Raw genomic sequence first — 144179 nt, forward strand, 5'->3', positions numbered from 1 at the left:
CCTTCTTGGGCTTCCCTGGTGGCGCAGTGATTGAGAGTCCGCCTGCCAATGCAGGCGACGCGGGTTCGTGTCCCGGTCCGGGAAGATCCCACATGTCGCAGAGCGGCTGGGCCCGTGAGCCATGGCCGCTGAGCCTGCGCGTCCGCAACCTGTGCTCCGCAACAGGAGAGGCCACAACAGTGAGAGGCCCGTGTACCGCAAAAAAAAAAAAAACCCAAAAAACAAAAAATACACCTTCTTGTATGGAATCGCCTCCTTCATTAAAATAAACACATAAAGCCTCAATGTTTTACCCCTAGAAGGATAATCAGTTGGTGGAAGGGGGCAGCTGGACTGAGTTACTCCACATCTATTGCTCTCGAATTATGTTTTCTCTACCCCTCATTTCACCCCCAGAAGCACACTGCCTTTTTTTTTTTTTTTTTGCGGTACGCGGGCCTCTCACCGCCGTGGCCTCTCCCGTTGCGGAGCACAGGCTTCGGACGCGCAGGCTCAGCGGCCATGGCTCACGGGCCCAACCACTCCGCGGCATGTGGATCTTCCCGGACCGGGGCACGAACCCATGTCCCCTGCATCGGCAGGCGGACTCTCAACCACTGCACCACCAGGGAAGCCCCAACACTGCCTTTTTTTTAAAAAAAAATTCTTATTCAAGCATGGACACAGAGCTTTTCTATTTGTTGTCTTTCTCACGGCTGAAAAAGGAAAGAATTTTCAAAGATTTTATACAATACTGAGGTACAATGAAAATGACATTAAAATAGAAAGTATATGAAGCTTAAATAGGTTACTGATTCTACCATAACTAGTTTACCTTCAGTACTACAGATGCATGAATAAGTCCAGCTGAGCTTAGACATCAGAAGAACCCTACAACTAGCTCAGATAAAAATTTTGATCCACAGAATTGTGAGCTTAATAACTTTTTAAAAATAGAACTTATTGGAGTATAATTGCTTCACAATACCGTGTTAGTTTCTGTTGCACAACAAAGTGAATCAGCCATATGCATACACATGTTAACTTATTAATAAGTTAATAATATTTTATTTTTAATCCTATATTTTGGATCTTTACTTTTTGTAGGGATGATAACTTTCAAATTTTAAAGGTGTTAATATGATGATATACAGAAAATAAATCTAAAAATAACTAAGAAATGACACTAGTTTTACAGATTTATTCACATAATTAATTAACTCATTCTTATAATGGCAATCTTTTAAAAGAAAAACTTCCAACGAACTTTAGAAACCACCCATAAAAAGGAGGAAATGGAGCCTGAAAGTGGTATTCCAAAAGTAAAAGCTTTAATAAAGTTAATATTACTAATAATAAATTTTTCAAGTACAGCAATATAATCAAAATAATATCACTTGGAAGCAGAGATATCAGAATATATTAAGCAAATAGTTATATCATCATAAAACATTTTCCTACAAAAATTATGAAAGTTATTGACAAAGGAACTACATTTCAAATGGAGCAATAAAGCATAGCATTCAACTTTTATACAATGAGACCATTTATTCAAACAAAATCTTATACGTAATCACACTAAAACACATCTGAAATCATGGCGTCTCTAGAATGATAGGTGCCAAAATGATTTTATATATAAGAATCACGTAGGAAGTTTTAAAAGCATGCAGATTAGACCTCATCACAGATAATTAAAAATAATAATCCTCCCAAGTGATTCTAACACACAGGCAGGGGTGAGAACCAGGGCTCTGGAAAAATTAGAAGGTGACCTGAGGCCCATTCGCTTGGACCACTGCTGTCAACTGAAGAATCCAGGAAATAGATTTGGAAGACCACTAGAATAACAGGTTGTTTCTAACTGACAGTAAACAAATTATATTTTGAAATTAGTAAGATTTTAGTAAAAGTTAGATCAGGAATAAAAATGGTAAATGTTACTCAGTCCTTTAAGGAAGATGTGATCATATTAAATATACCAGACAGTGATAAAACAAATAATTATGAAACAGGAAAGGAACCTATCTGTTATAGAAAAAAAATTCCACCACTTGAGGCAGTTAGAAAGAGATTTAAAAAAGCATCAGCCTGGCTAAAAAGCACATGAAAAGATGCTCAGCATCACTAATTATCAGAGAAATGTAAATCAAAACTACAATGAGGTATCACCTCACATTGGTCAATGGCCATCATCAAAAAATCTACAAATAATATATGCTGGAGAGGGTGTGGAGAAAAGGAAATTCTCCTACATAGTTGGTGGAAATGTAAATTGGTACATCCACAGTATGGAGGTTCCTTAAAAAACTAAAAATAAAGCTACCATATGATCCAGCAATCCCACTCCTGGGCATATATCTGGAGAAAACCATAATTCAAAAAGATACATGCACCCCAGTGTTCATTGCAGCACTATTTACAATAGCCAGGACATGGAAGCAACCTAAATGTCCATTAAGAGAGGAATGGATAAAGAAGATATGGTACATATATACAATGGAATATTACTCAACCATAAAAAAGAGTGAAATAATGCCATTTGCAGTAACATGGATGGACCTAGAGATCATCATACTGAGTGCAGTTAAGTCAGACAGAGGAAAGACAAATATATGATATCGCTTATATGTGGAATCTAAAAAAAAGGGTACAAAGGAACTTATCTACAAAACAGAAATAGAGTTACAGATGTAGAAAACAAACTTATGGTTACCAGGGGGGTAAGGTGGGGAGGGATAAATTGGGAGATTGGGACTGACATATATACACTACAGTATATAAAATAGATAACTAATAAGGGAGCTCTATTCAATACTCTGTAATGGCCTATATGGGAAAAGAATCTAAAAAAGAGTGGATACATGTATATGTATAACTGATTCACTTTGCTGTACACCTGAAACTAACATAACATTGTTATTCAACTATACTACAATAAAAATTAAAAAAAAAAAAGCATCAGCCAATGAATTAACAATTTGTGTTTTCCAGTATGAGACACTTGGAGCTATATATTTTAGAGTAGACTTGATTCCTACTCTCTAGAAATCATAATAAAAAAGAAATTTCCAGTTAGAACACATACACAGAATTTACATAATGCATGGTGTTGTGTATTATATATAATATGTTGTACGTATAATAGTATATATAATATGCTCTATACATATACAGTATAGACACACATAAATTCATTTTTAAATGTTTAAATGATGATCTGTGGTCTTTGTTGATGGTAGAAGGATATAGATTTAGAATATATTTTTTAAATCAGAATTGGTTATTATTTATGTTTCATTATTATTTGAATATTATGTTTAATAATATGCACACTTTTTTAGCAACTATTTAAGTAACCAAAAAAATCTGTTAATAAACTTTAACCTGAAAGATCCAGATAGATAAGATAAAAGTGAAGATTTTTAGTATTAATTAATTTTTAGGATCACCTACAAGCTCCTTCATCCTGGGTGTGACCTTTTACATTCAAGTTTGGCTGTATACACTCTCCATGAAAGTTGAAGCAAATGCTTTAATATAGATGGAAACAAGTTAATTAGTGGACTTTTTTTTTTTTATTATTATGATCTTCATTACGCCTGAAAGAATGAGTGACATTAACATCTATCTCCTAAAAGCTAATAATGCATTTGTGAGCCACACCATAAGTTTATTGAAAACTAGAAAGTAAAAATACAAGCTTTAAAAAAATAATCTTGCTACAAACAGAAGCACTTAGAGTGGCAATACAAACGACTGCTATAAAATGTACCTAAGATTTAATGTATTAAAAATTGTGATTTTTTTTCACATGGAGAAAGTGTAATAACGTTAGGAATTCATAATCCCTGAAGTATATAATTCATTTCCTGATATTTTGGCCAAACATCTTAATAAAAATTCAAAGTTATGGAAATCATTTTAAAATTAAATTTGCTTTAATCAATGGGAAATCTTCTGACCATATTGCCACTTCTCAGTAAAAAAATGAATACAAACACTGCAAATCTGAGTTTAAATTCAAGACTCTAGGTCTTAACTCTAGCTGGCTAATTGGGCATGTTTGACATTTGTTTCTTTTTTCCTTATTCTTTTTCACATTGAATTTTTTCTTTAATAAAGACAAAATTCTTGACAACTACACTGCCCCAGAGATTAGATTTGTAGCAATGAGGTCAAGTCGCTCTATATTTATATTTCTCCTAAATTCTCATCCTTTTTAGTAACATTATCCATTTCCTTACCCTCTTTGTGGTGACTTATTTCACCTGCTAACCTTTCTCTTGCACGGTATTATTATCAGGGTCACTATTTCTTGTAATCAGAATGCACATCCTGCTATTAGTTTAAACCACAACTTTTTTTTTTCAAATAGGTTGACACTCAGATTTTGATAACAGCAGAGACTGAATGGCACCTTGAGCCATTTACCTCTTAAATCACTTCAAAGTTTTAAGTCTCCAAACCAGGCCAGGAAGTTGAAAATATTTCACTATTTACAGAGAGATATTACAGACTCTTTCATAGCTGTTGTATACCAGTTTTTGCCTCCTTTGGTCTCGTGCATGCATTTGTTCACTCAGCAAACACTTGTTCAGCATTTGCCACATCCTAAGAATTATGCGAGGCAGTAAAAACTCAAATTAAAAAAGAAAAAAAAAATCCCTGCCTTCCAGGTGCTCCCATCAAAGATCAAAGCAAGCAGACATTTGGTGTACACTGGGATCCTGGGGAATGGATTAAAGTTTTGCATTTTATACAAAAGAAAGAGAAGGGAAGAGGAGAGGAAAGTTTTCCTAGTGGAAATAAACACAAGCTAAATTTGAATTAACAGAAAATGTCAGCAAGTGGTGGGGAAATAGTACTTCGGGTCTCTGGCCAAGACAATGCACTGCTCAGGTCTCCTGCTGCAGGGAGCATAGTTGACTGACAGCCCCAGATGGACTCACTACTCCATTCATGTAGAGGCTATGCTTCTTTTGGCGTGTTTCGGGCCAAAACCTGAGAGCTGTGGGGCGCTTGTGCAGGCCATTCCTGTGGGATAGGGGACTCTTCTAATGGATGCCTTTGGTTCCATTCCTCTTCGCCTGATGAAGCTTTCTTAGAATTGTGCTGAAGTCTGAGAATCTTCCTTCCAAGTCCTCCTTCCTCTCTCCCACCTTTTCTTTTTCTTTTTTTTTTTTTTTTCAGGTCAGACCTCTTATCATGGACTGAATGGTTTCTCTCTATATTTCTTCTTTTTCCTTTTTATCTTTCATAATTGCCTCCTTCCCCCCACCCAATCTCTCTTTCATGACTAATCTTGTTTTGGAGACTGCTCCTTGGGAAACCTGAATTAACACAGGTAGTGCCAAGAGTGGGCCAATGAACATGTGGTTTGGGGACTGGTTCACTTGTTGCCTGGTGAGCGAAGAGTATACTATCCTGAGTGGTATTTGGGTAAAGGTAGCCCCTGGCAAAGGTGGTGGCCTAATTGCTGAAGATTTCACTGGAGGTAACCTGGGAAAATGTCCTGGTACAGGGGAAGTCCCATGCAGGTGCAAATATTGAGACATTTTATATTTCAAATGATATGACCGATAAGGGGTTAATATCCAAAATACGTAAACAGTTCATACAACTCAATACCAAAAAACAAACCTGATTAAAAAATGGGCATAAGACCTTAATAGACATTTTCCCAAAAAGGACATACAGATGGCCAAAAGGCACATGAAAAGATGCTAAACATTGCTAATTATTAGAGAAATGCAAATCCAAACCACAAGGAGATATCACCTCACACCTCTCAGAATGGCTATCATCAAAAACTCTACAAATACACTTTGGCGAGGATGTGGAGGAAAGGAAACCCTAGTGCACTGCTGGTGAGAATGTAAATTGGTGCAGTCACTGTGGAAAACAGCATGGAGGTTCCTCAAAAAACTAAAAATAGGACTACCATATGATTCAGCAATCCCACTCCTGGGTATATATACAAAGAAATGGAAACACTAATTCAAAAAGATACATGCGGGCTTCCCTGGTGGCGCAGTGGTTGAGAATCTGCCTGTCAATGCAGGGGTCATGGGTTTGAGCCCTGGTCTGGGAAGATCCCACGTGCCACAGAGCAACTAGGCCCGTGAGCCACAATTACTGAGCCTGCGCGTCTGGAGCCTGTGCTCCACAACAAGAGAGGCCGTGATAGTGAGAGGCCTGCGCACTGTGATGAAGAGTGGCCCCCACTTGCCGCAACTAGAGAAAGCCCTCGCACAAAAACGAAGACCCAACACAGCCAAAAATAAATAAAGTAATTTAAAAAAAAGATACATGCGCCTCAATGTTCATAGCAGCACTATTTATGATAGCCATGATATGGAAGAAAACTAAGTGTACATCAGCAAATGAATGAATAAAGATGATGTGGTATATATATACAATAGAATATTACTCAGCCATAAAAAAGAATGAAATTCTGCCATTTGCAATAACATGGGTGGACCTAGAGAGTATTATGCTTAGTGAAATAATTCAGAGAAAGACATATACTGTATGTTGTCACTTATATGTGGATTTTAAAAAAACAAATGAATGAATATAACAAAACAGAAACAGACTCAGAGATACAGAGAACAAACTAGTGGTTGCCAGTGAGGAGAGGGGAGGAGGGAGGGGCAAGATAGGGGCAAAGGATTAAGAGGCACAGACTACAATACTATGTATAAAATAAATAAGCTACAAGGATATAGTGTACAGCACAGGAAACATAGCCAATATCTTATAATAACTTTAAATGGAGTATAATGTATAAAAACATTGAATCACTATGTTGTACACCTGAAACCAATATAGTATTAAAAATCAACTATACTTCAATTAAAAAATTAGGACGAAGTGAGAGAGTAGCATGGACATACATACAGTACCAAACGTAAAATAGATAGCTAGTGGGAAGCAGCTGCATAGCACAGGGAGATCAGCTCAGTGCTTTGTGACCACCTAGAGGGGTGGGATAGGGAGGGTTGGGAGGGAGGGAGACGCAAGAGGGAAGAGATATGGGGATATATGTATATGTATAGCTGATTCACTTTGTTATAAAGCAGAAACTAACACACCATTGTAAAGCAATTATACTCCAACAAAGATGTTAAAAAGAAAAAAAAAAGTACTTTTCTGATTAGTTAAAAAAAAAATTCAGGCGTTTTAGAAATATGGGGGCAATGATTCCTACAAGGACCTCAGAGCTGGCTTGGTTATTGCTACCCTGAATCGACTTCTTGCCGGGGGGGTAATGAGAAACTGAGGGATGTTAGCAAGCAGTAAAAGGCTAAGTGTGAGTGCCAGAGGTTCTCTCTGGTAGCTGACACAAAGTGTTTTGTCTCCTGCAGTGGAATTGTGGGCCGAGCTGAGGCAGTAACTCATGACTTGATATTTATATTCAAAGAGCTCCAGAAATGTCCAAATGTTCAGAAAACCAGGTCCTTTTTGCTGAGTCCAAGGCTCTGGTTGGGAAAACATGGGACTCTAAATTATGGGATGGGGACATCTGGATGGATGCCTTTGAGGATGCTGGCACTGCAGAACCCCCTGAACCATGAGAACTTGCAGAGCAGACTCTCTCCTTCTTAGTAAGATGTAGGACATCTGCCGTGCTAGAAGATGCTGTAGAGGTTTCTCCCCTTCATGGCAACAGGTGTGTCCTTGAGGAGCTGTGCCAATTTCCTCCCCTGGTTGCCAGGCTGATAACTAGAGTTAAATCCCAACATCATCCAGGTGAGGGTGTGCTTAAGAGAGGAAAGAGAACCCACTGAAGGATATGTGAGCGTTAGTTAGCAAGCACTGAAAGGAGCAAGGAGAGTAAATCTGAGATTGAATTTTGGATGTGTCTAATCAATGGGATGAGATATAAGGTGAGGCAATCAAGAATTCACTCACTTGGGGGCAATTATGGGGGGCGGGGGGGACACAGGATTTAACATCCTGCCATTACTGTAGGTGATGAGGCAAACTTGCTGCTAGAGTAGCTCTTACAGGCCTGAAGAAGCTATGCCCCAGGCTGAGCAAAGTGGAAATGCCTGAGTTGCACTGGAAGATGGTAGAGGAATAAGCAAAGAGGTGAGGGGATTGTTAGAATAAATATATGAGGTCAGAAGACCCAACAGGGGATTATGTTCCACAGGAAGGCCCAGAGGACATGGCATTCACCATGATCATTGGGAATGCACTGAGGAGAGAGGCACCAGCATCTCCAAGGAGTTGTGTGTTGAATCTCTTCTGCAGGTCTGCAAGGGGGTGCAGTCACAGAGCTGGGATCATCAACATCAGTGGGGGATAACTCTCTCCTAGTTATTAGAGTCAAGGTGTCAAAGTAGGGGAAATGGCATTCTTTACTGATTTATATTAACTGACTAGCAATAATATGGACTTTAACAATTTCTGCAAAGATTTTAACACTATACCTAATAAATTCCATAACTGTCATAGGTATCAATCAAAAGGAAAAGAGAAAAGTATTCAAACTTTGAGTCTATATTGAATTTAGTTTATGTGGTGATATCTGGTGAGCTGTTTATGACCAACTTGTGTGTGGCCTAAAGAGGGTCCTGTGAAAGAACTCATTTTCACAGAAAAAGAAAACAGTGATGTGCTTAAACCAACATGAATGTTTTAGTCTTCAGTGGAGACTAGTGCATGTGCAAAATTACAGTTGATTGGACAATCTACCCAGGTAGGTAAGATTAGGAGGCAGTAAAGTATGACCTATTTCTGTGGTGTTGAAGAGCATGAGGGTTAGACTGACATCTGAATCCATTAGGCACTAATCATGCAACATTGAGCAAATGATTTAACTTCTATAAGCCTCAGTTTTCTAAACTGTAAAAGGCGAATAAATACTTGGCTCAGAAAATGGCACATAATAGAAAGCTAAAGAAAACTAGTTATTACTGTTATTATTACATCATTCATTCTGCTCAACATTTCATGGGCCCTTTTATTCTGAAGATATTTCCCTCTTTGGCTCTGAGAAATTCACTTCTACAATGTTCTTTCTTTTGTTTCACTATTTAGTTTTTGACCTTCTTTCTATAGGTCTGATATTTTATTGAATTGTTCTGTGTTTCATCTTTCCTTTTATATTTTTTACCTCTTTGTATTTTTGCTCTTTGCTTTGAAAAATTTCATCAAATTTTATCCTCCAGTCCGTTTACAGATTTTTAAAACATACAATCATATTTTAAATTTCAAAGAGCTTTTTTCCTGTAATCTTCCCTTTTTTAGAATTATATACTTGTTTCTTAGAAACAATATATTCTTGATTTTCTCTGGTGATGTATCTAGATCTTTTTATATCTACCTATCTAGCTTACTATTTTCATATTTCCTGAAAAATCTGTTTCTTCTCGGTTTAAATATTCTTTTGTTTATTTTATTCTATAGGTTTTTCTCAGAAGTCTGGCGATCTTGGCCTGTTCTCCTTTTTTTTTTTGTAATATAGATCCATCTGCTTCTTCCCTGAAATGGGAAGTGTGACTGGACTAGCAGTGGACAAGAAATGGTAAAGCAATAAATAAAAGAAGGTGAAAGAGACTTACTGTTTCTATGTAAATCTCAACAGATAATTACTAAAAATTGTTACTATTGGATTAGTTGTAAGGTAATGATAAAAGTGCTTAAATGTTGAATGTCTGGACCGATTTGCATTCAATTTATTTTAGGAGTGTTCTTACACCCCTTTAAGGAAACTGATATTACATATTTAATTTATACCTTGGGCTGTAGTAGGGTAAGAATGAGGAAGGAAGACTCCAATTAACTAATGTACTCAAAAGAAAAACTTTGGAACTATGTGGAAAGATTGTGTCTGAATGTGTGTTCATAAGTTTAAAGCTACAATGAAATACTTAAGATATCCAGGTATTATTTCTGGGGTTTCTGGCTATAAGTGACTTTTTGATCTATTGACTAAATACTAATAGTTTCACATTAAAAGTGTGTACTAAGATGGCAGACAAATTTGTCTTTAACAAATATAAAAATAATGTTATAGTTAGTATATTCATCTATATTTTCACATGAATAGTCTCTATGTTAATTTAGGGCTCCTTGTATTAGTATATACTTTTAATGAGGGGGAGCTTTGCTATACAAAGAGAGATCCACGAACCAAAAGTATTATCACCCTGGAGCTTGTTAGAGATGCAGAATTTCAGCCCCTCCCAGACCTACTGAATCAAAATCTGCATTTTACCAAGGTCCCCTGCTGATTCTCGTGCTCAATGAGGTCTGCCCAGTAGATAGGGAAGAGGATCGAACTGAGGGTCATTATTCCTTATTCTAGAACTGCTTTTTTCCTTATGATATGTTTTATGTTGAAAACCATACTTCAAAATCTTGGAGGTGTTGGTATAATATGTTCGGGGGGAAGCTTAGAAGAGAACAATGAGTAACATTTCATTTCATACATTTGCATGAAAATCCATGTACTTGAGAGCAGATATATACTGAAAAACTCTGGTGAAAATAAAGGCAAAAAGAAAATAACTGGCAAGGTCATATTAGAGATGACCAAACTGAATCAGAGATAAGATATAGTAATGGTGGACATTTTAGTTAGGTAGACAGTTTCTGGATGATTCAGTGCAAAAGCAGGGTAGCAGATAAATTTTTTCACTTTAATTGATGACTTAATGTCGAGTTTTCCCCTGAGAAGGAAGAGCAAGTGACAAGAAGTTTTACTGCTATTGTCCTAACTTTACCATCACAGGAGAGCCAATTGATGAATTGGAAATAATAGGACATTGGAGAATTACAGTTAGCTGTTTAAGAGTCTGTGATAACGAGGGAAATCTAGGCATAGCCAGACTAATAGGCCAGATTATGGGAAGTTAAACTTCAAAAATTGAAAGAATGTTGGATATGATCCCGTAGTCTGAGTCTCTAAAAGAAAAATAATCAAAAGAGAGGCATTCAAAAAAGAAGTCACAATTCCAGTAAGGAAGAAGAGAGCTGTAGCTTTAAGAACCATTGGAGTTGACTAGCAAGTCTTACAAGGACATAGAAAGACAGAGATGAGACCTACAGAATGAACATATGGCTTAGTTAGGTCAGGATAATGACAGGAAAGTTCAAATCTAGATAGACAAAGTCCCTTAAGTGTGGATTATTATGTGGAGATTATGGTATAATCTTAATATAGCCATGAGAAGGAAGCCAGATTACTCAACTCTCACTTTGTTTCTCTATTTCTATGTGTATTATAATAATTTGTTCACATCTGTCTCCCAAATTAAATTGAGGGCAAAAATCTAGTCTGGTTAATTTTTATATTACCAAACTATAGTATAAAGTAGAAACTCACTGAAGTATAAACTCAGTCAACTGTGCTGAATGAGTGAAGAATAAATAGTGGTAAGAGGGAGTTGTAACAACTTCGGTTAAAAAAGAGAAGTTATCTCTTAAAAATATTTTTATTTGTATTTTTTAAGACTTACTATGATGACTTTTTAGAATTTTATAAAATTCTAAACTAGGTGAAAAGGAAGTTCTACTAAACTCAGAGAGCAGGGATATTAAGTACAGCACCCTGGTCTTGATTAAATGGATCCAAAATGATTGAGAAAACATGAAGAATATAACTCCAAGTTGCCACTTTTCTACACACTTTTCTTATATTTGAATAGATATTACATGAACATAGTTAAGATATTGGAATGTACAAAGGTACATAATTAAATGTAATACTTCAATTTCATGTTAATGATTATGTTTAGTTTTCACAATTGTATATATTAACAACTCATTGTTTACTTTTACATATTTGTGTGGTGTAAGTAAAAGTCATACTGTGTTTAAGTTCCTACCTTCCCCTATTTTGTTGCTAACCGCTTCTAGTATTAGCTTCTTATGTAACCTTCCATAGCTTCCCTATGTATCACTACACGAATATGAATCTACGGTTTTATTCCTCTTTCCCTTTTTTGTATACAAATAGTAGCATAGTATACACTTTATTTTCCAACTTGGTATCTCCCAACTTCATTGTGTTTTGGTAATCTTTCCACATCCATGCATAAAGAGATTTTTTATAATTTTCTATTTTTATTATGGAAACTCTCGAAACAAATAAAGGTAGAAAGAATAGTATAAGTTTCAGCAATAATTATCAATATTCTGCCACTCTTGCTTCATCTATTCCCCATTTTTATTTTTTCTTGGGATATTTTAAAACAAATCTCAGATATTTACCTCATCGATGAATACTTTGATATGTACAGTTGACTACTGAACAATATGGATTTGAACTGTGAGAGTCCACATATACATGGATCTTTTTTTTCAATAGTAGATACTACAGTACTAAAGGATCCGAGGTTGGCTGAATCCATGTGATGGGGAAACTTGGATACAGAGGACCCTTGTATAAGGAGGGCCGACTATAAGTTATATACAGATTTTCAGCTGCACAAAGGGTCAGCGCCCTTAACCCCCAAATTATTCTAGTGTTGACTGTATTTCTAATAGCTAAAAATATTATTTATTTATTTGCATAAACCCAATGCCACTATCAAACCCAGCTAAATAAATGACTCATTTATATAATCTAAAACTCAGATCATGTTCAAGTCCCTCCTCAACTTTGCTCAAAATTATTTTTTTACAATTGGTTTATTTGAATCGCTATTCAAACAAATCTATACATTGCATTTGGTTGACATGTCTCTTAAAGTCTCTTGTAATCTATAACATTTCTCTCTCTCTTTTTCCCCCTGGCCTTTATTATTATTATCTTTTTAATCTAAGGATCATTTGTCATGTAGAAGTTCCTACATTCAGACTTGTTTCCACATTCAGATTTAATTGGCTGTATCCTCCTAGTATTTAACATGGTCCTCTTCCCATTATACTTCCTATAGTTAGGGGACTTCCCTGGTGGTCCAGTGGTTAAGACTTCCCCTTCCAATGCAGGGGATGTGGGTTCCATCCCTGTTGGGAAGCTAAGATCCCACATGCCTCACGGCCAAAAAAACAAAACATAAAAACAGAAGCAGTATTGTAACAAATTCAATACAGACTTTACATATGTTCCACATCAAGAAAAAAATCTCTAGAAAAAACGGGATAGTTAGAACTAGAGGCCTTATTAGAGTCAGGTGCTTTATTAGATTCAGGTGTAATTACTTATAAGCATCCTTCATAAGTGATTCTATCTTCTTCCTAATGCATCTCAGGAGGATGCACATATCATGGGATAGTTCAATTGTAGTGATTAATCAGTGGGTCTAGGCACTAGCAGCCTGGTTCATTCAGCATAAAATTCTCCCTCAATGATCCCCTGATGCTTTTAGCAGCCACTGATGATTGTTGCCTAGATTCTTTTTTCATATGGAATCGCAAAATGATGCTTTTATAATTCTATCATCACTCTTGCTTTAATTTGCTGTAATTCTTCTGATAACAAACTTTTATTCACCAACTTTTTGGGTACTGTAAGATACCTACAGGAAAAACAGGATATTTATTTATTTATTTATTTATTTTTTGTGGTACTTGGGCCTCTCACTGCTGTGGCCTCTCCCATTGCAGAGCACAGGCTCTGGACCCACAGCCTCAGTGGCCATGGCTCATGGGCCTAGCCGCTCCGCGGCATGTGGGACCTTCCCGGACCGGGGCACGACCCCGTGTCCTCTGCATCGGTAGGCGGACTCTCAACCACTGCGCCACCAGGGAAGCCCTTATCATTTTTTTTGAAGTAATGAATTAGTGTTCCAGCATCCTGCAATAGAGACTGATGGGGGTATTTTTTTTTGTCATTTTGAACTCCTGATTTTTATATATTTTAATATATTTTAATTTGTAATCATAATTCCTTTAAAGCTTTAATTGTTCTGTATTTCGTCATTCAACTACATTGCCTTTTTTAAAACAGAGGTTAAATAAATCATGGATGCACCTTGATTTATTTAAACAGTCCTCTACTGATGGGTATCTAGGTTATTTCTGATCTTTTGCTATGCCATGTAATACTGTAATAAATAAACTTATATATATATATATATATATGTTGTTTCACACATGTACAAATATATATTAAGGATAAATTCCCCAAAGTGAAATTGGTCGTATGATAAGCACATTTATAATTTTGTTAAACGCTGCCCAATTGCCCTCCATAGGGGCTGCACTAACTGAAGTTGCATGAGCAAGTCATGACAGTGCCTATCTTCACCACAGTGGTGCCAAGAGAATATATTTTCAAACTTTAGGTGGTTTTTCCCCTTGACTCAATAAGTAAAAACAGTTATCAAAATAAGCATATTCAATATATATGATTCAATATGGATGATTCCCAGAAAAACAGAAAGTATTGGCTAACATGGCCATTTTTACCAGAAGCCTACCAATTGCCATTATTAATCTTTTTGACAAATTGTGAAATACGGATAAAGAAAAACATAATATGAGGAAAAATATCTGTCACAAACATTAAAGAGTCTGAGATTTAATCTACTCACAAGCTGTAATTTAGCCTGCCGTAGTGTCCTACATGGTGCCAGACATGAGTTTCCTAGCTCAGAGACAAAGGACTTGATTGCTAACAGCAAAAGGTATATCCAGATGCAAGTTAGTATCAGTTTTCCAAGCCCCATTTCCAACAGGGGTGGTGCAGATGGGTCTACATAGATACCTGTGCATACAGTGAAATAGGCTACATGAGAGGAACACTGAGTTTAAGAAACCTACTATTGATACTTTATGGCACCTGCAAGCAAGCCTGCTCTTTGTCCCATAAGAAGACATTACTTCATCCTTAAAAGTTGCATTCTGCAAACACAATCCTGAAAAATTACCTAAGTAAAAGCAGTTAGGACTTTACATTCTTACATACCCAGCCTTAGCAATATGTGCAGGAACAGGAGAGATCCATGGAGGAGTGTGTCCCAGCAATGTCATTTTTGATATTCAAATGATGGAGAAAGCAAATTTGTTAAATGCCAGAAAATGTGAACAATGTCATTCCTAAAGTTACGTATTATATTATTAACATGTATTTTGTGAGCACTTCGAAAAAAAGATTATTGAAAATAAAAATGACTTCAATAAGGTAAGCTATATAGAATTAAGAGTTTCCTCTTAAAAAGGTTTTATCTTTTGCAGAGCGGAGAAATTTAGCAGCCATAGTATATCTGAATTTTAGAAGATTTTTTAATGGAAAATTGAATAGTATATAATGGTGGATTTATTCCTGATTAAATAAGAATAAGATTATTTTCAAAAAAGGATATTGCTTAGTCAATTTAACTCTGGAGAAAGGTTAATTGTGAGGATATCTCTCACCAACAAAAGTTGATTTTTTTCACTTATGTTATGAATAGTATCTAGAATGGGACAGCAGAAATACTATTGTATTATAACAGTATTTTATGACTTTATTATAATTCATCATATCATATCTTGCTTATTATGAGCTTAGCAACACTTTAAGAGTAACAGGAAGCATAGACAGAAAAGAGAGACAAGTTTACTATTTCCATATAAAAAGTAGTCGAGGAAACTGAGGATACTGTCCAGCAAAAATAAGACAGAGAATAAGGAGAATGATAGGTCTAGTTTGGAAAATAAAATTAAGGCTGTTCTTTTTGGTTTTTGAGGATTGAGCTTTGGTCTATACCAAAAGACACAGATAGGTTGACAAGTTTGAGTTAAACATAAAAAAATTTCAGCAATCATATGATGGAATGGCATTTGAGATAAAGTCAATTCAATCCAAGGATGGCTCCTGGCTTTGTGGGACCTGAAGATTTTGCAGTTTCAGGGGCTGTCTTAAGAAAACAAACAAAAATAAATAATTGCAATATAAAATAGGTACTGAAGTAAATGTTTATTTACAGTGAGAAAATATCCAACAAAGTACACATTTTCAAAAGATGTCCGATACCACAAATTTTATAAAGTCCAAAATATAACCTAACATTTTAATTAAAGTGTCTGATATACTTCTATAATACTTCCCCCCTATGTTTTTGACTGCATATATACATAGATCACATCTTTTTGGATAACAGTCCTGTCATATCATTTTTTCTTGGGTATCGGAAAGATAACTCAGTCTTTTCCCTGGCAATGTTGATTAACATGTATGTTTTTAAGATACTAATTTAGAAATGTTTCTTTTAGCTTCACAGCTCATTACTGGCAATGCCATTGTGTTTTTTGTTTGTTTTTTGTAAATCTGAGATCTCTGAATCTGTGATTATATAACTTCTAATCTCATTTAATTGTGGTTTCCAGGTATATCTTTAGGTTAGAAAAAATTGTCTTTTTTGTTTGTAATTAGGCACTTCTTATAGTAACATAGAAATTATTGCCAAAATCTTTGAAAAATCAAAAGATCCACAAATTAGAGAAATAAAGTGGTGATTTTAATAAAACATTGCTCCTCATAAGTTGTTTCAGGTAATTTTCCTTTGGTATATTACATCCAGTAGTTTGATTCACGTAATCCATGAAAGACTTCTTTTTAGTTCCTATAGATTTTCTCCTTATTTTTCTAGATTACTTGAGTGAAATATGAATAGCTTAGTGAAATATGAAAGCAAACACATTAAAGAAGGATGGAAAAAAAGGGACTACGAGAAGGATGAGAAAGGTAAAGCACATGACTTAAATCTTTAAGATGGTCAGACTTATTCAAAGAAGAGAAAAATATTACTAACAGAAAGAAATTTACTGATGTGATAGAATTTTTAACAATGTTTTCAATTCACCCAAAGGGTATTTTGTCCAGCTACTGACAAGAAAGCCATGTGCATTTTACTGGGACGCTTGGTCTCCTTTGCACCCAAAGGATTGTACATACCTGGCTTTGGCTGTTAAAGACCCAATACCATTTTCAACTTTAGAACACCCTCATGATAATATCATGCAGTACAGTTTAAAAGCAGAAATGACACAAATACATTCTATTCCCAGAGAAGAATATTCCTCATCTGTAAATAGGTGACAGGGGTTTTAAAAAAAAATAACACAGCAATTCATAGACCAGATTTTAGCTTACTTTTCACAATGAGCAATACCACAATTTTTCCTTCCTTTTTGTCAAAGAATTTGGATCTTCTATACCCTTCATTCATTTTTTGATGGAACTGTTCATTCCTTTGCCATATACACTGTCCTTTATAACTCACGGAAAAAAAAAAATCCTAGACAGCTTATAACATCATATATAGTTTGCAAACAAACAAAAGTAGCAAGATTCTCAACATTAAAAAAAATAATTAATTAATTAGTTAATTAATTTTTTTATGAGAGGTTTGTGCCTTTTTTATTTTTAAATCATAAAATGGTACATTTTTAATTAATATATTTGTATTGAAATAATACTGGAGTATATGTAGAGAAAAAAGTGAAGGTTCCCTCAACTTACCAATCACTCACATAAAGTAACACTCCCTAGATGTAGCTAAAGCTTGATATGGTCTTCCTGAACTTTTTCTTCCTGACCTTTATCTATGTGCATCCATATAAACTCAGGTATTAGATGAGATTTTTCTAAGCTTTAGGGTTTAAATAAAACTGGCACCAATGCCTATGTCCACATTCTGCAGGGAGTCCAATGCCCTCCCCAAGAGTTCTACCAATCTCCAAAGGCATATGTTCTGCTAACCTCCGCTGACTTTCTTTTTCTTTAACATCTTTATTGGGGTATAAGTTAATTAATTTTTGGCTGCATTGGGTCTTTGTTGCTGCATGTGGGCTTTCTCTAGTTGCGGGAAGCGGGGGCTACTCTTTGTTGTGGTGCATGGGCTTCTCATTGCGGTGGCCTCTCTTGTTGCAGAGCACGGGTTCTAGGTGTGCAGGCTTCAGTAGTTGTGGCACATGGGCTCAGTAGTTGTGGCTCGCGGGCTCTAGAGCGCAGGCTCAGTAGTTGTGGTGCACGGGCTTAGCTGCTCCGCAGCATGTGGGATCTTCCTGGACCAGGAGTCGAACCCGTGTCCCCTGCATTGGCAGGTGGATTCTTAACCACTGAGACACCAAGGAAGTCCCTTCTCTACATTTTTATTTCCAGATATCTTAGAAACATCTCCTCAAATGTTTTTTGTAACTTCTGTTTCAACCTCATCTCGATTCATTCATTCATTCATTCAAAAATAACATTGAACATCTAAAACATGCCAGGCACAGCAATAGGTTCTGGAATACAGTGAGGAATAAAATTAACATAGTATTTAGCCTCATGAATTTTACATTCTAAAGGGAAGACAGATGTTATAGGCAGAGTTTGTTCCCTTCAAATTCATATGCTGAAGCTGTAATAATCTCTAGTAACTCAGAATATTACCATGTTTCGACACAGGGCCTTTATTTTATTTTATTTTATTTTTATTTATTTATTTATTTATTTTTTGCGGTACGCGGGCCTCTCACTGCTGTGGCCTCTCCCGTTGCGGAGCACAGGCTCCGGACGCGCAGGCTCAGCGGCCATGGCTCATGGGCCCAGCCGCTCCGCGGCATGTGGGATCCTCCCGGACCGAGGCACGAACCCGTGTCCCCTGCATCGGCAGGCGGACTCCCAACCACTGCGCCACCAGGGAAGCCCCCAGGGCCTTTAAAATGAGGCCGTTAGGGGACACTAATCCAATCTGATTGGTGTCCTTAGAAGAGGAAATTTGGATACACAGAGAGACACCATGATTGCGCTCACAGAGAGGAAAGAACATCTGAAAACATAGTGAGAAGGTGGCCATCTGAAAGCCAAGGAGAGAGGCCTCAAATGAAACCAAACCTGACAACACCTTGATATCGGACTTCTTGCCACCAAAACTGAGAAAATAAATTGTTGTTTAAGCTACCTAGTCTGTGGTATTTCGTTATATGCCTAGCAAGCTATATAATACAACAGACATTAAATTATCACATAAATACGTCTGAAGTTACAAGTGAGACAAAAGATATGATTCTAATACGGCATGCACCAGACCAGGTAGATTTGGAAGAGCTCCCACTCCAACACACACACTAACTCAGGGCTAGCAGGAAGTCAAACATTTTTAAGCTGATTCTAGTCCTGGCTTAGCAAATAGCCAGTTGTATAACTGGTCAGTTCTTTCAATAAAGAGATTCTTCCTGCCATATATAAAATGTAGTCTGTACTTTCCAAATGCTCTTCTTTGTCTTTTTCCCCCATCAAATTTAAATTCATCCTGCTCTGTTCTAACCTCTGCTTAAATTGATAACAACTACATAACTTCTCCTACTGAGTAATCCCTGTAACTAGAAGTTACTTATGGGGTCATTCATTCTATAGTCTTCTCTACTGTGCTTTAGACAATCACTGAATCTTTATAATTGTTCTAGAAATTTCAATTATTCTAAATAATTCTCCATTGCTCTAAATCTCAACATTTTCATTATCCATTAACTCACTGGGTGACCTTAATCTCTTTGCATCTCAGTTCCTTCATCTGTGCACGATAGAATTGAACTACAGTACTATCTCTAAGCTTCCCGCCTGCTGCACCATCCCTAATTCACTACCTGTGGTGACTGCAATGACAAACAAAACAGATAAAAGACAGTACCCATGCCCTGGGCTGATCTAATCTCTGAAGAACTATATAAAATCCACTCTTGTTTCTTCTAAAAAGTAAATGGCAAGAGTATGCGTACTTAAGGTGAAAGTAACTCACCTCCTTATCGTATTATATGTATTAGAATGACTCTCAGAAAAATTGGAAAAGCTCCAAAATTGGTTCTAACTTGGTATCTGCAAATGTTATCACAACAAGGAATTATCATAAAAAAAATCTTTCCTCTCAATAGTACTTTTTATTTTAAAATATTTTAGTTGTTTTCATTTTTGAATTTATCATTTCTTGCCAATAGGATCTGTTTTGTATGCTACATAGGAATTCTATCAATGCCAGGTAATAATTAATGCCACTTCCATTCACTTATGAAACACATAGGTACATTGTACCAAATGTTAGTTATAAATGGAGATTGTATTGACATGGAGAGCTAGTTTCAGGACATTCAATTCTCCTACTTCTGTGAGAATCTATCTACACATTTTATGCTAGATAATGGACATTTTCCTTTTACAAATTACACTGTGTTCCTATCCAGTTTGTGGTCTAATATCTTGCAATTATAATATTTTTTGTTTGTTTTTTGCAGTACGCGGGCCTTTCACTGCTGTGGCCTCTCCCGTTGCGGAGCACAGGCTCCAGACGCGCAGGCTCAGCGGCCATGGCTCACGGGCGTAGCCGCTCCGCGGCATGTGGGATCTTCCCGGACCGGGGCACGAACCCGTGTCCCCTGCATCGGCAGGTGGACTCTCAACCACTGAGCCACCAGGGAAGCCCTGCAATTATAAACATTTTAGCTGCATTTATATGTAGTAGACCAAATTTGCTAATAGAAGGTCTTGAAAATAAATGTTAGTTAAAGCTTATTTATTGATATTTTTAAGAAGTCAAACGGCTGTGCCAATATTATTGTGATGAACCGAGGGAAGGTACTAAACTTCTCTTGACCTCAAATTCCACAACTACACATTTCAAAGGGTTAAAAGAAAATCAATGAACTCATGTTCATAAATGCAGCCCAGAAAGGTGACTGACACATACACTTAATAATAATAATACACTTCTTGCACTGCTCATAACATCCTCACAGATAAAAGAGTTTTGATTTTCCTTATAATGCTCCACAAACAAAAATATCCCATGGACTTTTTCTTTTAACCTTTGAAATGGAGAGATATAACAACTTTATTAGAATCAAAGAACACAAATTATTTCCTGGCCCTGACTAGAAAATCCTAATTAAAAACCTTTCAACAACAAAAAGGAACACTCTAATTTAGCCTCTGCTCTCTCGGTAATCAAATGTTTTGCAATTTATTTCATTTCTGTTTTCCAGTGTGGATGAAGGTGTTATCGAAAAACAATTTATTAAGGCACGGGCCAAAAAATATGATTAAATATGTTCTTGTATTTTTCACTTTCAATTGTAACACTAACTGGAATTATTGGCTTAAATACAAATTTCATTATGTTAGTTGCTACCTAAAATCCTCCAGCAGTTTTCCATTGCCTCAAAGATAAAGCCTAACATTTACAAGCTCTTTTAAAGTCTTTCTTCTGATGCCATTCTAAGTCACTTTCTTGAGGAGCAAACCTTCCAACTACTCCAAAATATTCATTCATAATCTATACTTCAACCCTACAGAATTATATCCTATTCCCTAAATCTTCCATACTTCCTCATACTTCCATAAATTTGTAATTCTGCTCTCTGTGTCTGCAATACCTTTCACTGCCTTTCTCCACACAGATACTTATCAATAAAATGTATACTTTAACAATCAGCTCAAAGGCCACCTCTTCTTCGAACTTTCTTGACCACTCCACAACCTATTTTTAGTAGCCTCTGTCCTTCTCAGTATTTCCTTTCACTTTTCAGTCATCTCTTTACAGAACTTATTTAATTCATAATATTGTACTTAGGTTTTTATATTTCTATCTTCTAACTTAATGATGAGAATTCTTCAAGGGAAGTGTTTTCTTTATTCATCATTTCTTTCTACCTATGCCAGTCCCACTGTTAGATCAGGCCACCCAAGATGGCTGTTCCTTTGCTCTCTGTACATACCCTGCTGGACCAGTGCCTGTCACCTACACCTGATCACATGACTGACCTTCCTATATACTTGCCCCAGCTAGTGACTGTTCTTATCAAAGGGCAGTGAGGGGCATGCCCCTCTGCTAGTTTCCCCAGTAGTCAATGAGCCAACCTACCATCAATTCCCTCTATATCTGGTAATCTCCCCTTCCCCCTGGGAGCAAAGACTGCTGCCATGTCCTGCCCCACCATCACCTCACATGGTGGGGTGTCGCCCCAGGACCTTGCTTCAGACCTGTAAGCTCCCCCTATCCATTACACCATTGATGTCTCTGATGCTGACTCCAGGCTCTTTCTTTGGTCTTGAAGCTAGGCAAGTATAGGCCTTGCAGGCCTGTGGGGTGCAGCCCAACATCTACACAAGTATCTGTTGACTGAATAAATGAGATTCAATTATATGTAATGTTTACCTGCAATTAATGAATATTACATATGTTTTTTAAAAATATCTTTATTAGAGTATAATTGCTTTACAATGGTGTCAGTTTCTGCTTTATAACAAAGTGAATCAGTTATACATATACATATGTCCCCATATCTCTTCCCTCTTGCATCTCCCTCCCTCCCTATCCCACCCCTCTAGGTGGTCACAAACCACCGAGCTGATCTCCCTGTGCTATGTGGCTGCTTCCCACTAGCTATCTATTTTACATTTGGTAGTGTATATATGCCCATGCCACTCTCTAACTTTGTCCCAGATTACCCTTCCCCCTCCTGTATCCTCAAGTCCATTCTCTAGTAGGTCTGCGTCTTTATTCCCATCTTGCCGCTAGGTTCTTCTGACCATTTTCTTTTTTCTTTTTTTTTTTTTTTTTTAGATTCCATATATATGTGTTAGCATACGGTATTTGTTTTTCTCTTTCTGACTTACTTCACTCTGTATGAAAGACTCCAGGTCCATCCACCTCACTACAAATAACTCAATTTCGTTTCTTTTTATGGCTGAGTAATATTCCATTGTATATATGTGCCACATCTTCTTTATCCATTCATCTGTCAATGGACACTTAGGTTGCTTCCATGTCCTGGCTATTGTAAATAGAGCTGCAATGAACATTGTGGTACAAGACTCTTTTTGAATTATGGTTTTCTCAGGGTATATGCCCAGTAGTGGGATTGCTGGGTCGTATGGTAGTTCTATTTTTTAGTTTTTTAAGGAACCTCCATAGTGGCTGTATCAACTTACATTCCCACCAATAGTGCAAGAGGGTTCCCTTTTCTCCACACCCTCTCCAGCATTTATTGTTTCTAGATTTTTGGATGATGGCAATTCTGACTGGTGTGAGATGATATCTCATTGTACTTTTGATTTGCATTTCTCTAATGATTAATGATGTTGAGCATTCTTTCATGTGTTTTTTGGCAATCTGTATATCTTCTTTGGAGAAATGTCTATTTAGGTCTTCTGCCCATTTTTGGATTGGGTTCTTTGTTTTTTTGATATTGAGCTTCATGAGTTGCTTGTATGTTTTGGAGATAAATCCTTTGTCAGTTGCTTCATTTGCAAATATTTTCTCCCATTCTGAGATTACATATGTTTTTGATTGTCAAATTATATCTCTATTTTCTATTCTTTTTAATGTAGACATATTTTATCCTTTCTTGGTATTTATACTTTAAAACTAACTTTTTTAATGAATTATTCAGTAGGAGAAACATAAGAAATAATGATTTTAAGAAATACAGGGATAGCTTGTTTTATTAAGCTTTGCTTTATTGTGCTACACAGATTTGCGTTTTTTACAAATTGAAGGTTTATGGCGACCCTATGTTGAGCCAGTCTATTGGCACTATTTTTTCCAATAGGATTTTCTCACTCATGTCTCTGTGTCACATTTTAGTAATTCTTGAAATATTTCAGACTTTCCCATTATTATTTGATTTGTTAAGGCGACCTGTGATTGGTGATCTTTGATGTTACTATTGTAATTGTTTTGGGGCACCACTAACTGTTTCTGTATAAGATGGTGAACTTGATATATAAATGTTGTATGTGTTCTGACTGTCCCACCGACTGGCAGTTCTCTCATCTCTCTCCCTCTCCTCATACCTCCCTATTCCCTGAGAAACAACAGTATTAAAATTATGTCAATAACTCTACAATAGCTTTTAAGTGTTCAAGTGAAAAGCATGTGTCTCACTTTAAATCAAAGGTAGAAATGATTAAGCTTAGTGAGGAGGCCATTGGAAAAGCTGAGACAGGCCAAAAGCTAGGCCCCTTGCACCAGTTAGCCAAGTTGTGACTGCAATGGAAAAGTTCTTGAAGGAAATTAAAAGTACTACTCCAGTGAACACACGAATGATAAGAAAGTGAAAAGGCCTTATTGCTGATATGGAGAAAGTTTAATGATCTGGATAGAAGATCAAACCAGCCACAATATTCCCTTAAACCAAAGCCTAATCCAGAGCAAAGCCCTAACTCTCTTCATTCTGTGAAAGCTGAGAGAGGTGAGGAAGCTGCAGAAGAAAAGTCTGAAGCTAGCAGAGGTTGTTTCATGAGGTGTAAGGAAAGAAGCCACCTCCATAACATCAAAGTGCAAGGTGAAGCAGCAAGTGCTGATGTAGAAGCTGCAGCAAGTTATCAAGAAGATCTAGCTAAGATGATTAATGAAGGTGGCTACACTGAACGATGGATTTTCAATGTAAATAAAACATCCTTCTTTTGAAAGAAGATGTCATCTAGGATTTTCATAGCTAGAGAGTAGAAGTCAATACCTGGCTTCAAAGCTTCAAACGATAGGCTGACTCACTTTTTAGGGGCTAATGATAGGTGACTTTAAGTGGAAACCAATGCTCATTGACCATTCTAAAAATCCTAGTGCCATTGAGAATTAAGCCAAATCTACTTTGCCTGTTCTTTATAAATGGAACAACAAAGCCTGGATGACAGTGCATCTCTTTACAACACAACTGAGATCTTAAGCCCACTGTTGAGATCTACTGCTCAGAAAAAAAGATTCCATTCAAAATATAACTGCTCCTTGACACGGCACTTGGTCATACATGAGCTCTGATGGAGATGTACAATGAGATTCACGTTGTTTTCATGCTTGCTAACACAACATCCATTTTGCAGTCCATGGATCAAGTAATGATGTAGACTTTCAAGTCTTATTATTTGAGAAATGCATTTTGTAAGGCTATAGCTACCATAGACAGTTATTCCTCTGATGGATCTGTGCAAAGTTAATTGAAAAGCTTCTGGAAAGAATTCACCATTCTAGATGGCATTAAGAATATTTGTGATTCGTGGGAAGAGGCCAAAGTATCAACATCAATCGGAGTTTGGAAGAACTTGATTCCAACACTTATGGATGACTTTGAGGGGTTCAAGACTTTAGTAGAGGAAGTCACTGCAGATGTGGTAGAAATAGCAAGAGAACTAGAATTAGAAGTGGAGCCTGAGGAGGTGACTGAATGTTACAATCTCATGATAAAAGTTTAATGGATGAGGAGTTGATTCTTTGGATGAGCAAAGAAAATGGTTTCTTGAGATGGAATCTACTCCTGATGAAGATGCTGTTAAGATTATTGAAATGACAACACAGGATTTAGAACATTACATAAACTTAGTTGATAAAGCAGTGGCAGGGTTTGAGAGGATTAACTCCAATTTTGAAAGAAGTTCTACTGTAGGTAAGATGCTATCAAACAGCACTGCATGCTACAGACAAATTTTTTGTGAAAGGAAGAGGCAATTGATGTGGCAAACTTCATTGTTGTCTTATTTAAGAAACTGCCACTGCAACAGCCATTCAATCAGTCAGCAGCCATCAAAATCAAGGCAAAACCCTTCACCAGCAAAAAGATTATGAATCACTGAAGGCTCAGAGGATGGGTAGCATTTTTTAGCAATAAAGTATTTTTAAATTACAGCATGTACATTGAAGTTTTAGACATAGTGCTATTGCACAAAAGGCTACAATATAGTGTAAACATAACTTTTATATGCACTGGAAAACCAGAAAATTTGTGTGACTTGCTTTATTGCAATATATGCTTTACTGTGGTGGTTTTGAACTGAACCCGCCCACGATATCTCTGAGGTATGCCTGTATGCAAGTACACTAGTGACTTTTCTTTTTCAAGCTTTACAAGCTATAAGATTAATAAGCCATGAGCATCTGACAATCCAAGGAACAAACAGATGCAGAATATGTCCTGACTACATTAAAACCACATTTACCGTATTTGAATATTTAAAGAGCTAGTTACCAGATAAAGATAACATTATCATCTTTCCTCTTATGGATGCAGTTCCAGTAATTAATTTTTCATTCATTCAACAAATATGTATTGAAAATCACTAGGTGCAAGACACTAGACCTGATGCTCTGGGAAATAATTCTTACTTTCAAAAAATTTAAATTGTAGGAGATAAGGCATGCATGTGAAAAAGCCAGACATTGATAAATGACATCAATAATGAAATACAATAAAAGTTCAAAATAAAGATAATTCCCTTTTAGAAATAGAAAAGAAAACTTTTGAATTGTACCTTAAGACATTAACAGTATCTGGACATGTGATGATAGAAAATTACCATCCTCTCCATTTTTCAATATTTGTCCTTTTAAGTGCTAGATTATCAAAAACCATTAGGATTATGTCAAAATGACACAGTGATCAATATGAAGGCACTCCCAATGTCCAACTTGGAGACAACTAGAATTTAATTCAAGAAAATAACTGCAAATTATTGAAACACATGATATGTGTTTAAATTCACAAGTCCTTAGTGGTACTAAAAGTTAAAAAATGCTCCTGGCAAGCTTATTTCTTGCCACAAAAATTCTGCATAAAAAACATATATAAACTCAGTGGATTAAAACAATAATTAATTATTCTTTCCTGAATATATGTGGGTTAGAGGGGGTTGATTGATCTAGGCTAGATTTGGCTGAGTTTAGCTTGGCTTAGGGTTTTTCACATCTTCCTCAGCCTCCTTTTGCTAATATCCCATGGTTAGAGTCAATGTCAAGGGGATGGAAAATACACTTCGCTTTTATTGAGAGAAACTGTAAAATCACATTGCAAAAAGCACGGGTAACCAGAGGTGGAGAAATTGTGGCCAATAATTATATCTATTATAGTCAAAATTAAAGAAAATTGCTAAGAAAACAACTTATATTTTGGAAAAATGATAAATAAAGAGAAAGAACCAAGTTTTATTCAGCTCTCTTATATAAACTATACCACTGTGTAAGCAAACAGATGAGGAGATGTGTCTCTTTATAACAAATTTTTCAACCCCTAATGAATTCATGAAGCCAAACATCCATGGCCACTAACATAACAAAAAGAGACATATGTTTCTCCCCTTAGAAGAACATATACCACTTATAAAGTAGTCTTTGCCATAAAACAAACAAACAACAACAAAAAGAAACAATCACACTTGACTGACAAAACCCTAGACCCAACTACAAATTTAGAGGACTTTGAGAGATCAGAGGAATTGGACACAATTCAGAAAAGTAACAGCTAGGGAAACTCTATAGGAAAACTGTCTAAATTTCTTCAACAAATAAATAATAAAGAAACAAAGAAAAGAGATTAAAGTGTCTTATGAAATCCATTAAATAATCACAACATATAGGCCTTTGTGGATCTTAAGTCAAGAGGAAACTGAAATCATTTCCTTTTTTCCTTCTGAAAAAGACAGTGTAAATTAGCAAAGGCAAAAAACCAAAACTGTCAATTTCATCAGTGATGTTTCTCTAATATGTTCTCTGATATTCCACATCAAATATTATTTCTACCTTTCCATACTGGAACACTTTCATATTTATGACAGAAAACCCAGTGGGCAATTAAATTTTACACTATTATCAGGGCTGAGTCTTTCGTAATCGCACATTTCAAATTGGAATAATACAACACATTTGCTTAGTTTATACTAAACACTCTATTTTAAGTTAATGTAAAATCATTTATAGCTCTACTTGAGCTCTCTATACAATAAATATATTTTCTTAAAATAATTTCCTTCTAGCTACAGGAAGGAAATAACTTGAAGAACAGCACTAAATTCTAAGAAAATAGTCATTTCCGTGTATGACTTGAAATGCTCCTGAAGTTTTAGTTGCCTATGTTTGGAAGAGTAAATACTGTTGATAATATACTTACCCTTTACTAAAGTTTATCAAATATTGTGTGTTTCCCTATAACTGTAGATTTGATATTAAGTCATCTATTTTAAGTGAGGATCAAGTAAGGGGTTAATGATTGAAGGTCTAAAATACTGGGTTAGATAGAAACAGAAGTTGCCTTTGAATGAATTGTGATAGGGTATAAAAATGTATATCTTACATTTTTACAACATTAAATTTACAAGTAGAATTTGATATAAGAATGTAGATATATTTTTGCATATATATTGGCAATGGTGTCTTTGCTTTTGGCCACAATGAAAAGAAGCCAGCACCTAAAAACAGTCATACATGGTCTACCACTCTTCTTTTTCCCTTTTAAAAACTTTCCCTCACTTCTTAACTTAGAAAGGTAATATATATTTGATTTAAAAATTTAAAAATTGTATGGCAACACAAACGACCCCGAGTAGCCAAAGCAATCTTGAGAAAGAAAAACGGAGTTGGAGAAATCAGGCTCCCTGACTCCAGACTATACTACAAAGCTACAATAATCAAAATAGTATGGTACTGGCACCAAAGCAAAAATATAGATCAATGGACCAGGATAGAAAGTCCAGAGATAAACCCATGAATTATGGTCGATTAATCTACGACAAAGGAGGCAAGAATAAACAATGGAGAAAAGACAGCTTCTTCAATAAGTGGTGCTGGGAAAACTGGAAAGCTACATATAAAAGAATGAAATTAGAATGTTCTCTAACACCATACACAAAAATAAACTCAAAATGGATTAAAGACCTAAATATGAAGGGAGATACTATAAAAGTCCTGGAGGAAAACAAAGGCAGAACACTCTTTGACATAAATCTCAGCAATATCTTTTTGGATCCTTCTCCTAGAGTAATGGAAATAAGAACAACAACACCAAAAAGAAACCCAAATGGGACCTAATTAAACTTAAAAGCTTTTGCATAGCAAAGGAAACCATAAATAGACAAAAAGACAACTTACAGAATGGAAGAAAACATTTGAAGATGATGCGACTGACAGGGGATTAATCTCCAAAACATACAAACAGCTCATACAGTTCAATATCAAAAAAACCAAACAACCCAATCAAAAAATGAGCAAAAAATATAAATAGACATTTCTCCAAAGAAGACATACAGATAGCCAAAAGTCTCATGAAGTGATGTTCAACACTGATAATTATTAGAGAAATGAGAATCAAAACTACAATGAGTTATCACCTCATGCCAGTCAGAATGGCCATCATCAAAGTCTATAAATGATAAACGCTGGAGAGGGTGTGGAGAAAAAGGAGCCCTCCCACACTGATGGTGGGAACGAAAACTGGTACAACAACTATGAAGAGCAGTATGGAGATTCCTTAAAAATCTAAAAATAGAGCTACCACATGATTCTGCAATCCCATTCCTGGGCATATATACAGAAAAAAACCATAATTCAAAAAGGTACATGCACCCTAATGTTTATTGCAGCACTATTTACAACAGCCAAGACATGGAAGCAATCTAAATGTCCATCAACAGATGAATGGATAAAGAAGATATAGTACATATATACAATGGAACATTACTCAGCCATTAAAAAGAATGAAATAATGTCATTTGCGGCAACATGGATCAACCTGGAGATTATCATACTAAGTGAAGTAAGCCAGACAGAGAAAGACAAGTACCATATCATATCACTTACATGTGGAATCTAAAAAAAAAAAGATACAAATGAACTTATATTCAAAACACAGACATAGAAAACAAACTTATGGTTACCAAAAGGGAAAGGGAGTAGGAGGGATAAATTAGGAGTTTGGGATTAACATATACACACTACTATATATAAAAGAGATAACCAACAAGGACCTACTATAGAGCACAGGAAACTGTACTCAATATTTTGTAATAACCTATAAGGGAAAATAATCTGAAAAATAATACATATAAACACATATGTATATATGTATATGTGTATATATATATATATATAAAACTAAATCAGTTTGCTGTACACCTGAAACTAACACAACATTGTAAAATAAAATAAAATAAAAAGTAGCAAAGAATAGTAATAATAAATATAAGGAATCCCAGTTGATAGCATTCTTAGGTGCATAGAAAAAGAAAAGGCAAAGTACATTTGGAGGAAAAGATCCCCAATCCAATCGTGTTAGGATTCCCTAAATTCAGTTCAATAAAATATTACCTTATTATAAAAATAACTAAGAACAAAATGAAAGAAGCTACTAGAAATTTGAGTCAATCAAAAAGACAATAATAAATCTATACTTCAATAGATTTTCAATATTGAATTAGAAATAGAAGATAAAAAGACTGCGCCTATACTGTATTGAATATCATTGGCATATAGGATAACATTTGATTCATGTTCCTATACTAGTCTCTCATTTTAGTCCTAATATTTCCACTTGATTCATTTCTGATTCCAAATATATAGTCATATAATCTGTTGATAACAGCACAATGTATTGCTATGAATTGTCCTATAAGTTTTTCAAAACTTTTTGGGCTAAGTGCCCCTGTTATCATAAAAATATAAATGATATATGATTTTAGTTCTGAAAAAAGAGTTATTTTAGGAAAGGTTACCTTTTAAGAAAAAAAATGGTTATTTCTCGTTTTATTGCTTGTATGATTTCTCACTTACTCTTTAGGTGTATATACGGCAGCTAACGTATTACCGATTTCTAAAAAAATATTTGCTTAATTGAAAAAAAGATGTAGTGTCTGTTTTTAGGACACAGAGTTCACTATCTGCAGTTAGATTCCTGTTATATATTTCAATTTCTAACCATTTATCTTTTGGTTTTTTATTGCTAGCTTGATCTCCCATGGAATGACAGAGGTATATTAAATTACAGTGATAATATGTTTTCGTCATTTTTTCCTTAATGTGTTTTATATATTTTGATGTTGATTCATGTTGAAAATGACACCCTTCACTGATATAAAATGATGATTCTTATTTCATTAATTTTTGCTTAAAACAGATTTGTTAATATTAATACTGTGTTCCCCACTTGTCTATATTTTAAACTTGGCTGAGTTACATTTTATTTAAAAGCATTCTGAGACATTCACATAAAGATAGACAAGATGAAAAGGCAGAGGGCTATGTACCAGATGAAGGAACAAGATAAAACCCCAGAAAAACAACTAAATGAAGTGGAAATAGGCACCTTCCAGAAAAAGAATTCAGAATAATGACAGTGAAGATGATCCAGGACCTCGGAAAAAGAATTGAGGCAAAGATTGAGAAGATGCAAGAAATTATTAACAAAGATCTAGAAGAATTAAAGAACAAAAAACAGGGATGAAAAATACAATAATTGAAATGAAAAATACACTACAAGGAATCAATAGTAGAATAACTTGAGGCAGAAGAACGGAAAAGGGACCTGGAAGACAGAATGGTGGATTTCATTGCTGTGGAACAGAATAAAGAAAAGAGAATGAAAAGAAATGAAGACAGCCTAAGAGGCCCCTGGGACAACACTAAATGCAACAACATTTGCATTATAGGGGTCCTAGAAGGAGAAGAGAGAGAGAAAGGACCAGAGAAAATATTTGCAGAGATTAGAGTCAAAAAATTCCCTAACATGGGAAAGGAAATAGCCATCCAAGTCCAGGAAGCACACAGAGTCCAAGGCAGGATGAACCCAAGGAAAAACATGCCGAGACACATAGTAATCAAACTGGCAAAAATTAAAGACAAAGAAAAATTATTGAAAGCAGCAAGGGAAAAATGGCAAATAACATACAAGGGGACTCCCATAAGGTTAACAGCTGATTTCTCAGCAGAAACTCTACATGCCAGAGGGGAGTGGCATGATATACTTAAAGTGATGAAAGGGAAGAACCTAAAACCAAGATCAATCTACCCGGCAAGGATCTCATTCAGATTCGATGGAGAAATCAAAAGTTTTACAGACAAGCAAAAGCTAACAGAATTCAGCACCACCAAACCAACTCTACAATAAATGTTAAAGGAACTTCTCTAAGCAGGAAACAAAGACTCATGGATATTTGCTAGTTCTGAGATCTAGTTTTCAAAACAGAGTGTGCATTAGGCAGGTCATAAGTAAACCTTAAGAAGTAAATTCATCTTTGTGCAGTCTCTTTCTTAGGTGAATCCATTCTCTAAAGCGCCAAACACAATGTGACACATTTTTCATGCTTGAAAAAGTAATAGTTTTTGATATTTTGTCCATTGTAGCCAGATTCAAAGGAACAAAAAAGCTTAGTGTTGCAGGAGACTGCTCATTGTGAGGGCACCTGCTATGTCTTGACCTACACAAAGAACAGGGACCACTGCCAGATAGAGATAAAATGAAAATACAACCTGGTCTATTCAGGAGCCCCTGTTATGCCTGCTAACATGGTCTAATATTAACAGCACCCACTTTCACTCTTAAAAGGGCCCCGGTTTAGATGATATAATGGTACAGAGCCTGTGTGCACAGTGTCCAAGCAAGTGTCACAAGGCAGTCAATAACAGAATCACCAAAAATGAGCAGAGATGGCATTCCTTCATATCTTCTGCCATCACAGCAGCGGTCTAAACCTCCCATTGCCGCAAATACTGTATTCAGTCTTGGTTTCTACAATGAGTATAAGTTTCTCACCCACTGGAACTTTTAAATCAAGCAGTTAATTGAATTATCAAAAATAACTTCACTATTTCAGGGAAAAATCCATTCTAAATCACTATAATGGCCACTAGGTTTTCTACTCATTAGTGTTTTCTGGTTCCTGACTCTGCTGTTGTCCTGTGACTAAAAAGATGTACAGTGACAAAAATGATTTAAATTGAGCTTTCTCAGCCAGCCTTATGAACCACACCCATTCCAAATATAGCTATTGATATTTCAAGTTCGGTGTTGTTTAAGAGGTCCATGATTTCACTGATTTACTTCTGATCTAGCAGTGGTCTAACAGATTTATAGATTGACCAGGCCCTTCTGTAATGTGGTGTAATCTACAGTGTATCAAAGAAACATGTCTGAAATTCCTGGATATTTTATGGCTGTCTTCCTTAGTTTAAAGGGAAGAATTGAATTTTCCTGTCTATGTACCTTTTCTGGACTAGTTCTACTGTAATTGTGGAGGTTGGGGAGAGGTGGGAGAGTTGTGCTTTGAAAGCAATATGTGTTCACTCACCGCATTATCTTTAAGATATTTTAAATGTTTAAAGCTTATAATTAAATATTTTCAAAACATTTTTCTAAGTTCTTCTAATTCAGTAAAGCATATGACTTTGCCTGAGCAAGCAAATATAGCACTCGAGTGGGACTCATATATTTAGAGTAGCTATTATTGATACAAATCTCCTATGTCTAGAGTTTAGTGAAATAATCCATAGGTTTTTTGGTTTTTTAGATTTTATTTATTTATTTATTTTAACATCTTTATTGGAGTATGAGTGCTTTACAATCGTGTGTTAGTTTCTGCTTTATAACAAAGTGAATCAGCTATATGTATACGTATATACCCATATCCCCTCCCTCTCACGTCTTCCTACCATCCTCCCTATTCCATAGATTTTTTACTTTGAGTTTGTAAGTAAAATTAGCCCTGCTTCACCTTTTTTTTTTTTTTTGGTGTGTATGTGTGTGTGTGTACGTTTAGTCAGTTTTTGTTTTAGTTTAGTTACGTATTTTTTAACACCTATTTAACTTAAAATCTAGAAATATATGCTCATTTTCTCAAAAATTCATTGAAAGTTAAAAAACAAAAATACAGATTTTAAAGTTGTTTTCTAGAAATTAACTATGAAGATATTTTAAGTTTTGAGTTAATTCTAGAGGATAGAGTTCAGAGTCACATGCATTTGATGTTATGATTTATGAGGAATGCTGGAAGTCATTTATGAACTTCATAATGAAATACCTTTTCTCTCTCCCTATTTCTCAAGTTGGAACTCTTTTATGTGACCTACAGAAGTCAACATCTAAACCAAAAAGTCATCCAATAATCCTCAATCAGCTCAGTTGAACTTCATAGAGAAACTTATTTTGTGCAAAGTCAAAGCATACATTTTCTGCAAAAGTCACTTCAAAATGTCATTTCTGAGTAACTTACATTTATGAAGAGACAAAGACTGGAAAAGAAATAAATAGCTAAATGGAAGCTACTCCTTATGTGACTGACATATTGAACTAGGTTTTCTTAGCGAATAACCTACTTCCTTATTTAAACTCTTTAATGTAGCTTATTAAAGCTATATGAGTTATTGATTTGCTCTCAAGGACTAAGCTGAGACCTAGAAAATATTATATAATTATAAGCAGAGGATCTTTAAGTAAAGAAAAAACAAAAATGCCTATAAGGTGCAAGACACAATTCAAAAAAATATGAAGGAAATAAGGTTAAGAATGTGGTAAAAATAAAAGGCATTTTTGGAAAACTAGAAATTACTCAAAATCATTTGAAAATAGCTTTTATGTTCTTGAAATATATCAGAGCTAAATGTGTTCTGATCATCATCAAAGGTGTAGAGATAATCCTATATTTAGGTTAAGCGACCTCCTCCTTCCTAGTACAAGCAAAGCAAAGCAAAGCAAACTTACCTTCATTCATTTTTCTGTCATATCTAGGAATCTTTATCTTAGGTATATTTTTATTTATGGCCCCTCTATTAAGGTTAAGATGTTATCTAGAAAGGACAAATGTTACTCCTTCTTGAAGTAATGTAATTATTCTTTTGGGAATGGGAGCGAGTGAGGTTAATTTTAAAACGGAGATGGGATCTGGCCAGAATTACAGATTGGATGAATTCCTAAATTTAAGAGGTGAGTTTCTGCATGTGTGTGTGTGCACGTGCATGCCTTCCTGTAAATCAGAGTGGTGGTAAGAAGGGGTGCCAAACAGAACAACAGTGAATCATTTTGGTTTAGGCTGATTATAATCTTACTGCATTATATTAGATATTTGGAATTATAAAATATACTTAAAAACATGCCCAAGGAGACATTTTAGAATTTTGCTTAGGTTAACAAATTTTATGAGGTTTTAACTAGGGCTTGGTTTACTCTTTCCTGAATTTGAATAATCTGTCTCTTCGTTTCTTCTCTCTCTCTCTCTCTTTTTTTTTGGGGGGGGGGGTGTTTACTGCTTATGTAAAGCAGAATAGATTTTTTTCCAGCTTTTTATTGAGGTATAATTGACAAATAAAAATTATATATATTTAAGGTGAAAAATGCAATGATTTGATATATGTATACATTGTGAAATGATTATTACAATCAAGCTAATCAACACGTCTATCACCTCACAGTTACCATTTGTCTCCTTTTCTCCTGGGTCATTCATTTGTTCACCCATTTCTCTGACAAATAATTCCTGCACATCTACTATGTACCAGGCACTCTCTTAAGGACTGTGGATATGAAAAGGATAAGACTAAGACCTTGAATAAGACTCAAAGAGCTTACAACTTAGTGGGGGAGCCTAAGACATGAAGTAATTATAAATCACTGTGATTGGTCCCTTGATTATACTATTCAAAGTGCATATAAAAGGCGGGGGTGGGAGAGAATGGGAAGAGGGGAGATATTAAAGAGAGTTAATGAAGGTGATGAATTGGAAAGTAAAAGATGCTTCAAATCAGTCTGGTGAAGATGGGAATGAAAACCTCAGGACAGTGTAAGCATAGGTTTCTAAGCTAGGAAATAGCATTTGATGCCTTGAGGGCTAATGCCAATTCTCTTCAAGGAAACATCCGTGGGAAGAAATTTTCCAAAATTCTCAATCTACTACAAATTTCATATCAGTCCAAAGAGTCAATACTATGCTACATGTGCTGAGAAATTTATATTTGAAAATCACTTTCACAGCAAAACTGCTCTATGGTAATTGTTTTTATTGCTTCTTTTATTTCCATATTATAAGAGATGAAGAAACTGAATAGTTTCTAATTTTATAGTCGACTCAGAAGAGACCTTTTCTCAATCTCTTTAAGATTAATGGCAATAAAACAAATATTATCAGGAATCTGATAGATGATGTGACAAATTTCACAGAAAAACGCTCTTATTGATCATGCATCTTTAAAGACACCTCACAACTGATTATCAACCCTAATTGATTCTGGCCAAGATTTCTCGACAGTATAGCCAGCAATTTAGAGAGGGAGCACTTGTAGTAAAGCATTGTTAAGAGAAAAAAAAGGTCACTAATGCTTTTTCCTTAAAAATTTAATTTAATAAAACTCAATCGTGCAAGAAGCCATATATCCAAATGCCAGATGGTCACTTCTACCTTTGTACATATACTAACAATTTCCTAGAACCAATAAAGAGAGCTTTTGTTAAAATAAAAAACAATCAAAGAATACATTTTTCTTATTTTTAAGCTTTTTATTTTGTAATACCTATAGACTTAAAGTTGCAAATGTAGTACAAAACTCCTGTAAACCCTTCAACTAGTTTCCCCTGGTGACAGCATCATTTATATAACCATAGTACAATGATTGAAACCAGAAAATTGACACTGATATGATACTAGTAACTAATCTACAGATTTTAATCAAATTCTCATGTTTTCTCGATTACTGCTCTGTTTCTGGGGCAGGATCCAACCTAGGGTCCCACATGACAGTTAGTTGTCACGTCCCCTTTGTCTCCTCCAATCTGTGACAGTTCCTCTGACTTTCCTTGTCACTTGCCACTTTTAAAGAATATTGGCAGTTATTTTGTAGAATGTTCCTCAAGGTGGGTTAGTCTGATGTTTTCTCATTATTAGATTGAGTTTATATGTATTGCATAATTGGCAAGAGTACAACAGAGGTGATGTTGTGTCCTTTTCAATGTCCCCATAGCAGGAGGCCTTTGATGTCCATGTGTCGTATTACTGCTGAAGCAAAGTTATTCTTTTTCCCTTTTGTTTTTCCTTTGTGATCAAAAGGAATATGTTGTAGGAAGATGCTGTGAGACTAAGAAAACTCGTATTTCTCATCATACTTTTGTCCCCTGCCTTTAGAACTCATCAGTGTTTCTTGGCTGTCACAATCACTGTGGAGTTTGCCTAATGGTGGTTTTATATTTCCACCGTGCCTTCTGTATTAATTAATTGGAATTCTGCTGTATGGAAGAATGTATTCTCTCCATTTTTATATGTTCAATTCTTTATATTAATATGGACTCATGGATGGATATTTGCTTTATTCTATTGACTGAATAGTTACTATTGTTACTTATCTTGTTGTTCAAGTTGTCCTATATTTGGACATTGGGAGCTCCCTCAAATAGGGTCCTACATCCTTTATAAGTGTTCTCATCATTTTTTGAGCACTTACTTTATGGCACATCAAAAGCTACATCTTGTATTTTCCCTTCCCAATCCCTGGAACCAAGCATTTCTATAGGAAACCCTGGTTCCTTTAATCACAGAATGGGTTTTAGAAATCAAGATCTGGGTGCTAGTTGAATGTAAACTTTTAAAATCTGAAGTAAGTCAGAAAGAGAAAAACAAATATCGTATATTAACGCATATATGTGGAATCTAGAAAAATGGTATAGATGATCTTATTTGCAAAGCAGAAACAGAGACACAGATGTAGAGAACAAATGTAAGGATACCAAGGGGGAAGGGTGGGGAGGAATTGGGAGATTGGGATTGACATATATACACTACTATGTATAAAATAGGTAACTAATGAGAACCTACTGTATAGCACAAGGAACTCTGCTTGGTGCTCTGTGGTGACCTAAATGGGAAGGAAATCCGAAAAAGAGGTGATATATGTATACGTATGGCTGATTCACTTTGCTGTACAGCAGAAACTGACACAGCAGTGTAAAGCAACTCTACTCCAATAAAAAAATTTTTTTAATCTTTTATAGAATGAAGATTTTTAATTAAAAAAATTCATTATATTATTCACTGATGCTATGAATGGTCTGTCCTTCACGAACACCTCATTATTAATAGTATTGTGTTAATATTTACCCCAGATACCTCAGTGATTGTATAGATGCTGGTAATTGAAAACTTCGGTGCAGAGATGTTCTATGCTATGAAGGGTGGAGGTTGGTGGCTCCCAGGCTGCTTGCTATCATATTGGTTTTCGTGTTCCAGTTTAGATCATCTTCCTGTTGTTGCCATCTACCTTTCCTGAGTCTTTTTATCAAGATTGGTCTATCTTTGGGCTTTTTTCTTAACTTACTCCATACCTAGTCCCACCCCTTAGGCAGGCACTGTCCTTTTGCTGCCTCCTGACTACTCAGAACTGACATAAAGGTGATTCAGGTTGGCTTACCTTGCCTCACAGCCCTATATTAAACTATTTTTTTCCCTCTTCCTGCCTCAGTCAAAACTCCTGAATTCTCAGAATTGCTGACATGGGCTAGATCTTGAGAGCAAAGAAACTGATTGAAACATGGTCATACTAGGTTGAATATCACTGACATCCTTCCTCCATTTAGATTTTCAAGTTTTATTTGACATCTAAATGAGACCTTAACTATTAACTTAGTGAATTCCCAGACTGTCGATAAAGTGAGTAAAACATTTTGGGAAGCATGGACAGTATTTTTGATAATAATTCCTGTAAAATCAGAATGCATAAGTATTTTTGATAATAATTCCTGTAAAATCAGAATGCATAATACTAACTCCCAACAACCCTCAGTAAGTGAAAAGAAAGGTCAGAATTCCAGTACAACATATTTACGCAGTGCAGACTCTATAACCTCATTTATCTAAACATATGCTTTATGACACCATTTCACAGTACAAAAGAGTTAAAGTAATTCAATACAAAGACCTCAGATGAACATTTATAGGACAATCTCACAACCGGTCTCATATATTTACATGCAGAATATCATAAAGTACCTTTTATAAATCGATGCAAAGTCTGCAGTTCTCTGCTCTCTAGTAACTATTTGGCGATATGAGCATCTTAAGAGGAAGCAGATACTAAAGGCATGTGTGACTTGTTTGGTGCTATTTATGCTGTGATGCTTTCATCATTTTTGACATGTACCTATCTATCATGGGTATGTGACTGCCAACAAAATGAATGCCATGCAGTGAGTAAATGTTCTGTACTGAAGATTTCAGTTGAAATAAGAATTGGTATTTTATGCCATCTTGAAGGAACTGCAAACATTTCATAAAAACCCTCTATCAGGTGGCAACAATAAATCAGTTACATGGGGATTTTGAAGAATTAGTTATGAAGGCCCCCAGGCTATGCTGATAAAGGTCTGAGGACACTGGGGAAGCATCTTCAAAACCACAGGGTCAGTTAGAATATCCTACTATAGGAGGGATCGCAAAGCACTCCTCTGGTCATTCCAAATAACCTAGTCAATTCAAAGATATGAAGTTGTGTCTCTTATTCCCAAAAACCTCTTCTACCAGATCTAGCAGCTAGATCTAGCTGACTGATGCAGCTAGGTGGCTTTGCAGGACACGTGTTCTCCCTGTGGTGCAGCCTGGTGCCTCGCTCCTCTCCTCTTGCCCTTAAAGGAGAGATGAGTGTGACTTCCTAGCTCCATCAGCGCCCTTCTCTCAATTTAGAGCAATGCTCTGCCAACCTTGGCCATCTTGCTTCTCCTCCCAGATGACTATATCACTTGAACTTGAACTTGGAAATATGATGCTTTGCTCTGTTATGGACTGAACCCTGAGAGTATTATCACTGTTATTTTCAGGGCAGAGTGATCAGAAATTCTTACGATCTCTCCACACCCAGAGCAATTCTGAGTGTAACTGTTAGAGAAGATTTTTAGGTAAAGATATTGAAGTAATTATGCAATTAAAAATAGAATTTATAAATAAAACATTTCTGCAATATTAGCCAGTGAGTGAAAAAACAACTACATGTTTGAGCACATACACATGGTTACAAGTTCTTGTAACTGTATAGATTACTTTTCCTTTTTCTTCTCTCTCTCTCTCTCTGACCTGCTTATCAGCTGGGGTCACTTAGCTGTACTGGTAATTGCTTTAACTGCTTTTCTAATTGATTCCCATTTTTAATGAAGACAAAAGGTGGAAAAAGAGTTGTAGCACATGTTTAGTTGTCAATCCAACCGCTCTCAAGAGCCAAACTTTGTGCAAGCTGTTGTGAAAACGAAGAATTATATAATACATCTGACAATGGGAGTTCTAAAGGGTACACATGGCACATAGCAAATAATTACAACACAATATAGTAAGAACATACTTAGAATAAGTAAGATTACATGAGAACACTTGGTTTGTGGGTGGAGGCAAGGGCACAGCAGTTGGAACTGATCTTAAAAAATAAGTGAAGTTTGAGTTGAATCTTACAATGTGAATAGCTCACCAGTCTGTAAGCGCAGGAATAACTTGGCCTTGGCTTAATTCTCTAATCTCATTGGCAGGACCCCTGTTGAGAGGCAGAAACTCAACTCTGATATTTCATGAGACAATTTTATTCAAAGATTCTACATGAATCCTTGACACCATTTTCCTCATAATCATAGAACTACATTTTGCTTCATTTAAAACAGAATTCCCTAATACTGAGTACCCTCTGAATTCTTTTAAATACAGCACATTTTAAAAATATGTTTCTGATGCTCAAGTACTCACAAAAAAAACTTTAGGATAATATCTGTCTTAAATAAAAATATAACTTTCCCTGTAAATATGTATTTCTGATCCCTATATTCTATCTTATAGCATTATTTTATAGTAATATTTAAAAGACATATTTCCAAATATCTCAAAATTAATATTATGAGGAAATAGTTCCAGAAATAATTACTATAATAATACAATTAATAATTGCTTTAATCTTTATTCATTTTTTAAACTGATTTTTTCATGTGGCCACTAGAAGCCTCCAAAACTAGTATTGATTGGAGTTATTTCAGGTTGATGTGTCTTCTTCAAAGGGAACATTTTTGTTTAAATAAAATAATTCAAAGAATTCCCCAAAATATGAGAGACCTTGTAAAGATTCAAACATGTCAAATTTCTCTTTCTTAAGGTTTGGGTGAATAATTTCCCTCTTATTTAATGATAAGGAAGTAACTGGTAACCATAAAATGTCTTCTTGGAGTCTCATGGTGAAGCTGGAAGCCAGATTACAGTATGATAATAAACTAATAGAAATTGAGAGAGTTTAGATGACCATATTGGACAATACTTTAATAAGACTGACCAGAGAAGAAAGTGAAGAAATAGGGTGGTAGGTAAAAGGAGACTTGTGGTTTTAAGGTCTGTGTTTGTTAGTTTCTTTTTTGGAGAGACATGTCAATATTTAAAGGTTGATAGAAGGAACTGGTAGAGAAAGAGGATAGGGAATTCCCCATCTGGTCATAACTAACACCAGACTATCTTCTGCCATACACAATTATAAACAATCACAAAATATTTACAACAACCAATTATAGGCATTCTACAATACGTGGAAAAACACTGCACTATTCGTGAGAAGGAAATTCATGACTCTCATGTCTGCCCTGGCTCTTTGTCTTGGGATAATATACAAGCTTCTCCACAGAGAAGACAGAATTTAGAATGAATCCCACGAAGTTCAGGGAGGGTGGCACACACTTTGGGACTTAAACAGTCATATAATAAAGTCATGAACACAGAAATTCAAGGGGATCAGACACCAATTGACTATTTGCTATAATAAAATCAATACTCTTCAGAAGAAGACTATAGAATTAGCTATCTACAGTGTACTAACCAAACAAAATATCTACTTACATAATAAAAACTTACTAGACACACAATCAATCAATCAGTCAGTCAACAGAAACAGACTTGAAGATGGCCTGGATGTTGGATTTAACAAACAAAGAATTTAAAGCAAGCAGTAAAAGTATGATCAAGATCTTAAAGTCTTAATGAATGACAAAGAAAGGAATCTCAGGAAATAAAAGGAATCTATAAAAACAACCAAATGGAAATTGAGTGCAAAATTACAATAAATGATGTAAAATTTCTCCAGATAGATTTAAAAATCATATTGGAAATGGTAGAAGAAACTGTTAGGAAACTTAAATGCAGATCAATATAATTATTCAATATGAATAACTGAAAGAAAAAAATTGAAAAAAACCCACCAAGTTTGGCTTATTGCCAAGTAGCTCCTATTGAATCAAACTTCCCACAGATAGCAAATATAAGCTCTGGATAAATACAAACACAAAATAAAACAAATTAACAATAGCAACAACAACAAAAAAACTAACTAAATGCACCAGGGGATGAATCAAAACAGGAAGAAACTTGAGATAAGTTGGCAGTTGGTAGAAGGGGATAGCCCTGGGCGAGCTTCACATTTTAATAGCTTTTAGTAAGATGGAAAGCCCCAAGCTGTGCCAAGTAGGAAAGACTACAACTCCAATGGAAAATCTACAGCCTTGTTGGCTTGAAAAAATAGTCACAGGATAGTCTTTGGAAAGGGAATAAGGAGAAGATACAGATGTGGAATTAGCAGGCAAGGATTTTAAAGCAGCTATTTAAACTAGGTTCAGAAACAAAAGGAAAATAATCTTGTAAATAATTAAATGATAGAATATGTAAACAAATCTTGAGGAAGGAATGGAGAGTCTCAGAAATTATATATATGTGGGTATATAGAGAAGATTATTATTATTATTATTATTTTGCGGTACGCGGGTCTCTCACTGCTGTGGCCTCTCCCGTTGCGGAGCACAGGCTCCGGACGCACAGGCTCAGCGGCCATGGCTCACGGGCCTAGCCGCTCCGCGGCACGTGGGCTCCTCCCGGACCGGGGCATGAACCCGTGTCCCCTGCATCGGCAGGCGGACTCTCAATCACTGCGCCACCAGGGAAGTCCGAGAAGATTATTTTTTCTTCCCTTGAGTTCCTTACAAAGAAAATGACTATTTTTTTTTTTAAAGAATAACACTGAAAGATGGGGGCTATGACATATGTAGAAACAAAAGGTAAGAAAACAATAGCACAAAGGGTGGGAGGCCATGCATGGGGTTACTTTATTATTAGGCTATTTTATTTGTCAAGTGTGACTTGTGAAGTGGGTGGTGGGACTTGTCAGGTGTTGGGTGGGAAGTGGAAAGTGATACAATATGAATTCTAAGGGTGTGACAATTTTAGGGTTGTCTTAGTCCTTTCAGGTTGTTACAACAAACTGACATAGACAAGGTGGCTTATGACAAACGGAAATTTATTTCTCACATTTTCGGAAGCTAGAAGTCTGAGATCTGAGTGCCAGCATGGTCAGGTTCTAGTTAGGGCTTTTTCCGGGTCACAGACTGTCAACTTTTCCTTGTATCCTCTCACAGCAGAAGGGTTTAGCTAGCTCTCCAGCTACCTTCTTATAAGGGCACATTAGGATTACCTATGCATGATGGCTCCATGCTCATGACCTGATTACCTCCCAAAGGCCTCACCTCTGAATACCTTCATGTTGGGATTAGAGTTTCAACATATGAATTTTAGGGTAAGCCAAACTCCTAACCTATGTGGGAAAAGGATCTGGAAAAGAATGAATATATGTATATGTACAGCTGAATCACTGTGCCGTACACCTGAAACTAACACAACATTGTAAATCACCTATGCTCCGATAAAATTAAAAAAAAAAATCAAAATGAATAACCATGCCAAGTGTTGGCAAGACTGTGGAGGAACTGGAACTCTTGTACACTCTGTTGGCAGTGTAAAAATGGTAAAATCACTTTGGAAAAGAGTTTGGAATTTCTTTAAAAAAGACACCTAATTTATGATCCAGCTAGTCTACTATTTATTTACCCCAAAGGGGTGAAAGACTGTACTCAAAGAGAGACTTCTACATGAATGTTCATAGCAGCTTTACTTGTAACAGTCGAAAACTGGAAAACACCAAAATGTCTATCAATAGGTAAAAGAATAAACAAAGTGGTATATTCATATTCAGGTATCTCCTGCTTAACAAAAATTTGCTTTATACCATTTAGCTTTTATCAAAGACCTACATTAGTATCTGTTTTTGCTACCTGAAAGAGATCCAAAGAAGATTTTTTACCTTTAAGAAAAATGGTGAAAAGCAAAAATAGTGGTCAGACTGTGTTTTGCAGTGAGCTGTTATAGAGGCACAGTGCACCCCTAGCAGTGAGAATGGCACTGCCAAGCTCCTACACTCCAAGGGAACTACACTCTGCATCTCAATACCAGGCCATCATAGCTTTGAACTGTGTCTGTAAGAATCTGTGCTTTATCTTGATTTATTTTGTGCATCTGTTAGCAAGATGTGTCCTAAGGTAATTGCTTTATGCAATTTATGCCGTTTCGGCGTACAAAAGTTTCCATAGGAACACTCTAATTTCTGATAGCATAGTGGGGAAACCTACAATGGAATTCAACTCAACAATAGAAAGGAATTAATTATTACTACAAGGAACAACATGGATTCATCTCAAAATAATTATGCAGAGTGAAATAAAAGTGCATTCTGTATGATTCCATTTATATATAACTTTAGAAAATGCAAACTAACTTATGTGACAAAAAGCTAACAAATAGTTGCATGGGGTAATAGAGTAGGGTTGTCATGGGTAGGAGGGAAAATCACAAAGGGTCAATTTACACACACACGCACACCCAAACACACACTCACATATATATCAAAATTTATCAAATCATACACTTTAAATATACATGGTGATTGTGTATCAGTTGTATGGCAATAAAGAACTGAGCTATTTAAAAATAAAAGATTATCCTTGCTTTGTAAAATGAATGTTCCCTCTTCCTTTATTTTCTAAAATTGTTTGATTGGTATTGTTTTCTCATTAAATGTCTGATAGAATTCACAAATGAAAACATCTCAGCCCAAAGTTTTATTTATGGAAAGGGTTTTTAATACAAACAAAACTCTATGTGTACAATTGATATCAGGTGATTCATATTTCCTTACTCTTTTGAATCAGTTTTGGTAAGTTGTATTATGTAAGGAATTTGTCAGTTTATCAAAATTATCAAATTTATTGGTAAACTATTTCTCATGATGTACTGTTATTTGACCTTTAAATATTGTAGAATCTGTAATGGTATCTATTCTGTCATTCCTGACATTGTGTATTCTCTTTTTTCTTGAACAATCTCCTTAAGGTTTCATCAATTTTATCAGTATTTTTTTTAAAAAAACTTTTGCTTTTAAATATTTTCCTGTTTGTATGTTTTCTCTTTAATTGATCTCTGTTCTAGTTTTAGAATTTCCTATCTGCTACTTATTTTGGTTTTAATTTGTCCATCTTTTCTAGCTTTTTAAGGTAGAACATTAAATAATTTACTTTAAATGTTCCTTCTTTTTTAACATATGAATTTAAAGCTATAAAGTTCCCTCTAAAAACTATATTATCTATAGCTCACAATTTTATATGCATGTTTCCATTTTCATTCTCTTTGAAATAATTTAATTTTCCCTTGTGATTTCTTCTTTCATACATCTGTTATTCAGAGGTATGTGGTATAATTTCTAACTATTTGGCATTAGTATGGAATTCTAATTTGCTTTGTTTTCTAACTGAAATCAGCTGGGGTCACAGAATGTATTCTATTAGATTTCAATTTTGAAATTCATTTAGATTTACACTTTGCCCCACTATATGGTGTAGTTTGGAAAACATACCACATGTACTCAAAAGGAATGTTCATTCTGTACTTTGATGCATTGTTCTTCAAATGGCAATTAGGTTAATTTGTTCAGCAGTGCTATTTAATCTTACGTCTTAGCTAATTTTTTTCTCGCATTTCTATCAGTATCTAACAGAAATATGCTAAAATCTGCAACTGTTGTGGATCTTTCTATTTTTCCCTTTAATCCTATCAGTCTCTGCTTCATGTTTTTGAAACTCTTTTATTAGATACATGTATATCTGTGATTATTATGTCTTACTTATGTATTGACCTTTTGTCGTTATGAAATTATACTTTTGCTCTCTGGAGACACTTCTTATCTTGAAGTCTTGTCTGATATTAATATAGTTACACCAGTGTTATTGTGTCTCATGCTAGTATGGTGAGTCTTTTCAATACTTTACTTTCAATCTACATTGTTTTTTATTTTAAAATATGAGTCAATTGGACAGTATGTTGTTGGGGTATGCTTTTTTATTTATCTATTTTGACTCCCTGCCTTTTGGAATGTTTAGTCCATTTACATTTGACGTTATCAGTGATATGTTTGGATTTAGGTGATTCACATTTGCCATATTTTTATAGTCATCCCATATGTTCCTCTGTTCTTCCTATCCTGCTTTCTTTAGGTAGTATGTTTTCATTCCTTTTAGCTTTACCTCTTTAATTACTTTCCATTTAATGATGGTGATACTATTTACAATAATTATCCTTATCACCATCTATTTAGAATTAATACTGTACCACTTCATGTAAAGTGTAGAAAGCTTGGACAGTATAATTTCATATTTATTATGGGATATATTGAGGTGCTCTTCATTCCTCTATCTAGAGAGTTTCTACTTGGTATCAATTTTCTTCATCCTGAAGTATTTGCTTTATTATTTCTTGCAATTTGGGGCTGACACAAACTCTGGCCTCTGAAATCTCAAGCCAATAAGACTGGAGACTTTTGCTTGCATCTAGTCAACCTATGCTTAGCAGACTGGGAAGTGGTCTCAGGGTAAAAACCACATAAACACAGACGGCACTCAGTGTATATTTCTTTTTTCAATGGGAAAATATCTTCCAGTTCCTCTGATGGCCCTTCACATAGTTGTCTTCAGTAATTTATCCTAAGTTCACATAGTTGTCTTTAGTAATTTATCCTAAGTTCATAAGTTTTATCTGAGATAGATTTGTCTGCTATAAGGCACTCTGCCGTAACTGACACTAGACCCCTTCATTTGCTCTATTTGAAAATTCAGTATAAAACATTAAGGGCTTCTCTGTTATAAATAACCATTAGCAATAAATATATCTACAACTTAATGGAAAATTAATGGAATCATTTATCTGTATATAAAAATACATTTTCAAGAGTATTTATGGAGAAATGAACATGTAGCTACACGATCCATCTTTGGTTAAATGTTCGTGGATTACAGAACAAATCATTTTATCTCTCAGTCTTTGTTTCTTCTCTGTAGAGTAAGTTTCATGTCTAATAATATAAGAATAAAGTTAGGCATACTGTGGAATCATATTTTTTCCTACTCTATATGTGGAAAATAACTCAGATGCTGTATTATTTGGGCCAAGGTGTGTCTTCAATGACACAAATGACCTAAAGCACTACTTCCCAGACTTTAATGGAAAGTTATTATTAGAATGTAGATTCTGTTCAGTTTTCTCAGGTGGAGACTGAGATTCTGCCGTGCTTTGGAGTGTCCATGTGATACTGAAACTACTGGTCTGTGGAACAGACCTCGGTGAGAACCTGCGGTGTAGAGTGGCATTGCGTAGATTCTGGATATTTTAGCTAGACTGACCTGGGTTTGGCACTCTACTCTGTGTGACTTTGGGCAAATAAATGTACTATCTTAGTATTATATACTCATCAGAGAAGACAGAATAATTACACCACATGACAAATCTGTTGCCGTACTTTTATCTTCAGTATTTCTAAGGTACTCGGAACAAAGACTAAAGTTAAAAGATAATAAAAGAAGTTCTCACTAGTTGAACAGAAAGTATTATCATGCTCTTCTAGTCGATGATATGAGGAAATATATTTCCTGAAATTTTCTAATAAACAACACAATTCTATATAAGCAGTTTCTTCTCACTTAATACTTCTTTCTTAAAATACTATATTCCCTGTAAAATTCATAATTACTTCTCTTTTTTCTGAAGAAATTTTCATTTGCCAAACTATGGCAAACTTATAGAAAAGGAAAATGGCCTATGAAATGTAAGTGGTGTGATATGAAGCAATACTTCAAACCAGATTCACTCAGCCCTTTAGAGAATTTGCTGGAAAACGGAAAGCTAAAACAAAAAAAGTTGTGCAAAATCTTTTTGGAACATGAAATGTGCTTTCAAAATGCACATCATGTAAGACAAATGATGATATATCTGGAAAGCATTATTAAGCTATCTTGGAACATGAAATATTTGATTACAGAAATTGCTACGCTTCTTTTAACAAGTCCCCTTTTAGTCTGGAATTTGCCCCTCCCTTTAACACTAGCTACACCTTTATCACTAGCTACACCTTAAGTCTGAATGACAACACTGCGAAATAAAGATGAAAACAGTCCCCTGGAGACAGCTGCTCCCTTTTTCCCACTCCCAGTAAGGGTTCCAGAATTATATATTTGAAAACCTCTTCTGACCCTATATATTACTTATTCTGTCTCTCAGGGAATAACTGTTTTCATAGTTAAATAAAGTTTTGAAATGCCTTCATTTTACTACAGTCTATCAGTATATTTTTTATTCAAAGAAATATTTTATGGGTGGGGGTTACAGAATATGAACTGTGTTTTATTGCCTACTATCTGGTGCCCAACCAGAATCCATCTTTTTCCTCTTCCTTCCTAGCAGAATCATTTCCCCAGCAAAGCTGGGAAGGTGATCCAGTAACAGGTATAGATAATAATTAGTTTAAGCCAGTCAGAACCTGTTAGCTGCTTTTCTGTTAACATCACTGAGCTGCTGATTTTTCATATCCATATAAAGAGCATTCTACCTGATATGTAGTACATAAGAAAATGAGTGTTGTATAAATCAGTGGCTATAACAAAATACCACAGATTGGGTGGCTTAAATAGCAAAAACTAATCTCATCATGGAGGCTCCACCCTCATAACCTTATCTAAACTTATTTACTTCTCAAAGGCCTCACCTCCAAATATCATCACATAGCGGATTAGGGTTTCAACATATGAATTTGGGGAGAACACAAACATTCTGTACATAGCAAGTTGTCCTTTACGTTTGCATCCATTTACATTATGTATTGTTCTGTTACTATATTTAAAAGTGTCATGCATATGTTAAGCTAATTATGGGCACAACTTTGTACAAAAGAAATGCCCTTCACCCAAGTTGTTAACTATTTCTGCAATACTCTGTATGCCATGATGTTCAAATATCCCTACTCAGGGTTAGATAATTTAAAAATAATTTTCCTAAGGATATCTCAGATACTTACAAAACATTTTTCATTCGATTTTATAATATAGCTCTATATTCAATCTTGTAGGTCAATATCTGAGTTTGTAGAATGAATTAGAGAAGCCACTGCAAAATGGCCACCTTGAAAAAAAGTCATGATATAAATGTAACGTTGTACATTTTTTTTAATACATTTTAGACAAAGAAACAATATATTTGTGAAATTACAAGACAAAGGGGTTTGAGCTTGGGATAGTAAATTAGTAAGAGGTTTGTTTATACAGCCTTCTTGGCCTTGAATTTCCAATCTCTGATAATAAAGATGTCTCTTCACTTCCTGGTCAAGGGAGGGTAGCTTTCACAAGTGAGATTTATTTCCTGCTTTCAGGAAGACAAAGGAGGGTCAGACTGTCCTTCTTGCATTGGCTGTTTCTTTTTTTTTTTTTTTATACAGCAGGTTCTTATTAGTCACCCATTTTATACACATCAGTGTATACATGTCAATCCCAATCGCCCAATTCATCACACCACCACCCGCCACTTTCCCCCCTTGGTGTCCATACGTTTTCTGTCTACATCTATGTCTCAATTTCTTCCCTGCAAAGCGGTTCATCTGTACCATTTTCTAGGTTCCACATGTATGCATTAATATACGATATTTGTTTTTCTCTTTCTGACTTACTTCACTCTGTATGACAGTCTCAGATGCATCCACATCTCAACAAATGACCCAGTTTCGTTCCTTTTTATAGCTGAGTAATATTCCATTGTATATATGTACCACATCTTCTTTATCCATTCATCTGTCGATGGGCATTTAAGTTGCTTCCATGACCTGGCTATTGTAAACAGTGCTGCAATGAACATTGGGGTGCATGTGTCTTTTTGAATTATGGTTTTCTCTGGGTATATGCCCAGTGGTGGAATTGCTGGGTCATATGGTAATTCTATTTTTAGTATTTTAAGGAACCTCTATGCTGTTCTCCATAGTGGCTGTAGCAAGTTACATTCCCACCAACAGTGCAAGAGGGCTCCCTTTTCTCAACACCCTCTCCAGCATTTGTTGTTTGTAGATTTTCTGATGATGCCCATTCTAACAGGGGTGAGGTGATACCTCATTGAAGTTTTGATTTGCATTTCTCTAATAATTAGGGATGTTGAGCAGCTTTTCATGTGTTTCGTGGCTACCTGTATGTCTTCTTTGGAGAAATGTCTATTTAGATCTTCTGCCCATTTTTGGATTGGGTTGTTTGTTTTTTTAATATTGAATTGCATGAGCTGTTTATATATTTTAGAGATTAATCCTTTGTCCGATGATTCATTTGCAAATATTTGCTCCAATTCTGAGGGCTGTCTTTTCGTCATTTATTGTTTCTTTTGCTATACAAAAGCTTTTAAGATACATTAGGTCCCACTTGTTTATTTTTGTTTGTATTTCCATTACTCTAGGAGGTGGATCAAAAAATATCTTGCTGTGATTTATGTCAAAGAGCGTTCTTCCTATGTTTTCCTCTAAGAGTTTTATAGTGTCCAGGCTTACATTTATGTCTCTAATCCATTTTGAGTTTATTTTTGTGTATGGTGTTAGGGAGTGTTCTAATTTCATTCTTTTACATGTAGCTGTCCAGTTTTCCCAGCACCACTTACTGAAGAGATGGTCTTTTCTCCATTATATATCCTTGCCTCCTTTGTCATAGATTAGTTGACCATAGGTGTGTGGGTTTATCTCTGGGCTTTCTATCTTGTTCGGTTGATCTATATTTCTGTTTTTGTGCCAGTACCATATTGTCTTGATTTCTGCAGCTTTGTAGTATAGCCTGAAGTCAGGGAGTCTGATTCCTCCAGCTCCGTTTTTTTCTCTCAACACTGCTTTGGTTATTCGGGGTCTTTTGTATCTCCATATAAAGTTTAAGAGTTTTTGTTCTAATTCTGTAAAAATGCCACTGGTAATTTGAGAGGGATTGCACTGAATCTGTAGATTGCTGTGGGTAGTATAGTAATTTTCACAATACTGATTCCAATCCAAGAACATGGTATATCTCTCCATCTGTTGGTATCCTCTTTAATTTCCTTCATCAGTGTCTTACAGTTTTCTGCATACAGGTCTTTTGTCTCCCTAGGTAGGCTTATTCCTAGGTATTTTATTCTTTTTGTTGCAATGGTAATGGGAGTGTCTCCTTAATTTCTCTTTCTGATTTTCCATCATTAGTGTATAGGAATGCAAGAGATTTCTGTGCATTAATTATGTATCCTGCAACTTTACCAAATTCATTGATTAGCTCTAGTAGCTTTCTGGTGGCATCTTTAGGATTCTCTATGTATAGTATCATGTCATCTGCAAACAGTGACAGTTTTACTTCTTCTTTTCCAATTTGTCTTCCTTTTATTTCTTTTTCTTCTCTGATTGCCGTGGCTAGGACTTCCAAAACTATGTTGAATAACAGTGGTGAGAGTGGACATCCTTTTCTTGTTCCTGATCTTAGAGGAAATGCTTTCAGTTTTTCACCATTGAGAATGATGTTTGCTGTGGGTTTGTCATATATGGCCTTTATTATGTTGAGTTAGGTTCCCTCTATGCCCACTTTCTGGAGAGTTTTTATCATAAATGGGTGTTGAATTTTGTCAAAAGCTTTTTCTGCATCAGTTGAGATGACCATATGGTTTTTATTCTTCAATTTGTTAATATGGTGTATCACATTGATTTGCATATGTTGAAGAATCCTTGCATCCCTGGAATAAATCCCACTTGATCATGGTGTATGATCCTTTTAATGTGTTGTTGGATTCTGTTTCCTAGTATTTTGCTGAGGATTTTTGCATCTATATTCATCCGTGACATTGGTCTGTAATTTTCTTTTTTTGTAGCATCTTTGTCTGGTTTTGATATCAGGGTGATGGTGGCCTCATAGAATGAGTTTGGGAGTGTTCCTTCCTCTGCAATTTTTAGGAAGACTTTGAGAAGGATGGGTGTTAGCTCCTCTCTAAATGTTTGATAGAATTCACTTGTGAAACCATCTCGTTCTGGACTTTTGTGTGTTAGAAGATTTTTCATCACAGTTTCAAGTTCATCACTTGTGACTGCTCTGTTCATATTCTCTATTTCTTCCTGGTTCAGTCTTGGAAGGTTATACCCTTCTAAGAATTTGTCCATTTCTTCCAGGATGTCCATTTTATTGGCATACAGTTGCTTGTAGTAGTCTCTTAGGATGCTTTGTATTTCTGCGGTGTCTGTTGTAACTTCTCCTTTTTCATTTCTAATTTTATTGATTTAAGTCCTCTCCCTCTTTTTCTTGATGAGTGTGGCAAATCGTTTATCAATTTTGTTTATCTTCTCAAAGAACCAGCTTTTAGTTTTATTGATCTTTGCTACTGTTTTCTTTGTTTCTACTTCATTTATTTCTGCTCTGATCTTTATGATTTCTTTCCTTCTGCTAACATTGGGTTTTGTTTGTTCTTCTTTCTCTAGTTCTTTTAGGTGTAAGGTTAGATTGTTTATTTGAGATTTTTCTTGTTTCTTGAGGTAGGCTTGTATAGCTATAAACTTTACTCTTAGAATTGCTTTTGCTGCATCCCATAAGTTTTGGATCGTCGTGTTTTCATTGTCATTTGTCTCCAGGTATTTCTTGATTTCCTCTTTGATTTCTTCAGTGATCTCTTGGTTATTTAGTAACGTATTGTTGAGCCTCCTTGTGTTTGTGTTTTTTACGTTTTTTTCCCTGTAATTCATTTCTAATCTCATAGCGTTGTGGTCAGAAAAGATGCTTGATATGATTTCAATTTTCTTAAATTTACTGAGGCTTGATTTGTGGCCCAAGATATGACCTATCCTGGAGAATGTTTCATGTGCACTTGAGAAGAAAGTGAATCAGCTGTTTTGGATGAATGTCCTATAAATATCAGTTAAATCTATCTGGGTCTATTGTGTCATTTAAAGCTTCTGTTTCCTTATTTATTTTCATTTTGGATGATCTGTCCATTGTTGTAAGTGAGGTGTTAAAGCCCCCTGCTGTTATTGTGCTACTGTCGATTTCTTGTTTTACAGCTGTTAGCAGTTGCCTTATGTATTGAGGTGCTCCTATCTTGGGTGCATATATATTTATAATTGTTATATCTTCTTCTTGGATTGATCCCTTGATCATTATGTAGTGTCCTTCCTTGTCTCTTGTAACATTTTTTATTTTAAAGTCTATTTTATCTGAGATGAGTATTACTACTCCAGCTTTCTTTTGATTTCCATTTGCATGTAATATCTTTTTCCGTCCCCTCACTTTCAGTCTGTATGTGTCACTAGGTCTGAAGTGTGTCTCTTGTAGACAGCATATAGATGGGTCTTGTTTTTTTATCCATTCAGCCAGCCTGTGTCTTTTGGTTGGAGCATTTAGTCCGTTCACATTTAAGGTGATTATTGATATGTATGTTCCTATGACCATTTTCTTAATGTTTTGGGTTTGTTTTTGTAGGTCCTTTTCTTCTCTTGTGTTTCCCACTTAGAGAAGTTCCTTTAGCATTTGCTGTAGAGTTGGTTTGGTGATGCTGAATTCTTTTAGCTTTTGTTTGTCTGTAAAGCTTTTGATTTCTCCATCTAATCTGAATGAGATCATTGCCGGGTAGAGTAATCTTGATTGTAGGTTCTTCCCTTCATCGCTTTAAGTATATCATGCCACTCCCTTCTGGCTTGTAGAGTTTCTGCTGAGACATCAGCTGTTAACCTTATGGGACTTCCCTTGTATTTTATTCATTGTTTTTCCCTTGCTGCTTTCAGCAATTTTTCTTTGTCTTTAATTTTTGCCTATTTGATAACTATGTGTCTTGGAGTGTTTCTCCTTGGGTTTATCCTGTATGGGACTCTCTGCGCTTCCTGGACTTGGGTGGCTATTTCCTTTCCCATGTTAGGGAAGTTTTCGATTACAATCCCTTCAAATATTTTCTCTGGTCCTTCCTCTGTCTCTTCTCCTTCTGGGACCCCTATAATGTGAATGTTGTTACATTTAATGTTGTCCCAGAGGTCTCTTAGGCTGTCTTCATTTCTTTTCATTCCTTTTTCTTTATTCTGTTCCGCAGCAGTGAATTCCACCATTTTGTCTTCCAGGTCACTTGTCTGGTCTTCTGCTTCAGTTATTCTGCTATTGATTCTTTCTAGTGTAGGTTTCATTTCAGTTATTGTATTGTTCATCTCTGTTTGTTCTTTAATTCTTCTAAGTCTTTGTGAAACATTTCTTGCATCTTCTCAATCTTTGCCTCCATTCTTTTTCCAATGTCCTGGATCATCTTCACTATCATTTTTCTGAATTCTTTTTCCGGAAGGTTGCTTATCTCCACTTCATTTAGTTGTTTTTCTGGGGTTTTATCTTGTTCCTTCATCTGGTATATAGCCCTCTGGCTTTTCATCTTGTCTATCTTTCTGTGAATGTGGTTTTTGTTCCAGAGGCTGCAGGATTGTAGTTCTTCTTGCTTCTGCTGTCTGCCCTCTGGTGGATGAGGCTATCTAAGAGGATTGTGCAAGTTTCCTGATGGGAGGGACTGGTTGTACATGTTTTTTAATAAATTTATTTATTTATTTATTTTTGGCTCCATTGGGTCTTCACTGCTGTGCACGGGCTTTCTCTAGTTGTGGCGAGCCCAGTAGGGAAGCCCAAGTTCTCTTTTAAATGTACAACATTTGGACTTCCCTGGTGACGCAGTGGTTAAGAATCCGCCAGCCAATGCAGGGTACACGCATTTGAGCCCTGGTCTGGGAAGATCCCACATGCCGCGGAGCCACTATGCCCATGCACCACAACTACTGAGCCTGCTCTCTGGAGCCCGTGTGCCACAAGTACCAAAGCCCACGTGCCTAGAGCCTGTGCTCTGCAACAAGAGAAGCCACTGCAGTGAGAAGCCCACGCTCCACAACGAAGAGTAGCCCCCACTTGATGCAACTAGAGAGGGCTGGGCACAGCAATGAAGAACCAAAGCAGCCAAAAATAAATAAATAAATAAATAAGAACTAATTATGTTCTGCAAGTAAATGTTTTTCATTTATTACCTTGAAAATCACAAGCTTGTGGAAGAGAGTGTCTGAATAGGGAGTCCAAAATATCAGATGTAATTAATCCATGTTGTTCTCTAATGAACCAAAATAATTGAATTTTTAAAATCTCCCCAAATTAATATCATTAGACCCCAATAAATGACTTAAATTTACACACTTCATTTTTTCTTCCTGCAAACTATCTCCTAGAAGCAATTAGATTTTTTTATATCAGTTTTCATTTATGCAACAAACATTCAGTGATTTTCTACAATGAATCAGGCAGTGTATTAGGTTCTAAAAACCAATTAGCAAAAGCATTCAGTTCCTACCCTGATGTAGCTTATATTCCAGTAGAAGAAACTGATTGAACTATTTAAAAATTAAAGTAAAACTACAATTGTATTAAATGGTAAGAGGTACAGATTTACTGTTAAGAGAGTATGTGATGTGGAAAAATATTCTCAGTAGACTTACTCCCCTTATTGTTCCCCTTAGTTCCTTGCTCATTCAGGCTATGGAATTTTTCAGATAGCCATTTTATTATCTTAACATTTATATTAAATGATCGATCTTCCCTCTAAAACTCTAGATGGCACATTATCATATATTTGGTATGTGTATTTGGTTCTATTTCTAGAGTTTGTATTTGGTTTCTCTATTTATGAACAGTTTTCATTATTAAGGTCTTATGGTACTTTAAAAGTATGTATAATAGCATATTTATTTTAAAATAAAAACTTCAGAATCAGTTTTATAAGCTATCAATGGAAAACATTATTGATATTTTTATTGGGATCACTTCAAATTTATGTGTTAACTTGGGAGAATTGACATCTCACCAAGGTTAAATAGTCCTATCTGAGATCATGTCTTTTCATTTGTCCATGTCTTTCATGAGTCCCTCAGTTGCACTGAGAATGTAACCTATATGTGCTCCTTTAAGTTCAATTTACTCTAGAAATGAGAATAGTTCACCACATTATTTGAGAAAAAAGTGACTAGAAAATGAGATACTAAGTCCAACCTGTCATGTTATTACTCTGTCAGTTACCAACATTCAATTGAAAACAACAACCAAAACAACAACGCCCAAAAAACACAGCAAGAAATCTTGCCAAGAGCTCACATCATTTAAGGCATATGTAACAATCAGGTAAAATTATAGTGATTTACATACTTAGGCAAGATGTAAGGGTAGAAGAAATGCTATATTATATCCCTAAAAGGTACATCAAATCATTTTAGATTATTCATGTCTCCCTCATCAAGACCTTTTCAGATCCTAAAGACTGTTGTCAAAAATAAGGGCGAGGGCTTCCCTGGTGGCACAATGGTTGAGAGTCCGCCTGCTGATGCAGGGGACATGGGTTCGTGCCCTGGTCCTGGAAGATCCCACATGCCGTGGAGCGGCTGGGCCCGTGAGCCATGGCCACTGAGCCTGCGCATCCGGAGCTTGTGCTCCGCAACGGGAGAGGCCACAACAGTGAGAGGCCCGCGTACAGCAAAAAAATAAAATAAAATAAGGGTGAAAAAGTTAAGCCTGAAAGTACATACAGTAAACAAAAAAGTTTAAGTAAAATATAGATGCCTTTCAAAACAGAATTTCCTAAAATCTGCCATTTACAGAACCTCCTTATTATTCAGGTTCATGTTGTCCATGAACATGTCACATTATGTGGGCAGACTGTGTTCCCTTCAGTCACCTAGAACCAAAAGTGAAAAGCAAAAATTATCCAAATGCTAACAGTTCATGAAACTGACCTATAGATTTTTTTTAGTTGTCTTTGCTTTTAATTTGCTGTCCTAAATGTGTACAATGTTTCTTGGAAGAGTTTATAAGGGTACAGGGGGAGTTGCTGCTTATTTAAACAATTTTAATGAAGGACTAACCTTTTACGTTTAACATTTGTTCCCTTCATTTGCTTTCTGGCAGCAGTTCATATTTTTTTTGTCCTCCCAAAGGACATAGCATAATGAACATACACGAGATTATTTAAATGAATGGTTTTAATGAGTTCTTTGAATAGACTCTTTAAAAAGCAATCATGAAATTGCTTTCCCAGTTGGGATGCTTTAAAATATTTTTAGAAGATTCATATACAAAGCCTTAAAATTTGAACCATTTTTAAAGGAACAATGATTGAAAAGTAGTTTTTTTATTGCAATATGATTTATTTTCACTCATACAGCAGAGGACATTACAAAACCCAGCAGGATTTTTGAATTATTTTAATGGATTATCACATTTCATATTAATAAGTAGTTATTTATCACACTTAAAGGCTGTAGCTGTTGTACACTACTTTCACACATGGAAACATGTAATCTCTGCAATTAGTGAATACTAGACGTAGATAAATTTACATTATATAGTGAACATTATGCTGTTCCCCCAACCCCATTAAACACCTGCTTAAGATGTCATAGTTTTGAGTGTGGGTGGAATTGATCCCATCCCCTTGCCACTGTGATAGTCTCAGTTTGGCATATCCCTCATTTTTCTTACCAAACTCATGTTCAAAACTTCTGTTGGCATACACCTCATTAGTTCTCATTAAAGAGATATTCAAGACTTCTGTTCAATGATTCTATTCATTTTCTGGATGGGGATGAGGAAAAGTGAAGGCCCAGAAACTTCTGGAAACCATTATGCCACCATGAGGACTAAGGATAAAGTGGACACAATGAGCAGCGTGTAGTTTGAAAACTGCACAGAAGAGGAACCAAAACTTGATAGGACTCTTCTTGACACATTATGTGGCCTCAGGCTTTTCTGTTATGTGAGAAAATAAATTATCTTTATTATTTAAGCTCCTTTGAAACTAAGACTATGGAATCTAAGAATGACATGTACTACCTTTGGAAAGTATCATTGCCCTAATTTTGAAACCATTTATCCGTTTGGTAGCATAGATTGTTTAATTGCCTCTGCTTAGATTCAAATGAACTATTCTGATAGCTCAGACAGTTAAAGCTGACATTTAAAAAATTAAACCGCCTCGTTAATAACAAAAAGTTGGTTGTTGATCAGTCTTGTGAATGTTGTTATCATAACATCTTGTGTGTTTTGTTTCTGTCAGTCAAAAATATTCACACTGTCTAGTTTCTTTAGAAAAGAATGGAAAAATATTAAAATCAATTTTCTGTAAGAGTTAACTGTCCAGTGTGATTTACATATACTTTTGAAAACAGAGGTTCAGTATAAAGGAAAATTGTGGCAAAATACACCAGCTTCCAGATATTTCCTCATATATAAAAAGACTTTGTAACAAATAACTGGTAAGTTTCCTTCCAGCTTTAATGCCCTATGATTTTATGGCAAATGAGACATTAGGAGTTTGAGAAGAAAGTGGCAGAGGCACATAGCACACGGCAGTCATCAGGAAAGGTGGAATCCTCTCGTCCTTTATAAATTGGTTTATTGTTTCACTGCTTCAAGGTCTTAAAGGACAGATTCTGTGTCTGTTCTCTGAATTGTTTTTCACATAATACTCTTTGATGATGTTTAAATTTTTCACGGTCAGATATTCTTTATTAATTGTTTACCTATTCAATTATATGTATAAAAGAACATCAATTTGATGTTAAAGACTGAAAATTTGTAATTCTAAAAGGTTCAGAACTAGAAACCTCATATTGGGTGGATCCTTAAAGCACGTCCTCCAAGTCATCATTGAGCCTCCTTTGGAATTCCTTTGTTGGTGAAGAACACATTAGCTCCTAAGAAGCGCATTCCATTTTTATACAGTTCTAACGATAATGCCTCCATCTACGTATTTAGCCTTGGAATTCTAGGAACTCCAATTCTAGAAACTCATCTGACATATTATTGTAACTGTAGCTAAATATATTCTTTTGGGGAAATCTGCTATACTCACTAATTAGAATGCACCTATTTCTGTCAGATTTTTTAAAAACACATAATTCAGACCTTTTTTTTTTTAAGATTCCATATATATGTGTTAGCATACGAACCTAGGGGCAAGACGGGAATAAAGACACAGACCTACTAGAGAATGGACTTGAGGATATGGGGAGGGGGAAGGGTAAGCTCTGACAAAGTGAGAGAGTGGCATGGACATATATACACTACCAAACGTAAGGTAGATAGCTAGTGGGAAGCAGCCGCATAGCACAGGGAGATCAGCTCAGTGCTTTGTGACCACCTAGAGGGGTGGCATAGGGAAGGTGGGAGGGAGGGAGACGCAAGAGGGAAGAGATATGGGAACATATGTATATGTATAACTGATTCACTTTGTTATAAAGCAGAAACTAACACACCATTGTAAAGCAATTATACTCCAATAAAGATGTTAAAAATAATAATAAAATAATAATAAAATTTAAAAAAATAAAATAAAATAAAAATGCCTGATGAGGAAAAAATACCACGTAATTATTTAGTGGGATTGACATATACACACTACTATATATAACATAGATAACTAATAAGGACCTTCTGTATAGCACAGGGAACTCTACTCAATACTGTGTAATGATCTATATGGGAAAGGAATCTAAAAAAGAGTGGATATGTATATATGTATAACTGATTCACTTTACTGTACAGCAGAAACTAACACAACATTGTAAATCAACTATACCCCAATAAAATTTTTTTTAAAACCACGCAATCATTTACATAGAAGTTGATGGCTTATGACCAAACAAGTTATTTCATCAATCTAGAGTCTACTGTCACCTTTTAGAATCACATAAATGAAATTCTTTCCTACTTACTATTATATAGTTATGTGGGATATGACTGAAATGGTAAAACTATTCTTTTCGGAAATGAAATGTTCCACTGATTATAGTCACAGTCCTGTTAAGAGTATGTAATGTGGTTGTTAGTGGAAAACTGCAGGCTTATACATTATGTGTGAGTATAAGACCCGTCATCCCTGCATAGGATAGAGGGGTCTCCCTTTACCATGTAACTCTTCACATCAGCTTTCTGATCATGTAGTGCCCAATGTGCTAGAGAAAGTGATAAAAGCATCTCTCTAGTACTCCTTCAGAAGGCCTAGACTACTTTGTGCTGAAAATCAGGATCAATAGCTGCATTGATACGATTTAGCAACATGTAATTTGTGTTTTAAGGGCCTTATATGGAATAAGTGACTCATCAAAGTTGCTTTGAACTAATTTCACATAATTCAAGAAACTTTAGTTTTCCTACCAAAGGAGACTTCAAATATGTGAAAGTAATCTGTTTTCCTTAAACCTGGGGAAAGTTTACCTCTTAACAGTGGGTCTGTCTTTTCTACAAATTTGCTATGAGGTTTATGCAAACATTACTTTTTATTCATTGTTAATGTTTTCTTAACTAGGGTGACGAAATGAGTTTTTTCTTCCCACTGTCCTCGTTATAAGGATTCTGACAACAACCAAGGGTAAGGCAATGGAAAGTGACATTTCATACTGCAACTCAAAATAGGAAAGGAAAGAAACAAAAGGCAGTGAAATGTATTGATTAGAAGGAATGCTTCTCAAACTTCGGGGGTGCATACAAACCTCCCAAAGACTTTGTCAAACAGCAGAATCAGATTTAGTAGACCTGATATGGGTCTAAGGTTCTTCGGTTGATGTTGATGCTGCTGGTCCAAACACCACACTTTGAATACCAAGGTGCTCGAATATATTCCAGCTTGAAACTGTGCAAGCTACAGATTGACTTTTGTTTACAAAAGGTCTGATTATCTATAATTTACCCTGACATCAGAACATTTAGAGAACCTTTACTCTCTTCCATCACCCACCTTCATGATCCAAAGTTCCACATCTGTCTCTTTACAGAAGCAGAAAGAGATGGAGCAAATAAAATCCAATAACCCCCTCAAGAGGTTGGCTAAAACTGGGGGGGGAACCATAAGATGGAGGGAAAAGAAAGGATTAAAAGTATCAAAAAGTAAGGTAGAGGAAGAATAGGAAAGTAAAAAGGGTATACACATTGGGTAGAGGCCCCTGAGGAACACCACGACTTTTGCTGTCTGCTGAGTGTCTGGCCAAAGGGTACACCTTGAGATGACTGAATTAATGTATCATATTTCTGAGTGGATCTAGGGTCAAGGATACAACCCTGAACCTCTGCTATGCTGCATACACTATACTATCTGACCTCTAAGTAAAGAACTGACTGAACAATCTCACCAGCAAGACCTTTCTCTTGAACAATGTACTTCATCTCCCTTCCTTGAGTTCCATATTCCTGAGGTTATTTATACCAGTTTTTAAGTGTACTTGAAAAAACACACTCAAATGTGTAAATGCCAAATATTAATAAAGCAGAGACTTCCAATGCATTAATCTGTGATGCTAAGTAGTTTGTGTAGAATTCAAAATGATGCAATTTCTGGGGACATAGTAGCACTTTATATAAATCTATCGTAATTGAGTTATCTATGAAGCCCTGTACTACCTTTTATTTTTGCCGTTGATATTTTCTAGAAATCCTAACCCAATCATTTCTGCCCATGTGAAATTATAAAAGTGAATAAACCACTAGAGCACATGTAAAGGACAGTCAATGCCAAACAAGAGTTGGGCATATACTGGTATAATCATCGTGCAAAAATAAGTTAATATATAACATAAGGTATCGTGTTTTTCCCTCTAGATAGATAGATAGGTAGGTAGGCAGGTAGATAGATAGATAGACAGATAGATAGATATAATATCAGTAATTCTGGTGAATGACAATGTATCTCCTGACCTGTGTCAACAATGTCTCTGTTTTCTCTCTTTCTCCTAGAGAGAGAGAGTCAGGAGGTGTGGTAGTCATTCACCAAACATAACTGACCTTGCCTTCTAAACACATGTTACAATTGCCTCTTTTGATTGGCTTAGGCCACATAAGTAGTTCTGTTTACTGTACTGTTAGTAGAAGTGACATGCATCGCTTTTGGGCAGTACTTATTGACATAGAATTCTCCTCACTCTCCTTATGGTGGTTAACTGGCAATGTTCAGGCTAGTTACTGCTCTGACAGACCCTGTCTTTTAACAACTACAATGAGCAGAACCTCCCAGGTGACCAAGGGTGGATATATAGCATGAGCATGAACAAAAGACAAACTTTCTGATTGCAAGCATTGTTTTTGCTGTGGCATAATTAAATCTACTCTGAATGATTTGGGTGGACAAGCTGCAGATCATAGAGGGCTACTAGAAAGGAGAGGCATACTGAGTGCATTCATGATGTCTGCCTGAGACAAACTTAATTCAAAACATCGTCCAACATCCCTGAAATATGTATGAAGACTAAATATGTATTCAAACACGGCTAAGCTAGAGGTGACAAAAGATTCACTCAGTCCAACTGGCTTATGAAGGTGGACATATGAAAGGAAAGCTGATAATTCTAGGGCCACAGGGAGGCAGCCACTTAAGAGAAAAAAAGGTAAAAGGAGATCAGGACCAAACTTATTCTCAACTGACTTGTGAATGCATTTTAGTATGTAAGTAAGTTTTACTCTTTATTAAAAGTCATTTAAAACCTACTTATGGTGATCAAATTAAAAATGTTTTAGGGTGATAGTATCAATATCAGATATCCATATTTAAGTTTATAGCACTGACATTTCTTTCCAAAAAATGTGTAGCTTAGGTGGCCTTAACATTATGTCAAACAGAATTTCAACTCTTTAACTTTTACTGTTTAAACATTCTTCAACATTACTTTATGAGAAGCACAATTCACCTATACGTTAACAGAATGACAATGTGAACAGTAATGCAATTAAATAGTTGAAAACATTAACAATAAAATTTTAAATGATATTGATCTAAAATAGCTGCTGTAGTAAAAATTCCAGTACCAATTAATTTTTATCCATATGTTTAGAGTCAGCATATCTGTAGAATCAAAGTATAACGTCTAACATGTCTAATACAATGTCTAACTTTACCCCAACCTACTGAAGCCCTCAGAACCTAAACATGTCAGTCATTTTTATTACTCTCCTTCAGTTCCCACCTTTGCTTCATCTGCAAGCCCTGTCACATCTACTTTAAAAACAGATCCTGACTCAGCCAGTCCTCCCTATGCAGACCATCTCTTCACCTGGACAGCTATAACTGCCCCTCATCACTGTTGCTTCCATTTTCCTTAGAGGAGCCAGAATCATCCCAAATTCCCTTTGCTTAAAAGTTCTCAAGGACTTTCCATTGATTTGAAGGTAAAGTACCAAATCCTACATGACATAGGATTGACTTCTTTCTGGTTCCATGTGTACTCTTCTGGTGTTCTGCTTCAACCAACCTGGCCTTTTTTCTATTAGGTTCCTAATTCCATCCTACATCAGCCTTAGGGCCTTTGCCATAACTTACCCTCTACCTGGAATTCTCTTAACCAAGATCTTTGCACTGATGACTCATATATCTTCAAGGCATCTGCTCAAATATCTCTTCCTTACACATGCCATCTCTGACCATCCACTGTAAACATTTTCTCCTCCCCCATATCTTTATTCTTCATTAACACTTTTTTTATTGCCCTCATTAACATGAAATGCTTGTTGTCTATCTAAAGTTATCTTAGTTATTTACTTGTTTTAGTCTACTCTTCCCTGAACATATAACTCTACAGGAATGATAGAATTGTCATCTGTGCATTCCCAGCAGCTTGAGTGAATGAATGAATGAATAAATAAATGAGAGGATGAAGGAAAAAAGACTGTCAAATGAAATGTAAATAACCAAACAGATATTCAGTGCTAGTTTGGAGCTATGTTGCTTATGAATTACTTAAGAAATTTTATTGATTTTTTTTTTTACGTTTTTAGTTTTGAGTGGTTGGCATTGTAGTATTAGGATATTAAGATGTGAGAAAGAAAATTGGCACAAACTGGTTCTGAAACAGGAATTCTGGGGTTGTTCTACTTTACAACTTCTTCTAGAAAGTGACAAATATTTCTGAAAAAATGAAATTTTAATGTAATTTAATGAGATTAAGAACCCCATTTAGGAAGTCAGAGTCACTTCCATTAAATTACTGACCTTGGATCATCCCTATGACAAATTAATAAACTAACAATACATTCCTTTATTGTATCACCTTTTTTTCTTTATCTCAGCCAAGAAAATTCTTTGAATTGCCTTTTTGTAGACTTTTTTTTTAGATTTTGGGGCATGTCCGAAATACATTTTGAACATGTGATTGTAATCAATTACTTTAAGAATTTCATGTTATAGATGTATACAGCAGTGTTTCTGCCTCCCCAGATAATTTAGATTTAGCCTAAATAAACCAGTCCTAATGAGGTAAATTTTCCCTGAATGAATCCTATAGCAATACAATGTTACTCCCCCATAAGCTTTTGTATGGACCACTCACTATTTCACACATACAGTTTCTGTGGTTTTGCTTAGAGCAACATGGATTTTTCATCCCACTTTTCCATGCCTAGAACATCTTCAGTTTAAGATCTATCTCTTCTAAGAAATCTCCTTTGAATCCTCTAGAAATATTTTATTTTCAACAAAGGCCAATTCAGATGGCTTTTGGAAATGAGTGGATATTTTTATTTTTAAAGTTGTTATAAGACTGGTAGGTGGGCTTCCCTGGTGGCGCAGTGGTTGAGAGTCCGCCTGCCGATGCGGGGGACACGGGTTCGTGCCGCGGTCCGGGAAGATCCCACATGCCGCAGAGCGGCTGGGCCCGTGAGCCATGGCCGCTGAGCCTGCGCGTCCGGAGCCTGTGCTCCGCAACAGGAGAGGCCACAACAGTGAGGGGCCCGCGTATCAAAAAAAAAAAAAAAAAAAAGACTGGTAGGTGACAGGAAGCTGGGGATTCTTAACACAATATTATTCTGCTCAAGATGCTGATAGCATCTCATTGAGAAACTGAAAAAATATCTCTTCCTCCTTAACTCCCATGGCCCTCCATTGTCCATTTTCAGCCTCCAGGCAGCATTCAGGGGCATTTTACAATCCTTCTACTAAACTAAAGATTCCTTGACTCGTGGACTTATGCCTGATCCATCCTTATCTTCTCTACTAGACAAGTGTTCAATGAATTTTTTTGAAAAAGATGATTACATGTATTTTAATGTGTTCCGTTAGCCAAGGCACATTTACATTTGCTAACTAATCCAAAAATAGCACAGTTAATGGTAGAAATTTCAGGTATGCTGGGTTAGAGTTCTGCTCCATGGAAAAAAATAGAGAAGATATTTTTAGGGAGATGGGAAATGAAGATGACCATCCAGTATATCTATAAACATAGTCATTTGTAGGTAGATACAATGCCCCTTTTCCAAGCCCTTACTTCTTAAAATTGGACAGTAAAATTCTCATATCTATTCCTGACAAAATTTTAAAAAAGAGAAACATATTTGATCAAGGTTATTGTTACATTCCCTTGTTGCATGTAGCACATATTATTTCATTTCCTTGTTTTCTAAATAGAATACAAAATAAGTAAACAGAAATATTAGCTGTTTAAAGGATAATTGAGCTGTCAGATTTGAAGTTATTCTTACATGTTTTGCTTTTCTTTTTTTAAGTAACTGATAATGCAAACTCAAAGTGATTAAGACAATTTAAAGCAACCCCATGGCCCTAAAATTTACTGGACATCAATTCTGGGGTCTCCAAGAAACATTCTGAGGCTTTAATTTGATGCTGTTCTGATGAATTTAGATGAAACATGTTTAAATGCTCTCTGGCATACCTCACGTTGATGCTGGGCAGGTCCAAGGGAAGAAACAAGCTCTAAATGACAATTAATTCAAAATGACCCAATCATCATTGTTAATGTCTCTGATCCTCCCACCCAGAAGTGAGGGTTAACTCTGCTCTATGTAAAATATTCTCCTAACTGCACGTTTGCCAGCAAATCCATGGAATACCACACAGAGCCCCAAAGAGGGGGGCTGTGCAGTGACAGTTTACATTAAAACACTCTTCAAATTCATGTCATGCTAATTAAGCAAGTACAGCCATCTAATGCAGTGATGGTACTTAAACTGAGCCTTCTAATAGCAATAATGTGTCTCAAAGGGCACAAGTCAGTGTCCTCCCAATGAGTTTAATGCATGCTTGAAGAAGTTAAAGGTCGAGGATGGTTACAGTATGCCAGTAAGTGCTTCAAAGTAGGAGGCTTGGGATAAAGCCAATTCTAGTCTCTCTAATAGAGTCCTTATAAAAGCTACTGACTTGACTTTCACTATCAAGTATTTTGCAAATATTAATTATGCTTATGTCATCTTCCATTGAGATAAGTGATATTGATCCCAGTTCTCTGACTTATAGGTGTACATAAACTACCTTAGTCTCAAAGGAAGCTAGGATTCCATACTAAGCTTACCCCAATAATACATGCTGCTTTTAATCTGAGAGTCCTAAGTCTGAGATGTTTGAAGTGAATCTTCAACACTCATAAATTGGTCCTCCCAAGAGACTCACAGACACAAAATGAAGGGAGCTCATTCCTTTCCAAGATCCTTTGCATTTGTCAAAACATCCAGTAATACGATTATCAGATCAGGGGTTTGCAAAAGTGGGTCCAATCTGATCTTGGTGGGAGACCCAGGATCCTATTTTTGAAACATTCACATGACCTTTTCACAAGTACAACTGTTCGAGCTAAAATGACACATTCACATATTTGACCTTTTCTCCATTCCCTCCCTTCTTTTTCCCCTGTTCTGCTACTTGCTCTGTGGGCTCTAGATAGGAAGGATTTTGTTGTTGGCATTTTCTTTTCCACTCATTTTTCATTTCTTTTCTCTCATCATTCAACTAACATATCCCCTTTCCACCAACTGCTGATTCCTGCAAGGTTGTGATTTCCTTAGTTAAGAAACGACCCCACTTTTAGCTCAGTGTTCTCACAATGAATAGACGTTCTGCAGAATAAAATGGATTTTCTCGTTAATAACCTCATTTTTTAAACAGTAAGACTAGCTACACTAAACATTCTCAAATAACAGACCATGCAACATGAAACTGGCAGGGTAAAAATAAATGAAGTGATATTATAATTGTGATTTAAAATTATTTCTAATTTACTCAGTTATGCTTTCCTATTTTCCTAAAGCTCAGCTACAATTCATCTCCATTTCCTTAAAGCAATTGTGTTTATCAGTTCCACTAGGTCAGCTTTGTGTTTAATAGACCTTGTTTGGAATCACAAAGACAGTCGCTGGGATTGTATCCTCTGAAATAGGAGATGTTCCACCTCGGAGCCTCATTCTCTTCCGTGCAATAATTTGTGGGCAAACTATCAAAAGCACAATAGGAGTGTTAAAATCCAATCCCAAGGAATAAGCACAGGGAAATGAGCCCTCCTACACTGAAATTTCAGAGCAGTCAGGAGGATTTTTATATCCAAAAGCATATCTAATCATCATAAATAGAGTCTTTAAAAAACCCCACCATCATTTCTCCATAACTGGTTGCCTCTGCAGTTTTCCTTGCTTTTTGGTTTTCCATCCTGACTGAAGGAAACATTTCATCACTTTCCCTTTCCCCTGCATTTCTGAAACCAGACACATACTATAAGTACACAGCTTCTGAGAAGCAATTAGAGTTAATGGGATTAAAAATCTAATCACATTGCTGCTCTTGGCTTGTACCGGCAGAACTGCATAGCAAAGCCTAGCACTGCAAATGCACAAAAATGAGTTATTACATTGGTCCATGGAAGGTCTCTGTAGCCCCTGTTTTATCTGGCCCTCTCCAGGGGCAACTTTTCATGGTTTGATCAGAGAAAATGGCTTAGGTTTATTTTTTACACCAGGGACACTTGCACTCTCTTGCTTTTAAATTGATTTTGATATATATTAAAGATGACAGCCAGAGAAGAAACAGCGGTACAACCAGGAAAAAAATACATTAAAAGTAGTTTCGCTTGAGTCCAGAGAGCTGACAATCACCACAGAGACTCTCCACTTTCTTTCAGGAATGTTTCTACTTTGAGAAGTTGGAAAAAATGGAGATGTTCCTGTCAAAGCATCAAGGGGTGCGGAGCAGTCATTATAAAAGGAGAGGGGCCTGTGCTGGGGTCCTCCTGACCCTCTGTGACAACGAGGGGATTGGAAGATAGGTTCTCTAAAATCCTCCTTGCCATTGAAATTCCATGAGCATGTGATGTGAATGAAAGGCCGGGAATACATTTATGTTGCAGAAAATTTAACTTTAAGATAACCAGGACAAGAAGATATACATCAAAAGAGAAAGACATAGCAGAAGCAATTTCACCATAGAAGGATGGATGGCTTACTCTTGATGCTTTTTTATCCAATAAAATAAAAATTAATAATAATAATGATAATGGTAATAATAATTCTAACATTTGTTGAGCACACCCAACTCCATGGCACTATTCTAAGTATTTTCTATGTACTATCATTCAATCCTCATAACCCTATGAGGCAGCTACTATTATTAATCTTTTCATTTTTTTGTACACAGAGAAACTAAGGCATAGATGGGTTAATAATTCACCAAGGTCACATACTAGCCAGAGCTGACACTGGAATGCAGACAATATGGCTCCAGACCCCAGCTGTTAACAAACATGTATAAATGAGGATATTTGCTTGAAAATCACCAGTCTGATTCTGTTCACCTGGGGTGAACCCTCAAAAGCCCTTCATAAACAGTTAAAAATCATTTAGCAAAGAAAAATAAGACCTGCCCTAGTTTCTCTCTATTAAATCTATTAACTGGTTTCCTTTTGTGATTGAGTCAGCTTAATTATTGCTGCATCTAATTTATACAATTACTCAGCACTTTTTTTTTTTTTTTTTTTTTTTTTTGCGGTACGCGGGCCTCTCACTGTCGTGGTCTCTCCCGTTGCGGAGCACAGGCTCCGGACGCGCAGGCTCAGCGGCCATGGCTCACGGGCCCAGCCGCTCTGCGGCATGTGGGATCTTCCCGGACCGGGGCACGAACCCGTGTCCCCTGCATCGGCAGGCGGACTCCCAACCACTGCGCCACCAGGGAAGGCCCTACTCAGCATTTTTGATGGCTATCCCTCACAGCTGTCTGTTATGTATCTAGCTACCTGAACTACAGTCAGTGGGTCTCGTCTGTCAGTGCATTCTTAGGGGATGGCCAGGCAGCAAACTGAAATTTGTCATTATTTTAATCTAAGAAACTACAATTTGCAAAGGGTCTCGTATTTTAAGGGCAAATATATATGAGTCTTAAATTCCAAGATTGCCAATCATATTGGATTCTTCAGATTTTTCCCTCTTCATTATTTTGCAATGATATTCAACTATCATCAACACTCAGCAAGTAGCCATCAATCACATTGAGAGAAGGAGCTAAGCTAACACAGAAAGTTCCTAACACAGTTTTAAAAAGAAATTAGCTGGGGGTTTCCCTGGTGGCGCAGTGGTTGAGAGTCCACCTGCCGATGCAGGGGACACGGGTTTGTGCCCCGGTCCGGGAAGATCCCACATGCCACGGAGCCGCTGGGCTCGTGAGCCATGGCTGCTGAGCCTGCGCATCCAGAGCCTGTGCTCCGCAACGGGAGAGGCCACAGCAGTGAGAGGCCCACGTACCACAAAAAAAAAAAAAAAAAAAAAAAAAGATGATTACTCCATATATGAATTATATGGATAAGAAGAAAGCAATCGCTATTCAAACTGTGCTTAATATCACTTTTATATATACCACTTTATTGAGGCATATTTTACATATCATAAAATTTGCTCATTCCAAGTGTACAATTCAATGATTTTTTTTTTAGTAAATTTCCCAATTTGTAGAACTATCACCATTTAGAATTTTAAGAACATTCCCCCTCATCCCAATAAAGTCCTTCATGTTCATTTACTGTTAATCCTGTTCCCCTCAACCTCCACCCTAGGCAACCAGTAATCTTCTTTCTGTCTCTATAGATTTTTCTTTGCTGGACATTTTGTATAAATAAAACCGCACAATATGTGATCTCTTGTGTTTGCCTGCTTCACTTAGCATAATGGTTTTGAGGTTTATCCATATATTACAGCATGTATCTGTAATTCATTCTTTTTTCATTCCTAAATAATGTTCCATTGTGTGGATATACCACATTTGTCTATCCATTCACCAGTTGCTGGACATTTAGGTTGTTTCCAATTTTGGGCTCTTTTGAATAATACCACCAAGACCATTTGTGTGTTTTGGTAAGTTTTACAAAGAAACACTTTAATTCTCAATATTTCTAATGCTTTAAATTACAGTTTACTGAACACATATATGTTTCATTAATATCTGCATGCATTTATAATTAATAGTAGGAGATTTTAGAATATATTGATAAAAATGTTATAGATTGTGGAACATTTGTAAATTTTCCCATTGATCATTAAGATTGCTATGTATGATTTAGCTTGAATGGCCATGTTTATGGTCCCACACTACCATGCAAAGTGAGGTCTGTCCGTACACTCACAAAAGATTAATAGGGTCACTCAAAAATACACTAGTTGCCTAGGGTGATGAGCTTATAGATCACTTTTCTAATCTTCTCAATATTTTATTCTTTTTACAATTAAAAATTAAAATGTAAAAATAAATTATGTGGGTAAAATTCCTATGATTTCATTATATCTGAATACAGGGATATAACTCATAGTACTTTTATTCATAGCAGCATAATTGAAATCATGTTTTGTCTTTAAAAAAATGAAGGCAGGATAAAAGAGAGAGAGAGGGAGAGGCTGACTGACTGACTTATGATCAGTGCACAAGAATTAGGACAGAAGAAGGAAGGAAGGTGGATGTTAGAGAAACAATAAGAATGCCATGAGAATGTCCTGTAGTAGAACGAAGCTGTGTGTGAAGTAAAGGGTCTGAGGAGGTGGTGCACCTGAAGCAGTGATACTAAGTCCTCACCCTTAGAACCTATACTGGTTTCTGAACTGATGGAACATTCTACTTCCTTTCCAAAGGCAAAGTCAGACTAAAGAAACCTGAGTGACAATTGTAACCTGTTGCTGTTACTATAATTTGATCAAGTCCAAAAATGCAAATATGTTTATATGTCTGATAACATTCAAGGCATCCTCAATATGACTATGTCTCCAAATAACCTAGGTTCATGCTGAGATGGTATTGAATAATTTCCTTTGAAGAGGCAATAGTATTAGTCCAGGCTCTGCAAGTGACAATACAATGTACACTGTGTGTTTGTCATTAAGAGCATGGAATGTGTGTTACATCTGCATGACAGGACAGGAACATTACAATATGGGCTAGGGGTACCCTGGCTGGTCCCAAAGCAGTAGTATGTTTTAAGGAACAAAAAAATTAGTTCCTTTAAAATCATGTATGTGTTACTTGACATAACTCTATAAACATCTGTAATAATAATAGTGCTTATGAAAATACTCAAATGGTTTTTAAATTGAATTTAACATTATCCATATCTATATAATATAATTAAGGTACCATGATAAAATTGGAGACTTTCTTAATCATTTGTTTTACTACAACCTACACTGACTGTGGAGGTAGTTAAGGGTACAAAATTATTGTCCCTTATAATATTTGTTGAAACATGGCTATGGTCTAAAATTCAAGTTTTACTTGAAATGAGCCTTGATAGTCCAAATAAAAAACACAGGGTAAAGTTGAGTATAAATTGTTTTTATATTTTAAAATATGGTTAAATGATCAAAGTTGCTATAGCAACTTTCAACTTTCTAAACCTTTGGAAGACTAATAACAATTTATTATTTTAGGATTCATATGAGAATTTTAGTATTAGTCACCAAAGAGAATTGGTGTTCATGGTGATGAAAACCTACTCCCTGGATGTGGAGAGGTGTGAAATTTGTATAATTCTAGACATGTCTGTACTAATTGCAAAAATCCCAGAAGAATGTATTTTCTCACGTCTCTGCAGGGTGTTTCTTAAACCTATTACTTTAGGAAGTTAAATACTGGCATATGAAAACCTCAGCAGTTCAGTTATTACCTAAATTGTGTTATAATTTGAATTTTGTTCATTTTAAATTGAGTGAACATTAACAGCGTAAAAGAGGTTTGGTATGGAAGGTAAGAATGTAAAAAGATAAGGGACTGGCAGGAAATGGAGACCTTATAAATGGTTTAGTGGTTTAGTCTTTTTGTATAACAGTGAATTGTAAACTGCAAATGATACTTAACTACTTTTTCCAATTAGTTCTCCATAAAATTAGGTGTGAAAGCCCACCTCCTTGACTCCTGTAGGTACCATTTCAGAAACAGCTTAGTTTTAAAACTTCATTTTTCCAAGGCCAAAAAACCCCTAAAAACCTAGAAAGTTTAACTTATGAAATCAGCCCATAAATCCCAGAAAACGTGTTTCAAGTTCTAGAGAACATAATCAACATTTTTGTTTCTATGGGAGACATTATTTCATAAAATCACTTTTCTAGAAACAAGTACCCCACCTACACCTCTCTCTCTACCAACTGGCAGAAAGAGATTCAAGACAACCTGAGGCTTGGAACGTTCTGAGGGGCCAGGCAGGAAAGGAGTAGAAGTGGTCTCTTGTTGCTGCAGTGCCCAAGGCCTGGAAATCATGTGCTGGAATAATTCAGCTACAGCAGAATCTCAGCTGCCAGAACTTCCAAAAATACATTTGGGGTGAGAATCTTGTACAAGTGGCAATTGTTAGTAATGTCAATGACAACAGAGGTGGTGCCCTGTATCTTTAAAATTTTTCATTTTTCATTTTATCCTCATAACAATTTGAGAGCACTAACTCCATTTAATAAAATAATCATAACTAAACTTTATTGCATGCTATTTTGTCTGCATATATGGCTGCCCACATTTTCTCCCGTCCTTGTATGAGCATGACATTCCTCTTATCAAGAGGCCAAGTCTATTTCCCTTTTCCTCAGTGACTTGCATTGATTGATCAAATGCAGCAGAAGTAAAGCTGTGCCAGGTCGGGCTTAGTCCTTATAATGTTTGGATCTTTCTGTTTTTACTTTCTTGGAACCCAGCTGCCATGCTGTTTAGAAGTCCCAGATATCTTGCTAGAGAGAGACAGATCATGTGAAAAAGCAATGGAGGATAAGACATCACATGAGGGATAGGCAATATGGAAGAGAGGCCATATGGAGAAGAGTCAGGCAAGCCATCTGACTGTCAGTACCAACACCCGAGACATGAGAGAGGGCTTCTGGGACCTTCCAGCTCAGCTCATTCACCAGCTGAGTGCAACTGCATGAGCAAACCCAGGTCAGATGACACATGCAGTATAGAAAAACTGCCCAGCCAACCTCAGCATCTTGAAAAGTGTTAAATCGTTGTTGTTTTAAACTATTAAATTTGGGGGTGGTTTGTTACACAGCAATAGAAAACTGATAAGTGTGCTTACACATTTGAAGCTTCCTGTGTTAATGCATTTAATCTACATAGTTCAGTGGGGAGGTAATGCTATTGTTCTCATGGTGTAGATGATCAAATGAAGTATACTGAGGCTAAATGATTTTCCCAAAATCACACTGCTAACTAGTGGAGGCTGAGAACAAAGTATGATCTTGTGATCATGTCCTACCTCTTATTTGAGAACACTGAGGCTCTGAGAAGTGAAGTAGCTCACTGCGGGATCACATCTCAAGTTTGTGCATTCCAAAGCAAGTACTATTTTGGGGTGTAATAATGTGGTTCAGCACAGCTGAAGCTTAGAATTCATGGGTAAAATTTTCAGAAGATAAGAGTAAAAGGTAAGTTGAGGCTACATTGTGAAAGGCCCATACATAATATTTTAACCTCTGGTCCAGTCATTCCCAAACCTTAGTCAGTAATGGAATTTTGACCAATCCATGACAAATGACCAAAAAAGAAAAAAATGCCAAAAAGCATAATATAGTCAGTGCATGACTTATTCAGATTGCCAACTCACTTTTTCCCCCTTGCAAGTGTAAGCAGCTCTTTGCAGGAAACTGCCCTCAGCAGGAAACCCCCTTTTTTTGTCAATTTAGCAAAGCTATATTGTAACTTACTTTAAATCAGGTGTCCCCATGCTCTACTCATCTCTAGTCCTAGCACACCTATCAAATCTTTTGATCACACAATACTTTGCCTAACCTGTTGATTCTTTCTGTAGATCAAAGAGGTAGAAATGAAGAATAAGTAATTAACAGATGACCAGATCTCTTCCATAGCTTCCCATTCAGTAATCTTGGGAACAAACTGTGTGAATGAGATAGCATCTAAAGAAAGATCACAAGGAGTCGACAAGCCTCCGTGCAGTAGTGGATGGCAATGACTCTGACCCCCTTTCTCAATGATTAACTGAGAATACTTCCCTTTTGCCTTTGAAAAACTTTCATGGGTAAGCAGAACCTTCTTTGGATTTAGTTTTTTGCAGACACTGAGTTCACCATCTCCCCACATTGCTGGCATTCTGATTAAAAGCAACTTTCCTTTCTACCAACAACTGCCTCTCGGGTATTGATTTTTTTTTTTTTTTGCGGTACATGGGCCTGTCATTGTTGTGGCCTCTCCCGTTGCGGAGCACAGGCTCCGGACGCGCAGGCTCAGCGGCCATGGCTCACGGGCCCAGCCGCTCCGCAGCATGTGGGATCTTCCCGGACCGGGGCACGAACCCGTGTCCCCTGCATCGGCAGGCGGACTCCCAACCACTGCGCCACCAGGGAAGCCCTCGGGTATTGATTTTTGAGCAGCAAGCAGCTGGACTTGAGTTCAGTAACACAAGGACTCTCCCTTCATTTGCAATGATGTTCTTCCTAAATTTTAAAAATACATTTTGTAAAATAATGGAGACAACAGAGAGTTGTAGGTGTTTTTTTTTAAGTTACTACCTGGCAAAATAATATATAATATATATACATATACATGTATGCATGTGTGTGTGTGTAAATAGATATAAATACATATTTTTTCACTGTCTTAAGAAATCTAAAAATCTAGGAGGTTCAACTGCAGACAGGGAACTCTGAAAGCTAACATGATAAAATTTTTTAAGACTCAAGCTTAATTAATTATTATATTAAGAATAATTAAATATATGGATATTTGTGTTTAAAATTGTACACTAATAATAACTCACAATTTAGCTTTCTTTCATTCACTACTCATTCTTTTATGGTCATATCCCTGCCTATTCATGAGTATTTGCAGACTGGGAACAAAGAAAGAGAGATTAAAAAAAAAAAAATCTAAGCATCATTTTTAGCTCCTCTAAGCATCCTTGATTATACCAAGAGTGGTGCTGAGTGCCTATTCTGTTTTGTGAATGTATATAATAATTGCTCAGTTATTGATTGAATGACTTCTTAAGGAGGGAGTTTTGTAGTATCTATACTTTTTAATAATCGTTGTTATCCCTGGCCTTGAAAATGATTGGACAGCTTTCACCACACACAACAGGAAGAAAGAATATTACTGCTCTAAAAATGCCTTAGGAAATCATTCCAAACTGAACTAAACAAAAAGAATGGTAGCAAAAAGCTTTTATTTTAGCACTCAGTTTTAATCTATGAAATTCAATGATGGGCAGTAATTTAGAGAAATTTCTTATAGTGTAAAAGCATGCTTTTTCCATCTTCAAGTCAGTTGAAAAAATATTTTAATACAATTTAGATTTTATTCTACCATAGCTCCCTGTAATTATGCTTCCACTAATTAAGGCTTTTATAGTTTGAGTTTAATTCCGCCTTCAACTTATTTTCCATCTTTTTTTTATCTGTAAGCTGTCAAAAGTAACTACTCTCATTTTTCCTTGTATAAAAGTCAGAAACTACTCCCAAGACCTCACCACAATTAAATACACGACTGGAAAGGCAGATATCATAATGGGAAGCAAATTAGTTTTTGCCTCAGTCACAACAAGTACTTGAGATTCTATGAAGATTCTTCAAATAGCAAAACAACCAGGGAGGGCACTTCAGTTTGCTGCATAAACAAATACTACACGCATTTATTCTAATCAAGAACATTGCCAAATGCTACCTTTAGCATTTGGTTTGCATTTCTAATTTAAATTATTCAGTGTGGAGTAATATCTTGGAATTTTAAGGGGGGTGCTAGCCCTCACATTTGTAAAACTATTTGTATGTAATTAACGATCACTGGTACTGATGACATATCCTTTCATATCCAAATGTGAAGTCTGCTGTTTAGTTTCTACTCCTTAAAAGACAGCAAGTTGGAAAAGGCAAGTAAAATGAAAAAGGAAAAAAAAGCACGGGTTTCAGGCTGAGTCATCCAGATTTTTAAAGTACACACTTTAGATGAAGTAATTTTATAGTTTTAAGGTCAATAAAGAAACTACAGAAATGTCTTAGTTATAAACACAATATATGGCACATTTTAATATGAAATTCAAGGAACTTCACCTTATGTTAGTGCATTGGTTCCGAAACCAGTCTTAAATAATCCTTGATTGATTCATGAATCAATCATGAATATGATTGATGGAATCATGGAATCATGAATATGCTTATCGCATTTGTAGATATCACATTAATCACACTTGCTGATAGACTATCTGACATGAACATAACTACATACAAATTTAACCAACTGGAAACACGGTTCATAAAATTTAATAGCGTTAAGTGCAAGGTGGTGCTGACATAGAGAAATAAAAACAAGGTAATGAAAGAATGTCTAGAAACAAGTGAAGATGATAAATAAAATAACTACCCACCCCAAAGTTATGATTGCTGCAACTTCACCTCATGGCTACAATGAAAAAGACCAAAATGAACTCAACCTTGAATTATCAACCATGACTGGTTAAGGTATTTGCCATGCACAAGCCTTCCTTAATTCCCATAATACTCTATAATGTAAACTCCGTTATTATTTTTCTCATTTTAAAGATTAGGAAATAAAGGCAAAGAGAATTTAAGTAAGTGGCTTAACGACACAGAGCTAGTGGAAGGACACAGCATTTGAACCAAAGCAGTCTGCTTCAGAGCCCACACTCTCAAATCACTATACTCTGTAAAATAATATTTCAAAATGAGAAATTAAGATAAATGCTGTCTTTGATTTTTTAATATCATGCTAGATTACTTGTTAATAAACCTGTTTTACTCTCACCTAACTATCTTGTAGGTTGTAGTTCTGTTTTACTAACAAAACCCCAGGTGTTTTATATGCCTATACAGTTAGAGCTTAATCTGCAGAAGAAAAGAAAAAAAACTTATGAGGTATGATTTTTGGGGTGGAGGACTGATAAGAAAGATAACTTCAAAAGTTATCATTTTATTCCCTAGTAGGAAAATAACAAGTTTTGTATCTAATTTAACAATCTTAGATTGGTATTTCTTTCCTTACTGACCACAAAAAACTGTGCTTTTAAAATACACCTGTAACCAGCTCTCTTATTTATTTATTTATTTTTGGTTTCCTAATTAATTAATGAAATCAGTCTTTGACATGTGGCCCCTATCTATTTTTATATTTAAAAGATTTTTTTTTTACAACTTTCTCTTTGCATATTAGAGGATGGAAAGTTTAAAATAAAGAGGCATCAAAGTGTATTAGTAAAAGTATACAGCTCATTAGAGTTAGATGAACCTGAGAACAAGTACAGATACAGGCAAATGTGTAATCCCTCTGAGCCTCAATATCACTGTCTATAAAATGAGGATAATAATTCTTAGCACATAAGAATTATGGAAAAAATTTTAAAACTAACATTCCTGGGGTAACTAAACTGGGCTTGACACATCATCCTCTCTCAGATTCTTGGCTCCTTTCCTCTCATATTTTTTAAGCTGAGACAGATGAATATTGTTAATGTTGTGCCACCTCACAACAGACTTTTGAACACTACACTCAAGCAAGCGGGTGCTATGGGGGGGCAAATGTGAAGCAACTAAAAATAACAGAAAGATAACCAAAATGAACACGAATGTCAAAATTAAATAATATGAGGAAATATTAAAAGAAAATTTCCTTTTCTTTCTTTTTGAAAACAATATATTTTTTTAAACATCTTTTTTGGAGTATAATTGCTTTACAATGGTGTGTTAGTTTCTGCTGTATAACAAAGTGAATCAGCTATACATATACATATATCCCCATATCCCCTCCCTCTTGCATCTCCCTCCCTCCCACCCTCCTTATCCCACCCCTCTAGGTGGTCACAAAGCACCGAGCTGATCTCCCTGTGCTATGCAGCTGCTTCCCACTACCGATTTTACATTTGGTAGTATATATAAGTCCATGCCACTCTCTCACTTCGTCCCAGCTTACCCGTCCCCCTCCCAGTGTCCTCAAGTTCATTCTGTATGCCTGCGTCTTTATTCCTGTCCTGCCCCTAGGTTCATCAGAACCATTTTTTTTAGATACAACATATATTTGTTAGCATACAGAATTTTTCTCTTTCTGACTTACTTCGTTCTGTATGTCAGACTCTAGGTCCATCCACCTCACTACAAATAACTCAATTTCATTTCTTTTTATGGCTGAGTAATATTCCATGGTATATGTGTGCCACATTTTCTTTATCCATTCTTCTGTCGATGGACACTTAGGTTGCTTCCATGTCCTGGTTATTGTAAATAGAGCTGCAATGAACATTGTGGTACATGACTCTTTTTGAATTATGGTTTGCTCAAGGTATATGCCCAGTAGTGGGATTGATGGGTTGTATGGTAGTTCTATTTTTAGTTTTTAAAAGGAACCTCCATACTCTTCTCCATAGTGGCTGTATCAATTTACATTTCCACCAACAGTGCAAGAGGGGTCCCTTTTCTCTACACCCTCTCCAGCATTTATTGTTTGTAGAGTTTTTGATAATGGCCATTCCGACTGGTGTGAGGTGATACTTCACTGTAGTTTTGATTTGCATTTCTCTAATGATTAGTGATGTTGCGCATCCTTTCATGTGTTTGTTGGCAATCTGTATATCTTCTTTGGAGAAATGTCTATTTAGGTCTTCTGCCCATTTCTTAATTGGATTGTTTGTTTTGTTGGTATTGAGCTGCATGAGCTGCTTGTAAATTTTGGAGATTAATCCTTTGTCAGTTCCTTCGCTTGCAAATATTTTCTCCCATTCTGAAGGTTGTCTTTTCATCTCATTTATGGTTTCCTTTGCTGTGCAAAAGCTTTTAACTTTCATTAGGTCTCATTTGTTTATTTTTGTTTTTATTTCCATTCCTCTAGGAGGTGGGTGAAAAAGGATCTTGCTGTGATTTATGTGATAAGAGTGTTCTGCCTATGTTTCCTCTAAGAGTTTTATAGTGTCTGGACTTACATTTAGGTCTTTAATCAATTTTGAGTTTATTTTTGTATATGGTGTTTGGAATTGTGCTAATTTCATTCTCTTACATGTAGCTGTTCAGTTTTCCCAGCACCACTCATTGAAGAGGCTGTCTTTTCTCCATTGTATATCCCGGCCTCCTTTGTCATAGATTAGTTGACCATACGTGCGTGGGTTTATCTCTGAGCTTTCTATCCTGTTCCATTGGTCTATATTTCCATTTTTGTGCCAGTAGCATACTGTTTTTTTTTTTTTAAGTTGGTAATTTATATTTTTATTTATGTATTTTTTTTAATTTTTAAATTTAATTTTTTTATACAGCAGGTTATTAGTCATAAATTTTATAAACATCAGTGTATACATGTCAATCTCAATCGCCCAATTCATCACATCACCATCCCCACCCCACTGCTGTTTTCTCCCCTTGGTGACCAAACATTTGTTCTCTACATCTGTGTCTCAATTTCTGCCCTGCAAACTGGTTCATCTGTACCATTTTTCTAGGTTCCACATATATGCGTTTAATATACGATATTTGTTTTTCTCTTTCTGACTTACTTCACTCTGTATGACAGTCTCTAGATCCATCCACGTCTCAACAAATGACCCAATTTCGTTCCTTTTTATGGCTGAGTAATATTCCATTGTATATACGTACCACATCTTCTTTATCCATTCGTCTGTCGATGGGCATTTAGGTTGCTTCCATGACCTACTGTAAATAGTGCTGGAGTGAACACTGGGGTACATGTGTCTTTTTGAATTACGGTTTTCTCTGGGTATATGCTGAGTAGTGGGATTGCTGGATCATATGGTAATTTTATTTTTAGTTTTCTAAGGAACCATCATACTCTTCTCCATAGTGGCTGTAGCAAGTTACATTCCCACCAACAGTGCAAGAGGGTTCTCTTTTCTCCACACCCTCTCCAGCATTTGTTGTTTGTAGATTTTTCTGATGAGGACCATTCTAACAGGGGTGAGGTGATAACTCATTGAAGTTTTGATTTGCATTTCTCTAATAATTAGTGATGTTGAGCAGCTTTTCATGTGCTTCTTCACCATCTGTATGTCTTCTTTGCAGAAATGTCTATTTAGGTCTTCGGCCCATTTTTGGATTGGGTTGTTTGCTTTTTTAATATTGAGCTGCAGGAGATGTTTATATATTTTGGAGATTAATCCTCTGTCCGTTGATTCGAAAGAAAATACTTTCTCCAATTCTGAGGGCTGTCTTTTCGCCTTGTTTATGGTTTCCTTTGCTGTGCAAAAGCTTTTAAATTTCATTAGGTCCCATTTGTTTATTTTTGTTCTTATTTCCATTACTCAAGGAGGTGGATCAAAAAAGATCTTGCTGTGATTAATGTCAAAGAGTGTTTTTCCTATGTTTTCCTCTAAGAGTTCTATAGTGTCCGGTCTTACATTTAGTTCTCTAATCCATTTTGAGTTTATTTTTGTTTATGGTGTTAAGGAGTGTTCTAATTTCATTCTTTTACACGTAGCTCTCCAGTTTTCCCAGCACCACTTATTGAAGAGATGGTCTTTTCACCATTGTATATCCTTGCTTCCTTGGTCATAGATTAGTTGACCATAGGTGTGTGGGTTTATCTCTGGGCTTTCTATCTTGTTCCATTGATCTGTTTTTCTGTTTCTCTGCCAGTACCATATTCTTTTGATTACTGTAGCTTTGTAGTATAGTCTGAAGTCAGGGAATCTGATTCCTCCAGCTCTGTTTTTTTCCCTCAAGACTGTTTTGGCAATTAGGGGTCTTTTGTGTCTCCATACAAAGTTTAAGATTTTTTGTTCTAGTTCCATAAAAAATGCCATTGGTAATTTTATAGGGATTGCACTGAATCTGTAGATTGTTTTGGGTCGTAGAGTCATTTTCACAATATTGAGTCTTTTAATCCAAGAGCATGGTATATCTCTCCATCTGTTGGTATCATCTTTAATTTCTTTCATCAGTGTCTTACAGTCTTCTGCATACAGGTCTTTTGTCTCCCTAGGTAGGCTTATTCCTAGGTATTTTATTCTTTTTGTTGCAATGGTAAATGGGAGTGTTTCCTTAATTTCCCTGTCAGATTTTTCATCATTAGTGTATAGGAATGCAAGAGATTTCTGTGCATTAATTTTCTATCCTGCAACCTTACCAAATTCATTGATTAGCTCTAGTAGCTTTCTGGTGGCATGTTTAGGATTCTCTATGTATAGTATCATGTCATCTGCAAACAGTGACAGTTTTACTTCATATTTTCCAATTTGTATTATTTTATTTCTTTTTCTTCTCTGATTGCCGTGGCTAGGACTTCCAAAACTATAATGAATAATAGTGGTGAGAGTGGACATCCTTTTCTTGTTCCTGATCTTAGAGGAAATGCTTTCAGTTTTTCACCATTGAGAATGATGTTTGCTGTGGGTTTGTCAGATATGGCCTTTATTATGTTGAGGTAGGTTCTCTCCATGCCCACTTTCTGGAGAGTTTTTATCATAAATGGGTGTTGAATTTTGTCAAAAGCTTTTTCTGCATGTATTGAGATGATCATATGGTTTTTATTCTTCAATTTGTTAATATGGTGTATCACATTGACTGATTTGTGTATATTGAAGAATCCTTGCATCCCTGGGATAAATCCCACTTGATCATGGTGTATGATCCTTTTAATGTGTTGTTGGATGCTGTTTGCTAGTATTTGGTGAGGATTTTTGCATCTATATTCATCAGTGATATTGATCTGTAATTTTCCTGTTTTGTAGTATGTTTGTCTGGTTTTGGTATCAGGGTGATGGTGGACTCAAAAAATGAGTTTGGGAGTGTTCTTTCCTCCACAATGTTTTCGACGAGTTTTAGAAGGATGGGTGTTAGCTCTTCTCTAAATGTTTGGTAAAATTCACCTGTGAAGCCATTTGGTCCTGAACTCTTGTTTGTTGGAAGACCTTTAATCACAGTTTCAATTTCATTACTTGTGATTGCTCTGTTCATATTTTCTATTTCTTCCTGGATCAGTCTTGGAAGATTATACCTTTCTAAGACTTTGTCCATTTCTTCCAGGTTGTCTATGTTTTTGGCATAGAGTCGCTTGCAGTGGTCTCTTAGGATGCTTTGTATTTCTGCGGTGTCTGTTGTAACTTCTCCTTTTTCATTTCTAATTTTATTGATTTGAGTCCTCTCCCACTTTTTCTTGATGAGTCTGCCTAATGGTTTATCAGTTTTCTTTATCTTCTGAAAGAACCAGCTTTTGGTTTTATTGTTCTTTGCCATGTTTCTATTTCATTTATTTCTGCTCTGATCTTTATGATTTCTTTCCTTTTGCTAACTTTGGGTTTTGTTTGTTCTTCTTTCTCTAGTTCCTTCAGGTGTAAGGTTAGGTTGTTTATTTGAGATTTTTCTTGTTTCCTGAGGTCGGCTTCTGGAGCTGTAAACTTCGCTCTTACAACTGCTTTTGCTGCATCCCATAGGTTTTGGATCATCGTGTTTCCATTGTCATTTATCTCTAGGAATTTTTTGATTTCCTCTTTGATTTCTACAGTGATCTCTCGGTTATTTAGTAACATACTGTTTAGCCTCCATGTGTTTGTGTTTTTTTCCTGTAATTGATTTCTTATCTAATAGTGTTGTGGTCAGAAAAGATGCTTGATATGATTTCCTTTTTCTTAAATTTACTGAGGCTTGATTTGTGACCCAAGATGTGATCTATCCTGGAGAATGTTCTGTGTGCACTTGAGAAGACAGTGTAATCTGCTGTTTTTGGATGGAATGTCCTCTAAATATCAATTAAATCTATCTGGTCTATTGTGTCATTTAAAGCTTCTATTTTGTTATTTATTTTCATTTTGGATGATCTGTCCATTGGTATAAGTGAAGTGTTAAAGTCCCCCACTATTATTGTGTTACTGTTGATTTCCTCTTTAATAGCTGTTAGCAGTTGCCTTATGTATTGAGGTGCTCCTATGTTGGGTGCATATATAGTTACAATCTTTTTCTTGGATTGATCCCTTGATCATTATGTAGTGTCCTTCCTTGTCTCTTGTAACATTCTTTATTTTAACGTCTATTTTATCTGATGAGTATTGCTACTCCAGCTTTCTTTTTTTTTTTTTTTTGCAGTACGTGGGCCTCTCACTTTTGTGGCCTCTCCCGTTGCGGAGCACAGGCTCCGGACGTGCAGGCTCAGCAGCCATGGCTCACGGGTCCAGCCACTCCGCGGCATGTGGGATCTTCCCAGACCGGGGCACGAACCCGTGTCCCTGGCATCAGCAGGTGGACTCTCAACCACTGTGCCACCAGGGAAGCCCTCCAACTTTCTTTTGATTTCCATTTGCATGGAATATTTTTTTCTATCCCCTCAGTTTCAGTCTGAATGTGCCCCTAGGTCTGAAGTGGGTCTCTTGTAGACAGCATATAGATGGGTCTTGTTTTTGTATCCATTCAGCAAACCTGTGTCTTTTGGTTGGAGCATTTAATCCATTCACGTTTAAGGTAGTTATTGATATGTATGTTCTATGACCATTTTCTTAATTGTTTTGGGTTTGTTTTTGTAGGTCCTTTTCTTCTCTTGTGTTTCCCACTTAGAGAAGTTCCTTTAGCATTTGTTGTAGAGCTGGTTTGGTGGTACTGAACTCTCTTAGCTTCTTCTTGTCGGTAAAGCTTTTGATTTCTCCATCGAATCTGAATGAGATCCTTGCCAAGTAGAGTAATGTTGGTTGTAGGTTCTTCCCTTTCATCACTTTAAGTATATCATGCCACTCCCCTCTGGCATGTAGAGTTTCTGCTGAGAAATCAGCTGTTAACCTTATGGGAGTCTCCTTGTATGTTATTTGTCATTTTTCCCTTGTTGCTTGCAGTAATTTTTCTTTTCCTTTAATTTTTGCGGATATGATTACTATGTGTCATGGCGTGTTTCTCCTTGTGTTTATCCTGTATGGGACTCACTCTGCTTCCTGGACTTGGGTGGCTATTTCCTTTCCCATGTTAGGGAATTTTTTGACTCTAATCTCTGCAAATATTTTCTCTGGTCCTTTCTCTCTCTCTTCTCCTTCTAGGACCCCTATAATGCACATGTTGTTGCATTTAATGTTGTCCCAGAGGTCTCTTAGGCTGTCTTCATTCTTTTTTCTTTATTCTGTTCCGCAGCAGTGAATTCCACCATTTTGTTTTCCAGGTCATTTAACCATTCTTCTGTTTCAGTTATTCTGCTATTGATTCCTTCTATTGTAGTTTTCATTTCAGTTATTGTATTCTTCATCTCTGTTTGTTTGTTCTTTAATTCTTCTAGGGCTTTGTTAAACATTTCTTGCATCTTCTCTATCTTTGCCTCCATTCTTTTTCTGAGGTCTTGGATCATCTTCACTATCATTATTCTGAATTCTTTTTTCTGGAAGGTTGCCTATCTCCTCTTCATTTAGTTGTTTTTCTGGGAATTTATTTTTTCCTTCATGTGGTACATAACCCTCTGGCTTTTCATCTTGTCTATTTTTCTGTGAATGTGGTTTTTGTTCCACAGGCTGCAGCATTGTAGTTCTTGCTTCTACTGTCTTCCCTCTGGTCGTTGTGGTTATCTAAGAGGCTTGTGCAAGTTTCCTGATGGGAGGGAGTGGTGGTGGTAGAGCTGACTGTTGCTCTGGTGGGCAGATCAGTAAAACTTAATCCACTTGACTGCTCATGGGTGGGGCTGGGTTCCCTCCCTGTTCATTGTTTTGCCAGAGGCAACCCAACAGTGGAGCCTACCTGGCTCTTTGGTGGGGCTAATGGCGGACTCTGGGAAGGCTCAAGGCAAGGCGTACTTCCCAGAACTTCTGCTGCCAGTGTAGCTGTCTCCATGGTGAGCCACAGCCACCCCCGGCGTCTGTAGGAGACCCTCTAACACTAGTAGGTAGGTCTGGTTCAGTCTCCCCTGGGGTCACTGCTCCTTCCCGAGTCCTGATACGCACACTACTTTGTGTGTGCCCTCCAAGAGTAGAGTTACTGTTTCCCCCAGTCCTGTTGAAGTCCTGCAATCTAATCCCATGAGCCTTCAAAGTCTGATTCTCTAGGAATTACTCCTCCTGTTGGTGGACCCCCAGATTGGGAAGCCTGACGTGGGGCTCAGAACCTTCACTCCAGTGGGTGGACTTCTATGGTATAAGTGTTCTCCAGTCTGTGAGTCACCCACCCAGCAGTTATGAGATTTGATTTTATTGTGATTGCGCCCCTCCTACCATCTCATTGTGGCTTCTCCTTTGTCTTTGGATGTGGGGTATCTTTTTTGGTGAGTTCCAGTGTCCTCCTGTTGATGACTGTCCAGCAGCTAGCTGTGATTCTGGTGTTCTCGCAAGAGGGAGTGAGAGCACATCCTTCTACTCCACCATCTTGGTTCAGGGCCCGAGCCCATAGTGTCTTGATTACTGTAGCTTTGTAGTATAGTCTGAAGTCTGGGAGCCTGATTCCTCCAGCTCCATTTTTCTTTCTCAAGATTGCTTTGGCTATTTGAGGTCTTTTGTGTTTCCATACAAATTGTGAAATTCTTTGTTCTAGTTATGTGAAAAATGCCATTGGTAGTTTGATGGGGATTGCACTGAATCTGTAGATTGCTTTGGGTACTATAGTCATTTTCACAATGCTGATTCTTCCAATTCAAGAACATGGTATATCTCTCCATTTGTTTGTATCATCTTTAATTTCTTTCATCAGTGTCTTATAGTTTCTGCATAAAGGTCTTTTGTCTCACTAGGTAGGTTTATTCCTAGGTACTTTAATCTTTTTATTGCAATGGTAAATGGGAGTGTCTCCTTAATTTCTCTTTCTGATTTTTCATCATTAGCATATAGGAATGCAAGAGATTCCTGTGCATTAATTTTGTATCCTGCTACTTTACCAAATTCATTGATTAGCTCTAGTAGTTTTCTGGTAGCATCTTTAGGATTCTCTATGTATAGTATTGTGTCATCTGCAAACAGCGACAGTTTTACTTCTTCTTTTCTGATTTGGATTCCTTTTATTTCTTTTTATTTTCTGATTGGTGTGGCTAAAACTTTCAAAACTATGTTGAATAAGAGTGGTGAGAGTGGGCAACCTTGTCTTTTTCCTGATCTTAGTGGAAATGGTTTCAGTTTTTCACCGTTGAGAATGATGTTGGCCATGTGTTTGTCATATATGGCCTTTATTATGTTGAGGTAAGTTCGCTCTATGCCTACTTTCTGGAGGGTTTTTATCAGAAATGGGTGTTGAAATTTGTCAAAAGCTTTTTCTGCATTTATTGAGGTGATCATAATGATTTTTCTCCTTTTCTCCTTCAATTTGTTAGTATGTTTTTATCACATTGATTGATTTGGTATATTAAAGAATCCTTGCATTCCTGGGATAAACCCCAATTGATCATGGGTATGATCCTTTTAATGTGTTGTTGGAATCTGTTTGCTAGTGTTTTGCTGAGTATTTTTGCATCTATGTTCATCAGAGATATTGGCCTGTAGTTTTCTTTCTTTGTGACATCTTTGTCTGGTTTTGGTATCAGGGTGATGGTGGCCTTGTTGAATGAGTTTGGGAATGTTCCTCCCTCTGCTATATTTTGGAAGAGTTTGAGAAGTATAGTTGTTAGCTCTTCTCTAAATGTTTGGTAGAATTCACCTGTGAAGCCATCTGGTCCTGGGCTTTTGTTTGTTGGAAGATTTTTAATCACAGTCTCAATTTCAGTGCTTGTGATTGGTCTTTTTATATTTTCTATTTCTTCCTGGTTCAGTCTTGGAAGTTTGTGCTTTTCTAAGAATGTGTCCATTTCTTCCAGGTTGTCCATTTTATTGGCATAGAGTTGTTTGTAGTAATGTCTCGTGATCTTTTGTATTTCTGCAGTGTCAGTTGTTACTTCTCCTTTTTCATTTCTAATTCTATTGATTTGAGTCTTCTCCCTTTTTTTCTTGATGAGTCTGGCTAGTGGTTTATCAATTTTGTTTATCTTCTCAAAGAACCAGTTTTAGTTTTATTGATCTTTGCTATTGTTTTCTTTGTTTCTATTTCATTTAGTTTTGCTCTCATCTTTATGATTCCTTTCCTTCTACTAACTTTGGGTTTTGTGTGTTCTCCTTTCTCTAGGATTCTTGGTGGCAGCGGCCACAATGTTAGAGGTTCATGCCCGTCTGTGGGGTCCGAGCTGATAGTTGCGGCTTGCGCTCGTCTCTGGAGCTTGCTTAGGCAGTGCTCTGTCTTTTGCGGGCACACTGGGAAAGAATCCCCTTGCCTTGCACACCCCAAAACAAAGGTCTCTTGCCTCTCCTGCAGGTCCAGACTTTTTCCTGGACTCCCTCCTAGTTAACTGTGGCACACTAGCCCCCTTCAGGCTGTGTTCATGCAGCCAACCCCAGTCCTCTGCCTGGGATCTGAATTCTGAAGCCTTGGCCTCAGCTCTCAGCCCTCAGCCACCCCCAGCAGGTGAGCAGACAAGCCTCACAGGCTGGTGAGTGCTGGTCAGCACCAATCCTCTATGCAAGAATCCCTCCACTTTGGCCTCTGCACCCCTGTTGCTGCGCTCTCCTCCATGGCTCTGGAACTTCGCCCCCTCCAACCCCTGTCTTCACCAGTGAAGGGGTTTCCTAGTGTGTGGAAACTTTTCTTCCTTCACAGCTCCCTCCCAGAGGTTCAGGTCCCATCCCTATTCTTTTGTCTCTGTTTTTTCTTTTGCTCTAACCAGGTACGCGGGGAGTTTCTTGCCTTTTGGGAAGTCTGAGGTCTTCTGCCAGCATTCAGTAGGTGTTCTGTAGGAGTTGTTCCACATGTAGATGTATTTTTGGTGTATTTGTGGGGAGGAAGGTGATCTCCACGTCTTACTCCTCTGCCATCTTGGAGGTCCCTCCCCCAAATTCTGTTTTTAAGCATATGAATACACTTTATACCAAGGAAGTGTAACTACTGTGTATTCTATATTTTAGGAAGTGCTTGAATGAATGAGTTCATGTTACGGAATTGTCTTCCAAAGTGCTCCATAAGGATTGGCTTCAAACCACTGTGTATCAAGTACTGTTTTAGATTTTGATGAAAGCAACTGTTTTCTTCCTACTGAAAATATAAATGCTGCCCAGGTACCCTGGTTTAAGAACCCCTATTTTAAAGGAACTGTGAAAAATGAGACAATCATGGCTAAAAGTCAGAAATGCTTTAGATGTCAACTATTTTATAGTTAAAATTAATATGATGTTGGCATTTGACATTTTACTTTAAAGTATATCCATTTCTTTATTATATATCTACTTATTGTAGATGTTTTCAAAAAAAATTATGAAAGATTTGCAATGGACCAATGAAAACTTTGTCCAGCAAACCCTTCAGTGTTATCAGATTCTATGGGGACGCTGTGCATTTCATTGTTTTTGAACTATTTCACAACTCTGTAAGTTAAAACTTACATATTGTAAGTGATAGCAATGAAGACAATATTTTTTGATAGAGATCCAAGTTGTACTCAGTGGAATCTGCTTATTGTCTCTTGAATATTGACAACTTTTACATCTATTTGTAAATTAATTTAAGCACTTTTTAATCCATCATTCGATGGTATTTTGAATTCTTCTTTGATCAGTAACATCTTACTGATTCCCCCTTTAATTAATGAGTTGCACAAAATATGTGGCACATATTCCTTTTATATGCATAAGAATCACGGTTTTACTCTTTTTAGAAAATCAGCCTTTACCTGGCAATCGATCTATCTCCATAAATATTTATGAGTTTGTGTATTTATAAAAACCTCCCCAAATTGTTGGGCAAAGTTCTGTTCTATGAAGATGGGCCACATATACCATGTCACTTCACTGCTGCCTATCTCGTTGTATTCATAACTCCACTGAGAAGTAGAAATCTATGTTAAACAGGAACTATCCAGGTTACATGTAAAAACTCTGCAACAGTCAGAGTAATACAATAAAGCATCACAATAAAAGAAAAAGGAGGTTCTCCTTGTGTAGGTGAAGTATGAAAAGGGACAAGCAAAGAGATGGTTTGCTTGGTTAGTGGCCCAAGGACAGAGCACTTTTATAACATAACTTACATCTAACAACTAAAGAACAATTCATCATTTTCAATATTAGGTTTTACTTAAACAGTGCAGACTATCATTCTAAGTTTAACCACAATAATCAGGATACTTTGTATTTAGATCAAGATCTTTTACTTAAAAACCCTAAATATATTTAACAGCCCTAGAAATCATAATCGTCATTTTTATACTCTGTGAGCAAACACAGGATGAGTAGAATTCTCACCTGTGAGAGTTTTGGCAAAAACTTAGAAAAGATAACCAAAGCTTAAATAGTTCCATTTGTTTTGAGGTGACATGGACCAAGGATGGCAAATTAAATTCACTGGATGGTGACAATGTTTAATTTTTGTCTGATCCCTCTGGGTACTCTGGTCCTCCAAGAGTTACATTAGTGGAACAGGGCCTTCTTAAGTCCTCCAGAGGCTCAAGATTCTCAAGCTTCTGGGGAACTTTGTCCTTTTTATACTAAACCTATTAAAATTTATCTGTATATGAGTGGAGCTGGGTCACAGTTGTCTTTCCAATATGTTACTTTCATAAACATTTAATTAGATATGTACACATTTTGATTTTTTTGGGTTTTTTTAACCTAATTTTTTTTTTTAATATCTCAGCACTTTTCACGGGCCTTAAAGAGCTAATAGATCCTAAACCACATTCCTAGAATAACTAATTCTTAAAACATCTTATTATGGATTTTGAAATCCATGTAAGACTTACAGTCCTATTTTTATGCTCTCTTAGGAATGGCAACCTTCACTGAGTAAAAACAGAGTTAAAACCTCATACCTTTGGCAGGTAGGAACTGCAGGGGAACGTGGAGCTGATTGTTTTTGTCTCTCCAGCAGGCTTTCCACTACTCCTGCCTCAAGCAACTTATTCCAAGTCATAGAAGTGGGCAGGGGACCCAGGACCAGACAATCTTTTACCCCTTGGGGTCAGTAATTGCACCTGTTAGAGGATGGGGTCCTTGCTAAATTGAAAGGCCAGGGCAAGCAGGAGAGAATATGGTCAACATACCAAGAGAAGCAAAGAGGGGCAGAGTTGACAGGGATGAACCAAGAGAGTCTTGCTGTCACGTCTGTGGTTGCAGTTCCCACAGCATTTCTATTTCCGGGAGCTACCTCAGACACCAGGAGCATTTGAGTCACTCTAGATTGGGGAGTCAGTACATGATCTCTGCAGCCAAGCTGCACGTGATCAAATCCCAGCTCTGCTGCTTTTTGTCTCTTGTGTCCCATTCACATTACCTAATGTCTCTATGGCTTGAATGCTTCAAAACTAAAAGGGGGATGATGATGATAATACTAATAACACCTAGGTCATAGGGATATTTGTAAAGATAAAATGAGCTAAAGCATATAAAGCACTTAGAACTATGCCTAGCATATATTGAATGATATGTGTTAATTATTGTTTTTGATCAGAGTTACATGAATGAATATACTGTTTTTCTTAAGGTAGTTTGAATTAGGCTCCTGTAACAGGCAATTAATATAGCTATGATTATTAAAGGCAACTCTTGGTTCCTCTTCTCATATGACATGGACATTAACTCCCACTACCTCTCCTGGAAGCTATCTGTTTCTGAGAAGGAATGCAATGTAGCGATTATCCCAGATTTCACAATGGCTATGGTGCTGGCAGCTCTTATCAGTGGCCCAGGCATGAAATAGTCTTTTTTAACATTCCCAAATGACCTCATATTGACTTCTCCCATGTAACTTATAAATAGGAGGTAAAATTATTTGTTTTGGAGATCTGACCAAATATACAAAAAATCATAATTGGTCTTTATTTTTTAAAAGGAAATATGAATGAACTAATGACAGTTTTAAAACACACATATACTTTAAATAAAATAATCATTAGTAGTACACATTAATTTGAACTAAAAGAGAAAATAAAAACACATCAAAACCAATAAACTGGAAGATACCAGTAAAGAAAAATTAAGGATTAAAATGTGGTTTAAAAAAATCAGTAAGTTTCATGCCAACTTTAATTGTACCAATTATTCATTTTTTGGTTGGAAAAAAATTCAGAAGATCAAAGAGAAAAGGCTGCCATCATACATATTTCACTTCTCATTATTTGCCATTTTACCCAATTATATGCATCAGGACATTTTGGGTGTGTGGATTCCTGCTGAGGAGTATTTCTGAACTAGAAATAATTGAACTGGACATGAAATCAAACCCACTATGGAACAAGAGTCTGTACTCTGGAGGAAAATCATCTTGATAGAAAAGTCCAGGCTAAAGATCACATCAATGACCCAGCTTATCTCTTGGAATAGCAGCTGGAGAATAGGTGAAAAAGAAGAGACTCAAATTAAAGACTTTACAAATTCTAATTTAGGTTGCAAACGCACAAATACAGGACATTCACCATTCTGATTGGCCTAATGAGGCCCAGTCATATGCCTACCACTAGCCGGTCACTGTGATATGGGACAACCATGCTCATTTTTGGCCAGACTGAATCACATGCCCCACTTCAAAAGGTATCCACCCTCATGTGAACTGAAATAGAAGGGTGTTGTTTGCTATAAGAAGTCAAGTGAGCAGTCTGTAACACCCGGAGCCCGCGGGCCGCCTCGGCCCCCAGAGACCCCGGCATGGTGCACATGGGCACTGCGGGGTCACATCTCCCCGCGTCCAGCTTGGACATCTTAGGGGACCCGAGGAAGATGAACAAGCACCAGCTCTATTACCAGGTCTTAAACTTTGCCATGACTGTGTCATGAATGCTCATGATCTGGAAAGGCCTGATCGTCCTCACTGGCAGCGAGAGTCCCATCATGGTGGTGCTGAGTGGCGGCATGGAGCCAGCCTTCCACAGGGGCAACCTTCTGCTCCTGACAAATTTCCGGGAAGACCTGGTTAGAGATGGTGAAATCGTTGTTTTTAAAGTAGAAGGACAAGACATTCCAACAGTGCACAGAGTAATCAAAGTTCATAAAAAAGATAATGGAGACATCAAATTTCTGACTAAAGGAGGTAATAATGAAGTTGACAATAGAGGCTTGTACAAAGAAGGCCAGAACTGGCTGGAAAAGAAGGATGTGGTGGGGAGAGCCAGAGGGTTTTTACCATATGTTGGTATGCTCACCATTATAATGAACAACTCCCAAAATTCAAGTATGCTCTTTTGGCTGTAATGGGTGCATATGTGTTACTAAAACGTGAATCCTAAAATGAAAGGCAGTTCCTCGGACCAGACCGAAATAAATTCTGTGGAAAAGCTAATATATTTGAAATGTTCCACTTTCTGTATAAAAGGAAACAATGTGGAGATGTTTTTGTCTTGTTCGAATAAATGATTCATCAGTGAAAAAAAAAAAAGGTCAAGTGTACATCACGACAAATAGTTACATAATGACCAAAACCTCCACAGGTCCACTATTACAAAGAATCAGTACTTTGTCTGATCCTATGAAGGCAGTAGTATTTCCAAATAGCTTTAAAGTGGAGACCAAAAGAATCCTCTGATCAGGCAAGGACAGAGTAAAGGGAGAGTAGAGTTACTGCATGACAGTCTCCAAAAATTGCTTCACCTTTGAATGGTTCGGCTAGCTTTTAAATTTTTACGTATTGAGTTAGTATTTTAAAATTAAAAATGAATTATGTATCATATGAATAATCTTTCTTTTACTTTTTAAAAAATAAATTAAGAGAAAAGTGATACAAACATATCTAAATTATGTTATCAGTCTCATGGTGAAGATCTGCAGTTGGTATGTTTTTGATATTTTTCTCCTGTGAACCTGAAGAGAAAATGTTTTTATTCTAAATAACAAAGGAAACAATGTTTCCTGTAGAAATATCTCAATTAAAAACATTTAATTATTCCATCTGATAGCCATTTATTTGTATACAATGGTACTGAATTCAAATTTAATGAAACTATGTTTTAATTTTATTCATCTTCGTTAGATCTTATTCCTGATGATTCATGTATATTTTGATGTTTTCATTACTAGCACAAGATATGCCATTTGAGAATTTCAATTTAATTGGTAACATTTTGATGTTAACTATTTTTAACACTTATGTCAGCCATTTGGTTGATGCTGTGGAGCTTAATATTCAAAACAGTCCCTCTTCAAGGCATTTATTTTGCATTTAAAAAATACCTGATACTGAGTATCTTTTCTAACACAAGTGAAATACAGAATTTTTCAATGAAAAGATCATATTTTGAAAGTAATGATTTTAACATTTCCTGTCTCCTCTTAGGAAATATTTATCAGTGCCAGTTTATAAAATATGCATAACACAATGCTCTTTAAATAATACATAGAATTTGATGTTTGTGGAGAGACTGTACAATATTTTTATGGAAAGAGCATAATGAACAATATGGAACTTGGCAGCCTATTTGAGTTCTGGCTCTATCACTTACTAGCTGTGTGTCCTTGGACTGACTATAGTTGCAAAGGACCTTTTGCTTATATATGAGATGGAAAGAATGATATTATTAGGCAATGCATTTATGTGACTTTTGAAGTTTTTCATAAATATAAAGTGAGACAGTATCTGTAAAAGCATGCTATATATTTTTAAGGGCTACACAAATTAAAGACAATATTGTTTCAGGGGTCTTTGCATGACCTCTAAAGCTATGTTTGTCCTAGGACTGAAAAATGCCCAAGAGGATTAGGGGTTTTTTAAAGCCTGACTGAGTCAGGGGAGTTTCTTGTCAAAGAGAAGTAATATGAAGAGGGATTTGACTCTGCATGGCTATGGAGCCTTCTGGCAGCTTTGGAAGCTTTGCTAGGGCGTGGGTGCTTGTGACAGTTTTATAGCAGCACAGATACAGCAAGCTGAGGACCTACTGACTATTGAAGAGAACACAGTCTTCTGGAGAATTTCTGTATTAACTGGGAGGAACTTGAAGGGTTAGAATTTTCACAGAGAAGACAGAAAGAGTCAGAGGAAGATGTTTTATTGCTGCTCCTTTATTATATCTTTATCACCAGACTAGTGCCATGTAATTAGTAGTACCTTCTAGTAAAGATTGGTATCAAAGGTGAAAATATTTGGCAAGATTCTCTACTCAAAGTAAGATATATAATTGTCCTGGAATAACTTAAACTAGTATGTTTTTATTTCTTCTTTTTATAGAATACGTGTTCTATTGATCATTTCTTTTTCAAATAATTTATATTTGGGAATATAAGAAAAACATGTAGAAAATTTTAAAAAGATAGATAAGCATAAAGAGTAATATAAAAATCACTAAAAATTCTAACATTCAAAGACTCATACATGAATATGGTTAGCCTGTTCATACAGTTCTTTCCAGTCCTTCACTCTTTCTAGCTATCTGTAATTCTATCTATTTATCTGATGACCTATTATTTTGCACAGTTGAAATATATTTTACATGTGGTTTTAGATATTGCATTTTATAACATTATGTAATCACCATTTCCCACATAACAGACTCATTTACTAACTAGAATAGTTGCTATTACCACCTATTAGACATTTCTTAACATTTTGTAATGAATTCAAAAGACTTCATTAACACAATCATAGTTTCGGGGTCATTCATGCCCTCAATTATAATGGAACTCCTCTGCAAGTGTCTTAAGATAACATTTCATAATTTAGGGAAAATGTCTCTAAAGACACATTGTCACTCAAGGAGATACTTATTTATTATCTCATATTTGACAAACGCTGACTTTTGAAGTATTCATACACAATTCATGCATTTTTAAGAGGAAAGTGGAAGAAGCTGTAGCCATAGGTAACAAAGCTATGTTATAAGGGACCAATGTTTATACTTTATTTGTATGTTCTTTGTGTTCATTTTTTAGTGCTAGGTAACAAATTATCATAAAATTTTCAGCTTAAAGCAGCTCACATTTATTATCTCTCAGTTTCTGTAGGCCAGAAGTCTGGGCAGGGATTAACTGAGTTCCTGCTTCAAGGTCTCAGCTGGCTGCAATTAGGGTGTCAGCCAGGACTGCATTCTCATCAGAGGTTCAACTGGGGAAAAGATCTACTTCCAAGATCCTTTAGTTTGTTGGCAAAATTCATTCTTTTGGAGCTGAAGAACTGAGGGTTTTAGTTTTTTGCTGGAGGCCACAATTCTCTTTGAGACTGCCTGCAATTCCATGCTACATGGGCTTCTCCACTTGAAAGAAAGCCATGGCGACTTTCTTCTTCAAAGCAAACAACAGAGAGAGACTCTAGCAGAACAAAGTCTTACACAATGTAACATAATCATGGGAGTGACATCTTTGACTTTTGCCACATTCTATTGATTACAAGCAAATCACAGGTCCTACCCTCACTCAAGGGCTTGAACAACAGAAGACAGAGATTATTGGGGCCACCTTAAGATCTGTCTCTATACTTCTGTGATTTTCAAAATTCTATAATAAACATGTATTATGTTTGCAACATGAAAAATAGTAAAAACAAAGCAAAAAAAACCCTCCACAAAAATATAAAGGGACTTGTATCTTTAAAACAACAATGGACTAATTAATAACATGATAATGAAATTTAAAAGTACTATTCACAAATAGCTTGAGAAATATCAAACACATAGGAATAAATCTAACTAATGATATGTTAGATACCTACACTGAAAAATACAAAATATTACTGAGAAAAATTTTAGAAGACCTAAATAGCTAGAGATGTTTTATGTTACAGAATTGTAAGATTCAACATTTATAGGTGTAAATTCCCCCTAAATTGACATATAGTTTTAATGTATCTCAATTAAAATTCCAGAAGTGGGGTGTGTGTATGTGTGCACGTGTCTGTAAGTTAAAAGACTGATTCTATAAACTTAAATGCAAACATAAAGGGATTAGTATAGCCAAGACAATCTTGAAGAGGAAGAACTAAATTGAGGAAGTTCACTAGATTCTAATATTTATTGTAAAGATACAATAATGAAGACAGTGTGGTATTAGTGTGTGGATAGACAAATAGGCCAAAGGAATGAAACAGTGAGTCCAGAAATAGATCCATATGTGGAGGATAACTTGATTTTTATCAAATGTGCCACAACACTTCAGTATATGTCAAGGGGTGGGAGTAGTCATTTCAACAACGGTGCTGGAGCAAATAGATGCCCACATGGAAAAAAGAAAAGTCTTGACCTCCACCTTATACCATACACAAAAATTAATTCAACTTGAACCATGTATCTGAAAGTAATAAAGCCTCTAGAAGAAAACATTGGAAAATTATAATATTGGGGTAGGTAAATATTTCTGGAACAGAACATTAAAGTAAGAATTTATAGATTAGACTTCATTAAAATAAAGCAATTCTGATAAGCAGAAGACATTATTAGGAATGCAAATACGCAAGGCACAAACAGGGAGATGGGAGATGGAAACCTGACAAATGACTTATACCTAGTATATATATAAAAATGCTACAAATAAAGAAAGACAAAAAACAACTTAAAATGATGGGCAGCAGGCTTGAACTGACATTACACAAAATTAGGTCTCCGTATGGCTAATCAACATTGACAAGTTGGTCAACATCATTAGGCATCAGGGGACCGCAAATAAAAGCATAATTAGAGCAGTACACATCCACTTGAATGGCTAACATTAAAAATTCTGATAGACATAAATAATGGCAAGGATATTAAGTAATTAGAACTCTCATACATTGATAGTGGAAATGTAAATTAGTTCAATCACTTTGAAGAACTCTTTGGCTGAACCCATTAAAGCTAAACATAAGCAAGCAAATGTGCCAACATTTCTACTCCTATCCAAGATCAACGTGCATATGTCTATGAAAATTCATGTATAAAAATATTCCTGGCAGTTTAGTTCAAAAACTTAATACAATAGTCACAGAATGAAAACAGCTCAAATGTACACCGATAGGAGAATGGATAAACAACTTGCAGAATACTTATAAAACAGAATACAACTTGGCAAGAAAAACATACACACCACTTTTACACACAATGACATGGACAAAGCTCAGAAAAATTATGTTGAGGGAAAAAGGCGAAACACAAAAGAACACAAACTGCGTGATTCCTTCCATTCACATGAAGTTTAAGAACACAGACAACTAATCTATTATGATAGAAGTCATAATAGTTGTTAACTCTGGGGAGAGTGCCATTGACTACTAAGGAGCATGAGGGAAGCTTTTGAGTTGAAATCTTGGTCTGAGTAATGCTTAAATGGGTGAATGGAAATACACCCATGTAAAAATCAACCAAGATGTACACTTGAAATCTGTACACTCTGCTGTATGTGAATGAACCACTTCAAAGTAAGAGGCACACCAAGGGCAAAACTTCGTCCATTCATGTCGGTCTCCAGATATCACTGCATTACAATTACAAGTACCAGGTCCTTTGCTTAGTCTTCACATTAGTATTTAATCTTATTTGACCTTCACCAGTCCTATTTCTCTTTTTTCAAAAATCTTCTTTTTCAATATTTTGCTAGTTTCTTAACTTTTAGTTATCCTCACTGAGTTTATAACATGATACTATGATTTGTTTTTCCCTTCCTGGTGAAGAAACATTGCATTATATTTTCATCCTGGCTGTGCCCTACTGCCCAAATCCTTCCTGCCTTCTGAAATTAGTGGTCATCTTGTCCACTTTTTCTACTCAACAGCTAAGAAGTTTGAGGTCTAAAAGCTTACATAACCAATACAAACTAACACAACTAAGTATCCTCAAAATGTGTACATAACACAGACAACTAATTTTGACATATCTTTTTCCAACAGGAAGGTCCTGAGATAATACAACTCTGCCTATAAAATCTGGAATAGAAGAAAAAAGAGCAGCAGTAGTACAAGAAAAGTAGAAGGGCTTCTATTGCAATTTTAAGAGATCATCATTTTAGAGATATGAAGCCTGGAATTTAGAAATTAAAATGAATTACTAATATCATTGGTAAACTATATTAATGTAAGTGAAAAGTGTATTCAGATACTATTTTCCATGGTTCTAATTCAAATGGATCTACCCAAACAACAAAACAATACACATAAATTACCTTCATGCAATTTAATTTCTTTATCTCAAAACAATTTCCATATTCACATATATCAATCGTTAAACTACTCATTCAACAATTTATTGTACACCTATTGTGTCTTCCATGAACTTACTGAAATACGTTGCTATAAATAGAAATCCAAGCTGTCTACAACTGACTTCCATTCTCAGTAGCAGATATAACAATATCAGCAATGACAATTAAAAAAAGACTTCTTTTGTGATCAATACCTCATTTCAGGAAGGGAATCTGGCCAGCTAATCAGCAGTCAAGACTAGTGGGAAGTGGTGTGTTCCATGTTATGGTCAGATTGCCCTTACTTCTGAAATATGCTCTATGGGAAACTAACAGGTGCCATTATGCATCAAGTTAAAAATAAATGGAGGTGCCTTATGTTAAACATAATCTATCTATAACCCATGTTGCTGATGTCCCATTCAAATCTGAAAAATTTCCATCAGCAACACAAAAAAACTAGAATCTAGTATAATACCTCTGAAGCTATGTTCTGAGGAACTTGGATATGAGGGAAAATCCATTATCAGTGGGTCTCAACCTTAGCTATATGCAGTCATTATTTGGACATTGTTAAATTATAATAATTCTCTGTATCTCAACCACTAATTATTCTAATTTAATTTGGTCTTGGGTGAGGACCACACTTCTCTCTCTATTTTTATGATATTCCCATGTCAGCCTGAGAATCATTTTTTCATGTGAAAAGAATGAATTCAAAAGATGTTTTAAATGACTTGACTCAGGAAGTCATCTGATGTAAGAAACCCAAAGTAAGAAGGTGAGAAGAAACAAAGAAGTACATCTCCAAATATGTTCAAACCACCATTTCTTTCCGGGAATCAGCAAAAACAACATAAGAAATTAAGGAAGAGATATGCTGGTGAATTTTTATTTTAAAAATATCAAATATAGAGTAAAACAAGAAAAGAAAAAACAAAAAGAGCACTGGTTTCAAGAAATAAGTAGTCAGAAACACTTTTTAATAATATTTTCATAATTTTATAATCACCATAATCTAATAATACTATAAAGACTCACTCACAATAATACTCCAGTAATACCACAATCTCCAATAATGGATATCTGTCAATCTAAAAAGAGAAGCAAGTGCAGGCTACTTAAGGCCATTGACTAGAGCCTTTCAGAGGTACCCTGGAAAGTCAGATTTAAACTCCTGAGATGATCTTTGCTTTTCAGAATTCTTATCAGTGTAACTGGAAGCAGGGTTTTTGAGGACAGCAGATAAATAGGGAAGGATCCCCAAAATGCTATATTTCTAAGGACCATAGCCCTCACTTAATAAGGAGATATGTTCAAGTGAAAACATGCCTTATCTGGCCTAACTGTAGCTTATTATAGAGCAGTGGTTCTTAAATTTTAGCATGCACCAGAATCACCTGGAGGGTTTTTTAAGATGCAGATTGCTAACCCTAGCCGGAGTTTCTGACTTAGTAGGTGGTTAGGGTCACCCAATTTGTATTTCTAACAAGTTCACATGTGATGCTGTAGCTGCTGGTTGGGGGATCACTCTGATACAGAGTATTTACAAAGGCTTTATGCTGATCTCTAGTATTTGAGAACTAGAGCAAATTTCTCCACTATCTGTTTATATTGAATCTTGGAAATTCTAGGGAACTTCCACTAGTCTAATTCCACAATTGTAAGGAACTTGTGTCAAGATAATAAAGTCTCCCAAGGGTGATTCGCCCTGCGGACCCTTGGCTTTATGCTGATCATCCAGAATTGTTCTCATTCATGAATAGCCCTGCTGACCTGTACTCATATTTGGCTGGAAGATGAGAGGTGAGGAACGTTCACGAGCATTCTACTCCACCAGTTGTTTCCATTTCTTGTGTAAACAGAATATGTAAGTTAAACATTTGGGAGAGCAAAAATTTCAGAAGGTCATTTTAATTCTGTGAAGGAAATGGAACCAAGGACACCCAGATTCTTAAATGATGGCAATGATCTTGGGTTAACTTTTCTCACAGTGATTTCCTCTTCTCTGGGAATGGCCTCTTCTCTGGGAATGGCCTCTGGGAAAGAGGAATTGGTAGTCATGCTCTTATCTGACCCTTCCCCTAGCCACATCTGATTAGTGCTGCACTGAACGTTCAATCAACATCAAACCAGTAAATATTTTCTAGATTTTTTAAGTGGAACTGTGAATCAGTCTTTCTATGATGGAAAATATTGTAAAATGTAAAACTGAGGTGCTGAGTGAAGGAGGTTGTGTTTCCCAGCATGATGATCATGATGAACAGGACAGATGCCATATTCCCCAGCATGTGGTGGAAGATGGTTCACACTGATAAAAAACTGAACTGACATTATTGGGAAGGAAAAATATCTGGATAGGGAGGGAGAGGAAATGAGAGAGAAGGAGATCTGGCAGAATTCAATGACCTATTTACAGTAGTTCATGATGTTCAATTGCATAATTTCCTGGACGATTAGCTGATGGTTTAACCCTTCTCTGAGCACCCAATTTTCTTAGGTTTTTTGAGTTGGTTGCTATTACTTGCAATTTAATTCAAGAGGCTCTTCTTGTTATTAAGCTTAAGTCAAGAGGATGCTGCTTGAAAAAAGACAGCTATTTAAGTTACAGCTCTTAGAGTCAGTGGGGAAAAGAAGAAAGGAAATAGAGGAAAATGGAGTAGTAGATGCACGTTTCCTCCACCTAGGAAAAAGCCTATGGATGAGTGTGAAATAAATGAGGGGGAAATCCAAGAGCACAGGGCCCCTTCCTGTTCCATAACTGAGACGTTACGGAAGATGTTTGTGTAGTGCACTGTGCACCAACTTGGTATGTGTGAAACAAGTTAAGGAGCAGAACAGGATGGCCAGGGATAGAAGGGCTTCAGTTAGGCCTCCTGAACTTCTCTTAGAGAATTATGACTATTGCTTCCCTTGAGCACTATTTTAGCCAAAAGTATGGACTGAAAAATAACCAAGCAAAGACTACGGCATCAGAGACCAGTGGAGCACCTGAGGGCCATCAGGGAAGACGGGGTTGTTTTCTGGAGAAAAGAGGCCTCCAGTAAGGAATGCAGCCCTGCCAATACTTTGATTTTATCCCAATGAGAATCATGTAGGATTTCTGACCTCTAGGGTTGTACGATGATAAATTTGTATTGTTTAAGCCATTTAATTTGAGGTAATTTGTTATAGCAGCAATAGGAAGCCAATATTGTTACTTAAATTGGAAATTGGACTGATAAACCTAAAGTAGTTCTTATCTTACCCCTCAGCTGCCTTTTTTCCCCTGTTGTTTCTACTCTGATCATTTCTTTAATAATTAATTGTAATCCCTAGACTTAAAGTCTATACTAGTGAAGAGCAACACAAGGACTAAAATATTAGTTTTACTATTTGAAAACAACTCCAGAAAATAACATGAGGAAGAAAACATTTCAAACTAATAGTACACATGAGTCTTTTAAAATCATATTCTCAACTTAATGAGCCATGCCCATCTTTTTCTCCCATTACCAGGAACAACTGAGAGTAGACTATTTAAAATAAATCATGTTCTCAGGGTTTCGAGCTATTGCTGACTATATTATGACTGGTGCATTGAGCCTGCTGGGTCAATGGACAGCTGCTATTTTATTTATTTGTATACTTCTGGGCTACATTTTAAGCATGAAAAACATTGTGCAGGGCTGATGTTTCCTCTGCCCTATGGTCTGCTCACTGAGTAAATTCTTAGACAATGAGATTGTATTTCTTTGGCGGAAAGTAAACACTTACTATAACTCATGTCAGGGAAAAATTCTGCACAAAGCTTGAATAGTAAAATGATGCCAACTGAAAATGTGACTCTATCCTGCCAAATACAACACTAGGTTAACGTGGATTTAGAAGACAGAGTTGCCACTGAATAAGAGGACTTTATTTCGTAACGCAGATTGATCTGGGTATTTGTAATAACAGCAGAGATTACTACGGTTAGCCTCTTGCGCCCTTTGAATGCCTCAATAAAGTAGACACTTCTGCTCAACATTCCCTTTAATGGCAATGATGAAAATGACAGGTGGTAGCAGATTGGAACGGTAGCTATTTTAATTAATTAATTTATTTATTTATTAACATCTTTATTGGAGTATAATTGCTTTACAATGGTGTGTTAGTTTCTGCTTTATAACAAAGTGAATCGGTTATACATATACAGATATCGCCATATCTCTTCCCTCTTGCGTCTCACTCCCTCCCACCCTCCCTATCCCACACCTCCAGGTGGTCACAAAACACCAAGCTGATCTCCCTGTGCTATGCGGCTGCTTCCCACTAGCTATCTATTTTACATCTGGTAGTGTATATATGTCCATGCCACTCTCTCACTTCGTCCCAGCTTACCCTTCCCCTTCCCCATGTCCTCAAGTCCATTCTCTAATACATCTGTCTTTATTCCCATCTTGCACCTAGGTGCTTCATGACCATATATATATATATTTTTAAAGATTCCATATATATGTGTTAGCATACGGTATTTGTTTTTCTCTTTCTGACTTACTTCACTCTGTATGAAAGACTCTAGGTCCATCCAAGTCACTACAAAAAACTCAATTTTGTTTCTTTTTAGGGCTGAGTAATATTCCATTGTGTATATGTGCCACATCTTGTTTATCCATTCATCTGTTGATGGACACTTAGGTTGCTTCCATGTCCTGGCTATTGTAAATAGAAGCAATGAACAATGTGGTACATGACTCTTTTTGAATTATGGTTTTCTAAGGGTATATGCCCAGGAGTGGGATTGCTGGGTTGTATGGTAGTTCTATTTTTAGTTTTTTAAAGAACCTCCATACTGTTTTCCACAGTGGCTGTATCAGTTTACATGCCCACCAACAGTACATGAGGGTTCCCTTTTCTCCACATCCTCTCCAGCATTTATTGTTTGTAGATTTTTTGATGATGGCCATTCTGACCGGTGTGAGATGATATCTCATTGTACTTTTGATTTGCATTTCTCTAATGATTAGTGATGTTGAGCATCTTTCATGTGTTTGCTGGCAATCTGTATATTTTCTTTGGAGAAATGTCTCTTTAGGTCTTCTCCCCATTTCTGGATTGGGTTGTTTGTTTTTTTTGATATTGAACTGAATGAGCTGCTTGAAAATTTTGGAGATTAATCCTTTGTCAGTTGCTTCATTTGCAAATATTTTCTCCCATTCTGAGGGTTGTCTTTTCGTCTTGTTTATGGTGTTCTTTGCTGTGCAAAAGCTTTTTTGTTTCATTAGGTCCCATTTGTTTATTTTTGGTTTTGTTTCCATTTCTCTAGGAGGTGGGTCAAAAAGGATCTTGCTGTGATTTATGTCATAGAGTGTTCTCCTTATATTTTCCTCTAAGAGTTTGAAAGTGTTTGGCCTTACATTTAGGTCTTTAATCCATATTGAGTTTATTTTTGTGTATGGTTTTAGGGAGTGTTCTAAATTCATTCTTTTATATGTACCTGTACAGTTTTCCCAGAACCACTAATTGAAGAGGCTGTCTTTTCTCCATTGTGTATCCTTGCCTCCTTTACCAAAGATAAGGTGACGATGTGTCCGTGGGTTTATCTCTGGGCTTTCTATCCTGTTCCATTGATCTATCTTTCTGTTTTTGTGCCAGTACCATACTGTCTCGATTACTGTAGCTTTGTAGCACAGCCTGAAGTCAGGGAGCCTGATTCCTCCAGCTCCATTTTTCTTTCTCAAGATTGCTTTGGCTATTCAGGGTCTTTTGTATTTCCATACAAATTGTGAAATTTTTTGTTTTAGTTCTGTGAAAAATGCCATTGGTAGTTTGATAGGGATTACATTGAATCTGTAGATTGCCTTGGGTAGTAGAGTCATTATTACAATGTTGATTTTTTCAATCCAAGAACATGGTATATCTCTGCATCTATTTGTATCATCTTTAATTTCTTTCATCAGTGTCTTATAATTTTCTGCATACAGGTCTTTTGTCTCCCTAGGTAGGTTTATTCCTAGGTATTTTATTCTTTTTTTTGCAATGGTAAATGAGAGTATTTTCTTGATTTCAGTCTCAGATTTTTCATCATTAGTGTATTGGAATGCAAGAGATTTCTGTGCATTAATTTTGTATCCTGCTACGTTACCAAATGCATTGATTAGCTCTAATAGTTTTCTGGTAGCATCTTTAGGATTCTCTATGCATAGTATCATGTCCTCTGCAAACAGTGACAGCTTCACTTCTTCTTTTACAATTTGGATTCATTTTATTTCCTTTTCTTCTCTGATTGTTGTGGCTAAAACTTCCAAAATTATGTTGAATAAGAGTGGTGAGCGTGGGCAACCTTGTCTTGTTCCTGATCTTAGTGGAAATGCTTTCAGCTTTTCACCATTGAGGACGATGTTGGCTGTGGGTTTGTCATATATGGCCTTTATTATGTTGAAGAAAGTTCCCTCTATGCCTACTTTCTGCAGGGTTTTTTATCATAAATGGGTGTTGAATTTTGTCAAAAGAGTTCTCTGCATCTATTGAGATGATCATATGGTTTTTCTCTTTCAGTTGGTTAATATGGTGTATCACATCGATTGATTTGCATATATTGAACAATCCTTGCATTCCTGGGATAAACCCCACTTGATCATGGTGTATGATCCTTTTAATGTGCTGTTGGATTCTGTTTGCAAGTACTTGTTGAGGATTTTTGCATCTATGTTCATTAGTGATGTTGGCCTGTAGTTTTCTTTCTTTTTGACATCTTTGTCTGGTTTTGGTATCAGGGTGATTTTGGCCTCGTAGAATGAGTTTGGGTGTGTTCCTCTCTCTGCTATATATTGGAAGAGTTTGAGAAGGATAGGTGTTAGATCTTCTCTAAATGTTTGATAGAATTGTCCTGTGAAGCCATCTGGTCCTGGGCTTTTGTTTGTTGCAAGATTTTTAACCACAGTTTCAATATCAGTGTTTGTGATTGGGCTGTTCATATTTTCTATTTCTTCCTAGTACAGTCATGGAAGGTTGTGCATTTCTGAGAATTTGTCCATTTCTTTCGGGTTGTCCATTTTATTGGCATAGAGTTGCTTGTAGTAATCTATCATGATCCTTTGTATTTCTGCAGTGTCAGTTGTTACTTCTCCTTTTTCATTTCTAATTCTATTGATTTGAGTCTTCTTCCTTTTTTTCTTGATGAGTCTGGCTAATGGTTTATCAACTTTGTTTATCTTCTCAAAGAACCAGCTTTTAGTTTTATTGATCTTTGTTATTGTTTCCTTCATTTCTTTTTCATTTATTTCTGATCTGATGTTTATGATTTCTTTCCTCCTGCTAACGTTGGGGGTGTTTTTGTTCTTCTTTCTCTAATTGCTTTAGGTATAAGGTTAGGTTGTTTATTTGGGATGTTTCTTATTTCTTAATGTAGGATTGTATTGTTATAAACTTCCCTCTTAGAACTGCTTTTGCTGCATACCATAGGTTTGGGGTCATCGTGTTTTCATTGTCATTTGTTTCTAGGTATTTTTTTGGTTTCCTCTTTTATTTCTTCAGTGATCTCTTGGTTATTAAGTAGTGTATTGTTTAGCCTCCATGTGTTTGTATTTTTTACAGATTTTTTCCTGTTATTGGTATCTAGTCTTCATAGCGTTGTGGTCAGAAAAGGTACTTGACATGATTTCAATTTTCTTAAATTTACCAAGGCTTGATTTGTGATCCAAAATATGATCTATCCTGGAGAATGTTCCATGAGCACTTGAGAAGAAAGTGTATTCTGTTGTTTTTGGATGGATGTCCTATATATATTAATTATGGAATGTCCTATATATATTAATTAAGTCCATATTGTTTAATGTATCATTTAAAGCTTGTGTTTCCTTAGTTATTTTTATTTTGGATGATCTGTCCATTGGTGAAAGTGGGGTGTTAAAGTCCCCTACTATGATTGTGTTACTGTCGATTTCCCCTTTTATGGCTGTTAGCATTTACCTCATGTATTGAGGTACTCCTATGTTGGGTGCATAAATATTTACAATTGTTATATCTTCTTCTTGGATTGATCCTTTGATCATTATGTAGTGTCCTTCTTTTTCTCTTGTAATAGTCTTTATTTTAACGTCTATTTTGTCTGATATGAGAATTGCTACTCCAGCTTTCTTTTGACTTCCCTTTGCATGGAATATCTTTTTCTATCCCCTCACTTTCATTCTGTATGTGTCCCTAGATCTGAAGTGGGTCTCTTGTAGACAGCATATATATGGGTCTTGTTTTTGTATCCATTCAGCCAGTCTATGTCTTTTGGTTCCAGCATTTAATCAATTTACATTTAAGGTAATTATAGATATGTATGTTCCTGTTACCATTTTCTTCATTGTTTTGGGTTTGTTATTGTAGGTCTTTTCTTACGCTTGTGTATCCTGCATGGAGAAGTACCTTTAGCATTTGTTGTAAAGCTGGTGCTGCTGAATTCTCTTAGTTTTTGCTTGTCTGTAAAGGTTTTAATTTTTCCATCGAATCTGAATGAGATCCTTGCTAGGTAGAGTAATCTTGGTTTTAGGTTTTTCCCTTTCATCAGTTTAAATATGGCCTGCCACTCCCTTCTGGCTTGCAGAGTTTCTGCTGAAAGATCAGCTGTTAACCTTATTAGGATTCCCTTGTATATTATTTGTTGTTTTTCCCTTGCTGCTTTTAATACTTTGTATTTAATTTTTGATAGTTTGATTAATATGCCTTGGTGTGTTTCTCCTTGGATTTATCCTGTATGGGACTCTCTGTGCTTCCTGGACTTGGTTACCTATTTCCTTTCCCATATTAGGGAAGTTTTCAACTATAATCTCTTCAAATATTTTCTTAGTACCTTTCTTTTTCTCTTCTTCTTCTGGGACCCCTATAGTTCAAATGTTGGTGCATTTAGTCTTGTCCCAGAGGTCTCTCAGACTGTCCTCAATTCTTTTCATTCTTTTTTCTTTATTCTGCTCTGCAGTAGTTATTTCCACTATTTTATCTTCCAGGTCACTTATCCGTTCTTCTGCCTCAGTTATTCTGCTATTGATCCCTTCTAGAGAATTTTAAATTTCATTTATTGTTCTGTTCATCATTGTTTGTTTGCTCTTTAGTTCTTCTAGGTCCTTCTTAAACGTTTCTTGTGTTTTCTCCATTCTATTTCCAAAATTTTGGATCATCTTTACTATCATTATTCTGAATTCTTTTTCAGGTAGACTGCCTATTTCCTCTTCATTTGTTGGGTCTGGTGGGTTTTTACCTTGCTCCTTCATCTGCTGTTTCTCTGTCTTCTCATTTTGCTTATCTTACTGTGTTTGGGGTCTCCTTTTCACAGGCTGCAGGCTCATAGTTCCCATTGTCTTTGGTGTCTGTCCCCAGTGGCTAAGGTTGGTTCAGTGGGTTGTGTAGGCTTCCTGGTGGAGGGGACTAGTGCCTGTGTTCTGGTGGATGAGGCTGGATCTTGTCTTTCTGGTGGGCAGGTCCATGTCTGGTGGTGTGTTTTAGGGTGTCTGTGACCACGTTATGATTTTAGGCAGCCTCTCTGCTAATGGGTGGGGTTGTGTTCCTATCTTGCTAGTTACTTGGTATAGGGTGTCCAGCACTGTAGCTTGCTGGTCATTGAGTGGAGCTGGGTCTTGGCATTGAGATGCAGATCTCTGGGAGATTTTTGCCATTTGATATTACATGAAGCTGGGAGGTCTCTTGTGGACCAATGTCCTGACCTTGGCTCTTGCATGTCAGAGGCACAGCCCTGATGCCTGGGTGGAGCACCAAAAGCCTGTCATCTACAAAGCTCAGAATAAAAGGGAGAAAAAAAGGAAGAAAGAATGAAAAAGATAAAATAAAATTAAGTGAAAGAAAATAAAATTATGAAAATAAAAAGTAGAAAAATAATTATTAAAAAAAAATTTAAATAATAAAAAAAGAAAGAAAGGAGAGTAACCAAAGCAAAAAACAAATCCACCAATGATAACAAGTGCTAAAATGTATACTAAAAAAAAAGAAAGAAAAAAAAAATGGACAGACAGAACCCGAGGACAAATGGTAAAAGCAAAGCTATACAGACAAAATCACACACAGAAGCATACACATACACAGTCAAAAAAAGAGAAAAAGGGAAAAAAAAAATATATATATATTGTTGCTGCCAAAGTCCACCTCCTCAATATGGGATGATTGGTTGTCTATTCAGGTATTCCACAGATGCAGGGTACATCAAGTTGATTGTGGAGATTTAGTCCACTGCTCCTGAGGCTTCTGGGAGAGATTTCCCTTTTTCTTCTTTGTTTTGCACAGCTCCTGGGGTTCAGCTTTGGATTTGAACCTGCCTCTGTGTGTAGGTTGCCTGAGGGCGTTTGTTCTTTGCTCAGACAGGACGGGGTTAAAGGAGCCGGTGATTCAGGGGCTCTGGCTCACTCAGGCCTGGGGGGACGGAGGGGTACGGATGCGGGGCGAGCCTGCGGCGGGCAGAGACCGGCATGACTTTGCACCAGCCTGAGGCGCGCCGTGCGTTCTCCTGGGGAAGTTGTCCCTGGATCACGGGGCCCTGGCAGTGGCGGGCTGCACAGGCTCCCTGGAGGGGAGGTGTGGAGAGTGATCTGTGCTCGCACACAGGCTTCTTGGTGGCGGCAGCAGCAGCCCTAGCGTCTCATGCCTGTCTCTGGGGTCCGTGCTGTTAGCCGCGGCTGGCGCCTGTCTCTGGAGCTCCTTTAAGCAGCGCTCTTAATCCCCTCTCCTCGAGCACCAGGAAACAAAGAGGGAAGAAAAAGTCTCTTGCCTCTTCGGCAGGTCCAGACTATTTCCCGGACTCCCTCCCGGCTAGCTGTGGTGCGTTAGCCCCTTCAGGCTGTGTTCACGCCGCCAGTCCTCTCCCTGCGATCCAACCGAAGTCCGAGCCTCAGCTCCCAGGCCCCGCCCGCCCCTGTAGGTGAGCAGACAAGCCTCTCGGGCTAGTGAGTGCCGGTCGGCACCGATCCTCTGTGCGGGAATCTCTCCACTTTGCCCTCTGCACCCCTTCTGCTGTGCTCTCCTCCGTGGCTCTGAAGCTTCCCCCCTCCGCCACCCGCAGTCTCTACCCGCGAAGGGGCTTCCTAGTGTGTGGAAACCTTTCCTCCTTCACGGCTCCCTCCCACTGGGGCAGGTCCCGTCCCTATTCTTTTGTCTCTGTTTTTTCTTTTGCCCTACCCAGGTACATGGGGAGTTTCTTGCTTGTTGGGAGGTCTGAGGTCTCCTGCCAGCATTCAGTAGGTGTTCTGTAGGAGCTGTTACACATGTAGATGTATTTCTGATGTATTTGTGGGGAGGAAGGTGATCTCCACATCTTACTCTTCCACCGTCTTGAAGCTCCTCTCCACGGTAGCTATTTTAAATCAAGACGGATATCTTTCTACACTTTAAGTGGGAATGGATGTATATATAGATTATTGGTTTGGCCAGGTTTCAACGACAGATTGTTTTATAGTTGTAATAACGAAAGAAGGTAGGTAGGCAGGAAAACATTTTACAAACTTGAGAACTGTGTTTCAATGTGAAATGAGCAAATATTTAACCCAACAAATAAAGTGAATAATAGAAAAGTCTTCAGAAAACCAAATAAGCTCAGGCAATCGTCCTTCAAATCTTATATATGTAACTGTCAAAGGCACAGAATTGCTTCAAGACGGATTTATTTATTAAACAAACATGGATTGCACACTTGTCCTGTACCTATCACCCTGCTAACCACTAGGGACACGAAGATGAATTTTGACAGAGTCCTTCCCCATGAGAACAGTGGGGAGGGATCAGACATATACATAAATATTTTTTGCTATGGACATTGGGATATGTGTTTATGCAAAGATAGTCAGTTGCATCAAGTGAGTTGAGGTGATTATGGTGCATGGAGCATCTATTAAATCACAATAGATGAGAAATTAAAACTATGCTATAAACTAAAAAGTAGTATGAATTTGGTGTTCTTTTTGATAGACATTCCCAGAACATACCTAACAATGGGAAAGATAATATTCCTGAATGCATGTCCAGTCATTCAGTAATTACAGGAGCTTGGTGAATCTGTGATGTAAGAAGGTGAAAATCTAACTTAGAAACTGAATTAAAAGGCTCAATGAAAACTGTATAAACCTTTTATACAAAGTATTAAATGTTTAATACTGAGCCTCCCTCAGATGTTCCAGAGAACAAAACTGAATGTAAGCTGACAGCTGTCTAAATGCAGAGTTGACAAGATTTTTGATAAATATAGCTATTACCTATTATATGTGAAAGCACAGCCTGTAATCCTTTTAGTATAGAGAAAAACACATTCAGTGAGGCAGTGTTGGCACAAACTATTGGGGAGTAAGAAAGGGGAGAGAAAAACCTACACACTATTAAAGTTTTAGTGATCCTTAATATTAAAAATCAGACTGCAAAATTCATTTTCTAATCAAAACAAGATAAACCATCTTCTTGCCTTTGCAATAAGGATAAAAGACATCAACATTTAAATGTCAGCTCTATGGAATCCTCAATAATTTTTAAATTTAAATGACTCATTAAATCCTTCAGTGATATTATTCTCCCATCACTCTTAAATTTGGCACCATAAACCACAATTAATATCAAAAGTTATCTACAGATTCAGCAATCCCTATCAGAATTCCAGTGGCATTTTTCACAGAAATAGAAAAAAAATCCTAAAATTTGCACAGAACCACAAAAGACCCCAAATAGCTAAAGAAATCTTGAGAAAGGAGAACAAAACTGGAGGCATCAAACTTTCTGATTTCAAATTATATTATAAAGCTATAGGACTCAAAACAGTAATAGTGGGCTTCCATGGTGGCGCAGTGGTTGAGAGTCCGCCTGCCGATGCAGGGGACACGGGTTCATGCCCCGGTCCGGGAAGATCCCACATGCCGCAGAGCGGCTGGGCCCGTGAGCCATGGCCGCTGAGCCTGCGCGTCCGGAGCCTGAGCTCCGCAACGGGAGAGGCCACGACAGTGAGAGGCCCGTGCACCACACACACACACACAAAAACAGTAATAGTATAGGCATAAAAGCAGACACATACATCAATGGAACAGAATAGAGAGCTCAGAAATAATCCCATGCATATCAAGTCAATTAATTTTTGACAAAGGAGCTAAGAATATACAGTGGGGAAAGGAGAGTCTCTTCAATAAATAGTCTTGGGAAAATTAGACAGGCACATGCAAAAGAATGCAACTGGAGCACTATCTTACACCATACACAAAAATCAACTCAAAATAGATTAAAGTCTTGAATCTAAGACCTGAAACCATAAAACTCATTGAAGAAAACCTAGGGAGTAAGCTCCTTATCATTAGTCTTGGCAATTACTTTTTGGATTTGACAACAAAAGCAAAGGCAACAAAAGCAAAAATAAATAACAGAGACAACATCAAACTAAAAAGCCTCTGCTCAACAAAATGAAAAGGCAGCCTACGGAATGGGAGAAAGTATTTGTAAACCACATATCTGATAAGGGGTTAATATCTCAAATATACAATGAACTCATACAATCAATAGCAAAAAACCAAATGACCGAATTTAAAAATGGGCAAAGGACCTGAATAGATATTTTTCCAAAGAAAACATACAAGTGGCCAACAGGTTCATGAAAAGGTGCTCAATATCACTAATCATCAGGGAAATGAAAATCAAAACCACAATGAGATATCACTCACAGCTGTTAGGATGGCTACTGTCAAAAAGACAAGCGAGAACAAATGGTGGCAAGAATGTAGAGAAAGGGGAACACTTGTGCACTGTTAGTGGGAATGTAAACTGGTACAGCCATTACAAAAAACAATATGGAGGTTTCTCAAGAAATTAAAAATAGAACTACCATATGATCTAGGAATCCCACTTCTAGCTATATATCCAAAGGAAATAAAACCATTATGTCGAAGAGGTATCTGTACTCCCATGTTCATTGCAGGATTACTCACAGTAGTCAAAGTACAGAAGTAATCTAAGTGTCATTCAACAGATGAATAGATCAAGAAAATGTGTGTGTCTGTGTGTGCATGTACATTCGGCTTTAAAAAAGAAGGAAATCCTGTCATTTTTGACAACATGAATGAACCTGGAGGGTATTATGCTAAGTGAAATAAGCCAGACAGAAAAAGACAAATACTCCCTGGTACCGCTTATATGTGGAATTAAAAAAAAAAAGAAACAGAGAGGAGAAAAGTGGTTGTCAGGAGCTCTGGGACAGAGAAAATAGGGAATGATTAGTAAAATGATACAAACTTTCAGTTATAAAATGAATAAGGTCTGAGGATATAATATATGACATGGTGACCATAGTTGATAACACTGTACTGTATAATTGAAACTTGCTAAGCATTCTTACCCGAAACAAACAAACAAAAGAGTTAAATATATGAGGTGATGGATGCTTTAATTAACTCAGTGAGGAGAATTCGTTCACAATACATACATATATCAAATCATCACACTGTGTATTTTAAATATATTACAATTTTACTTGTCAATTATACCTCAATAAAACTGGGAAAAAAAGTGTCATAGAGCTGGATGCTGAGAGACAGAGTTGGGAGTGTATGGGCTGATTGTGGTGGTTGGAGGAGAGGGTATATTCTGTTATCTGGCATCCTACGAAAGAGGGTTCTAGTGCCAGAAGCACTTAGGAAGGCTCTTCTTCAACTCTGGCCCTTAACCTGCTTGTCATGACAGAGGAGACAATGGTCAGAGGAGGAAGAGGATGTGCGCCAGCATAATCAGTCAAAAAAAAAAAAAAAAGAATAAGTATATATGTATTTGTGACTGAAATTATAATTGAAGAAAATGTTTTCAATATAAAAATTAGAAGATGAAAATAACACATTTGGTATCTATCTATACAAATAAAACTGCTATAAATCCTTGATTTGAAGCCTAGCCAGAAAAAGCAAAGCCTCAAAAGGGACATATTATGTCCATACAGTACCACAGGGTGCTAAGCTCTGAGGAGTATGAACCGCACTCAAGGAAGATAATAAAAATGCTGGATGGATCCCACAGTTGTCAAATTCTCTACCTTCCTAACCCAAGTGCTTGTTGCAACACTTGGACAAACAAAAAAAAGACAATGACATTGGTCTCTGTCAAAATTGCTGGCACTCCCAAGTGGGTCTACAAATATATTCCTGATTTGCCTGCTGAAAAAATAAGCATAAAACTCGCAAACAAATATTTAAAAATATCTTTGAAGAAAGATACTCAAATATATTGGCTGACCTCTGCAGTACAGATTCCTTAATTAACATCCAAACTTTCTGTGGTTTTGTTTTCAAGGCATCTGTCTTTCCTTAGCTTGAACCTGCTGAGTCATATCATGCCCTTGTCATGTACAGGTTTGGCCATGACTCTTCAGTCAGGAGTATCTCAACCTCACTTCCTACTGCAAAGCTGTGTCCTGAGCCCCCAAGGTTAGACATAGTCTGTCATTTCCCGCAGTGACAAATGCAGAATATTGTGTTGCTTCAAAGGGCAAAACTTTATTCAGAATATGGATATTCCCAGTAGACATTCACCTCAACATGAGGATTAACCTTCTACGAAAAAGAGCCATCTCAACACAGGAGCACCTCAATACATAAGGGAAATACTAACAGCCATAAAAGGGGAATATGACAGTAACACATACATAGTAGGGGACTTTAACACCCCGCTTTCAGCAATGGACAGATCATCCAAAATGAAAATAAATAAGGAAACACAAGCTTTAAATGATACATTAAACAAGATGAACTTAATTGATATTTATAGGACATTCCATCCAAAATCAACAGAATACACATTTTCCTCAAGTACTCATGGAACATTCTCTAGGATAGATCATATCTTGGGTCACAAATCAGGCCTTGGTAAATTTAAGAAAATTGAAATTGTATCAAGTATCTTTTCCGACCACAACGCTATGAGACTAGATATCAATTACAGGAAAAGATCTGTAAAAAATACAAACACATGGAGGGTAAATAATACACTACTTAATAACGAAGTGATCACTGAAGAAATCAAAGAGGAAATCAAAAAACACCTAGAAACAAATGACAATGGAGACACGACAACCCAAAACCTATGGTGTGCAGCAAAAGCAGTTCTAAGAGGGAAGTTTATAGCAATACAATCCTACCTTAAGAAACAGGAAACATCTTGAATAAACAACCTAACCTTGCACCTAAAGCAATTAGCGAAAGAAGAACAAAAAATCCCCAAAGTTAGCAGAAGGAAAGAAATCATAAAAATAAGATCAGAAATAAATGAAAAAGAAATGTAGCAAACGATAGCAAAGATCAATAAAACTAAAAGCTGCTTCTTTGAGAAGATAAACCTGGTTCTTTGAGAAGATAAACCAAGTTGATAAACCATTAGCCAGACTCATCAAGAAAAAAAGGAAGAAGACTCAAATCAATAGAATTAGAAATGAAAAAGGAGAAGTAACAAATGACAGTGCAGAAATACAAAAGATCATGAGAGATTACTACAAGCAACTCTATGCCAATAAAATGGACAACCTGGAAGAAATGGACAAATTCTCAGAAATGCACAACCTGCCAAGACTGAATCAGGAAGAAATAGAAAATATGAACAGACCAATCACAAGTATTGAAATTGAAACTGTGATTAAAAATGTTCCAACAAACAAAAGCCCAGGACCAGATGGCTTCACAGGCAAATTCTATCAAACATTTAGAGAAGAGCTAACACCTATCCTTCTCAAACTCTTCCAAAATATAGGAGAGGGAGGAACACTCCCAAACTCATTCTACAAGGCCACCATCACCCTGATACCAAAACCAGACAAGGATGTCACAAAGAAAGAAAACTACAGGCCAATATCACTAATGAACATAGATGCAAAAATCCTCAACAAAATACTAGCAAACAGAATCCAACAGCACATTAAAAGGATTATACACCATATCAAGTGGGGTTTATTCCAGGAATGCAAGGATTCTTCGATATATGCAAATCAATCAACGTGATACACCATATTAACAAATTGAAGGAGAAAAACCATATGATTATCTCAATAGATGCAGAGAACTCTTTTGACAAAATTCAACACCCATTTATGATAAAAGCCCTGCAGAAAGTAGGCATAGAGGGAACTTTCCTCAACATAATAAAGGCCATATATGACAAACACATGGCCAACATCGTCCTCAATGGTGAAAAACTGAAATCATTTCCACTAAGATCAGGAACAAGAAAAGGTTGCCCACTCTCACCACTCTTATTCAACATAGTTTTGGAAGTTTTAGCCACAGCAATCAGAGAAGAAAAGGAAATAAAAGGAATCCAAATTGGAAAAGAAGTAAAGCTGTCACTGTTTGCAGATGACGTGATACTATGCATAGAGAATCCTAAAGATGCTACCAGAAAACTACTAGAGCTAATCAATGAATTTGGTAAAGTAGCAGGATACAAAATTAATGCACAGAAATCTTTGGCATTCCAATACACTAATGATGAAAACTCTGAGAGTGAAATCAAGAAAATACTCCCATTTACCACTGCAACAAAAAGAATACAATATCTAGGACTAAACCTACCTAAGGAGACAAAAGACCTGTATGCAGAAAATTATAAGACACTGGTAAAAGAAATTAAAGATGATACAAATAGATGGAGAAATATACCATGTTCTTGAATTGGAAGAATCAACATTGTGAAAATGACTCTACTACCCAAAGCAATCTATAGATTCAATGCAATCCCTATCAAACTATCACTGGCATTTTTCACAGAACTAGAACCAAAAATTTCACAATTTGTATGGTAACACAAAAGACCCAGAGTAGCCAAAGCAATCTTGAGAACGAAAAACGGAGCTGGAGGAATCAGGCTCCCTGACTTCAGGCTATACTACAAAGCTACAGTAATCAAGACAGTATGGTACTGGCATTAAAACAGAAATATAGATCAATGGAGCAGGATAGAAAGCCCAGAGATAAACCCACGCACATATGGTCACCTTATCTTTGATAAAGGAGGCAGGAATGTACTGTGGAGAAAGGACAGCCTCTTCAATAAGTGGTGCTGGGAAAACTGGACAGATACATGTAAAAGTATGAGATTAGAGCAATCCCTAACACCATACACAAAAATAAGCTCAAAATGGATTAAAGACCTAAATGTAAGGCCAGAAACTATCAAACTCTTAGAGGAAAAAATAGGCAGAACACTGTATGACATAAATCACAGCAAGATCCTTTTTGACCCACCTCCTAGAGAAATGGAAATAAAAACAAAAATAAACAAATGGGACCTAATGAAACATCAAAGCTTTTGCACAGCAAAGGAAACCATAAACAAGATGAAAGGACAACCCTCAGAATGGGAGAAAATATTTGCAAATGAAGCAACTGACAAAGGTTTAATCTCCAAAATTTACAAGCAGCTCATGCAGCTCAATAACAAAAAAACAAACAACCCAATCCAAAAATGGGCAGAAGACCTAAATAGACATTTCTCCAAAGAAGATATACAGATTGCCAACAAACATATGAAAGAATGCTCAACATCGTTAATCATTAGAGAAATGCAAATCAAAACTACAATGAGATATCATCTCACACCGGTCAGAATGGCCATCATCAAAAAATCTAGAAACAATAAATGCTGGAGAGGGTGTGGAGAAAAGGGAACACTCTTGCACTGCTGGTGGGAATGTGAATTGGTACAGCCACTATGGAGAACAGTATGGAGGTTCCTTAAAAAACTACAAATAGAACTACCATATGACCCAGCAATCCCACTACTGGGCATATACCCTGAGAAAACCATAATTCAAAAAGAGTCATGTACCAATATGTTCATTGCAGCTCTATTTACAATAGCCAGGAGATGGAAACAACCTAAGTGTCCATCATTGGATGAATGGATAAAGAAGATGTGGCACATATATACAATGGAATATTACTCAGCCATAAAAAGAAACGAAATTGAGTTATTTGTAGTGAGATGGATGGACCTAGAGTCTGTCACACAGAGTGAAGTAAGTCAGAAAGAGAATGACAAATACCATATGCTAGCACATATATATGGAATCTAAGGAAAAAAATGTCATGAAGAACCTAGGGGTAAGACGGGAATAAAGACACAGACCTACTAGAGAATGGAGTTGAGGATATGGGGAGGGGGAAGGGTAAGCTGTGACAAAGTGAGAGAGTGCCATGGACATATATACACTATCAAACGTAAAATAGATAGCTAGTGGGAAGCAGCCGCATAGCACAGGGAGATCAGCTCGGTGCTTTGTGACCACCTGGATGGTTGGGATAGGGAGGGTGGGAGGGAGGGAGACGCAAGATGGAGGAGATATGGGAACATATGTATATGTATAACTGATTCACTTTGTTGTAAAGCAGAAACTAACACACCATTGTAAAGTAATTATACTCCAATAAAGATGTAAAAAAAAAAAAAAAGAAAGAAAGAAAGAAAGAGAGCCATCTGACAATTGAAAGAACTGCTTTGCAAAAGCATGAACTCCTTGAAACTGAAAGTATTTAAAGGGAAGCTGGGTTGCCATCTGCCCAGGATATAATATGAATTTCAACCTTGGGAGGGAGTTTGACTCAAAGACATCTGAGTCTTAAGATTCTGATTCTTATCATTCTACTTCAGTAAATTTAATAACCATATTTTTTTTTTTTTTTTTTTTTGCAGTACAGGGGCCTCTCACTGTTGTGGTGTCTCCTGTTGCGGAGCACAGGCTCCGGATGCGCAGGCTCAGCGGCCATGGCTCACGGGCCTAGCCGCTCCACAGCATGTGGGATCTTCCCGGACCGGGGCACGAACCCGTGTCCCCTGCATCGGCAGGCGGACTCTCAACCACTGCGCCACCAGGGAAGCCCTGGAGCAGTATATTTTTATTATTTATTCTGAGTTCTGCATCTGCTGAGTTTACTTTCTTCTGTTCTATGTAGAAATCTTCATATATTATGGGAAAAGGGAGTTTGGACATTAGCATAAGATAAAGCTTTTTGGTAGACATAAATGTCTTTCAACACCATGTGGTATATACATACTGGACCCCAGTATCTGAGAGCCTCTCAGCACTGCATTTCTGATGTACAGCTGCAAGAAGATGCGGAATATATTTTTATTCTTTTCTCTATGCCTAAAATATTTTATAATTTAGAAGAGTAGGTAATAATTGATTATTACTTAACATTTTCTAGGGTAGAAAAAAACATGTCATACAACAAGTCACAGTACATTATGAGGACTTTCCTGAACTGGTGATGGCAGTGGGGTTGGGTGTAAGTCAATAGTCATGAGGTAGACTTTACCAAGAGAATCTATGCAACAGTGAAATGGAAGCTCTCTCTGATATTAGCTGCATGCTCCAGGTCACTGTATAATAACAAATGGGGCAAAATGGAATAAATATGAATCAGGAATGCAGTTTATCCCTTGATAGGCTGGTAGATATAAATTGATGTGAAAGTAACATCAGACTTCAGACATAAAAATGGTTATAAAAGTAGCATTAATTCCTTCATGTCCATTTCTTGCACAATTTCACCAGTGTCATCTATAAGGCATACAGAGTAATAACACAGGGTGTCCAACCCAGAGAAGCTGGCACACAGCCACTGAAAAGATTGCTTTGGCTGAGTTGACCATATGCAAGGGACAAATGACATCAGGTTATTAAACACCTGCTGTCAAATCAGCAGAAGCAGTACAACTATAGGCAGTGCAGGCTGAAGAATTCCTATAAGGTTACCTTGAAGCTGAGTCCTAAGGATGAAATGCTAAAGCACATGACCTGGAGAGTAGACCCTGAAAGAGCCAGCTCATTTTAACAAGGGCTTTCCATGCACCCCTTCCTAAGGTACTTAATGAGTACACCCAACACGCTTGGCACTCTGTTAAAAACAACAGAGGGAAGGAAAAGGAAGAGAAGATGTGTTCTTGCCTTATAATCCAGGTGGATAATCAAGCAAGGTAGTAAAATAATTTATCACTCAAACTGGGACACTTTTGAGAATGGAAAGAATTCTATTAAAAATTATGCTGCGGCAACATATGTAAACCAGGACTGTTCCTACAAAGCAGGACATATTGTTGCCGTATAGATCAGATATGTATAATTCATTCTTAAACAGCAAAATGCGGAATTGAATTTGAAATGATACAGAGTAAAATAATATATAAAATAGAACTAAAAGAGCATCTTGTCATAAATAAAGAAAACAAAACAAACTTATACCCCAAAGTTAGATACACCCAATTATAGTGAAAAATTAAAGTCAATTTAGCACCAATGGGCAGAAGCAAGACATAATAAGTAGAAAAAAAATCAAGCCACTCACTATACACTTATTAGAAAGGTTAAAATTCAAAATACTGAGAATTCCAAATGATGGCAAGCTATGGACTTGTTAGTAATAATGTACCAATAATGGCTCATCAATTTTAATAAACATATCACACTAATGCAAGATGTTCGTAATAGGGGAAACTGGTGGTTGGAGGGAGAGGGGATATGGGAACTCTGTATTTTACTCATTTTTTTCTCTAAACTTTCTTTTCCCTAAAAATAAAGTTTATTATTAAAAATGTGAATATCAACATCTGGAATATTATCTTGACATGGTAGTTGGAGGAAACTAAAGAACCCTTCTATAGGCATAAAGGGCCCCAAGGTAGCACCACTGGACAGGTGTCTGCATGGAATAAAGAGCTGGAAGAAAGGAAATAGATTATTTTTTAAAGTTTTGTTAAATAAGAAAATCCAGCCCAGCATGCTTAAGAAGATTATTTGTACCCAATATAGGCTTAAAATCAGTCCCAATATCATGCTCAGCATTCATGATAAATAAATTACTGTAAGTAGATACATTGGCTTGGCTTCTCCTTCCCTTGGTATTGCTCCTTGGACAGGTTCCAACAGTACAGTATGCTGAGCATTCAGGGGCAAAATCAAAAAGAGAAAGTTAGGCAAAGTCCACCTGAGTCATTAGTACGAAGTGGAAAGGCAGAGATATAGACTGGAATACACCAGAAGAATTCTAGAACACATCCAACACTAGGAGCATTTTACTGGGGATGTTGGAGCCCTGTATAGGAGCTACTAGAGTGCAATGCCCAATAGAACTTTCAGAGATGTTGAAAATGCTTTATACCCATGCTGTCCAAACAATAAACACTAGCTACATATAGCTATTGAGAACATGAAATATGGCTAATGTGACTAAGGACATGAATTTTGAATTTAATTCAATTTTAATTAATTGCAGTTAAAGTAACCACACGTGGTTAGTGACTCTGTAATTGAAAATGCAGCATTATAAAACAGAGTGCACTCCCGAGACTGAACCAGGAAGAAACAGAAAATATAAACAGACCAATCACAAGCACTGAAATTGAGACTGTGATTAAAAATCTTCCAACAACCAAAAGCCCAGGACCAGATGGCTTCACAGGCAAATTCTATCAATCATTTACAGAAGAGCTAACACCTATCCTTCTCAAAATCTTCCAAAATATATCAGAGGGAGGAATACTCCGAAACTCATTTTATGAGGCCACCATCACCCTGATACCAAAACCAGACAAAGATGTCATGAAAAAAGAAAACTACACACCAAAATCACTGATGAACATAGGTGGAAAAATCCTCAACAAAATACTAGCAAACAGAATCCAATAGCCCATTAAAAGGATCATACACCATGATCAAGTGGGGTTTAAACCAGGAATGCAAGGATTCTTCAATATACGCAAATTAATCAATGTGACAAAACATACTAACAAATTGAAGGAGAAAAGGAGAAAAACCATATGATAATCTCATTGATGCAGAAAAAGCTTTTGACAAAATTCAACACTCATTTATGATAAAAACCCTCCAGAAAGTAGGCATAGAGGGAACTTACCTCAAAATAATAAAGGCCGTATATGACAAGCCCACAGCCAACATTGTTCTCAATGGTGAAAAACTGAAACCATTTCCTCTAAGATCAGGAACAAGAAAAGGTTGTCCACTCTCACCACTATTATTCAACAGAGTTTTGGAAGTTTTAGCCACAGCAATCAGATAAGAAAAGGAAATAAAAGGAATCCAAATTGGAAAGGAAGAAGTAAACCTGTCACTGTTTGCAGATGACATGATACGATACATAGAGAATCCTAAAGATGCTACCAGAAAACTACTAGAGCTAATCAATGAATTTGGTAAAGTAGCAGGATACAAAATTAATACACAGAAATCTCTTGCATTCCGATACACTAATGATGAAAAATCTGAGAGTGAAATCAAGAAAATACTCCCATTTACCACTGCAACAAAAAGAATAAAGTACCTAGGAATAAACCTACCTAAGGAGGCAAAAGACCTGTATGCAGAAAACTATGACACTGATGAAAGAAATTAAACATGATACCAACAGATGGAGAGATATACCATGTTCTTGGATTGGAAGAATCAATATTGTGAAAAATGACTCTACTACCCAAAGCAATCTACAGATTCAATGCAATCCCTATCAAATTACTAATGGCATTTTTTACAGAACTAGAACAAAAAATCTTAAAATTTGTATGGAGACACAAAAGAACCTGAAGAGCCAAAGCAGTCGTGAGAAAGAAAAATGGAGCTGGAGGAATCAGGCTCCCGGACGTCAGACTATACTACAAAGCTACAATAATCAAGACAGTATGGTACTGGCACAAAAACAGGAATATAGATCAATGGAACAGGACAGAAAGCCCAGAGACACGTCCATGTACATATGGTCACTATACTTTTGATAAAGGAGGCAAGAATATACAGTGGAGAAAAGACAACCTCTTCAAAACATGGTGATGGTAAAACTGGACAGCTACATGTAAAAGAATGAAGTTAGAACACTCCCTAACACCATACACAAAAATAAACTCAAAATGGATTAAAGACCTAAATGTAAGACTGGACAGTATAAAACTCTTAAAGGAAAACATAGGAAGAACACTCTTTGACATAAATCACAGTAAGATCTTTTTTGATCCACCTCCTAGAGAAATGGAAATAAAAACAAAAATAAACAAATGGGACCTAATGAAACTTAAAAGCTTTTGCACAGCAAGGGAAACCATAAATGAGATGAAAAGACAATGCTTAGAATGGAAGAAAATATTTGCAAATGAAGCAACTGACATAGGATTAATCTCCAAAATTTACAAGCAGCTCATGCAGCTCAATATCAAAAAAAAAAAACAAAAAACAACCCAATCCCAAAATGGGCAGAAAACCTAAATAGACCTTTCCCTGAAGAAGATATACAGATTGCCAACAAACACATGAAAGGATGCTCAACATCACTAATCATTAGAGAAATGCAAATCAAAACTATAATGAGTTAGCATAAGGTATATTTTTTCTCGTTCTGACTTAATTCACTCTGTATGACAGACTCTAGGTCAATCCACCTCACTACAAATAACTCAATTTCATTTCCTTTGATGGCTGAGTAATATTCCATTGTATATATGTGCCACAGCTTCTTTATCCATTCTTCTGCCGATGGACACTTAGGTTGCTTCCATGTCCTGGCTATTGTAAATAGAGATGCAGTGAACATTGTGGTACATGACTCATTTTGAATTACGGTTTTCTCAGGGTATATGCCCAGTAGTGGGATTGCTGGGTAGTATGGTAGTCTAACACATATATATGGAATCTAAAAAAAAAAAAAAAAAAAAAGTTTATGATGAACCTAGGGGCAGGACAGGAATAAAGATGCAGAAGAAGAAAATGGACTTGAGGACATGGGGAGGGGGAAAGGTAAGGTGGGACGAAGTGAGAGTGGCATGGACTTATATATACTACCAAATCTAAAGTAGATAGCTGGTGGGAAGCAGCCACATAGCACAGGGAGATCAGCTCAGTGCTTTGTGTCCACTTAGTGGGTTGGGATAGGGAGGGTGGGAGGGAGATGCAAGAGGGAGGAGATATGTGGATATATGTATAGCTGATTCACTATGCTATAAAGCAGAAACTAACACACCATTGTAAAGCAATTATACTCTAATAAAGATGTTTAAAAAAAAAGATGCAGGTTGAAAGTATAAAAGGTAGAAACAATAAAAATAATAAAACAGAAACAACAACAAAAAAAAACTACAATGAGGTATCACCTCACAACAGTCAGAATGGCCATCATCAAAAAATCTAAAAACAGTAAATGCTGGAGAGGGTCTGGAGAAAAGGGAATCCTCTTGCACTGTTGGTGGGAATGTAAACTGATACAGCCACTATGGAGAACAGTATGGAGGTTCCTTAAAAAACTAAAAATAGAACTACCATACAACCCAGCAATCCCACTACTGGGCATATACCCTGAGAAAACCATAATTCAAAAAGAGTCATGTACCAATATGTTCATTGCAGCTCTATTTACAATACCCAGGAGATAGAAGCAACCTAAGTGTCCATCAACAGATGAATGGATAAAGAAGATGTGGCACATATATACAATGGAATATTACTCAGCCATAAAAAGAAACAAAACTGAGTTATTTGTAGTGAGGTGGATGGACATAGAGTCTGTCATACAGAGTGAAGTAAGTCAGAAAGAGAAAAACAAATACCGTATGCTAACACATATATATGGAATCTTAAAAAAAAAAAAAGGCTCTGAAGAACCTAGGTGCAGGACAGGAATAAAGATGCAGATGTAGAGAATGGACTTGAGGACGCGCAGAGTGGGAAGGGTAAGCTGGGACGAAGTGAGAGAGTGGCACGGACATATATACACTACCAAATGTTAAACAGATAGCTAGTGGGAAGTAGCCGCATGGCACGGGGAGATCAGCTCAGTGCTTTGTGACCACCTAGAGGGGTGGGATAGGGAGGATGTGAGGGAGATACAAGAGAGAAGATATATGGGGATATATGTATACATATAGCTGATTCACTTTGTTATACAGCACAAACTAACACACCATTGTAAAGCAATTATACTCCAATAAAGATGTTAAAAAAAAAAAGAAAAAAGAATATACTATGCCCACTCTTAACTGCTTCCAGCACCATGCATACCAGCACTACTGCTCCAAATGGAGAGAAATTTGAACCAGCTGACTGTAAACCAGAGGGGGCATGTCTTGTACACCTTCATTATTCAGCAAAGAGTTAAAAAATGGCTATAGTGTATAAGACAGTATTTCTAAACATGAGATCAATAGATTCACATAGGGGAAACACTCGGGGTGGTTACTGACAATGTGAAGTTTGGGTATCCGTATCATATCTACTGGATCAGAATCACCTGTGTTGAGGAAGAACCAGTGTTCTGTACTGTTAGCAAATTTATGTACAAAGTTCAAGAAAGACAGTATAAAAAATGTACTTTTTAAGACAAAAAAAAATAGAATGTATGTAGATGACATACATAAGTATATGATATTGTATACAAGCCCATGACAGTGGAAATTAGAGCTGAGATTATATAACTGAGATGAAGCCTGGATAATAAAAGGTTTACCATAAAGGACTAAGATACCAGACAGGAAGGTAATGTAATAACGTAGGCAAGAAGTGACAAGGGCTAGGTGATAAATGAAAAGTGAAAAGAGAAATTGGGAAATGTGGAGTTGAAGGCGAATGAGCAGGATAAATTAAACTATCAGAGAGAACTCTTGGTCACTGCACACAAGGTGTTGTCATTGAAAATATATGGGCTTTGGGTAAGAAGTTGATTTAGGTGGAGAATAATGAGCTCAGAATTGGGCATTCTGAGGTGGCTGAAGAATATCCACATGGAAGTTTTCAGAATGAGTTAAACACTGGGGGGACAGAGCTGAGGTAATAGGGTAAGATTGAGATAAACATGTCAGCATCATCTACATAGGGTCAAAAATTGAAATCACAGAAAGAGAAGAATGAATCTGAGCGACTGTCCACAGTAAGTAATTCAGAGAATTAAAAAGAAGCACAAAAAGCAGAAAGAAGCGGACTATATTCCTGTTCATTAAATTTAAAAAATTTTATTTGGTCTTGACCTACTATCTTCCTCCTCTCTGGTTGCCTTCTTCAGCAGCTTTTAGGCTTCTAAATTTCTCATAGTTAGAGGGTTCCTCTACATTTAGATTTTATCAATTAGAGAATTTGCCTTATAATGAGTATTAAAATAAACTGCAAAGTTTTTTTTCTTTTCTTTTAAAAAATGTCTCAAAAGGGAACCCTCGCACACTGTTGGTGGGAATGTAAATTGGTGTAGCCACTATGGATAACAGAATGGAGGTTTCGCAAAAACCTAAAACTCGAACTACCGTAATGACTCAGCAATTCCACTCCTAGGTATTTATCCAAAAAATGAAAACACTAATTCAAAAAGGTACATGCATGTCAATGTTCATAGCAGTATTATTTACAATTGCCAAGATATGAAAGCAATCCAAGTGTCCATCAACAGATGGATGGATAAAGATGTGGTATACATATGTATATATGTGTGTGTGTGTGTGTGTGTGTGTATATATATATATATATATATATATATATATATGCATACACATGTAATACTACTCAGCCATAAAAAATAATGATCTTTTGCCGTTTGCAATAACATGAATGTACTTGGAGGGTATTATGCTGAGTGAAATAAGTCAGAGAAAGACAAATGCTGCGTTATATCACTTATATGTGGAATCTCAAAAATAAAACTAGTGAATATAAAAAAAACTCACTTTTTCTCTCTCTTTTTCTTCAAATATCTCTAAATATCTTTCTTTGGGTCAAGTTACACTAAAATCATCTCTGCTTCTATTCCTAGCCCTTGAAGGAGAAATAAATAAGCCATCATTGATTGCTTTCACTTCTTTATTAAGCTCCTTGTTAGTGTGGAAGTTATTTTGCACAAAGTTTCTTGTTCATTAGAGTAGAAAATTTCAGCTTACTCTAAACGCTATTAGCCAAATAGACATAATACAAAAACTAGCCTTTAGTAATAAAGCCTCTGGGACTTCCCTGGTGGTCCAGTGGGTAAGACTCCATGTTCCCAGTGCAGGGGGCCAGGATTCAATCCCGGGTCAGGGAACTAGATCCCCCATGCACCCCACAACTAAGAAGTCTGAATGCCGCAAATAAAAGATCCTGCATGCAGCAACTAAGACCCGGTGCAGCCAAAATAAATAATTAATTAAAAAAAAAGAATAAAGCCTCTGGACTCAGCCTGTTTGGACAATTCCTTTTTCAACCTCTTCACAGAGGGACCTTAGACAAAGAGGGTTTATTTTTACTAAGCCTCTGTTTTCTCATCTGCATAATGATGATGGTGTCCTAGCTTACCTTACAGGGTAGTTATGAAAATTAAAAGAGAAAATATATTTCAAGTGCTTACATAGCTGGCACACAATGGTCATTTTTAAATGTATTTATTTAAATGTATTTAAATGTATTTTTTTAATGTATTTATTTTTAAATGTATTTATTCAAAATATGAAGTTTATTTATGCCATATTTTATCAAAGTAAAATGACATCATTATTTTATGCACCTCTAAGAAAAGGGGAAAATCCCGGCAAACTATGAAATGCCATTGACTACAAGAAGCATGTCAATTTCAAAGATGTTAACATGCGAAAAAATGTCTTAGAACTGAGTATATCAAGTAGTGTTTGTGGTATACAAAGTTGAAGAGTTGTGTGATTTCTATGACTGGCTAAGATCCATTTATACCAGAAACACAGCTGTGAGATCTTGTATGAAAATGGCCAATATGAATCCAGAGAACACTCAGAGAGTAGTAATTAATATTATGGGTTCTGGATTGAGATAGACTTGGGTTCAGATCCCTGCTCTGTTACTTACCAATGGTGTATCCTTGGACTAGTTATTTAACTTATCCACCCTGCAGCTGTAAAATGGGAATAATGATAGTTCTGAATTTAAGATGACTGTGAGTATTAAATGGGCAGCAATACTCATGAAGCCTTCAACAAAGTACCTGGCAAATACTGTGTTTAAAAATTAGTACTTGCTAGCCATTCACAGCAGCACAGTGCCTTATCCTCCAGGGGTCTAGGGGCAGACCAATGTTAGGATGAGGTGAGGCATTCAGGGATAACATCAAAAATACGTGGGACCTGCAAAAAAAGCTATACCTATAAACCAAAGAGCAAACTTGAAACATATCTCAGGGAAAACACAATTGCTGGTCCTGGATAAATAAGTGTTTTTAGAGACATTGACACATGCCCTACATCCTCTCAAATTTACTTTTAAACATAAAATATATTTTTAAAAGCCTCTGTATTAGTGTGTGTGTATATGAGGCTATGGAAGAGAAAGAAAATTTGTCTGTGGTACTCCTGATTTTTGTTTGTTTTTATTGTTGTTTTTTATACTTTGAATTTCCTTTCCTATGAGAATTTCAAACATATTTCAAAACACAAGTAAAAAAATTGCCCTAGGGGTTTCCCTGGTGGCACAGTGGTTACGAATCTGCCTGTCAATGCAGGAGACACGGGTTTGAGCCCTGGTCCGGGAAGATCTCACATGCAGCAGAGCAACTAAGCCCGTGTGCTACAGCTACTGACCCTGTGCTGTAGAGCCTGCAAGCCACAACTACTGGGCCCACATGGCACAACTACTGAAGCCCGTGCGCCTAGAGCCCATGCTCTGCAACAAGAGAAGCCACGACAATGAGAAGCCCCGCGCACCACAACGAAGAGTGGCCCCCACTCACCGCAACTAGAGAAAGCCCGCACGCAGCAATGAAGACCCAAAACAGCCATAAATAAATAAATTTATCTTAAAAAAATTGCCCCAGCACTCAAAAATAAAGGTAAATGGGAAAGAGATTAAATTATAACATCATTATGACCAGAAATGGATATATTTTATATCATCTTTATCATTAATAAAAGATTCTGACATCTAATCAAGGTTGAAATCAGAACATTCTAATTAATTTAAATGTTTGCTCCGGACATGGCTCCATGAATGGCAGTGGGGGGAGAACTGCATCATTATGATGTATTACCATGGTTTAGAGCAATCTGTCTGATGGTGTCTAATAAATGACTTTACATTGACATAAAACAAGTTAGTACACTATTAAGTACCATAAATCATATTTGGTAGTAGGTGTAGATGAGAAACATTAACGGAGATTGAATTTGTTTCAGGTGTTTGAAACTCATTGCGTTCACTTACCACTACACATTAAACAAAGAAATAGCTTTCCAAGTAGGAAAATGTATTAACCATTTGATTTCCACACACAGTATAGTGAGTGCAAAACAGGTGCTAAAATAAAGGTACAGTTTGGTGTCTAAAGGCTGGTTGATATCCAGGAAGAGGGTTACCAGGGTGACTGTACCTGTTGTAATAGCCACATCCATTCTGAATTATCAGTGCCTCCAGTGCACTTCATGCTAAATATCTTGAATTTCAACCCTTTCAAATGATTCCAGACTTCTAAGTTCAGTTAAAGAACTTCACTTGAGGAATAAACCAGGCAACTACATTAAAGAAGGCTTTACTATATCAACCCTGGGGATTGGTACTCAGTAAGAAAGACCAGATAGGGGAGCCTATGAAATTAAGAAAGTTGGCATCAGAGGGGCTAGCTCCAAAGAGAAGGAAGATATTTTAGGAGCATTGGGAAATCTATCAAAAAACTATTTTATACACCAAAAAGAGGGTGAACATTTTGGAGGGGCTGGCAATGTATTCTACAGATTGAAGTTTGCTGTCAAATCAGCAACAGAACGGCAATAGTAGTTATAGTTCCTGGAGTTTGAGTCTGAGACGAGAGATAATTTGAGTTTCTTGAATTTGATGCAATGACTTAGAAGGACTATAATCAAGACAGAACCAACAGTTTAAATAACAGCAACACCTCCTACAACTACAATAAAAACAAGGCAAGCACTCTACTTCTGAAAATGTAGTGAAACTCAGTGAGTGGAATTGGGGTATAAATTTAAAGCTGATCTAACTACAGAGCTGTCCATAACACTCAGCTTCTGAACTACTGATTAGGCTCCTTAAATTCTCCTTGCTAGAAAAACAATTAATTGCAGAGAATCTGAGATTATAGGCAGAGATTAAATGGCTAAAACTTCCAAAGTTTTAGAAGTACAGGAGTAGTGAGCTAGGAATCATGGTCTACAAAGGGATATAAAAATAATAAACCTGTGAGGTTTGGAAAAATCAGGACAAAAGAGGCCATAATCCTCCACTCCACAGTGCTAATGCCTCAAGAATGATCATAATATTTATTTAATTTTTTATTTTGAAATAACATTATACTTATGGGAAAGTTGCAAGAATACAGAGATTCCCAAATACCATTTGTTCAGCTTTCCCTAATCTTAACATTTTATTTAGTCACAGTATGACTGTGAAGCCAAGCAATATGTAGACCTTATTAGAATTTCACCAACTTTCCCACTAAGGCCCTCTTTTCTGGCCCACGATTCAAAGATCCCGTCCTCAATTTAGTTATCACATCTCTTTAGTCTCCTCCAATCTGTGGCGGTTTCGCAGTATTTGTCCAGCATGGCCTTACCACTTTTGAAGAGTAATGGCCAGCTGCTTTATATCATCCCCGTATACATGGGTTTAAATGATGTTTCTCATGATTAAACTGAGATTACATAGTTTTGGCAAGAATACCATAGGAGTGGTATTTTGCCCTTTATAGTACATTCAGGGGGTACATGATATCAATATATCTTATTACTGGTGATATTAATTTTGATCACTTGGAGTTTGTTTTGTGTGTGTGTGTGTGTGTGTGTGTGTATGTGTGTGTGTGTTTCCTGAGTCTGTCCACACTACATGGAAGTTTAGCTGTCAGAGTGCTGTGGAAGGGATCCCTGTGTTATTAGAAAGAGAGGCAAAGCCCTGAGGCTGTTCTTCGGGGCAAAGGTTCCAGGAACAAGCATCACTGGTCTCCTGTGACAAATTCTAAACACCTTGCAGGTGCCTGCAGGAGCAATTGGCCCCAAGGATATGCAGTGGAATGGTGCGTTCGGCTGGCTGTAGACTTGGACCTTAGTAGACATCAGATTGTGGCCCCAGGGTTCCATGCTTGAAGCCCCAGGTGCTGCCCTGGGGCCTTCCTTCTCCTAGAAGGCTATAGATTTCTGGCCCACATGTATGCAGTTCACTGCCCTATTTTGGCTTAGGGCAGTCTCCCCTCTGCACAGCCTTTGGGCCAGAGCCAGTTGCTCAGTACCTGGTCAGGAACCCTTGGGCAAGGTGCCATTGCGATGTGACACTGACTGTGAGGTTGGGCTTAGTGATGATGAGGATTGGGGTTTACTTGATCAAAGCCTTGAGCCAGTCTTTCCATTTGGTCTGGAAAGAGGCGCCCAAATGCCTGTTGGACCAGTTGTCTGTCAGGCGCTGTCTAGCACTCAGCTTCATGCTTTGAGATGCCAGATCAAGTGTTCATCTCATTAACTCAGTTCTGACAAAACTGCTTTGACATAGTCTCTGGAGGTGACCAGATGTGGGCTAGGGAGAGGGAGAAGGTGAGGATGAGATGGCATTTGGACTGCTGGTTCAGTGATTAGAATGTCATTTCCATGGCCCTTGGTGGAGACAAAGGCCCTGAATAAAAACCAAAATTCTCCCTATTTAAGCATCCTTCCCAATGTAATGTTTTCTTTATTTCTCCTTTTAGCTTATCCTGATGGTAAGGTAAAAAAAAAAAAAACCTGGTAGCATATGAAAATCAGCCATGGGAGGACAGGAAAGGGGAAAAAGAGTCATGTGTGGGACTCACAGAATTAATTCAGTCACTAAGAAGAAATGTCGGCTAAGCATCACGGGGAGACAGGGTGGGTAAAAGAAAGTGGGTTTGCAGCAGGGGCAGCAGAGCTGGTATCAATTTTCTTATAACACAAGGGTGCAAATCCTCACTAGTTTTTCAAGTAAAATATCAAAGAATGCCAATCCATGACCTGACAGCAGTTCTCCCAGTTGAAGGTGAGTCAATATTGCTTAACATCTTTCTGTGGTTACTGGCACTACATTCTCTACAGTCATATTGTGACTGCATATATCACTGCAAGACACACATGAGACGAGATGGCAGTTTCCTCAGAAAGTCTTTAAGGGCACACAGATATGTTCAGTTGGGAATGTTACCATCAGATCACAGAGCTATCTTTTCTTCAACTAACATAAAACTGCACAGGAGGCAGTAAAATAATAAACATGTAAATGGAGGAAAAGAACAACCAAAGAACACTAAAAATATCTGGAAAAACAAATTATATTGTGAAGAAAAAGCAGCACAAAATGAAACAAAATATGGCCCATCCTTGTGGTGTCTTTGAAGTCCAAGTTTAATTTGTTCTGTGTATGTGTGTGTGTGTGAATACAATAAACACTTTTATACCATGTAAGTCTCATCTCTTTCGGATTTGGATTTTTGACTAAGCACCAGTGACTTCTCTTAATCGGAAAGAACAATGAAGGTGGCAAACATATATCTGCCTAGGGTCTTAATAAAGCTTTGAAAACTGTAATTTAACAAATTGTCTTTTCATCTCAAAATGGGATTGTAACCCATGTTGGAAAGCTTCATTAACATTTGCTCCACTCGGCGAGAGCCCTTCTAGTGGGGCCTTTGCAAAAGACTAAGGTGTTGTCAGACTGAAATAAAAGCTGCTTCGCCCAAAGCACTTTTCCAATTTTAGAAACCATAGAGTGTAAGCTTCTGCCTTTAGGTGAGAAAACAAAAGCCCATTGAGATTAAATATTTTCTCTGAGGACATTTACTGAGCTACACAAATGATACTGGAGAAGAGAAAATAGAAGAAATATTAATTTGGTGCTATTTGGTGTTATTTCTTTTGTGTGTGTGTGTGTGTGTGTGTTATTTCTTAAATTTCATTTGGTGCTACCTCTTAAATACCTCTCTTTCAGGTGTTATATAACTTTATCTTCACAAAAATCCTGTGCTGTATTAATTTCCTTATTTTATAGGTGTGAAATTAAGGATTAATGAGGTGAAATAACTCATTCAAGTTCACACAATGAGGAAGTAGCCGAGCCAAGGTTTCCAGTTGATCCTTTGTCACCAAATATGCTTTTATATGCTATGCTGAAATGAAAATTACAATTCTGTATAATATATCCTCTAACAGAAAAAATAAAGGAGTGATCTCATTAAACTATTTATTCAGTTCTACAAAATCTACTTGCTCATTTTTCAGGCAAAGGAAAATATATTTTCTTTCTTCAAAGATCTTTAAAACTCTTCCCATAGGAAAAAATATATTTATCTCTATATTTTTGAGAGTTTGGTGGACAGATATTTCAGCAATAATTTTCAAGACTGTACTAACCTCCATCTCGTTAGATGCTTTTACAAAATACATCACGCTTGACAGAAATTATTTCAGAAATACTGGAGAGACAGGAGGGTGGGAGATGGAGAATCATAGGCTGTGACAAAAGTAACTGCCTGCAAAGAGTAGTGCTTCTTGCTCTCTGAGATTAGAGATAAATTAATCCCTGAGTCCCCACATGCCCAAGTGTAAGGAGCAAATATAAGTTCAAGCATCTAATGAAGTGATTTTGTAGTGGAAGCAAACTGCAAGCCATGACTCACCTGTGCTTTTAAAGGCTTGATTTTATGCAGAACTAAAAAGTAGGAGATGAAAAATTGGTCATTAAATGAAAAACCAGAGGCTTTGATTATTGGAGGGAATGAAAATAACATTCTGGAAACTATGCCATATTTAATTGTTTATATCCTTTTCAATCACTGATGCACATGTAGGTCCATAGTCCCTTAGCTTGTGTCTTCCATGTTCTCCTTTAATCCTCCAATCATACAATAGATCAAATTAATGCATTCTGAGGCAGCACAACTAGCTAGAATAGGGTGATTGTGCTTCCTGGGTTTGATCAAGTTCAGCTCATGTTTGAATGCTCTATGTCAACTTAGGGCCTAAGTAAATTAGAGCAACAGTCTCTGCTGGAACATTAGGTAAATTCAACCTGATTGCACAAGTGAGTGAGATTTTTGAGAAAGATCATAACTGTGCATTAAAAACACAAGTAAGTCACTAAGTAATCTGTGAAAATCAGATCATTTACTATTTGGAGTCTAAAAACATGAATGGAATAAAGGCAAAAATTAATTATTAACTGAAGCAAGAAACCCCTTATTTACACTGGGATCACAGTGAAGGCTGAAGTGATCCTTTAGGGGGGCTTGCTCAGTGGTCTCACTGTCCCAGCATTATGGACAGCAACTAGGAACTTAGAAAAAGAAGGAAGAACTTGTACAACCTGTTCTGCTCCAAATTAGTCTAAACACTGCTGCTATTCAGAACTTACTACCCAGAGTTAAGAGTTGATTTTGTTTAAACATTGTGTGTATATTCCATATAAATTCTATCATCCATAGAAGAAACATGAACTAAAGCAAGTGTGTCTCACAAGTGCTTTGTGTTTATTTGTTCCCTTAAAGTATTCTTTCTTTTCTTCTTCTTTTATTATAGTAGTGTAGTAGTAGTAGTAATAATTTTGCCAAACTTTCCTGATAAATTCATCCTTTTAGGTGACTATGTGTTGCATATCAAATACAGATCATCCCAAACTAATATTTATTAATGTTGCCTGGTTACTTAAAGTTACAAGCGTTCATATCATCGACTACATGTAGAAGAAAGCCAAGATCTGATTTTGAAACATAGGAATATGTTCATCAGGGAAGAACAAAGGAAAACTCAAAATCATATACTACCCAACCATTTTTAACAATGTTTGAAGAGCCTACAATATAACTGTGTTAGTTTCCTATAGCTGCTGTAACAAATTACCACTACACAAATTTGTGTTGTTTAAAACAACACAAACTTATGATCTTATAGTACTGGATATCAAAGTCTGAAGTTAGTGTCACTGGGCTAAAGTCAAAATGTCTTTAGGGCAGCATTCCTTCAGGGTCCTCTAGGGGGGAACTGTTTTCCTTGCTTTTTCCAGTTTCTAGAGGCTGCCCACATTGCTTGGGTCATGGCCCTATACTACTTCCATCTCTGCTTCTGTCATCATATCTCCTCTGATTATCTCTCACTCTGACATTCCTGCCTCCCTCTTATAAAGACCCGGTTTCCACCTGGTATACTTCGGGAGAATCTTTGCATCTCAAGATCCTTAACTTAATCACATTTCAAAGTTCCTTTTGCCGTATCAGTAACATATTCACAGGTTCTGGGGATCAGGATGTGGACATTTTTGGGAAGCCACTATTCTGCCTTCCACAATAATTATCATCACTGTAGTCAATTAACTGAATCTAAGAGAGGAATAAGACATTAATTTTATCCACAAATAATTGTCAACATGGATCCTTTTGTGTAAGGTCCTCCTCCTAATATTTGCATTAATTCATGATATATTAAACCACTCTGATTCTTCAATGTATTTAAGTAAACTTGCCTGTGGTAGATTGTTTACAAAGTAGCTCCAATTGTTCCTCTCCTTGTACCTGTTTACCTTTGCAAATGTAAGTTTACAACTCCTCCTATCAAGAGGTGAAGTATATTTCAGCACATTAAAATCTGGCTTGTTTTGTGACTATTTTGGCAAATAGAATATGGAGAAATGATGTGTAAGTTCTGAGCAAAGACCTCCAGAGGCCTCGGGAAGTTCCACTATTTTTCTTGAAACTTCTATGACCTGGGCATAAATCTGGGCAACCTGCTGGAGGAGGAAAGACCACATGGGGCAGAGCTGAGTTGTCCCAGCTCTATAGCCATCCTAGACTAGCCAGACCCCTGCTGACTTGGCCACTGACCATAGACGTATGAGGGAGACCAGAAAACACTAGATAAACTTCCCAGCTCACCAGAGACTTGTAAGCAATCACAAATGCTTATTGTTTACAGCTGCTAATTTTGGGGTGGCTTGTTACACAGCAAATGCTAATGGATACATTGCCTTATATAATAACAGTTTAATATTTCTTAGTGTTCCAAGTGGATATGACATTCTCTCCAAAATTTATAATCTTAGATTCTTGTAAAATTCTTAAAAACTCTTTTAAAATCATGTTCCATACCATTTATTTGGGATAATGTCTGTGTGAATTTATGTCTTTGAATTACAGTCTGCCTCATGAGCATAAAAATCTTCAGTTTAAAAGTTCATTCAAAGTTGCCTTTATAAGGTGTTTTAGAAATGATAACAATAGGTTGTGTCTCACTTTGGAAATTATAAAATGTCAGCTGGCAAATTATTTTAAGATTTTCTCATTAATTTTCTATTGCAATTATATTAGGATAAATTGTTTTAACAAAAGCTCTGGAATACAGTGAATACTTTTAGGGGTTGAGATCATCTCTCTTTTATGAGCTTACCTACTTATAGAAAATAATATTGGCTCTTATAGTTTCTTTTTCCAATTAACAAAATACTTTTCTAAACTATCTGTTAATGGAGACTTTTTAATAAATAAAGACATGTTTCTCCTATGTTCACTGAAAATGCTTTAAACAAATATCTTTATGTGCATATCTGTAAATATATATACATATATATAAAAGATTCCATGCCTTTAAAAATTCTGTAAACTTAGACTGAACTTCAATAATTTTATGAACTTTGTCTTAACAAGTGCCTTTTGCTGAAGTTTTCTTCTACAGCAACATTAAAATGCAGTTCTTATTTATTATTGATGAGATGATCTGCTAATTGCAAGAACTTTTCTTATCTGTAATTATTTCCTGTCCTTGCTTTAAATATCATAAATATTGAATATCTTTCCCCACATCACCAGTATCTCAACAGAGAGTTTCCATAAATATAAGCATCAGTGTTATAAAGTAGCTAGAATATTTTTGGATAATTTATGCAAATAACTGTTATTAATTTATAATAATAACAGAAAGTACTGATATGAGAAAGAAGAAAGATATCTATAGAAATAAAGGGTTAAGGGTTAAGCTGTATATAATTACTAAGCTTTTGCATGAAATATATAATTTTAAATTAAGGGGAGCTAGGACTCTTTTCACTTAGTAACATCATAAAATGATTCACTGGAGGAAAGTAAGTTAATTCCTCATTGGATTCTCATTTTTCTTTTCCTTTTTTCCTTCTTCTTCTAGAAGTCATATGGAATTTATATAGAGAGTTCTGCAAACATTAACATTCATTTATATAAAATTATTCTAAAATTCATGTGTGTCTCTGCAGATGAGAAATTTCTAAATGTACAATCCATGTTTCATACATTTAGGGCAATACCATATTATGGCATAGTACCTTAGAATACACAGAACACAGCATATTAAATATGTTAACCGGCTTCCCTGGTGGCGCAGTGGTTGAGAATCTGCCTGCTAATGCAGGGGACACGGGTTTGAGCCCTGGTCTGGGAAGATCCCACATGCCACCGAGCAACTAGGCCCGTGAGCCACAACTACTGAGCCTGCGCGTCTGGAGCTTGTGCTCCGCAACAAGAGAGGCCGCGACAGTGAGAGGCCTGTGCACCGCGATGAAAAGTGGTCCCTGCTCGCTGCAACTAGAGAAAGCCCTTGCACAGAAACGAAGAACCAACACAGCCATAAATAAATAAATAAATAAATAAATGTTAACCAAATTTCATTTTTGTAAACCAGTGTTTTCACATATCTGACTTCTTTCCATAATTATTTTTATAGGCACCAGATCCAAAAATCACATAGCATACCAATAGTAGGAATCTCATATTTCAACCAGAAACCCTTATTAATGTTTCATTTTTTTTTTTTTTACTATTTTGTACTGCTCCGGATGAGGATGGGTTATATTACATAATTTATAAGGATGACGACTTCTACCTTTGGCCATTTCTTTCGTCAGTTATCTTGAGTAAATGTCAAAATTGTTACACTAAAGTCAACAGAGAGTGAATGGAAACTCTTTTCTGTGGCTTTACTTTTCTTAATTCATCAAGATAAAAATAAATGACATTGTAAATATCTACATTAAAGTGTACCCCAATCCCTAGACATCCAACTAAAAAATATCATAAAGCCATAAACAAAGAGGATTGCACCTGTAGAATAAAAAGGAGGGAAACAAAGTCCTCAAACTGGAGATTGGTAAGCGGTTGTATTTTTTGAAAAATCATCTAGTTTCAACATAACCTCATAAATATAACTTCATATTCCTTATTCTCATTAAACCAAGCTGAGTTACTTGATACACAAGAACGGTCTCATCATAACTACTGTATATGTCCCAGTACAAAACATGGGAGCAACCATTAGCAAAATAATTTATTTTGAAAATTTTTCTATTTCTGTGAAGACTTCAATGAAGGCTAGTTATCCATTAACAAGAACAGGACTGTGCCTCCCTGTTAGCTGTCACTAGGTTAAAAAAGGAAAAAGAACAGAGCATGGAGTTTGCTTCCCAATGGAAAACCTGAGATCATTTATCAATTCTTTATGAAATTCAACTATACTCTCTTATGTAGGGGCCCTAATGAGTGTAAAAACTTCAAGCGATTTAGTTTAAACAGTAGTTGCTTTTAATTGACAACAGAAGTATAAATGTGGTCTTCGTTAATAATGTTGCTAATCCTATTTCCTGCATTTGATTAAATGTACCATTTAGCTAATAGACATATTTTATATGTGACATTATAATATACCATAATCACTGAGGCATAATCATCACCTACCACAAAATATTCCAGACTGTATGCTCAGTGGGTATACACATATTATAGATAATTCTCACAAGATCCCTGGGAAGTAGCAGATTAACACATTTATATTCACGAGGTTAAGTGTCATGCAGCTAGAGAAGTAAATAGCAGGTTTCAGGATTAAAATCTAGGTCACTGCTGGTTCCAGAGCCTTCACTTGTTCCATTTCACCATCATTACTGATAAATCCTCGTGGAGTTCTAGTTTAATGCAGCACCATTTGTTAGATGTTTGAAGTACAAAGACAGGTAAGAAATTGTCCTTGCCTCTAAGGAACTTACAACTTAGTTGTGGAAACAAGGCACGTACATAAAGAAACATCAGTATAAAAGGGCCTATCAGAGCTGTTTTTGTGGGAGTGAAAGGAGGTCGGGTCCCCATTGGAACAGACCATAGAGGAAGTCAATAAAAGAGGATGCCACATTTCACACTGTATTACATGGTTGCTTCAGGACATCTGTCTAGAATAGCAGCGAGGGGGAAAAAAATTACATGCTTAGAAATAAATCGCAGACTAGGCAAGATGCCTTACTTGTCTACTGTAAATTTGAACTCCGAATCAACGGCTCCTTACCTTCTGGCCATACTCAGCTGGTCCGGCTTGTCTGTTTCCACTCCTAGGAGCTTCAAACACACTCCTCAGCTCATCAAGGGCGATGGAGAAGCGTTCGATCCTGCGCCGACCACTCAAGGAATCCTCCTTCAGCACTTCTGGCCGGCCATAGTCCCTAGAGTTGTCACTCTTGTCCTCAGGAAACTTCTCTTCAGGCTCTGAGCTCAACATCTCTTCTCCGACACTGCGGGGCAGATTTGGGGGATCTGGAGGTCCAGGCATTGAAGCTGCCTCTCCTTCAGGTTCAAGCAATTTGTTTTCTTGAGGCTGGAAGAGCCTGCAACGACTGCCCCTGGGACTACACTCATTTTTCTGGTAATCGCTGGATTCCCATTTCTGCCGCAGGAGGTTCAGGGAGCCCTTCTGCATTGGAAACATCGATGATGCCAGGTTGTCCTGCAATATCAAAAGTCCTTTCATCAAAGATATGCATGTGAGTAATTTTCCAAACACTGTGTTTAGGAGTGCCAGCTCTTGGGATTTGTATTTCAGTGTAGAAATCCAGCTTTGCTATATAATTTCTGGCTCTTGACCCTATGAAGCTACGTCAGTTAACCTAGAATTAGATTATGGAGAGGACTGATTTGTACAGCCGAGGACATTTGACTCTAAAGAGACAAAACTAGGAAAACATGATTTTCTTCCCTCTTCTTTCTATGTAAAATCAGTCAATAATTACTTACAAAGTAAAATTTGAGCAATATTCACTCATCATTTAGTATGTTCTGAGAAAAGAGCAATTTAACAAGTCCAACAGGAATGAAAGGGGTTTGTTTCCTTCCTGTAACCATTCAGGATTTTCTTGGTTTCTGCAAATGTATTACTTTAAAAGTAATGGACTAGGGCTTCCCTGGTGGCGCAGTGGTTGAGAGTCCGCCTGCCGATGCAGGGGGCACCGGTTCATGCCCCGGTCTGGGAAGATCCGACATGCCGCGAAGCGGCTGGGCCCGTGAGCCATGGCCGCTGAGCCTGCGCGTCTGGAGCCTGTGCTCCGCAGCGGGAGAGGCCACAACAGTCAGAGGCCCGCGTACCGCAAAAAAAAAAAAAAAAAAAAAAGTAATGGACTAATAGCTAAAAGTTACTAAGTTTTTGCTATAAGAAAAACACTTTGATAATAATTTATATGTATATCTCATTTTAATCCCAACATTCTCACAAGGAGTTAGTTGCTACTATGAACACTATTTTCCAGGTAAGGAAGTTGAGAAGTAATTTGCCCAGGGTACTGTGTGACAGAGCCTGGATTTGAAACACATCTCTGTGACTCCAGTATCTTCCCTTTTAAACACTGGAGTGTAATGTCTCTTTTTTACTTTAATTCATATCTCATTATGAAAGTGATTAAAATTTAACTTTGTTATAGAGTTTCATGGTGAGTAGAAAAAAAACCCAAATGGGTTAAAGAATAATAATAATTATTATTATTAATTATTATAAGAATAATAATTAATTATTATAAGAATAATAATTGCTATATGTCAGGCAAATAATGAAATATACCCAAAATATGTGTGGGTTTTTTCCCCACATCAACAAATTCTCCAACTCTCTGGACTCCAACTGGGTGTCCTAAAGTTCAGTTTAATTTTGACACTAACTATCTGGCATTAGCACAAATTCCAAAGGTTAAGGTCTCAGTTCCACAAGACTGCCCCCACTTCAGAGGCCAGTTACAAGTTCCAGGTTGCCACCTGTACCTCTGACCAACTGGCTACAAATCGGGGGTTCCCATGATCCCCCTTCTCAGGTTTGGTAATTTTCTAGAATGGCTCACAGAACTCAGGAAGGTACATTACTTAAATGTACCTGTTTATTTTAAAGGATACAACTCATGAACAGCCAAATGCAGAAGATGCACAGGGCAAGTATGAGGAAGGGGTGTGCCACCCTCCCAGCACTTTGATGTATTCACCAACCCGGAAGCTCTCCAAACCCATCATTTAAACAGTTTTCACAAAGGTTTCATTACATAGGCATGACTGATTAAATCATTAGCCACTGGTGATTAACTCAATCTCCAGCTCCTCTCTCCTCCTTGGAGGTCAGGGAGGGTGGTTAAAAGTTTCCACCTTCTAATCATGCTTTGGTGTTTCTGGCTAGCAACCCTCATTGTGAAGCTATCAAGGGCCCCCAGCCACCAGTCATCTCATCAGCATACAAAACACACTCATCACTCCAGAGGTTCCAAGAGTTTTAGGAGCTGTGTGCCAGGAACTAGGGACAAAGATCAAATATATATTTATCACAAACACCAGTGACTTTGCCCCTCACTGACTCCCCTCCCCTTCCCACCACAACCATGGTATCAGAGAAAACTCAGTGGGGAGCCAGGATTTTCATACCCACTTGATGGTAATAAGACCTTTCTCTAAGATATCAGTGGAGGCCATGTAAGGATCATGTATTTCTGCACCACCTAGTGGTAATGAGACATTTCTCCCCTTCCCTGCCTGCATCAGAGAACACAGAGTTGTCAGCTAGAACTTTCACCAATATTCACTGTTGGTGAGGCCTCTCTTTTAGCAGTGGTATCAGTGGGGGCAACATGGAGAGCAATAAAGGGGGAACTCTCCCTTTCCCAGCCAGCCAGGGTGATATCAGTGAAATCCCACCTCCACCTAACAGTAGTGGATCGCCCCTCTCCAGGGAGTCAAAGGATGCTAACTGGGAAAACTGAACTTCAACCCCACTTGGCAATAATGAGGCAACTCCTCCCTTCATCTTGTGAAACAGATTTAGGTAAGATCCAAAGTTCATAACATAAATGCCCAAGTGTCCAGATACAATTGAAAATCACTGGTCATACCAAGAGCCAGGAAAACCTAATGTGAAGGAGAAAAATAATCAACTGACACCAACATTGAGATGACTCAGATATCTGGAATTATTTGACTTTTAAAACAGTCATCATAAAATTGCTAAATGAACAATTACAACCTTCTTTAAAAATGTTTAAATGGAAAAGGCTTAGCAAATAGAAGATTAAAAAGAAAAAAAGAACCAATTGAAATTTTAGAATTGAGATATAAACAACCAAAAAAAAAAAAAGGAAAAGAAAACCTCACTGGATAGTCTCAGCAGAATGGAAAGGACAAAAGAAAAGGATCAATGAACTTGAATATAGAATGATTAAAAATTGACCAATGTAAACAACACAAAGAAAATACAGTGAAAAAAACAGAACATCAGAGACGAGTGAGACCGTAAAAAAAGATCTAGCATTCATGTCATTGGGGTCCCAAAAGAAGAGGACAAAGATGGTGGTGCTGAAGAACATTCAAAGAAATCATGGGTGAAAATTTCCTGAATTTAGCAAAAGATATGAAACTATAATAAAAAAGCTGAGGGCTTCCCTGGTGGCGCAGTGGCTGAGAGTCCGCCTGCCGATGCAGGGGACACGGGTTCGTGCCCCGGTCCGGGAAGATCCCACATGCCGCAGAGCAGCTGGGCCCGTGAGCCATGGCTGCTGAGCCTGCGTGTCCGGAGCCTATGCTCCGCAACGGAAAAGGCCACAACAGTGAGAGGCCCGCGTACCACAAAAAAAAAAAAAAAAAAAAAAAAAGCTGAGATAATCTTTATGACACATCAAAACCAAATTTCAGACAAACAAAATTTTGAAAAAAAAAGGAAAGGTTGAAATCAGTGAGAAAAATATGACACCTTACCTATAGAGGAAAAGCAATTTGAATGACAGTGGCTATCTCATCTCATCTCATCTCATCTATCTCAGAGACCATGGAGTCTAGGAGGAAGTGGCACAATATTTTTCAAATGCTAATAGAAAATAACTGCCAACCCCGAATTCTATTTCTACCAGAATTAACCTTCAGAAATGAAGGCAAAATGACAACATTCTCAGACAAAGAAAAACTACGAGAATTCATTACCACCAAATTTACTCTAAGAATGACTAAGGGAGTTCTTGAAATACAAAGGAAATTATAAAAGAAGAAATTTGGGAACACTAGGAATGAAGAAAGAACAACATCAAGAGCAAAATCATGGATAAATACATTAGACTTTCTCCTCTTGAGTTCTCTAAATTATGTTGATGGTAGATGCAATAAGTATAACACCATCTGATATGGTACTCAGTATATGTAGAGGATTTATTTGAGATAATTATATTATACACTAGGGATGGTGAAGGGATAAAGGAGGTAAAGTTTCTACCTTCACTCAAGCTGGGAGAATGTGGATGCCAATAAACTGTGATAAGTTATATATGTATAACATGACACCTAGAGAAAGCACTTAAAAAAATCCATCACACATGAGGTAAGTTAAAATGCACTACAGATAAGTCAAAATGGATTCTGAGGTATTCCAATAACTCACAGAAGGCATGAAGAAGTAAAGGGAGAAACAAAAAGCAGAGGGAACAAAGATAAAACAAAATAAAACAGCAGGCCTGATAACAACAATTATTACATAAATGTAAATGGTCTAAAAAGACTAATTAAAAGATAGCAATTACAGAGTAGATAAAAATCAATCATTAACTGAATATATATATATATATATATGAAAGGGCATTATGCTGAGTGAAAAAATCCAATCTCAGAAAGTTCACATACTGTATGATTGTATTTATATAACATTCTTGAAATGACAAAATTATAGATATGCAGAACAGATGGTTGCCGGGGGTTATGAATATGGGGGTCAGGTGGGTTTGACTATGAAGCGAGATCTGTGTAGAGGTGAAAAAGTTCTGTGTCTTGATTGCTTTGGTTATAAAGAATTAACAACTACAATGAAAGTACAACAATCTACACGTGGATAAAATGGCGTGAAAATATATATACACATTGTGCCAATGCCAACTTCCTGTTTTTGAGAATATTCCATAGTAATGTAAGATGGAACTACTGGAAAAAACTGGGTACAGGGTGCACGAGTTCACTCCGTACTATGTTTGCAACTTCCTATGAACCTAGAATTATTTCAAAATAAAATGTTTAAAACCAAACAAATAAACCAGGGATTTGGTAGTCACGCCTCCAGATTTTATTCCACTTGGAGGGGAGTGTGAGAAACATAGATGTACCAGCATTCCTCTTGTGCAGTGACAGATGGTAAGGTACTCTGCTACACAGGCCACCATTATGAATGGTAAGCGACATGCTGTGTCAGTTGTCAATTTATTGCCGTTCACCTGCAAGTGTACCCTTAAATATATGCTCCATCATAAATGACTAAATCTCTTTAAGCATTTCTCCTTTACGATGTTTAGCTTTCTCAGTAGAGGGTGCCGGAGGGACACTGTAGGAGGAAGGGCTTACAGCAAGGTACTGCATGGGTGGAGTGTCAGGGGTTAGGAGAATGTGAGAAAACCCAGTGGAGCCTGTCCAGTCACAGAAATGGAATGCCACCCCTCATGATCTTAGCCTTGGCCTGGGAAAAATCTTTCCACAGCCCTCTCAACATGGAAACAAATCCCATAGCTGCCTGTGGCTTGGAGGGTCACAGAGGGAGCAGTTGTTGATTCTAGGAGACCTTGAGCAGCCTGCATGCAGACTGACTGTGGCCCAGGAGATAACCACTAATCTGCTCTTCCCTCTGCCAGCCCCTGCACAATCCTTGTCCTCTGAAGTCCTCTTACCCACACAGACACTCTGATTCCCACTGTATTTCCTTGTTACCAGCTATTAATCACCCATTGAGGCTACACCCTGGAGGGTGGCCTAGTGCTTGTCTAGAAACTCCAGAGCAGCCCCAGCCTGGCTAAACCAGAAGCTTCTCTGTCCTCCAGGGGCTGAACCACACCTTCTCCAAGGGTGTCTGAACCCTTTGTGAATTTGTCCTTCCTTGGTTACTCTACCTCAACCCTAGGGTATCATATAATGTTTCCTTATATATTATGGTTAC

At 36.8% G+C, this 144179-nt stretch overlaps 1 pseudogene; it reads left to right on the forward strand.

The window, feature by feature from the left end:
• The first annotated feature begins 91598 nt into the window (after nucleotides 1-91598).
• LOC137225852 (signal peptidase complex catalytic subunit SEC11C pseudogene) lies at nucleotides 91599-92212 on the forward strand (annotated as a pseudogene).
• Nucleotides 92213-144179: the final 51967 nt, after the last annotated feature.

The sequence above is a fragment of the Pseudorca crassidens genome, chromosome 6, assembly GCF_039906515.1.
Source record: "Pseudorca crassidens isolate mPseCra1 chromosome 6, mPseCra1.hap1, whole genome shotgun sequence".
Lineage (NCBI taxonomy): Eukaryota > Metazoa > Chordata > Mammalia > Artiodactyla > Delphinidae > Pseudorca > Pseudorca crassidens.